Source organism: Amblyomma mixtum, chromosome 3, assembly GCF_055824585.1.
Source record: "Amblyomma mixtum isolate Tamu chromosome 3, ASM5582458v1, whole genome shotgun sequence".
In the NCBI taxonomy this organism is placed as follows: Eukaryota; Metazoa; Arthropoda; class Arachnida; order Ixodida; family Ixodidae; genus Amblyomma; species Amblyomma mixtum.
The window spans coordinates 39,758,146-39,900,874 of NC_143014.1; the positions used below are offsets into that span (position 1 = coordinate 39,758,146).

The 142,729-nt window shown below is 48.7% G+C and overlaps 7 protein-coding genes, 8 non-coding genes and 1 pseudogene across 15 annotated transcripts; 8 read left to right on the forward strand and 8 right to left on the reverse strand.

The window, feature by feature from the left end:
* Positions 1–6,733: 6,733 nt before the first annotated feature.
* Positions 6,734–8,082, forward strand: LOC149349794 (importin-7-like). Its single transcript, XM_089575496.1, has 2 exons — positions 6,734–7,047; positions 8,028–8,082. Exons 1-2 carry the CDS (start codon positions 6,734–6,736, stop codon positions 8,080–8,082), a joined length of 369 nt encoding a protein of 122 aa, XP_089431622.1.
* An 8,624-nt stretch (positions 8,083–16,706) lies between these two features.
* TRNAL-UAA (transfer RNA leucine (anticodon UAA)) lies at positions 16,707–16,790 on the reverse strand. The gene has a single exon. It is a non-coding gene; the product is annotated as a tRNA-Leu (tRNA).
* A 5,351-nt stretch (positions 16,791–22,141) lies between these two features.
* LOC149349796 (importin-7-like) lies at positions 22,142–22,744 on the forward strand. The gene is made up of 2 exons (XM_089575497.1): positions 22,142–22,559; positions 22,689–22,744. The coding sequence occupies exons 1-2, from the start codon at positions 22,142–22,144 to the stop codon at positions 22,742–22,744; spliced, it is 474 nt and encodes a 157-aa protein (XP_089431623.1).
* Positions 22,745–28,226: 5,482 nt separating this feature from the next.
* On the forward strand, positions 28,227–29,678 carry LOC149349797 (importin-7-like). The gene is made up of 2 exons (XM_089575498.1): positions 28,227–28,635; positions 29,611–29,678. Exons 1-2 carry the CDS (start codon positions 28,227–28,229, stop codon positions 29,676–29,678), a joined length of 477 nt encoding a protein of 158 aa, XP_089431624.1.
* Positions 29,679–36,989: 7,311 nt separating this feature from the next.
* TRNAL-UAA (transfer RNA leucine (anticodon UAA)) lies at positions 36,990–37,073 on the reverse strand. Its single transcript has one exon. It is a non-coding gene; the product is annotated as a tRNA-Leu (tRNA).
* Positions 37,074–43,574: 6,501 nt separating this feature from the next.
* LOC149349799 (importin-7-like) lies at positions 43,575–44,035 on the forward strand (annotated as a pseudogene).
* Positions 44,036–50,232: 6,197 nt separating this feature from the next.
* On the reverse strand, positions 50,233–50,316 carry TRNAL-UAA (transfer RNA leucine (anticodon UAA)). Its single transcript has one exon. It is a non-coding gene; the product is annotated as a tRNA-Leu (tRNA).
* Positions 50,317–54,909: 4,593 nt separating this feature from the next.
* Positions 54,910–55,415, forward strand: LOC149349801 (importin-7-like). Its single transcript, XM_089575499.1, has 2 exons — positions 54,910–55,219; positions 55,348–55,415. The coding sequence occupies exons 1-2, from the start codon at positions 54,910–54,912 to the stop codon at positions 55,413–55,415; spliced, it is 378 nt and encodes a 125-aa protein (XP_089431625.1).
* A 6,510-nt stretch (positions 55,416–61,925) lies between these two features.
* Positions 61,926–62,009, reverse strand: TRNAL-UAA (transfer RNA leucine (anticodon UAA)). The gene has a single exon. It is a non-coding gene; the product is annotated as a tRNA-Leu (tRNA).
* Positions 62,010–68,889: 6,880 nt separating this feature from the next.
* LOC149349803 (importin-7-like) lies at positions 68,890–70,444 on the forward strand. Its single transcript, XM_089575500.1, has 3 exons — positions 68,890–69,295; positions 69,425–69,533; positions 70,354–70,444. Exons 1-3 carry the CDS (start codon positions 68,968–68,970, stop codon positions 70,442–70,444), a joined length of 528 nt encoding a protein of 175 aa, XP_089431626.1. The 5' UTR covers positions 68,890–68,967.
* A 2,030-nt stretch (positions 70,445–72,474) lies between these two features.
* Positions 72,475–72,558, reverse strand: TRNAL-UAA (transfer RNA leucine (anticodon UAA)). The gene has a single exon. It is a non-coding gene; the product is annotated as a tRNA-Leu (tRNA).
* A 6,589-nt stretch (positions 72,559–79,147) lies between these two features.
* On the forward strand, positions 79,148–79,771 carry LOC149349805 (importin-7-like). The gene is made up of 2 exons (XM_089575502.1): positions 79,148–79,574; positions 79,704–79,771. Exons 1-2 carry the CDS (start codon positions 79,148–79,150, stop codon positions 79,769–79,771), a joined length of 495 nt encoding a protein of 164 aa, XP_089431628.1.
* Positions 79,772–87,138: 7,367 nt separating this feature from the next.
* On the reverse strand, positions 87,139–87,222 carry TRNAL-UAA (transfer RNA leucine (anticodon UAA)). Its single transcript has one exon. It is a non-coding gene; the product is annotated as a tRNA-Leu (tRNA).
* Positions 87,223–98,970: 11,748 nt separating this feature from the next.
* LOC149349807 (importin-7-like) lies at positions 98,971–99,542 on the forward strand. The gene is made up of 2 exons (XM_089575503.1): positions 98,971–99,280; positions 99,412–99,542. The coding sequence occupies exons 1-2, from the start codon at positions 98,971–98,973 to the stop codon at positions 99,540–99,542; spliced, it is 441 nt and encodes a 146-aa protein (XP_089431629.1).
* A 2,926-nt stretch (positions 99,543–102,468) lies between these two features.
* TRNAL-UAA (transfer RNA leucine (anticodon UAA)) lies at positions 102,469–102,552 on the reverse strand. The gene has a single exon. It is a non-coding gene; the product is annotated as a tRNA-Leu (tRNA).
* A 35,994-nt stretch (positions 102,553–138,546) lies between these two features.
* TRNAL-UAA (transfer RNA leucine (anticodon UAA)) lies at positions 138,547–138,630 on the reverse strand. The gene has a single exon. It is a non-coding gene; the product is annotated as a tRNA-Leu (tRNA).
* Between the last annotated feature and the right edge of the window lie 4,099 nt (positions 138,631–142,729).

The following is a 142,729-nucleotide window of genomic DNA, read 5'->3' on the forward strand; positions in this document are numbered from 1 at the left end:
CTCGCAATAAGTGTGACAGATGCAGTAAAAGCATTGCTGAACAGTGACTTTAAGGACGTACGCACCGAAGAAATGCGGTATAGCAAAGATTGATGTAAAATACACCCTATGAGAGATAAATTTTATTTCTTTATGAAGGCATAATATCCTCACGAGATGACCAAAGAAACATTCCTTGAATCTTTGAAAGCGTGGCAGCTTTTTATGCCTTACGAACTTGCAGTGTGTCTTTCTTTGTCACTCGTTCTCGAAAGCGCGGTGACGTAAATGTTACGGCACAAGCGAAACCATAGCAACGAGATGGCGCCAAACTCAAAGCCGTGAACTAGTTTTTCGGGAGTGACCCGGGCCAAATTTTGGCAATTGCCCGGGCCACATTTGGAGTTCGCCATCGTGTCAGGCACGCTCAAACGTGGTTGGACATCGAGTTTCGTCCAAATTGGCCGAGGTCAAATTTCGGTAGTGGGCCGGGCCCAATTTTGGCAATTGCCCGGGCCAAATTTGAAGGTCGCCATCGTGCCGGGCACGCTCAATTATGGTTACACAGATTTTGGTCCAAATCGGCAAATGCCGAATTTCGTAGGTATCCCGCACCAAATTCTTGCTTCTTGGAGTCGCAGTTGCTATGGCAACGAGCAATGCACAAGCCAGATACACAAGCAAGGTTTTTGCTCGGCTCTGACGATTGTATGAGTGCTTTCACATTAAAAGTCTAGAAATATGCTTGTGCCAACAGCGGCGTCTTCGTTCATTGCATATGCCTGACCGACCTCAATAAGTACATGACATTAAAAAGAAATCCTTGCGCCGAGTGGCCGATAACAGGTGGTGATTCTAAGCACACATATTGTACACGCTGTGCCTTTGCTGGTTGCTTACAAGTGCATCTTGGAAAATTCAGCGCAACAAATTGACGAGTAGAAAGGAACAAGAAGCAGACAGGCCCTCTCATCTTCCTTTGTACTCGTCCCTTTGTTGCGCGGAATTTTTCAAGGTGCTCCTTGCCAACTCGCCCAGCTCAGCATAATCGGGCTTACAAGTGAACTTAGGAAACCAGCGCCCGCTTGCACGAAGCTAGTTAGACAGTATAGTTACCAGTCTAGTCTTATATAACCGCAGCCAAGAACCGTTCGCTGGATTTGAGGGAAGGAAAGGGGCATAACGGGCTGACTTTGTCGGCGGACACCTCAACCGCGCCGTGAGATAAAAAAAAAGCGACTAAAAGCTTCAGTTGCCACCTAGCGCTCGTGTTTGTCATTTTAACCGTTCGTGTTTATGGGTTGTGATGCAGAAATGAGAACGAGTAAAATGGCAAACTCGAGTGCTAGCTGGCAACCGAAGCTTTTGGTCTATGTTTTCTTTTTGAAGCGAAAAGCTTCACTAGGCTCGTCAACACCGCGCTTCGCGTGACCCGCACTACAGATTTGCCACTGCTGCGCGGACCGCAGCCGTGCGCAGTGCGCATTTGAAAGGAGGTGTATATAAAGCGCGCTTGCCCATAGAACAGGCACAGACACTCGCCATGGAAGGAGAAGAAGCAACAGGCGGACGGCGCAGAAACACCGATCCGGAAGTGGTAGCTTAGGAGTTGGCTGAAAATCAGCGAGAGCTTTTCGCTTCGAGATATCCAGGCTTAACCTTAGCTAAGCCACAGCCAATTTTTCTCACGGCGCGGTATAGGAGTCTGGCTCTCACTCACACACGCTGGCCGAGCGGTACTGCAGCAAGTTGAGATCTCCCCGCCGAGAGCGGCCCCAAGTTATGCTGAACTTACCCCGGGATATCGCCAAAACCTCCGCATCCCTCCCATTCCCAAACGGATGCACCCGGACCACCATGCCGAGAGACGGGCCGACCGTGCACGTCAATTCGAGAAACGCTTCAGCGGACGTCCGGACGTCACGTATACGGACGCCTCTTACCATCCCTCGAAGCCAGCGACGGTGGCGGTAGCTCTCGCCCCTCACCGCAGCTGGTACACAGCCTGCAGCATTCGCAATACAAAAACAGTCACCACAGCAGAGGAGGTTGCCATTGCGCTAGCGCTAGCTGACCCAAATATCGAAGTCGTCATTAGTGATTCTCAACAGGCTATCCGCAACTACGATGCTGGCCGTATCTCTTGCCAGGCGTTACACATTCTACTTTCTACTGCACCCTCTTCCAACTCTCGCTTACTTCTTTGGGCCCCAGCCCACGAGTCGCTCAGCGGAAACGCCCAGGCGCACACTCTCGCCCGAGATCTCAGCTGCCGAGCAGAGTGTATGATCGGCCTCCCTGCTTCCTCTGACACTAATATCTCACGCGCTTCTCTACTCACCACTTACATGGACATACTACAGCACTACCGGCTCGAAAGATGCCTCTATCCTTCCGCACACCGTGATCTAACAAGACGCCAGGCCGTCCAATGGCGGAAACTACAAACTGGCAGTTTTCCATACCCCCTCTTATACAGCAAGATCTTTCCGCAACAGATAGACCCCATGTGCAAACACTGCCCAACTCCAGCCACTCTCATACACATGGTGTGGACTTGTACACATTACAACACAAACAACCCAAACACCCCAGATACGTGGGAGTCTCTCCTGCGTACTTCCGAGCCGGCAGACCAACGCCGGCTTATCCAGCGCGCGGTGGAGGCCGCGACATCCCAAGGGATCCCCGCCGACCTCCTCTAAGCCAGCGCAACCGGTCCTTAGACTGGTCCCCTGTTTTGGGAGTAATAAAAGAGATCACCACCACCACCGACAAGGTCAGCCCGTTATGCGCCTTTCCTTCCTCCAAATCTTGCGAAGAGCCTAGGCTGCGAATAAGGCTTAACTAGACTATCTAATCTGCTTCGTACAAGCGGGCCCAGTGCATAAAGGTTTCTCTAGGGACAGCCTCCCTTATGTTGTTTCTTGTGTATGCATGAGATGAAAAAATTGGACAGCACGCATCCATTCCTGCAGTGGGTAATCTAGGTGTAGCACAGATTAAACTGCTATTTTTTTATAACCTGCTGATTTCAAGCAAACATAATTAATCACAATTACAAGAAGATTGTAATAACATATAAACGGCAGCCAAACTTTGGCTGCGCTGTGTGTTAAAAGCGTTTCAGGTTAGCCAGCTTGTTCAACACAGGCACCCATTCATGGTTTCTCTCTTTGCGTATCGTACACTTACTTCAGATAGACCACACTTTCGATGAACTGCTCCCTCGCTGAGCGAGCATCCACATCAGCGTGTCTCACAGCCATTCCCGTTTTCCATACACTGCGGAGGCAGAGCAACATAAGTTTTATGGCACGCACCCTCCATTCTTGACAGGTGGAAACCGTATCCCATATGGCGTGACGAGAAAGTCCTTTTTTAAAGAGCGCTGCAAGGTGTCCAACGGAAATACTGCATCCTATAGTGGAGGAAAATTACGGCTTACGGTTTCGGTTTACGGCGTATGAGACAGTCCACTGACCATGGCAAAAAAGCCCTTTTGTCTCTATTATGGGTATATACCTTGCTACTATCATAGGCCCTATGTAAGAGCACATCATTAATCAAATCTCTTCACGCTGCCAATTTGCTCCCCAGCTCCAAGAGGCAGAAGTTATTAAAAATTGTAAAGGTGGTGAGAAAAATAACATTTCTATCTATACGCCTATTTCAATGCCTCGGTATTTTCCAAACTTGTTGAAAAACTAATACACGAACGAATGAGTTCATTTACAACCAAGCATTACATTATGACACGCTGTCAGTCTGCGTTTAAAAAAAAAAAAAAAACGTTCGCAGAAAGCGCTTTGGTAGTGGAAGAAGAAATCCTTCTTGGCGCTTTTGAGCATTAACTGTATACACTTAAAATTTTCATCGTCTATTCAATAGCATTTGATAGAACAGATCACGCCTCATTATTAAAAAAAAAATGGAATACTGTGGTTTCAGGGGTTGTTTTCGGTCTGTTTTCAAGTTAATACCGCCAGCAAAGGGTGCACATAAACTACTATCACTCCAGCTTCAAACCATTACTACACGGTTTTCCGCAGCGATCCATTCTCCGGGCGCTGCTTTTCAAGTTATATATTGGTTCGGTTTACGGGGTTTTACGTCCCAAAGAGGCTCAGGCTATGAGGGACGCCGCAGTGGAGGTTTCCAAACTTTCTCTAACAGCGAGTATTCTTACACGCTTGCATTACTTTCAACCATAACAAATTAAGTTACTGTTATACAAATCTCTTTTCGAGTCTACATTAGCGTATGGTTATTTGGAATGGGGCACAATAACTGGAACAAACTTGTACAAAATCTATCGATTGCGGAAGAAAGCTGTAAGAATCATTTCTAGTCAGTGGGCTCCTCAATCGCGCTTTGAGCTACGTGGCGGTAGTGATAGGGAGATGTGCGTTGCGTACGTTGGCGTTGAAACCGTTTTGGCAGAAACGCGGCAGTTTGTGTGGGTTGCCTGCCAAAGTAAGAGGAAATGCTGCTCACCTGCGCAGCGAGGGTGGGCAGGTGAGCAGCCTCGGGAGTAGTGAGATGCTGCTCGGGAAGAAAACCCGGATCGCAGCCCAACACACGCTACCCGAGTCACACTGATGGCAGCACCCGCCATAGATGGGCAATGGCGCATCTCTGGACCGCTGCAGCACTGCGCCAGGAGTGGTGGAAAGACTGTTAAGGATCTATTTAAGTGTAGATAATGACCAGTTCTGTATAGGTGTACATTAACCCATTATCGCTATCCGAACAGCTGCAATCCGTGAACACTGGATCTGAACATCGGAACCGAATTGAAAACCAAGCTTCTAGCGCACCCAATTCGCACTTGGCCTAACTACGCAAATCGGTCATCATTTTTTAAAACCAGTCTTCGGAAAAAACAGTGTCTCTTTCGATTACCGATTATCCGAAAAACATTCGAAAAGTTAATAACGAATCTCAGTATAGTTTTGAACATGCTTATTTGATTCGTTAGACGAATCGGATAGAAGGGTGTTTGATTCGCTATTAAAAAATTCTCGCGTATTCAGGAATCGCACCTTTTGTGGGAGGCGTTTCTGGATTGCCTAACATTAGAGATAGAGACACTGCAGAACTTCACCGCTATCCTCATGAGGGAGGTAATCTTACGAAGACAGCGAGCTGTTCTGCTGCAGCATCTTTGCCACTGTACGCATATATGGAGCGTTGATTTGCCGCATAGACGACTTTACGAAGGGGCTTTATTTACTCCGCATGTTTTGATCTCGATCATTGTGCTCATTTACTGACGCGCATGCCCACCGTTCCAAAATTAAATCAGCCGTTTAAGTGAATGGGTTGTGCGGCTCGGAATTTTTCTGCTCGTACTGGTGCAAGCAATGTCGGTTTTATAACTAACGGGTGTGTTCTCGAAATCGGAGCCAAGAGACACGCCCCAGGTGCGATGGGGCGTGTATCCGATTTTAAAATACCAAAAGGTGATTTTAAAGGACCAAAATTTTTTGTTTACAACACAAACCTTGCTGTCCAAATCCTGCGCGGATGCATTAAAACACCGCAAAAAAAAAGAAAGAAAAGAAAACCTTGATCAATAGAGACACTTGTTATCTTGCAGTGTTGTTGCAGGACTGTTACATTACTTGTGTGCTAACGTTTACGCGCTTCTACGCTCTTTTACGCACGCCTGCGTGACGAGCTGGCGTGCTACGAGTGCTGCCTCTCTTTCACTCTAGGAACCTTGATGCATTTAATAATATCTAGACTATGTATACCAATATGTGGTCATGGTGGGTAGGAGGGTACCGGTTTAGTTCCATTGCAGAGCATCGTTTTATCCCGTTTTAAGCGAGTTTCAGTATCAAGTTATAATTACCAGTTTTTACCAGCCATACCACGCTATTGATTCTACACAGCAAGATATTTTCATTTCCACCCTGATCTCGTAAAGAACATCGCGAACGACATGGCAGGACTGAAAAGAAGGTTTACGCAGGCTAATTGATGACCTACAGCGAAGGTTTATTGAGCTTCACCCGGGAAATGGAAGCAGACGAAAACGTGACTTGCAGGGAAAGGGACAGCAAAGCAGGCGCGAAATCTGCCAAGGAACACAAGATCTTTCGAGCAAGACGGGAAGAGAGAGATCGAAACAATTTTTATTCATCAATTTTGGTGGAATAAGAGAGAAGGGGTTGGGGGGGGGGGGGGGTGTAGGCCCGCCAGGCGACCACGAGCCGTAGGCGCACGGCGAACCCTTGGGCTCGGTGCAGCGATCGGAGAGCTGCAGATCCATCGAGGGACACGCATGAAGAATGTGATTGAGGTGACCTTGGGAAGATAGAAAACTTCTCGCGCGTATCTGTAGTTCTCAGAGGTCGAACTCGTTTCAAAAAAGACTGATCAGAAACACGCTCACGTCGCCCCGCCAAGGGAAAAAGTGCGATCCCTGCGGAAATTCGGTTATCGAGGCCGATGAACGTAGCTGTGCAGTCAAGCTGAGAGCAGGAACCCAGCTTAATTTATCGCCGCGCCTTTATTTTGCCGCACCTCGGGGATCTGGAGGGAGAGGCTGACAGACGAAGGCGACGACGACCGTCGAAGGCCGGCGCAGAAGGCGAGCGTAGAAGAAGACAAAGACCGTGCTGTTGGATGTGTTCGATTTGGGACCAGGACGACGCTGACGACCAGGGCCAGCAGTGTGCGGCGAGAATTGCGTGGGGCGCCGTTTCCCTCAACCTCAAGCTCTACGAAGGAGTCAGAGGAAAGCATGGAGTGGACCACGGCGTCCCTCGACGAAAAGGAGCGCCCTGTCGACGAGTACCAGGCCTCCAAGGAGGTCATGTGCGGCATCCGGAACCCGGACCCGATGTGGTTTGGTGCGTTGTCGTCGGGCCCGCTGTCCGTCGTGCAGGAGAGGTCCGCACGGAAGGTCAACATGCTGGCCGGCCAGAGGAAGGCCGCTGCAGAGTCGAGCCGGATCGAGGAGAGTGGTGGATACGTGTTCCAGAACCAGACGGTGCCCCCATCGTTCAGCTCTGGTGGCACACCCTTCTGTGGGCCACAGGATATCTACTTGCGTGAGTATACGCGTATTCTTTGTTTATATCGCTTTTGAAGCGAAAGCTTCACTACGGGACCTCATGCTTCGATCGCCGGGTGCCTAGTTTTCACCTTCAAGTGACCTTAAGCTTCGAAAGCAGAAGATAGTCGTGTAACTGGCCCCCTGGCACAGTGGACAGCTTAGTCGTGCTTTAAGCTACGAAACCAACTGAGCACGAGCTTGGAAAGGAAAAGAAAGGCGCGTAGCTGCTCTTTTGGAGCAGTAGACACCTAAGTCGTGTTTTTTATACGTGGCGGTAGTGATAGATGTGCGTTGCATGCGTTGGCATTGACAACGTTTTGATTGAAACGCTGCGCTGAAGATATAGACCTCCACTCCGCCACCTCTTTCTCTTTCTTCGTTCACTCCCGCCTTTCCTCCGAGATCTGTGAGACAGGTAGTGCGCCGTTTCCATACTTCAAAAACCAGTTTACTGAAGCCATAGGCCATCGGCGTTCATTGCATTCATTGGCGTTGGCGTTGACAGCGTTTTACACTCAGATGATTTTAAGGAAAAGAAGTGCGCATAACTTTCTCCCTTGGTAAGTGGACGCCTGAATCGCTTTTATAGGTACGCGGGGTGGTGAGAGAGAGATGTTGGCTGCATGCATTAGCGCTGACAACGTTGTTGCAGACACGCGGAACTGCTGGAATAGGCCGCAGCGTTCATTGGGTGAGCAAACTCTCGCGATCAACAGTTAACAGCAACCTGCCAGGGTGGCAGGGTGGGTGCGCTGCCTACCCAGTGTCTGGAGCGCACTCAACGTTACAGACGCCAAGCTGCTTTTAGTTGCCGTATACGCCATAGCTTTCGCTCTCTATCCAGGTTGAGCAGAGTTGAACCGCAGCTAATTTTTTCTTGTCTTGCTTCATTTTTCTTCTGTTCAATGTACCTTTTTTAGCGTTCTGCCTTTTCTTGAGCGCACTCATGTTCCGGTGACATTTTTTCCGTGCAGAGAAGGCCGCCGCTCTCCTGCATGGCCAAGGAATCGCGGTTCGACAAGCGGCTGGCGTGACCGACTGAATGGAACTTCCGCATTCCCGGACTCCGGCCCCTGTGGTGGCGCCCACAGCGCCACTGCGCATGCTCAACCATTGAAATACCGATTTTCCACCAATAACTAAATAGCGGAGAAGGTGGAGCGAGAACGTTCCTAACTTTCATTTGACTACTACACTGCCGCTTGCTGACACTAGCTGCGGTTGATTCTGCAGTGCTGTGCAGTACGACGTTGCCAGTTTCGCTGCTTAAGATCACAATGCGCTCATAGTTTCGATAAACTTCTCTTCCAAATGTTTTGCCTTGAGAGCCATTCACTGTGACGCACTTTATGCGGTGGAGAGACACACACGTGCTCAATTTGGTATGCCTTCGTTTTTGGAGTCATTTCTGCTGTCCGCGGTTGGCCACACACGCCTGTGTGTCTGCGTGATTCGGGACGCTTTATATACACAAGTACACACAACCCACGTCTAGACCTTCCATATGAAAGCTGCCGCGATGTCAGGCAAACAGCTGCAAGGAGATTAAGCACGACGTCGCGATCATCGGCTTGAGGGCCACCTTTGAGGGGCATTCGTCGCTTCGTTCTTGAATTGGATCTCTAAGAGGGACATCCATGGCCAAACATTCGTGCGATGACCTGCCGGACTATAATTCTTGTCTGTAGCTGATCCGGAAAGCGGGCGATCTCGAGACGGTAAGGTCCCGTGATGCAGGCGGGCATGGCTCGTACTTTGAGTGCACACTTTGACAGGTTAGTGTCGGGACCATTTTTGCACTCTGGAGGAGGGCGTGAAAGTTTCGCTGAGCGGATCGAGACAAACGTTTTGTGCATGCCGATGTAGTGAACAACACAGCGCGCGATTGCAAAACAGAGAGGTTAAAAGCCGCGTGTTCCATATTATATTGCTTGTAGGTTCAATATCGTGACATCCAAGGAGACACTTTAAAAATAAAGCGTAGATACAGTACAATGCCATCGAGCTTTGCTTGGAAGAAGGTGATTTCTTCTTTCTCTGTGTGCTTAACACTGCGAGCCAGAAGTTCTCATTTGATGTTGGTCATCATCGTTATTACAGTGATCATCATCTAGATTACATTCACAGGATTGCCCGCAATCCCTATCCGCGAGTCACTTCATTACCGACTCTGATTAGGAGGCTTCAATGCTCAGCCTCCACCCGGAGTCAGAGATCAAGCTCCTCCAGCTGGCTGAAGACGCCGCTGCTGCCCAAGAGATAGTGGCCGGCGTTTAAGCGGCGTCGTCCTTTCTTGCTCAGTCCGTTTCTTAAGGGTCCGCTGTTTTTTCCGAATATGAACTACCAACTATAGCCCGTTCGACGATGGTTGCGAGTTTAAGCGGGGGGCGGCTTCGGGTCGCTCCTCTGTATCCGCTAGAAAGTTTCACCACCGCCGGGCTGGACAAAGGCGTAGTTCTGCCAGTGGTTTCTAACTACCCCTCCGTTGCGCCAGCCGCGACTGCCCTGCACTAAAATAAAACCTGATTATTCCACTTAAATGTCTGCTGCCCTCGACTACATTTTGGTTCTTTTGGTTTCTACGTCGTCACGCTAAGAGAACACCGGTTTTTTATTGTGCGTATTACGTGGCCTGGCCAAGGCGATTTTTTCGTTTACTGACTGACTGACTGACTGACTGACTGACTGACTGACTGACTGACTGACTGACTGACTGACTGACTGACTGACTGACTGACTGACTGACTGACTGACTGACTGACTGACTGACTGACTGACTGACTGACTGACTGACTGACTGACTGACTGACTGACTGACTGACTGACTGACTGACTGACTGACTGACTGACTGACTGACTGACTGACTGACTGACTGACTGACTGACTGACTGACTGACTGACTGACTGACTGACTGACTGACTGACTGACTGACTGACTGACTGACTGACTGACTGACTGACTGACTGACTGACTGACTGACTGACTGACTGACTGACTGACTGACTGACTGACTGACTGACTGACTGACTGACTGACTGACTGACTGACTGACTGACTGACTGACTGACTGACTGACTGACTGACTGACTGACTGACTGACTGACTGACTGACTGACTGACTGACTGACTGACTGACTGACTGACTGACTGACTGACTGACTGACTGACTGACTGACTGACTGACTGACTGACTGACTGACTGACTGACTGACTGACTGACTGACTGACTGACTGACTGACTGACTGACTGACTGACTGACTGACTGACTGACTGACTGACTGACTGACTGACTGACTGACTGACTGACTGACTGACTGACTGACTGACTGACTGACTGACTGACTGACTGACTGACTGACTGACTGACTGACTGACTGACTGACTGACTGACTGACTGACTGACTGACTGACTGACTGACTGACTGACTGACTGACTGACTGACTGACTGACTGACTGACTGACTGACTGACTGACTGACTGACTGACTGACTGACTGACTGACTGACTGACTGACTGACTGACTGACTGACTGACTGACTGACTGACTGACTGACTGACTGACTGACTGACTGACTGACTGACTGACTGACTGACTGACTGACTGACTGACTGACTGACTGACTGACTGACTGACTGACTGACTGACTGACTGACTGACTGACTGACTGACTGACTGACTGACTGACTGACTGACTGACTGACTGACTGACTGACTGACTGACTGACTGACTGACTGACTGACTGACTGACTGACTGACTGACTGACTGACTGACTGACTGACTGACTGACTGACTGACTGACTGACTGACTGACTGACTGACTGACTGACTGACTGACTGACTGACTGACTGACTGACTGACTGACTGACTGACTGACTGACTGACTGACTGACTGACTGACTGACTGACTGACTGACTGACTGACTGACTGACTGACTGACTGACTGACTGACTGACTGACTGACTGACTGACTGACTGACTGACTGACTGACTGACTGACTGACTGACTGACTGACTGACTGACTGACTGACTGACTGACTGACTGACTGACTGACTGACTGACTGACTGACTGACTGACTGACTGACTGACTGACTGACTGACTGACTGACTGACTGACTGACTGACTGACTGACTGACTGACTGACTGACTGACTGACTGACTGACTGACTGACTGACTGACTGACTGACTGACTGACTGACTGACTGACTGACTGACTGACTGACTGACTGACTGACTGACTGACTGACTGACTGACTGACTGACTGACTGACTGACTGACTGACTGACTGACTGACTGACTGACTGACTGACTGACTGACTGACTGACTGACTGACTGACTGACTGACTGACTGACTGACTGACTGACTGACTGACTGACTGACTGACTGACTGACTGACTGACTGACTGACTGACTGACTGACTGACTGACTGACTGACTGACTGACTGACTGACTGACTGACTGACTGACTGACTGACTGACTGACTGACTGACTGACTGACTGACTGACTGACTGACTGACTGACTGACTGACTGACTGACTGACTGACTGACTGACTGACTGACTGACTGACTGACTGACTGACTGACTGACTGACTGACTGACTGACTGACTGACTGACTGACTGACTGACTGACTGACTGACTGACTGACTGACTGACTGACTGACTGACTGACTGACTGACTGACTGACTGACTGACTGACTGACTGACTGACTGACTGACTGACTGACTGACTGACTGACTGACTGACTGACTGACTGACTGACTGACTGACTGACTGACTGACTGACTGACTGACTGACTGACTGACTGACTGACTGACTGACTGACTGACTGACTGACTGACTGAAATCCCTTCCCCACGCAGAGTAGCAAGTCAGCGGATTTAAACGCCGGCTAAATTACCTGTTTTCAATTAAAGAAGCCCCCCTTTCTATCTCAAAATGCTGCCGCCACGGCCGGTATCGCAACGGCGACCTTTCGGCTGAGCAGCCGATCGGCATACAGCCGCGGAGCCAGCTGCTGCAGGCAGCTTTTGCTCTTTCATCCACGCTACTCTCCCATTCTTTCTTGTGGTGAATGCTAATATCAGTTCCGGAGCATTCCGCCTGCGCCCGAGAGCACCTTATTAATGCACACGCCCCGAATCTGCACTGGGGCGGGTGCACAAAACCGAAACAGCACAGAGATTTCAGTGCAGATGTAACGTCTGGTGGTGTCGTGTTGCATTGCCTGTGGAGCCTAATTCGAACTGCCTGCTCTGTTGAAGCGGGACATGGGCTTTCTTTTGCTTCGTCGCCTGGTGCATGAAAAATGATACCAGTGGAGCAAAAGAAAGTGCATGTCATGGTACAAGACGCAACGCGGACGGTTCGAATTGGGCGCTTTGGGCATTGCAACACGTCATCAAGGAATAGAGTTTGCTCTGAACTTCCGGCGCAGCTCATACGCTCTGTTTCAATCTTGGGTGCCAAAAAATCAAAGCCCCAGATTTCCTCGCGATGGAGGACTTTAGAGAAAGGGTTTATAACGTCGTCTGGTCCATAGCTGCGCATTCGCCAATGGCCGTAACCACTAGACTGTGCTGAGTAAAAAGTTGTTTTGTAAATTTGAGTTAATTACCTCATAAGCATGTTTTTGAAAATGATTGGCATCCGCCGCGGCTGACAGTTTGTTCCCGAGAATATGTGCTTTCTCTATTTCGATCATCCTATCTAGGGGATTTTTCGAAGGTGTTAGCTTAAACACTCGGTATGCACTCTTTCACTGCAATTTTTGTAGAGCTAGATTCGCCAGACTGCTGCACATTGCACGCTTTAGTTTTCTTCGTACTATTTTTCACCCCTACCATTCTGACTTTGCCTACTGAGGTCCTCAGCTATCTGCTGCAATTCAAACTGTGGGCTACTCAGCAGGGTATAATGTCATTAGCAAATCTGATATGCTAAGGTATCTACGATTACCACTTTTTTCTACCTTTCTCGAGTACAGTGTTTCGAATACCCTCCGTGGACGTGCATTGAGTAACAACGGGAAGTTTGCGTATCCCCGCCTTATACCCCTTGTTACCAATATTTATCTGCTCCTTTTTGGGGACTGTGGTCGCTGTGCAGTCGTCCTCGGTGTTTTCCAGAACGTTCGCCCCTGCTTCCCCCGAGCCCTGATTGCGCAGTGCCAGCGTGACTCCTGATGTTGTAGGAAATTAAGTGTTCTGTCGTCGTTCATTGTCGTAGTTGGGTGGAACAGAAAGTCGAGAACGCGGGGGGACATCAGTGGTCCGCCTCCTTGCCCTCCCCTTTAGCCCCCAAAATGGACGTCCTTGAAGCCGGAGAGCGTGTTGTCGCAATGTTTTCACACAGTTCATATAGTTGCGTATATATTTTTTTTGTACCGCGCAAATCTCGTCATAAGATTTATTACTTGAGTTCGTGAGTGATACTGTATCACACAGCATTAACGGATGTTTTTCTACCTTTATTATTTGATGGTGTTTTTAGAGTGAAGAGTGCTGGTATGGAGCACGGCGTTGGGCTGGAGAAGTCGTTCCAGTTGGCCGTTGTATGGGGGAAAAGAAATACAGGCACTTATTCCTTTTTTTGTTCGCCCGTTGGTAGCTTATGCAGTGGCGGGATTTGAAGGTACAGGCTCCGTTCTCAAGGCCGCTACCCAGCAAGGCCGAGTATTAGATCGGGGGAAAGCTGGTACCCGTTTGAGGAAACCGGTGGGCACAATACGCTATCGCGCAATTTGTCTTACAGCGACAGCTGAGTGTATCAGGGTGCAAGCATCGATGTAAGTGATTCGCGCAGTGCAGCTCACCAGCAAAGAAGACGTACAGTCGACAGTCTAGAATATTTGTACTATGTGATCACTAAGGAAGACAACGCAGATGCGTGTCTTTGTGCAATATTCACTTCGAATTGCATATTACATGACAACAATCAATGCCGCGTGATCGCCAAAGTGCAGCGCGACGGCGTATATGGAACTCAAGCTGAAGTTTGCCGTGTCGATTGCAGCGCCGTAACACACAGCATAGCGAGAGGAGCAAGCAATTTTGGGGGCGCTCTTGGTGCTATTCCACGCCACCTTCCTGAGCTTATTGGCGTGAGCTTCTGCGCTCTGTCGAAGCCACACGTGGTGCCTGTCAGCTATCTGGGTTATGTCTACAGAAGCGAGAAAAATAGTGCTATCAATCAAACGCGGTCTTCTAATCGTTCAGAATGTGCTCTCGTGTTTGTAGCGGTCCGAGCGACTGACGGCAGCACTTCTAGGCACCTAGTGGAATAACTGCACTGCCACCTGGGCAGCGCAGGTTCCCTACACGACGCTGCTACGGGACGCTAAACGCTTCTTCGCGATTCATTGCGCACGCTTTTGCCTATATTAACGTGAAAAGATATGTCCGATCAGCAGGAAAGCCAGCGACCGTCGCGCGTGCATGGCGCAAAATTCCTCAGTGACGTCACCATGCTCTCGCGTGAAGTCAGCACTAAACCATGAGATATATCGACGCCTGCAGCGAAGGAGAAAATTTCCTGCCAAGGTGCTGGGAATTAAACCAAGGACCGTCAGATAGCGAGGCGAGCACGCAACCCATAGGCCACAAAACCGAATGTGTTCCGAAATCGCGACTTGCGACTCGGCGATCATCCTACAGAACGGACTTGCTTCCCGAATAGAGGCGTACCTAGTCTATGCGTTTCCTTGCGAGTATATACTAATCTGTAGGTGTGTGATTAGAAAAGGAATGAATATTTAATTAACCTCGCTACAGAGCTCACGATGAGACAATGCTTTCGCGTTCAAAGCACGTAAGCAGTCTTAACCGTTTTGATGGTTCGCTTCACCTCAGCTCAAATGTCCGTAATCGCTTCTGCTGATGCCCTGAGCGAGTTTGGTAATGGTATCAACGCGATGGTCTACGGGCGCCATTAAGTGGGTGAGAAAGTGAAGGAGTAAAAATTTGTTAACGTCTCAAAGCGACACATGGGGACTGTGCACACTGTAAACAGAAATGTGTAAAAAGGGAGTAAAGTTGTCCTCAACGCACACCCTATAAAGAAGGGCGTGCGCCAGAGGACATCTTTAGTCACTCTTTACTCCCAGATAGGTTTATTCGTGTTCAGTGTGCAAGGGACACCGTATAGCGGAGGGCTCTGGATTAATTTTGACCAACTGTGGTTAATGAATTTGCTCTGATATCGCACGGCACGCGGGCCTTTCTGGGTTTCGTCCCCATCGAAATACGGCAGGCACAGCGGGGATCGAAACCCCAGACCTTGGCATCAGTAGCCGGACACCAAAACCACTAAGGCATCGCTGGGGGTATAAAGTGCGGGAGCCGTTACGGCATGTCACCAGACGCCGCAGCTAGGTGGAATCCTACGGCGGCATCACTGGCAGCTGTCAGGGTTGAAAGAAATGTGAAGGTTCCTCGCCGTGCTTGCGATTTAATTTTTGCCGACAGTTGGGCCAGTGTGTTTTTGACGTATGACAGTATCACCAACGCGCGAAAAACAGAAACTATATAGTAGGATACAACTCAAGAACGAAGCGGCAGATGCCCTTCAAGGGAGGCCCTCCAGCCAATGGCGTCGACTTATTTTCATGGCGTCGCGGTTAATCCCTGGTCACGCTATATCATGACAGGGGATTTACCATGGATTCACTGCTACTTTATGAAAATCGGCTAACGCCAATGGCTGGGGCAGAGGTCTGCACAGGCCTAATCCTGAGGCCCGAGCCCGGCCCAGGCCCGCGACCTGTATCCAGTGCCCTCTAAGTTATCACTTTATTGTACTTGGCGGAGTGGGCTCGGGCTCGTTGCCGCAGCAGCACAAGAGCTAAAATGCTCACTGCATGGAAGGGGGTTCGTATTATGCAGAAGTTATAAAGCCAGAAAATGCGCTGAAATCTCCAAAACGCTTGAAGAAATTCGTTTGCTATATATTAAAAGAAGTAAGGATGAGGCGGGTCCGGCCGAACGGTTTTTTAAGCAGTGATATCATCTGTGAGGCCGCTTGGGATTCCCGAGTGTTAAAAGAAAAGGGTAGCATGCACGCGTACAAAATTACTTCGAGTTACCATTAGGCTTTTAATCTGCAGTCATGTTTTACGGCGCGCGGTGTGTAAATATTAAAACGTCCTTGCTGCCGCAGTAATAACTTTTCGTTTAATGAACACGATTTTAGAGGAAGAATTCATGGCCGCTTTTCAGTGGAGACAAAAAGCAAAACACCTGTTTAGTGCATAGTATGTTAAAAGACACGACGTGGGCTAAACCAGTATGCTTATCCTCAGTGGCGTTTCTCAAAGCCTGCAGGTGTGATTTTGGCAACACGCACAACGATCTTGGGACAGACAACTGCAGAAAAATCGAACGAAGCTCCTTCCGGACCCGGAACTTCAAGCGGTCCATGGCCTAGGCGCGACGGGTGAGAGAATTTTCCGTCCTGACACCGTGCTGTGCTCTGGGGTGCTTCATCTGAGGGGCATTTGCTGCTCCATTATTTAAGTTGTATCCGACTGCAGGGGAAAGAAAAAAAAACAGGGCAGTGCTGCATAATAGAAATGTGTATTAGCGTGCTGCACGTACAGCGTTCTCAGTAGGTCAAAAAGCAAAAACTAAAAAAAAAATACTGTCAGAAGTGGGGTTCGAACCCACGCCCTCTTTCGAGGACCAGAGCTTAAATCTGGCGCCTTAGACCGCTCGGCCATCCTGACCTTTTTTTTTTTTTTTCTTTATTGCCTGTCTTTGGCTCATGACATTGCACAACAAAAATACACACAACGCTATATACATACGACACGGTCGTGGTCAGCCAGCACGAGACTGGCTTCGTCAGCTTAAAATTCCCGCAACATACACAACGGCTCTAGTCTTGAGAGCCACTCGGGAGGCTCCGCAGCTGCTTTTTGGATTGCAAGAAACCAGTCCACGCTTTCCCGAAAATAAATTCGGGCCGGTCGTGCGTCTTTGTCACAATGGTAGCCTGCCATTCTGGAGCGCCATATACAGTGGAGGCCCAAGAGCATTATGAGATCAAAAGGTGCCCCATCCTCATTATCAGTGCTTAAATAGCGAATTCCGTGCGCGTCAAGTGGTAGCTCTTTCTTTATGGTCCTTTGTAACACGTCCCAAAAATAAACCCCTTCCCAGCAATGCAAAAAAACATGGTCTATTATTTCAGGCTGTTTACAAATTAAGCAGTTCGATCCCCACGGTAAAAAGAAATCCTTTCCCTCTAGAAACTTTTTAACTGGTAACGTCCCGGTGTGTAACTTAAAAAAGAAAGTCTTTACTCCTGGTGGCACCTGCATTTTCTTCACCCTTTTTAAAACATCCCCTCCCGGGCCTCCACTGTACAAGGCCCTGTACATGGGCTCTGGGAAAACAATATCACAAAGATCATTGTACAACTTTTTCCTTTTGCTTTTCCACAAATAATCGGTGGAAAAACGTGCCGAAAGAAACCGAACGCTTGCTACAATCTCTTTTTAGTAACCAAAAGTTCCACCAGAGAGCTCTTCTGTGGATACCACAAACTCCGGCAGCAATCGCCGCAGCTTCACTTGGCACACGGTGCGCAAGAACGGGTCTGTGACGTCGCGAAAAAACAAAAAAAACGGTTCACCAGCTGTCTTAAAAAGAGGTGCCCTAGCCCTAGCCCGCGGTCTTTTACCCTCCGGAACAGGTTCGTTCTGCTGCAACGTTCCCATTCGGACGCCCACATGAAAACTGCAAAAATCATGTGTAGCTTCTGAACGTTCACACGCGAGCAATGCAAAACCTGCATCATATACCAGAGTTTGCTAATAAAAAAAAGATTGCAGACTGTAGCTCTGGCGAAAATTGAAAGGTTGGTGCCTTTCCATTTCCCAGCTCGGTCACGTGCGTCTTTAGTTTGCTCTTTCCAATAGTCCTCGCTATCGCGATAAGCATCGAGCGGAACGCCCAAATACTTGCCCGGGGTCGTCGCCCACGGTACGTTGGCGAAATGGTCCGGGTGGGATGGCCACCATCCATGCCAGAGCCCAAGGCACTTGGACCAGTTAACCCCGCTACCTGTGACTTCGCTGAACGCGCGTACACACCCGACAGCTTCACTTATGCTCCCCTGATCAACCGTAAATACTGCAACGTCATCTGCATAGGCCAGCAGCTTAACTTCAGCTGCTTGTAACCTAAAGCCATTAATACTATTGTTTTCTATGATTTTCATGCACAGCGTTTCGATGTAAATACAAAACAAGAGAGGGCTGAGGGGGCAGCCCTGAGGCACCGAACGCTGCACGCTAATGGGGGCCCCCTAAGTCAGCCTCGTCGTGCAGTTTCGATACGCCAGGGCTACACCCTTACGGATAACTGAACCGACGTTCACATGGTCTAAAACGGCAAACAAAATTTCATGAGAAACACAATCAAATGCCTTTTCAAGATCAATCTGAAGCATCGCTACTCGCCCATTGATGTCATCACAGCTTTCAAGCACACTGCGCGCTTTGTGAATGTTGTTAAAAATTGAACGCCCTTTGATTACACATGTCTGGTGGGGTCCAACAATATCCGATATCACTGTCTGCAGTCTACGCGCCAATACCTTCATAAAAATTTTGTAGTCCACATTAGTGAGTGCTATGGGTCGATACGCTGTAACCAATTGTAATTTCTCTATATCATCCGTTTTAGGTATGAGCACTGTATGGGAGGTCCCAAAAGACGGAGGCAATACGTTTATTTTATAGGCTTCATTGAAAATTGTACACAGCACTGGGGCAATTTCGTGCTTAAATTCTTTATAAAATGCCGCACTGAATCCATCTGGTCCTGGTGATTTTCCTAGGTTTAACTGATCTATCGCGTGCTCTACCTCGCTGTGAGTTATTGTTAGTTCCATTTTCTTTTTGCTTTCTTCGTCAAGCCGTGGCATTGCACCAAGAAACTGATGCGTAAAGGCTACTGCGTCTACAGGAGTCGATGAAAAAAGCCTCTGGTAGTATTCATTAAAGGCTTCTTTGATGTGGTCAGTGTCTGCCGATAAGATACCCCCCCATTCTATTTTATCGATGTGATTTCTTTCAGCGCGCGCTTTTTCTAGACGAAGAGCACGTTTCGATGGCGCTTCGCCCGCAGCTGTGTCTTCCGCCCTTGCCCTCACTAGTGCTCCGCGATAACGCCGTTCTTCCATAAGCTCTATCTTTTGTTTTGTTTTCCTGACATCTTCTATCCATTTCCCAGGCTCTTTGCATTCTTGCTTCATCAGCGTTTGAAGCAGTGCCCTTAGCTCAGCTTCGTCTTGTTTTTCCTTATAACGGATACATGTCGCCCTTTCTATTGCTTTGATTTTTAAAGATTCTTTACTTAGCTCCCACTGTTGCCAAATCTTCAGGTTCTCGCGCGGGTTTATTTTACCTATTTCGTCCTTTACTGCTCTGCAGTAGATTTCGTCTTGAAGAAGCGTGTTGTTTAGCTTCCACATTTCCCACGAAAATGCCTTGCTTCGGTTCACACTTCCGAGGCAGCACTCAACTAAACAGTGGTCTGAGAAGGAGACTCCCACAACTTCATAATGGTTGCAAACAGGGGCAAGGTCGACTGATGCGTAAATGCGGTCCAGCCGTGCATGGCTTGAGCCCTGGAAATGAGTGAACTGCACTGTCCGCGCACCCTCAATAAGTTCAGCCACATCCTCAAGGTTTCCGTTCTCGATCATTCGCATCAACACTTCAGTGCTCCTGTCTCGAAACCCCCGGATGCCTGACCTATCGCGCGCGTTAAGAACACAATTGAAGTCGCCTAATACAATGAGCCTCCTCTCCGTACAAAGGCGCTCTTGGAGGTTTTGGAAAAAGGCAACCCTTTCCTCAACCACATTCGGCGCGTACACAGTAACAATGCGCCACTCATTGCCGTTCAGACAAAAATCAAGCACAATACACCGGACATACACACACGAAAAATAAGCCTGCACCTCTAGCCCCGGTATCTTCTTTACAAAAAGCACGCAGCCAGCCGATGTTCGCACTGCTTGACTGACGACAGCATAAAATCTAGTCGTGAAACGTCGCACCATGCTGTCGGTCCCTTCGTTGCCGCCCACTTTCGTCTCCTGCACGGCCAATACATCTATATCGCGCTCCGTAAGAAGTCGGTACACCTGACCTTGTTTTTTCCTTGCCGCCAGGCCCCTCACATTCAATGTAGCGACTGTAAAGGCGGAGGCGGGAGCCATTTTTACACAAGAGGAAGGAACCAAGAGCATGGTGCTTACCTTCCACGTCTAGCGCGCCGCTAGACGCCACTGTTGCCGCCGGTATCATCCGGCGCAAGAACATCAGTCTGCTCGAGTAGTACCTTGCCTGCGGAGGAGTACCGTTTGTCAGCCGCATGGTTTGGGCGTGGCCGTAACGACGAACGCCGGGCTTGAGTCGTCTTTGCAGGGGGCTCCTCGACGCCGGGTGCTACCACTTTGTCCCCTTCAGGGCTGGCCTGGTCATGGGAACGCTTCGCCGGGGTGTTAAGGGGGGGCGAGACGCTTGTTGTGCGGGCGCCGGTATTCTCGTGGTGGTCTTCGTTCAGGTCCTTTCCCTCGACGACTACGGGCTCTGATGGGCACGCCCCGTTCTCTGGCGTCTCGTTAGAGACGCCGAGGGAGCCTCCCGTCGGCTGTTGGCTCTCTGGTTCGTCGGCCGCTTTGGTGTCGTCACTGGGAGTCCCTGACGTCGCAAGTGTGGAAGCCGACTTGCCCGCCTCGTCCGTACCAGTGGCTGCTTCCTCCGCCTCAGCAATGTCCATGAGTTCCGCAGTGTCGTTCGCCTTTCCGAGCCCGGTAGCTGACGCGTAGGTACGGACGCAGTCCGCGTCCATGTGTCCGTAGCGCCTGCACAGGGAACACCTGGGCACCTTGCAGTCGCGGCGAACGTGACCCGTGCCGTGGCAACGCAGGCACTGCATCGGTCGCCCAGGGACAACAACGAGGGCCAGCTCACCGGCTACTCGGACCTGGTGTGGCAAATCATCCACCTTAATTCCCGGCTTCAACTTCAGTAGCACGGCCCTGGTGGTCGAGCCTTTCTCCTTCAAGCCTTGGACACGCCAACGCTCCCGCGTCACCTCCGTCACGTTGCCGAACGCCGCGAAAGCCGTCCGGATGTCGTCGTCCGCCACACCGTGCAGCATCCAATGCAGGCGCAGCTTTACCTGCTGATCTTCAGGGTCGAAAATAATGCACCGCCGCCCTTTCACTTGTAGCTCTTTCCAGGCAGCAAGTTTCTTCGCAGCTTCTGAGGTGCTCATCGTCACCGCCCACACGTGGTTAATCTGATACGCCCCCAACGCCACGACGTCGGGGAGCGCACCAGCGTTGGCCAGGGCGTCCCGAAAATCTTCCACCCTGTAGGGCCTCGCTCTCACGTCTCCGTGAAGAAACACCGTGTTAAGAACAACACGTCCTGTAGGCAAGTTAGGCAAAACAATTTCGTATTCCTGATCTGCGTCGGCAGCTAACCTGTTTCCGCGGCCAGCAAGTGCCGCTATCGCCGCTCCGCCGGAGCTCATGATCCTGCGTCCGTCACGCTCGGTGGCATCCTGACCACAACATGGCTGCTTTTATGAACATATATTCACTCTGTGCAGGTGTACATGCGTACATGTACCTGTCCAGCTGAGATTTCGCATACTTGGTGACTTACATTACGCACTGCAGGAATGAATCCGCCTGTCCTCTCCCTGTAGCCTCCTCCTCGTCGCAGCGCTGAGCGCGACCGAGCTTAAATGGACCCTGAAATTATTTCGAAGGACATATTATGCAACAGATCTTTAAAGATTGTTTTTGTGGGTATTTTCCCGCCGGGGGAAAAAGCGCGATCCCTGCGGAAATTCGGTTATCGAGTCCGAGGAACGCAGCTGTGCTGTCAAGCAGAGAGCACGAACCCAGCTTAATTATTCGCCGCACCTTTATTATTCCACGCCTCGGGGATCCGGAGACAGACCTGAAAGAGGAAGACGACTACCGTCGAAGCCCGGAGCCCAAGGCGAGCGTAGAAGAGGAAGGCCGGGCTGTTAGACGTGTTCGATGCGGACCAAGATGACACTGACGACCAGGGCCAGGAGTGTCCGGCGAGAATTGCGTGGCGCGCCGTTTCCGCCATCCTCAACGTCTATCAAGGATTCAGAGCGAGACGTGGAGTGGACCACGACGTTCCTCGACGAAGAGGAGCGCCCTGTCGACGAGTACCAGGTATCCACGGAGGTCATGCGAAGCATCCAGAACACGGACGCGATGTGGTTTGGTGCGCTGACGTCGGGCCCGCAGTCCGTCGTGCAACTGCGGCCCACACACGAGGTCAACGTGCTGGCAGGCCAGAGGAAGGCCGCTGCAGAGTCTAGCCGGATCGAGAAGAGTGGTGGAAATGTGTTCGAGAACCAGACGATGGCCCCATCGTTCAGCTCTGGTGGCACATTCTTCTGTGGGCCACATGAGATCTACCAACGTGCGTATATTCTTTATTTATATCGTTTTTCGTTTTCTTACTTCATTTTTATTCTCTTCGCTGTAGATATTTTAGCGTTCCGCATTTCCTTGCGTGGGCTCATTTTCCGATTGCATTTTTTACATGCAGAGAAGGCCTCTACACTCCCGCTGGACCATGGAGCCGCCCATTCGACAAGCGGCTAGCGGGACCGACTAAATGGAACTGCGGCGTTCACGGACTCCGGCCCCTGTGGTGGCGTTCACGGCGCCACTGCGCATGCTCATTCATTGTAATATCGATTGTAAATCGATTGATTGATTGACTAATGAAAACAATCTGCATGACGCTGCCACGTATTTGTATGCTCTCTTTTTAATTTAGGAATTGCGTGTAGCGCTACATTTAACCTGTCTTTGCCTACAGACTTCTGTCCTTTCGTCATTCCATACCTGAGACGTATTAGCGGAGACGTATACCGGTTTTACTGGAGGTCTCCTACGCACGCGGAGTGACTGAGCGGGCGCTGCACGTGCGCAGGAGGCGTCCGGTAAAACTGGTATACGTATACGATAATACCTATCCGGTATTCTGAAAAATTTAGGGGGCACTTAGACTGTCTAAAGTGCGTAGAGGCGAAAGCGTTTTCCGCACCACTTTGACTGCCTCTGTGGCACTGGTGACATCACCAGTGCATGACGTCACACGCAATGAATGACTAATTACTAAGCAATGACAAATTACTAATCAATGGCTAACTACTGATTAAAGACTAAATACTAATTAAACGCTAATTAATGACGCTTAAGCTTCGCCTCTAGGAGTGGAACGCGACAGCGTGTTGTAGCGCTGCCAGGGAGTCCACGGCACGCCACCACCCATTCGGCGCGATGTCTTGCCCTTTGAATGCAACGCTTTTTGAAGAAAGGAAATGGCGCAGTAATTCTCTGTCATCTCGGTGGACACCTGAACAGCACCATACAGGAAGGGAGGAAGTTGAACCGCACCGTACAGGAAGGGAGGAAGTGGGAGTGAAAGAAGAAAGAGAAAGAGGGGCCATAATGAAGAAAATGAAAATTGTATTTGAGCACAGGAAATTGCGCAGTAACTGTCTCACATATCTCGGTGGACATCCGTCAAAATCGTGACACCTCTACTGACAAGCTTCTGCTGACACCCTTCTGTAGACAACGATGAGGCACTAAAGTCTTTCGCCTTAAAAACGTCTAATGACTACCTCCAACTGCGCCACTATCAATGACGCGTGCAGATAGAAGGCCTTTGGAAGAAATAGATGCGAAAGAAAATATTGAGAAAAAATTACGAGGAACTTTAGCGGCTGAAGTGGGAAAGGCGAAAGCCTGAGTGCTGCTTTCTGCTACGCGATTGTTCACTTCGCGTACTGTTGGTGGATTAATTAACAGCCAATTAATGACGCTTAACCTTTTCCTATAAGAGTGGAACGCGACAGCGTGTTGTAGCGCTGCCAGGGAGTCCACGGAACGCCACCACCCGTTCGGTGCGATGCGTTGCCCTTAGAACGCAACGCTTTTTGAGGAAAGGAAATGGCTCTGTAATTGTCGATCATCTCGGTGGACTCCTGAACCGCACCGTACAGGAAGGGAGGAAGTGAAGTGAAAGAAGAAAGAGAAAGAGGGGCCGTAATGAAGAAAATGAAAATTGTATTTGAGGAAAGGAAATTGCGCACATAATTCGGTGGACACCAGTCAAAATTCGAGCGCAGTGACGTCACGACCATTTCGACCAATCTGAAACGCGGAGAAATTTGCTCACGCGTCTTGGTCACGACAGTATGAGCCATTAAAGGCTTTCGCCTTAAAATACGCTTGTCGCAGTAACCACGTCAGCCGAAGTGATTGCTAGAGCAACAGATACACCCAGTGCTCCCATGTCAACGGGTATGCTGGTCATAGAAGCTTATGCAAAGGGGCACCTGCTCATATAATTGATAGCTCTCAATAAGTGTGAAAATTGCAATAAAAGCATTGCTGAACAGCGACTTTAAGGACGTACACACCAAAGCAATGAAGTATAGGAAAGAGTGATGTAAAATACACCCTATAAGACATGAATTTTATCCACTTATGAATGCATAATGTCCTCAGAAGGGCCAAACAGACACTCCTTGAATATTTGAAAACGTTGGAGCTTTTTACGCTCTAGGAACATGCAATATGTCTTTCTTTGTCACTCGTTCTCGAAAGCGCGGTGACGTAAATGTTAAGCCACAAGCGACACCATAGCAACGAGATGGCGCCAAACTCAAAGCTGTGAACTAGTTTTCTGGGAGTGACCCGGTCCAAATTTTGGCAATTACGCGGGCCACATTTGGAGATAGCCATCGCGGTGAGCACGCTCAAATATGGTTGGACACCGATTTTGGTCCAAATCAGCAAATGCCGAATTTGGTGGGTATCCCGGACCAAATTCTTGCTTCTTGGCGTCGCAGTTGGTATGGCAAAGAGCTATGCACAAGCAAGATACACAAGCAAGGTTTTTGCTCGGCTCTGCCGATTGTATGAGTGCTTTCATATTAAAAGTCTAGAAATATGCTTGTGCCTACAGCGGCGTCCTCGTTCCTTGCATCTGCCTGACCGAACTCAAGAAGTAAATTAAATTAAAAAATAGCCAGGCTTAGCTTGGTTAAACCAAGAATGCGTTGCATATTGTGCGGTCTTTTTGCGCGAGGTATTGCTTGGCGGCACTCGATTTTCTCAGCAGCTTTTCCTCCGTGACGTATGGATGGATGAATGGATGGATGGATAGGAGCGCCCCCTTTGAAACGGGGCGGTGGCAACCACCACCATGCTCAGCCGGCCTTTTTTGTTTTTTTTTCTTTTTTTCTTTTTTACGTGGTTAGGTGACGTCACGTCTCGTGGTTTGGTGGCTGCCCGGCCGCGCCCAAGGGCTGAACTGAGTGATTGCAATATGCTACGCATAAAAGAAATCCTTGCGTCGAGTGGCCTATAACAGGTGATGATTCTAAGCACACATATTGTACACGCTGTGCCTCTGCTGGGGGCTTACAAGTGCATCTTGGAAAATTCAGCGCAACAAATTGACGAGTAGAAAGGAACAAAAAACAGACAGGCCCTCTTATCTTCCTTTGTACTCTTCCCTTTGTTGCGCGGAATTTTCCAAGATGCTCCTTTCCAACTCGCCCAGCTCAGCGTAATTGGGCTTGCAAGTGACCTTACGAAACCAGCGCCCGCTTGCACGAAGCTAGTTGGACAGCATAGTTACCAGTCTAGTCTTATATAATCGCAGCTAAGAACCGTTCGCTGGATTTGAGGGAAGGAAAGGCGCATAAAGGGCTGTCTTTGTCGGAGGACACCTCAACCGCATCGTGAGCGAAAAAAAAAAGCGACTAAAAACTTCAGTTGCAACCTAGCGCTCGTGTTTGTGATTTCAATCGTTCGTGTTTCTGGGTTGTGATGCAGAAATGAGAACGAGTAAAATTGCAAACTCGAATGCTAGCTGGCAACTGAAGCTTTTGGTCTATGTTTTTTTTTTTGAAGCGAAAAGCTTCACTAGGCTCGTCAACACCGCGCTTCATGTGAGCCACACTACAGATTTGCCACAGCTGCGCATGCGCGGAACCGAGTGACGACACGCGGAGCGCAGATGGCCGCTGCTGCCGCAGCCGTCGTCGCCGGCGCGCGCTGACTCCGTCGCCTGACCTTTCGCCGCCGCCGCACGCTGCTGCGCGTGTGCGCCGCGGCATCTACTCCTCGCCTCGCTGCCGTTTGACCTTTCGCCGCAGCCGTGCGCAGTGCGCATTTGAAAGGAGGGCTATATAAGGCGCGCTTGCCCATAGAACAGGTGCAGATACTCGCCGTGGAAGGAGAAGAGCAACGGTCGGACGGCTCAGAAACACCGATCGAGAAGTGGTAACTTGGGAGTTGTCTGAAAAGCTACCACAGCCAATTAGCTAAGCAACAGCCAATTTTTCTCACGGCGCGGTTGAGGAGTCCACCGAAAAAGTCAGCCCGTTATGCGCCTTTCCTTCCTTCAAATCCTGCGGAGGGCCTAGGCTGCGAATAAGGCTAGACTGGTAACTAGACCATCTAATCTGCTTCGTGCAAGCGGGCCCAGTGCATCAAGATTTCTTTAGGGACAGCCTCCCTTATGTTGTTTCTTGTGTATGCATGAGATGAAAAAATTGGACAGCACGCATCCATTCCTGCAGTGGGTAATGTAGGTGTAGCACAGATTAAACTGCTATTTTTTTTTACCTGCTGATTTCAAGCAAATAATTAATCACAACTCACAAGAAGAATGCAATAACACTTAAACGGCAGCCAAACTTTGGCTGTGCTGTGTTTTAAAAACGTTTCAGGTTAGCCAGCTTGTTCAACACAGGCACCAATTCATGGTTTCTCTCTCTCCGTATCGTAGACTTACTTCAGGTAAACCACACTTTCGATGAACTGCTCCCTCGTTGAGCGAGCATCCACATCAGCGTGTCTCACAGCCATTCCCGTTTTCCATACACTGCGGAGGCAGAGCAACATAAGTTTTATGGCACGCACCCTTCATTATTGGCAGATGGAAACCATATCCCATATGGCGTTAAGGGAAAGTCCTTTTTTAAAGAGCGCTGCAAGGTGTCCAACGGATGATACTGCATCCTACAGTGGAGGAAACTTTGGTCCTTCTGTGCTAATGTTTACGTGCTTCTGTGCTCTTTTACGCACGTATGCGTAACGCGCCGGCATGCTACGAGTGCTGCCTCTCTTCCACTCTAGAAACCTTGATGCATTTAACAACAGCTAGACTATGTATACCTCTATGTGGTCATGGTGGGTACGAGGGCACCTGTTTAGTACGACTGCAGAGCATCGTTTTATCGCGTTTTACGCGGGTTTCAGCATCAAGTTAAAATTACCAGTTTTTACCGGCCATACCACGCTATTGATTCTACACGGCAAGATATTTTAATTTCCACCATGATCCCGTAAAGAACATCGCGAACGACATGACAGGCCTCAAAAGAAGGGGCACGCTGGCCAAACGCTGGCCTACTGCGATAGCTTATTCCGCTTAACCCGGGAAATGTAAGCACACGAAAAGGTGACATGTAGGGAAAGGGACAACAAAGCAGGAGTGAAATTGGCCAATGAACACAAGACCTTTCGAGCAAGACGGGAAGAGAGAGATCGAAACAATTTTTATTCATAAATTTTTGTGGAATAAGAGCGGGGGGGGGGGGGGGCGCCAGGTGGCGACGAGCCCTTGCCGCACGGCGACCCCTTGGGCTCGGTGCACCGCTCGGAGAGCTGCAGACCCATCGAGGGACAGGCATGAAGAATGTGATTGAGGGGACCTAGGGAAGATAGAAAACATCTCGCACGTATCTATTGTTCTCAGAGATGAACTCGTTTCAAAAAAGATGGATCAGAAACACGCTCATACCACCCCACCAAGGGAAAAAGTGCGATCCCTGCGGAAATTCGGTTATCGAGGCCGAGGAACGTCGCTGTGCGGCCAGGCTGAGAGCAGGAACCCAGCTTAATTTATCGCCGTGTCTTTATTATTCCGCAACTCGGGGATCTCGAGCGAGAGGCTGACAGAGGAAGACGACGACGACCGTCGAAGGCCGGAGCCGAAGGCGAGCGTAGAAGAAGGCGAAGGCCGTGCTGTTGGATGTGTTCGATTTGGACCAGGATGACACTGACGACCAGGGCCAGCAGTGTGCGGCGAGAATTGCGTGGCGCGCCGTTTCCCTCATCCTCAACCTCTACGAAGGAGTCAGAGGAAAGCGCGGAGTCGACCACGACGTCCTTCGACGAAGAGGAGCGCCCTGTCGACGAGTACCAGGTCTCCAAGGAGGTCATGCGAGGCATCCGGAACCCGGACCCGATGTGGTTTGGTGCGCTGACGTCGGGCCCACAGTCCGCCGTGGAGGAGAGGTCCGCACGGAAGGTCAACATGCTGGCCGGCCAGAGGAAGGATGCTGCAGAGTCGAGCCGGATCGAGGAGAGTGGTGGATACGTGTTCCAGAACCAGACGGTGCCCCCATCGTTCAGCTCTGGTGGCACACCACCCTTCTGTGGGCCACAGGATATCTACCTGCGTGAGTATATTCTTTGTTTATATCGCTTTTGAAGCGAAAGCTTCACTACGGGACCTCGTGCTTCGATCGCCGGGTGCCTAGTTTTCACCTTCAAGTGACCTTGAGCTTCGAAAGCAAAAGATAGTCGTGTAACTGGCCCCCTGGTACAGTGCACAGCTTAGTCGTGCTTTAAGCTACGAAACCAACGGAGCGCGAGCTAGGAAAGCAAAAGAAAGGCGCATAACTGCTCTTTTGGAGCAGTAGACACCTAAGCCGTGCTTTTAGCTACGTGGCGGTAGTGATAGATGTGCGTTTCATGCGTTGGCGTTGACAACGTTGTGGCAGAAAGGCTGCCCTGAAGATATAGACCTCCACCACGCCACCTCTTTCTCTCTTTCTTCCTTCACTCCCGTCTTTCCACCGAGATCTGTGAGACAGGTACTGCGCCGTTTCCTTAATTCAAGAGCCAATTTACGGAAGCTATAGGCCATCGGCGTTCATTGCATTCATTGGCGTTGGCGTTGACAGCGTTTTACACTGAGATGATTTTAAGGAAAGGAAGTGTGCATAACTTTCTTCCTTGATAAGTTGACGCCTGAATCGCTTTTATAGGTACGTGGGGTGGTGAGAGAGAGATGTTGGCTGCATGCGTTAGCGCTGACAACGTTGTGGCAGACACACGGAACTGCTGGAATAGGCCGCAGCGTTCATTGGGTGAGCAAACTCTCGCGATCAACAATTAACTGCAACCTGTCAGTGTGGCAGGGTGGGTGCGCTGCCTATCCAGTGTCTGGAACGCGCTCAACGTTACAGACGCCGAACCGCTTATAGTTGCCCGATACGCGATAGCTTTCGCTCTGTAACCAAGTGGAGGAGAGTTGAACCGCAGCTAATTTTTACTGTCTTGCTTCATTTTTCTTCTGTTCACTATACGTTTTTTAGTGTTGTGCCTTTTCTTGAGCGCACTCATGTTCCGGTGACATTTTTTTCGTGCAGAGAAGGCCTCCACACTCCCCCATGGCCATGGAATCGCGGTTCGGCAAGCGGCTGGCGGGACCGACTGAATGGAACTTCCGCATTCCCGGACTCTGGCCCCTGTGGTGGCGCCCACAGCGCCACTGCGCATGCTCAACCATTGCCATACCGATTTTCTACCAATAACTAAATAGCGGAGGATGTGGAGCGGGAACGTTCCTAACTTTCATTTGACTACTACACTGTCGCTTGCTGACACTAGCTGCGCTTGATTCTGCAGTGCTCTGCAGCACGACGTTGCCAGTTTCGCTGCTTAAGATCACAATGCGCTCATAGCTTTAATAAAGTTCTTTTCCAAATGTTTTGCCTTGAGGGCCATTCACTGTGACGCAGTTTATTCGGTGGAAAGACACACACGTGCTCAATTTTGTATGCCTTCGTTTTTGGAGTCATTTCTGATGTCCGCGGTAGGCCACACACGCCTGTGTGTCTGCGTGATTCGTGACGCTTTATATACACAAGTACACACCATCCACGTCTAGACCTTCCATATGAAAGCTGCTGCGATGTCAGGCAAACAGCTGCAAGGAGATTAAGCACGACGTCGCGATCATTGGCTTGAGAGGTACCTTTGAGGGGCATTCGTCGCTTCGTTCTTGAATTGGATCTGTATGAGGGAGATCCATGGCCAAACATTCGTGCGATGACCTGCCGGACTATAATACTTGTCTGTAGCCGATCCGGAAAGCGGGCGATCTCGAGACGGTAAGGTCCCGTGATGCAGGCGGGCCTGGCTCGTACTTTGAGGGTACACTTTGACAGGTAAATGTCGGGACCACTTTTGCACTCTGGAGGAGGGCGTGAAAGTTTCGCTCAGCGGATCGAGACAACCGTTTTGTGCATGCCAATGAAGTCAACATGACAGCGCGCGATTGCAAAACAGGTCAAAAGCCGCGTGTTCTATTTTGTATTGCTTGTAGGTTCAATATTCCGACATCCAAGGAGCCACTTTATAAATATAAAGCATAGATACAGTACAATTCCATCTGGCTTTGCTTTGAAGAAGGTGGTTTCTTCCTTCTCTGTGTGCTTAACACTGCGAGCCAGAAGTTCTCATTTGATGTTGATCATCATCGTTATTACAGTGATCATCATCCAGATTACATTCACCGGATTGCTCGCAATTCCTACCCGCGAGCCACATCATTTCCGACTCTGATCATTAGGAGGCTTCAATGCTCAGCCTCCACCTGGAGACAGAGATCAAGCAGCTGGCTGAAGATGCCGCTGCTGCCCAAGGCATAGTGGCCGTCGTTTAAGCGGTGTCGTCCTCTCTTGCTCAGTCCGTTTCTTAAGGGTCCGCTGTTTTTTCGAATATGAACTACCAACTATAGCCCGTTGGACCACGCTTGAGAGTTTAAGCGGGGGGCGGCTTCGGGTCGCTCCTCTGTATCCGCTAGAAAGTTTTACCACCACCGGGGTGGACAAAGGCGTAGTTCTGTCAGTGGTTTCTAATTACCCCTGCGTTGCGCCAGCCGCGACTGCCCTGCACCAAAATAAAACCTGATTATTCCACTTAAACCTCTGCTGCCCTCGACTACATTTTGGTTCAGTTGGTTTCTACGTCGTCACGCTAAAAGAACTCCGGTTCTTTATTGTGCGTATTACGTGGCCTAGCCAAGGCGATTTTTTCGTTTACTTACTTACTTACCGACCGACCGACCGACCGACCGACCGACCGACCGACCGACCGACCGACCGACCGACCGACCGACCGACCGACCGACCGACCGACCGACCGACCGACCGACCGACCGACCGACCGACCGACCGACCGACCGACCGACCGACCGACCGACCGACCGACCGACCGACCGACCGACCGACCGACCGACCGACCGACCGACCGACCGACCGACCGACCGACCGACCGACCGACCGACCGACCGACCGACCGACCGACCGACCGACCGACCGACCGACCGACCGACCGACCGACCGACCGACCGACCGACCGACCGACCGACCGACCGACCGACCGACCGACCGACCGACCGACCGACCGACCGACCGACCGACCGACCGACTGACCGACTGACCGACTGACCGACTGACTGACTGACTGACTGACTGACTGACTGAAATCTCTTTTCATCTTTCTCTCCCCGAATCCGTTCTTCACGCAGAGTAGCAAGTCAGCGGATTTAAACGCCGGCTAAATTACCTATTTTCAATTAAAGAAGCCCCTCTTTATATCTCGAAATGCTGCCGCCATGGCCGATATCGAAACCGCGACGTTTGAGCTGAGCAGCGGAGCCAGCTGCTGCAGGGAGCGTTTGCTCTTTCATCCACGCTATTCTCCCACTCTTTCTTGTGGTGAATGCTAATTGCAGTTCCGGAGCATTCCGCCTGCGCCCGGGAGCACCTGATTTATGCACACGCCCCGAATCTGCACTTGGGGCACGTGCACAAAACCTAAACAGTGCAGAGAATTCAGTGCAGACGTAACGTCTGGTGGTGTCGTTTTGCACTGCCTGCGGAGCCTAATTCGAACTGCCTGCTCTGTTGAAGCGGGACATGGGCTTTCTTTTGCTACGTCGCGTGGTGCATGAAAAATGATAGCAGCGGAGCAAAAGAAGGTGCATGTCATGGTACGAGAACGCGGACGGTTCGAATTGGGCGCTTTGGGCATTGCAACACGTCATCAAGGAATAGAGTTTGCTCGGAACTTCCGGCGCAGCTCATGCGCTCTGTTTCAATCTTGGGGGTAAAAAAAAAAAGCTCCAGGTTTCCTCGTGATGGAGGACTTTAGAGAAAATTTATGACGTCGTCTGGTCCATAGCTGCGCATTCGCCAATGGCCGGAACCACTAGACTGTGCTGAGTAAAAAGTTGTTTTGTAAATTTGAGTTAATTAGCTCATAAGCTTGCTTTTGAAAATGATTGGAATCCGCCGCGGCTGACAGTTTGTTCCCGAGAATATGTGCTTTCTCTATTTCGATCATCCTATCGAGGGGATTTTTCGAAGGTGTTAGCTTAAACACTCGGTCTGTACTCTTTCACTGCAATTTTTGTAGAGCTAGATTCGCCAGACTGCTGCGCATTCCACGCTTTAGTTTTCTTCGTACTAGTTTTCACCCCTACCATTCTGACTTTGCCTGCTGAGGTCTTCAGCTATCTGCTGTAATTCAAACTGTGGGCAACTCAGCAGGGTATAATTTCATTAGCAAATCTGATATGCTAAGGTATCTCCGATTACCACTTTTTTCTACCTTTCTCGAGTACAGTGTTTCGAATACCTCCCGTGGACGTGCATTGAGTAACAACGGGAAGTTTCCCTATCCCGGCCATACATCCCTTGTTACCAGCATTTTACTGCTCCTTTTTGAGGACTGCGGTCGCTGTGCAGTCGTCCTCGGTGTTTTCTAGAACGTTCGTAACCGCTTACCCTGTGCCTTGATTGCGCAGTGCAAGGGTGACTCCTGATGTTGCAGGAAATGAAGTGTTCTGTCGTCGTTCATTGTCGTAGTTCGGTGGAACAGAAAGTCGAGGGCGCGGGGGGACATCAGTGGTCCGCCTCCTTGCCCTCGGCTTTAGACCCCAAAATGGACGTCCTTGAAGCCGGAGAGCGTGTTATCGCAATGTTTTCAAACAGTTTATATAGTTGCCTATATATATTTTTTTTTTGTAGCGCGCAAATCTCGTCATAAGATTTATTACTTGAGTTCTTGAGTGATACTGTATCACACATCATTAACGGATGTTTTTCTACCTTTATTATTCGATGGTGTTTTTAGAGTGAAGAGTGCTGGTATGGCGCTCGGCGTTGGGCGAGAGAAGTCGTTCCAGTTGGCCGTTGTATGGGGGAAAAGAAATACGGGCATTTATTCCTTTTTTGTTTTTTGCGCCGGTTAGTAGCTCATACAGTGGCGGGATTTGAAGGTACAGGCTCCTTTCTCAAGCCCGCGACCCAGCAAAGCCGAGTATTAGAACGGGGGAAAGCTGGTACGCGTTTGAGGAAACCGGTGGGCACAATACGCCATCGCGCAATTTGTCTGACAGCGACAGCTTAGTGTATCAGGGTGCAAACATCGATGTAAGTGATTCGCGCAGTGCAGGTCACCAGCAGAGAAGACGTACCGTCGACTGTCTAGAATATTTGTACTATGTGATCTCTAAGGAAGACAACGCAGATGCGTGTCTTTGTGCAATATTCGCTTCGAATTGCATATTACATGACGACAATCAATGCCGCGTGATCGCCAAAGTGCAGCGCGACAGCGTATACGACGCTGTGACGGGACGCTAAACGCTTCTTCGCGATTTCTTGCGCCCGCTTTGCCTATATTAACGCCAAAACGTATGTCCGGTCAGCACGAAAGCCAGCGTCCGTCGCGCGTGCATGGCGCAAAATTCCCCAGTGACGTCACCATGCTCTCGCGTGAAGTCAGCACTAAACCATGAGTCAGCACAAAACCAAAGTCAGCGTGAAGTCAGCACTAAACCAAAAGCACTAAACCTGTGCTTAACTTACAAAAAAGATGTCAAACAAAACATCAACTTACTTTCTTCCTTAGCTTCCTTAACAAAGAGAATACCTTCGCATGATACACGTTGTCGGGAAATCTGGAACATTGAGAGATGCAGAACTACGGAAAGCAAATGATTAAACATAAACTGCCAGAAATATTGAATATTTGTTATAGACACACCATACACCCCGAAAACGCATCAAAGCAGGATCTAAGATTTTTTTTTTTCTTCGCGATCAAATGTGTTTTCTTGAAGATCATTTTTACCTTCATCCTACTGTGCCTGAATTGATTTTTTTTTCTCCTTTCTTGAATCTTGTGCTCTTTTTGTATGTAATTTTTGTTATGGCTTGAAGTCTGCTACTTTCCACGCGTAGATATGCATTTGTAGTTTTTGTGTATGTCTAGAGCCATGTGAATGCGATATATCCTAAATAGCACTAGAGTTATATCAGTATATACAAATGGTGTCTGTTTGTTTCTTGTTACTACGCTGTGTCTTTTTTTCATGATAACTTGCTTTATTACGTGTTATTCTTATTTGTCATGTTAGCTATGATTGTTCTTTGAAATGTATTCTGTTGTCCGCTGATTTCTGCCTTGATGGAAGCAATCATGTATTTGATATGGGGGGGCGGGAACCAGTCAAGCTGTCCAGCTTTTTTTCCCTAACCTCCCCCATCGTGTTGATGGAAATAAAGGCTATTATTATTATTATATATCGATGCCTACAGCGAAGGAAAAGATTTCCTGCCAAGGTGCTGGGAATGGAACCAAGGACCTTCAGATAGCGTGCCGAGCACGCAACCCGTAGGGCACAAACCGAATGGGTTCCGAAATCGCGACTTGCGACTCGGCGATCATCCTATAGAATCGACTTGCCTCGCGAACAGAGGCGTACCTAGTGTATGCCCTTCCTTGCGACTATATGCTAATGAGTAGGTGTGTCATTAGAAAGGAAGGAATATTTAATTAACCTCGCAACAGAGCTCACGATGAAAAAGTGCTTTCGCGTTCAAAGCACGTAAGCAGTCTTAAGCACCCCCCGTTTTGATGATTCCCTTCACCTCAGTTCAAATGTCCGTGGTCACTTGTGCTGACGCCCTGAGCGAGTTTGGTAGTGGTACCAACGCGATGGTCTAGCGGCTCCATTAAGTGGGTGAGAAAGTGAAGGAGTAAAAATTTGTTAACGCCTCAAAGCGACACATGGGGACTGTGCACACTGTAAACAGAAAGGTGTAAAAAGGGAGTAAAGTTGTCCTCTAAGCACACCCTATAAAGAAGGGCGTGCGCTAGAGGACAACTTTACTCCCTTTTTTACTAACAGATAGGTGTATTCGTGTTCTGTGTGCGAGGGACACCGTATAGCGGAGGGCTCTGGATTAATTTCGACCAACTGTGGTTAATGAATTTGCTCTGATATCGCACGGCACGAGGGCCTTTCTGGGTTTCGTCCCCATCGAAATACGGCCGGCACAGCGGGGATCGAACCCCCCGTCCTTGGCATCAGTAGCCGGACACCAAAACCACTGAGCCATCGCTGGGGGTATAAAGTGCGGGAGCCGTTACGGCATGTCACCAGACGCCGCAGCTAGGTGGAATCCTACGGCGGCATCACTGGCAGCTGTCAGGGTTGAAAGAAATGTGAAGGTTCCTCGCCGTGCTTGCGATTTAATCTTTGGCGACAGTTGGGCCAGTGTGTTTTTGACGTATGACGGTATCACCAACGCGCGAAAAACGGAAACTATATAGTGGGATAGAACTCAAGAACGAAGCGGCAGATGCCCTTCAAAGGAGGCCCTCCCGCCAATGGCGTCGACCGATTTCCATGGCGTCGCGGTTAATCCCTGCTCACGCTATAACATGACAGGGGATTTACCATGGATTAATCGCTACTTTATGAAAATCTGCTGACGCCAATGGCAGGGGCAGAGGTCTGCACAGGCCTAATCCTGAGGCCCGAGCCCGGCCCAGGCCCGCGACTTGAATCCAGGGCCCTCTAAGCTATCACTTTGCTGTACTTGGCCCGGTCCGCCAAGCTCGGAGTGCGCTCGGGCCCGTTGCCGCAGTAGCGGAAGAGGTAAATTGCTCACTGTATGGGAGGAGATTCGTATTATAGGCAAGTTATAAAGGGTTCAGAAGATGCGCTGAAATCGCTAAAAAGCTTAAAGAAATTCGTTTGCTAATTATAAAAAGAAGTGAGGATGAGGCAGGTCCGGCCGCACGGTTTTTTCAACAGTGATGTCATCTGTGAGGCCGCTTGGGAGTTCCAAGAGTTAAATGAAGAGGGCCGGACGCACGCGTAAAAACTACTTCTGGTTACCTTTAGGTTTCTAATCTGCAGTCATATTTTACGGCGCGTGGTGTCTAAATACAAAAACGTGTTTTTAGCCGGAGCATTTGCTTTCCTTTATTGAACATGATTTCAAAGGTAGAACTCATGGCTGCTGTTCAGTGGAGACGAAAATCAAAAACGCCTGTTTAATGCATAGTATGTGTTAAAAGACACGACGTCGGCTAAATCAATATGCTTTACCTCAGTGGCGTTTCTCAAAGCCTGCAGGTGTGATTTTGGGAACACACACAACGATCTTGGAACCGGCAACTGCAGAAGAATCGAATGAAGCTCCTTCCGGACCCGCAACTTCAAGCCCGGCCCAGGCGTAGGAGCGACGGGTCAGCGAATTTTCCGTCCTGACACCGTGCTGTGCTCTGGGGTGTATCATCTGAGGGGCATTTGGCGCTTTAGTTGTATCCGACTGCAGGGGAAAAAAACAAACAGGAGTGTTCTGCTTAATAGAAATGCGTATTAGCGCTCCGCAAGTAGAGCGTCGACAATAGGCCTAAAAGCAAAAATAAAAAGAAACTTTGTCAGCAGTGGGGTTCGAACCCACGCCCTCTTGCGAGGACCAGAGCTTAAATCTGGCGCCTTAGACCGCTCGGCCATACTGACCACGATAATGTGACTTTTATGACCATATATTCACTCTGTGCAGGTGTAGGAGCGTACATGTACCTGTTCAGCTGAGATATCGTACTTGGTGAGGTTAAATTTTGCACCGCAGAATGAATCTGCCGATCCTCTCCCTGTATCCTCCTCCTCGTCGCAACGCTGAGCGCGACCTAGCTTAAAGGGACCCTGAGTGAGTGAGTGAAAGCTTTACTAGCTCTAGATTCGGTTGTGTTCGGCGGTTTTGAGATGGCTTCGTCCATCTTGCTCAAAGGTCGGTTGCCCTTAGTCCAGGGCTCCGCTGGATGCTGCTGCCAGTTTTGCTCGCCGAATGAGACCTTCTTGGTCGACCCGGCGATCGCTGGAGAGCACTCCCTCCCATTGCTCCGCACTCGGGTTTGTTATCACTGGTACCACGCTTATCCTCTGGCATGCCCACGTTATGTGGTACAGCGTGGGGGGTTCTTGGCACCAAGGGCATTTGTCATTGTATTGTGTTGGATATATTTTGTTGAGTACGTGTAGGTTCGGGTAGGAGCCCGTCTGTAGCTGCCTCCACGCGACAGAGTCCTGTCTGCTAAGGGAGTTGTCCGGTGGTGGATACCGCTTTCTGCAGCAAAGGGACCCTGAAAAGATTTCCGTGGGCACATTCTAGTGCAACAGATCTGTAGAGGTGATCTTTGCGGGTTTTCGAGTCAAATTTGAAAGCGCCGCGTGGACCCATAATTTATAATGATTTTTCAAAAATCGCTGCTCGTAGCAGCTCGCAACCGATTAGGGCGACACACCTTATCCCGCGTCCCCTACCCCGATGACGTCAGTGGCCAGAAGGGCCTGTCTTCAAGCTTGCCCCATCTGACCACTGACGTCATCGTGGAGCGGACGCGCGGTGAGATGTGTCGTCCTAATCTGTAGCGAGCTATTGCGAGCTGCGATGGGGTCCAAGCAGAGCTTTCAAGTTTTACTTGAATACCCGCAAAAACCACCTCTACTGATCCGTTGCACTAGAATATGCCCATCGAAATCATTTCAGTGTCCTTTTACGTAACCGAGGCGCGTTTCATGCGACCGATCTGCGCACGCGCAAAATCCTAGCGGTGACTGATGAAAACAATCTGCACGACGATTTCCGACACCGCGGCACTAGGAAACACATGCAAAGCGATGAAAACGACGTCACCGCTGCCAAGTATTTACATGCTTTTTTTTTCTAAAGCAGGAATGCTTTTAGCGCTACATTTTCACCTCTCTTTGTCCGCAGATTTTCACCTCTCTTTGTCCGCAGAGGCCACAGCGCGTGCGCAGGAGGCGTCCGATTAAAACTGGCATACGTCTATGCTAATACGTATCGGGTTTGCTACAAACGTCTGATGACTACCTCCAACTACGCCACTATCACTGCCGCGTGCAGACAGATGTCAACTGAAAAAAAATAGATGCGAAAGAAATTATTGAAAAAAATAGGCATGCCACAGTAACGGCGTCACCCGAAGTAATTGCTACAGCTGCAGATACACGCAATGTCCCCCATGTCAACGGGCATGCAGGTCATAGAAGCTTACGCAAAGGGGCACTTGTTTATGTGATAGTTAGGTCGCAAAAAGTGTGACAATGGCAATAACAGCGTTGCTGAAGACTGACTTTAAGGTCGTGCGCATCGCAGCATTGAAGTAAAGTAAAGACAGATAATAAATATAACCTACGAGAGGTAAATTTTATCCACTTATGAATGCATAATATCCTGAGACGACCAAAGAGACACTCCTTGAATATTTGAAAGCGTTTCAGCTTCTTATGCTTTAGGAACACACAATTGCTTCCTTTGCAGCATTTAAGTTCTTTGGACGAAACAGATCACGAACAGCTCATTTCAGTATTCTGCACTGAGCAATGTGCCACATTGAAATAGTGAGCAGTTGTGCTAAGTTCGATGCAAATGGGCAAAAGTTGCATCAGTGTGACCGAAGTTTGCGTTGCAGGGCTCTACTGAACATGAATGCAATGTTTGCTGCGTTAGCTTAAAGGCTGCGCCTTGAGACTGCACTATCAGTTGGGTTACTTCAACATAACGTTTCCTCGTTCACCAATTCAGACACACAGACTGCCGTGCTGTGCTGCTAAATGAATTTAATTCTGTTTAACTTTTTTTTTAGTAGGCCAATGGCTAAATTATACTTTTGTTTTCTGGCCAGGACTCGCCAGTGACCGCGTGGTGTGAAATTATTTTGCGCACAGTAGCTTGGCATGATAAGTTTGTAGGAACATATAGCTTGGCGCTTTGCAAAATTATCGGATCCGTCATTAATCGCAGAACCAGCAGTCAACTGAACAGGGATTTTTTTGCGTGTGGTCAACGGGTAACAGTAATTGGTGATTAATATTGAATTGGTTAATAGACTGGCTTACAGCCTAGTTTCGCCTCCACAGCCCTCATCAATTTCAACCCCCCCCCCCCCCCCCCCCCCCCCTTTAAAAAAAATGCCTGTAGCTGGGCATGATAAGTTTGTAGGACCATATAGCGTGGCGCTTTGCAAAATTATCGGATCCGTCATTAATCGCAGAACCAGCAGTCAACTGAACAGGGATTTTTTGCGTGTGGTCAACGGGTAACAGTAATTGGTGATTAATAATTGATTTTGTTAATAGACTGGCTTGCAGCCTAGTTTCGCCTCTACAGCCCTAATCCATTTCACCCCCCCCCCCCTATAAAAAAATGCGTAAAAGAGAAGTTCCTATACTAAGCTTACGATGTTTATGCAGGAACTCGTAATAACTCGTCTCGTCTTTAGCGTTATTCTTCGGATTTAGCATCAAACTCGTGTTAAATCCACGTAGGTTAGGTTGGGTTAAATTACGAAGAAGGCGTACAGTAGCTCTCCATGTGGATTAGCAAAACGTTCAGTTGGGCGAGTTGGTAGATATTCATGATGTAAACAGCGCGAACTACAAGGGACAAGAAAAGCGCTCGTCCTGTGTCCCTTCTCTTTTTGTCCCTTGTAGTTCGCGCTGTTTACATCATGAGTATCTCCATGTGGATACCGAAACCACGCCGTGAAGGAAAGGGGAGGGAGAGGAGCAGATGCGGCTATTCTGGTTTTTACTGGTGGGAAAGCACTGTTAGCACCCTACCCTTCAAAAGTAATAGTGGGACCCGCTGCGGCGGCCGCATTTCGATGGAGGCGAAACGCAAAATCCGCCCGTGTGGTGTGCGATCTCAGTGCCCCTTAACGATCCCCAGATGTGCGAAATTATTCCGGAGTTCTCCACTACGGCACTTCTTTCTTCCTGTCTTGTTTCACTCCCTCCTTTAGGCCTTCCCGTACGGCGCGGTTGTCCACCGAGATTTGAGACAGTTACTGCGCCATTTCATTTCCTCAAAAACCAATTCTTACGTAAATCCTCTGAGAGAGTCGCCAAAGGAAAGCCGCATAACTGGCTTCGTGGGGCAGTGGGCACCTCAATCACGCTTTGAGCTACGTGGCGGTAGTGATAGAGAGATGTGCGCCTCTTACGTTGGCATTGAAAACTTTGTGGCTGAAATGCGGAAATGGGAGCATCACTTGACCACTCCTTGCACCACTGCACCAGGAGTGGTGGGAAGACTCCTAGGGATCTATCAGTGTAGAGGATGACCAATTCTGCATAGGTGGACATTAACCCATTACCGCTATCCAAACAACTGCCATCTGTGAACACTGTATCTGAACACCGGAACCGAAGGGAAAACGGAGCTGCTGGCGCACCTGATTCGCATTTGCCTAATTACGCAAATCGGCCATCATTTTTGAAAACCAGACTTCGGAATAAAACTGCTGTGTCTCTTTGGCTTGCCGATTATCCCAAAAGCATTCGTAAACTCAAAACCAGCGAGCTGTTCTGCCACAACATCTTTGCCACTGCACGCATAGATGGGGTGCTGATTTCCAGCATTGAAGACTTTACGAACGGGCGTTATTTACTCCGCACGCTTTGATCTCGACCACTGTGCTTGTTTACTGAGGAGTGTGCCCACCTGTGACTTGTGCAGCTCTGAATTTTTCTGTTCATACTGGGGGTAAGCAATGCCGGTTTTATGACTAACGGCGCTGTTCTCGAAATCGGAACCTGGAGGCACTCCCCAGGTGCGACGTGGCACATACACGATTTTAAAATACCAAAAGCTGACTTTGAAATACCGAAATTTTTGTTTACAACAGAAAGCTTGGTGTCCAACTCCTGCGCGGCAGCTTTAGAAACGCCGGAAGAAAAAGAAAAGAAAAACTTCATCAGTGGAGACACTTGTAATCTTGCAGCGTTGTTGCAGGACTGTCACATTACTTGTGCGCTAATGTTTACGCGTTTCTGCAGCGCTCTTGTACGCACGTATGGGTAACGGGCCGGCATGCTCTGAGGGCTGCCTCTCTTTCACGCAAGTAACCTTGATGCATTTAAGAATAGCTAGACTATGCATACCTCTATGTGGTTTTGTTGGGGTACGAGGGTACCGATCGAGTTCCGCCGCAGACCATCGTTTTATCTGTTTCACGCGAGGTTCAGTATCAAGTCAATATTATTAGTTTAAACCGGCCGTACCAGGCTATTCATGCTATGAATACAAGACAAGATATTTTAATTTGCACCCTGACACCTTTACGAGTCTCGCGAACGACATGAGAGGACTGATAAGCAAGGGTACGGAGAGCAAGCGCTGACCTGAAGCGATAGTTTATTCCGGTTAACTGGAGAAATGTAAGCCGATGAAGAAGTGTTTTTAGGGAAAGAGACAGCAAAGCAGAAGCGAAACAGGCCAGGGAAAACAAGGTCTTTCGAGCAAGGTGTAAAGAGAGAGACAGATCTAAAAAATTTTTATTCATCAATTTGGTGGAATAAGGGGGGGAGGGGGGGGGGGTGTTATCCCTGCCAGCTGGCCACGAGCCCTTGGCGCACGGCAACTCCTAGGGCTCGGTGCACTGCTCGGAAAGCTGCAGATCCATTGGGGGAATGTCCGAGGGACAGGCATAGAGAATGTGACTGAGATAACCTTGGGTAGATAGAAGACATCTCGAACGTATCTGTCGTTCTCAGAGGTGAAACTCATTTCTAAAAAGACTGATTAAAAACACGTTCATGTCACCCCACCGAGGGAAAAAGTGCGATCCCTGCAGAAATTTAGTTATTGAGGCCGAGGAACGTAGATGTTCCGTCAGACAAAGAGCAGGAACCCAACATTATTCCCCGCCAAGCCTGTATTGTTAAGTGCCACGCGATTCCGGAGACAGGGGCTGGCAGAAGACGACGACGACCACTGAAGGCCGAAGCCGAAGGCGAGCGTAGAGGAAGACGAAGGCCGTGCTGTTAGATGTGTGCCTTGCTATAGCTTTCAGTATTTTCTTTTTTATGCTTCATTATTTTTTGAATTAATCTTTCTATTTTCTCTGTACCTCTCTCTCATTCTCCAATCCAAACTCCTCTCTCTCTCTCTCTCTCTCTCTCTCTCTATATATATATATATATATATATATATATATATATATATATATATATATATATGTATGTATATGTATATGCATATGTATATGAGAGAAGCCAACAGCCACAGAAAGCAAGGGGCACAGGGGATTTTTAACTTTATTTATTTACTTTGTGGTGGTGATCAATTTATATTACTGAATATGTTATCGCTTAAGGCTAATTGATTAGAAAAGCAAAATAAAAAACAACCACATGCCGCCGGTGGGATCCGAACCCACGACCTCCGCATTACGCGTCCGGTGCTCTACCGCTGAGCTACGGTGACGGCTGTCAAACTTTCTGCTTTAGGGGGTATTTATGTTTGCAAATAACCTAACCTTGGAAGTGTTCACCAGCGCCACCCACGTTCTTAAGCGGCGGACGTAGCACGTCCTGAGTTACCGCTGATGTGACGTAGAACGTCATCGAATGGCGAGGGTGGAAGCTGTGTGAGAACCCTCTTATGCTTCCTATGGCGTCAAGGCTGCCAGAACCGAGGCCCTCGCTAAGCAATTAAGCAAACAAGGGAAGGGGTTTGAGGGGCTCGTTATAAATATGAGAGAAGCCAACAGCCACAGAAACCAAAGGACCGGGGGGATTTTTAATTAATTTATTTATTTTGTGCTGTTGTTCGATTTAGAATATTACTGAATGTGTTATTGCTTAAAGCTAATTGATTAGAAAAGCAGAAGAAAAAACAACCACATGCCGCCGGTGGGATCCGAACCCACGACCTCCGAATTACGCGTCCTGCCCTTCTTGCGGTAGACTTCCCCGGTGTTCCTCTCCCGTGTGCTTTTCTTTTGCTTTTACTATGTACCGGTGAATAAGAACCTTTACCTCCCGATTCTTGGCCGATCCCCTAGCGTGGGTATGTGCCATTCTGTCAAAGGCTACAACAACAACATTCGGAACATGATGGCACCAGCGACCAGGGCCAGCAGTGTCCGGCGATATTTCCATGGCACTCTCTTTCCGTCACCGTCGACCTCCATCATGGAGTCAGAGCAAGGCATGGCGTAGACCACGACGTCCGTCGACGAAGAGCAGCGCCCTGTCGACGAGTACCAGGTCCCCAAGGAGGTCATGCGAGGCATCCAGAACCCGGACCCGATGTGGTTTGATGCGCTGACGTCGGGCCCGCAGTCCGTCGTTGAGCAGAGATCCACACGGAAGGTCAACATGCTGGCCGGCCAGAGGAAGGCCGCCGCAGAATCGAGCCGGATCGAGAAGAGTGGCGGATACGTGTTCCAGAACCAGGCGGTGCCCCCATCGTCCAGCTCTGGTGGCACCCCCTTTTGTGGGCTACACGATATCTGCCAACGTGCGTATATTCTTTGTTTACATCGTTTTTTTATTGTCTTTGTTCATATTCTTCTGTTCACTGTACCGTTTTGAGCGTTCGGCCTTTGCTTGTACGCGCTGATGTTCCGGTACATTTTTTCCCAGCAGAGAAGGCCTCCACACCTGCTTGACCATGGAGTCGCGATTCGACAGGCGGCTAGCGGGACCGAATGAATGGAACTGCCGCGTTCACGGACTCCGGCCGCTGCGGTGGCGTTCATGGCGCCACTGCGCATGCTCAACCATTGTAATACCGTTTTCCCATCAATAACTAAATATCGGAGAAGCTGGAGGGAGAAACTTCTTAACTTTCCTATGACTACTGGACTGTCGCTCGATGACACTAGCTGCGATTGATTCTGCAGTTCTCTGCAGTACGCCATCGTCCATTTCGCCGTCTCAGATCACATGCGCTCATAGTTTTGATAAAGTTCTGTTCCAAATGTTTTGCCTTCAGAGCCATTCACTGCGACGCACTTTATGCGGTGGAGAGACCCACACGTGCTCAATTTTATGTGCCTTCGTATTCCGAGTTATTTGTGCTGTCCGCGGTTGCCCACACACTCTTGTGTATCTGCCTGATTCGTCACGCTTTATATACCTAAATATACACCATCCACATCTAAACCTTTCATATATGAAAGCTCCCGCGATGTGAGGCAAACAGCTGGGTGGGGATTAAGCACGACGTCGCGACCATCGGCTTGAGGGCCACCTTTTAGTGACATTCGCCGCTTCGTTCTTGAATTGCATCTCTACGAGGGACGTTCATAGCCGAACGTTCGCGCGCTGACCTTCCGGCCGAGAAGATTTGTCGAGGCAGTCAGGAAAGCGGGCGCTCTCGAGACGGTAAGGTCAGGTGATGTAGGCGGGCCTGGCTCATACTTACGTAGGGACCACTATTGCACCCTGGAGGAGGGCGTGAACGTTACACTCACTAGATCGACACACCCGTTTTTGTGTATGCCTATGCCATTAACAAGTGAGTAGGCTCGGTTGCAAAACGCAAAAGTGACAAGCTGCATGTTCCCTTTTATATCGCTTTTGCCGGTAGGTTGAATATCGCGGGACACGGAGGCAGAGCTCGCCATTTCACAGACCCAGTTTCATCGGCAGAATGAGGAGCAAGATGCGCCTTTTCATGTAGGAATGCATTCTGTGCCTGTATTCGAGCACCTCGGTGTCCAACACATCCGCGGTTTTCAGTCCGAGCGGAAAAATAAGCTTCGATAAAGTACAATGTTATCTAACTTTGCTTGGAAGGGGGTGATTTCTTCTTTATTCTGTGCTCAACACGTTGATCCAGAAGTGCTGATGTGGTGTTGATCATCGTCGTTTTTACAGTGCTGATCATCCAGGCTACATTCACAGCTGGACAAAGGCGTAGTTCTGGCAGTGGTTTCTAATTACCCCTGCGTTGCGCCAGCCAGGACTACCCGACTTCAAATTTCAAACCTGATTATTCACTTAAAGGTGCACTCAAGAGGAATCTGAACTCGTATTTTTACCGCTGGAACTCGATCTACACGTTCCGAGCGTTCTTAGAAGCTTCGAATTATTGCCCTGTGCGCCTGATTTCCCTAATTTAAATCAGATTAACGTCGGGCTCCCGAATTTTTTCTTTTTTTTAATTGCTCACAAATGGTGGGAGGAGTTGACCAAATTTCACCCAGTCCCGTGGCGACTTGCCGTTCTGCCATCGGCGGAGTGATACGTGGTGTTCTGCGAAAGCAAAGAGTCCACGCGTATTTTTATTTCCGTGGGCCTAATTTGCTCTGTGTAGTCTCTGGCTAGACATATTTATTCACGGAAACCTAAAAGAAACAAAACAAAAGTGAAAGCAAAGTGGCCACGCGACTGGCTGAAAGGCACTTCATGCGTTGGTCGACTCCTTCCACCGTACGCGGGGAGTTCAAAAAAAAAAAAAAAGGCGGGAGCCGGACTTTAATCCGATTTAATTAGGGAAATGGACCACACAGGGCAATAAATCGCAGTTTCTGAGAATGCTGGGAACGTGTAGATCAAGTTCCCGCGGCAAAAAGACGTGTTCAAGTTCCTCTACAGTGCACCTTTTAAACCTCTGCTGCCCACAACTACAATTTGCCTGCCGCGTGGTATACGGCGCTCGGCTGCTGACCCGAAAGACGCGGGTTCCATCCCGGCCACGGCGGCTGAGTTTCGATGAAGGCGAAATTCTTGAGGCCCGTCTACTGTGCGATGTCATTGCACGTAAAAGAACCCCAGGTGGTCGAAATTTCCGGAGCCCTTCATTACGGCGTACCTCATAGCCTGAGTTGCTTTGGGACGTTAAACCCCAACAAACCAATCAACTAAATTTTGATTCCGTTGGTTTCTACGTCGTCACGCTAAAAGACCATCGGTTCTTTATTGTGCGTATTACATGGCCTGGTCAAGGCCATTTTTTCGTGTTAATTCTAGTACCAGGTCAACTCGCATTTGTTCAGACCGACCGACCGACCGACCGACCGACCGACCGACCGACCGACCGACCGACCGACCGACCGACCGACCGACCGACCGACCGACCGACCGACCGACCGACCGACCGACCGACCAAACGACCGACCGACCGACCGACTCACTCACTGACCTTTACATGGCACAGCAACACTGAGTTCTATGGAACACGCTGCAGCGGAGAGCTCGAAATTAATTTCGATTACGCGGGTTTAATTAACAGGCGCATAAATCTCCGCATACGGGCGCTTTTGCATTTTGCCGCCTTCAAAATGCTGGACCAATTTCTGCACTTCCTCGACCCATGCCTCAAATCAAGATTGTCACCCCGACGTACTCGCCATCTGGAAGCTCTTTATCATCGACTTCGTCTAAACACTGCGTTTACAAACGCCTTATAGTTCCGTTTAGGTCAAGCTAACTGCACACATTTCGACAACTGCGGCTTAGCAGATACAGTGGAGCATATTTTGTCCGAATAGCAAGCATGCGCTGAGGAGCGTGCACATTATGAACATCTTATGGAATCACTGACTCCAGTGCCTCTAACACTGGACTGTGTATTAGGACCCTTAGCCTGCCATAGACAGCAGAGACGCGCTAATGAGCAGCTGTGTCATTAGACAGGAAGGAATCCTTACTGAACCTCGCTACAGAGCTCATGATGAGACAATGCTTAAGCATTCAAAGCACGTAAGCAGTCTTAAGCGCCCTCCATTTTTGTCGTTCCCTTCACCTGAGCACAATTATCCGTAGTCGCTAGTGCTGACGCCCTAGGTGAGATTCCTAATGGTACCAAAGCGATGGTCTACCGGCGCCATTGAGTGGGTGAGAACGTGAAGGACTAAAAGTTTGTAGTTTATTTATTTTATTTATTTATTTATTTATTTATTTATTTATTACATACTGTTGGCCTCTCTTTGAGGCCGTAACAGGATTGGGTGCACATATGCATGAAAAAGTACACAATGAAAGACTGCAGAGAAGGAACTTTTCACTCTCATAGAAAGAAACATGGTAAATGACACATGGTGACAATGTTAACCGTTTTGAAAGTGGTTTGCTACCTTCGACACGAATGCTTCAGGAGTGAGCTGGCTTACAATTTCAGAAGGCAACATATTCCACTCACGGATTACATGCGGGAAGTATGAAAATTTGAATGCATCACTGTGGTATCTATATTCAGATAGATGTTTTTCATGTTTTGTTCTTGTGACACGTGTATTAGGCGTAAGCAGGTATCTAGTTTTATCAAGTTTTGTGTCGTTATTCAAGAGGAGGAACAAGAACTTAAGCCGCAACAGTCTAGCTCGTGTGTGAATTGTAGATAGGCCGGCTTTTTGTAAAAGCAGTGAGGGAGAGTCATGGCGACTGTATTTGTTATAAATGAAGCGGACAGCTTTTCGCTGAACGCTTTCTAATCTATCAATATATTGTTTAGTGTAGGGCAACCAGGCAATAATACTGTATTCTATAACTGAGCGGACAAGTGAAATGTAGGCTAACAGTTTTGTTTCAGGTGAAGCAAGTCGAAGGGAACGTCTTACGGTATAAAGCGCGGAATGTGCCTTTGTGGCAATGTGTGTCACGTGCTTGTTCCAACGTAGATCGGAGCTAATAATCACACCAAGATACTTGAATTGCTCTACTTTTGTAAGGGACTTCTGCTCAATTCCATAAGTGAAGTTTAATGGTTGTTTCTTTCTTGTGACGGTCATGCAGACGGTTTTCTCCAGGTTGAGGGCCATCTGCCAGTTGTCGCACCATTCCGATATGTACAGCAGGGATTTGTTAAGCAGTATTTGGTCGGCAGAGCTATTGATTTCTTTGTACATCACACAATCATCCGCAAACATACGTACTGTTGCATCAATATTCTCGCACAGATCATTAAGAAAGAGAAGGAAAAGAATTGGGGCGAGCACTGACCCTTGTGGTACGCCAGATAATACTGCTGCTAAATCCGACTGGGTGTTTTCAAAACAGACAAACTGATGTCGATCAGTTAAGTAGGCTTTTATCCAATTAGTTATTGATCCGTTTCCAAGAAAGTGAACTAGCTTGTAGTGAAGTTTAGAATGAGATACCCGGTCGAATGCTTTTGAGAAATCAAGGAATACCATATCTATTTGCCCCCCTTTGTCTATTGTCATAGCTAGGTCGTGGACAGTTTCTACTAATTGCGTTGTCGTGGACAAACCTTTTCGGAAGCCATGTTGATTGGGAATAAGTAAATTGTGGTTTTCTACAAACGTTGTAATGTGCTTCAAAATTAAATGTTCTAAGATTTTACAAGCCGTACATGTAAGGGAAATAGGGCGATAGTTGGAAGCATTTGCTGGGTCTCCTGATTTATGCACCGGAATTACCTTGGCTATTTTCCACATTTCTGGGAGTTCTGCATTTTCTATTGATTTCTTGTATAAAATAAGCAAATACTTGGAAATCCATTCAGCGTAACGTTTCAGAAACGCGTTCGGTATATTGTCTGGGCCTGCCGATTTTTTCGTGTCAAGACTGAGAAGTAGGGCAAATATTCCTTCTTCAGTTAGTGTTATTTCCTCTAGTGTATTGCTGCTGTCGTTAATATGGGATTCTATCGTATGGGTGGTGCCATCATTCAGCGTAAACACAGATTTAAAGTAATTGTTAAAGGAAGTGGCTGTGATTGGTGCTACATTCGGATCAGGTATACTCTTTCTAGTCCTTGAGTTCAAGTACCGCCAGAATTTATGAGGAGCCGTCTTAATAAAGTTAGAAAGAGTGACGTTCATATACTTCTGCTTGGCCGCTTTCACAGCTTGTTTGAGTGCTCGTGAATGGATGCCGATTTTCGTAGCGTAACTTGACAAGTACAGTCTGCGTTTCAGCTTTCTTAGGCGTGCAATTTTGCGCTTCAGATGTATGATCCCTCTGGTTATCCATGGGTTTGTTCGGTGCACTGGCTTGGCTTTCTGTGGGATATACTTAGATACGCAATCTTGTACAATAGTTACGAAAGTCAGCCATAACTGGTTGACAGACATTGAGGGATCTTGGGAACTAACGCAGAAATTTGAGTATGACAGTTCCAATTGATCAAGAATGCTGACATCATCCGCGGCTGACCAGTCAAGAATCCATGTTTTTTGCCTTTCAAAAGAAGTCGATATGCTTAACGGGAGGACACATAATGTAGCCTTGTGATCTGATAGACCATCTACTACCTCGCTTGAAGAGTTTGCAAATTGAACTATATCGCTAATAAACATAAGATCAAGAGTGCTAGTACTTTCTTTTGTAACGCGCGTTGGGTCGCGGATTACTTGCATGAGACCGAAGTTAAAAGAGATGTCAAGCAGTGCTTTTGAGCTAAGTATGTCTGCATTAAGTAGAACGTGTTGTCGGGCTAGTTGGTTGAATACTTCAGACATGGCAGTTGCGCAAAACACACACACACACAAGACAGGTTACGGGACGAGCGCTCGTCCCGTAACCTGTCTTGTGTGTGTGTGTGTGTTTCGCGCAACTGCCATGTCTGAAGTATGTCTGCATTAACGTCCCAATGCGATACATGTGGACTGTGAGGGACACCGTATAGCGGAGGGCTCCGGATTAATTTACACCAACTGGCGTTAATTGATTTGCGCTGACATCGCACGGCATACAGGCATTTCTGTGGTTCGCCCCAATCAAAATAAGGGCGACGCGGCCGGAATCAAACCCGCGACTTTGGCATGAGTAGCCGAACGCCAAAGGAAGAGGGAAGAAAAAAAACATGACTGTGCTGCTTAACAAAAATGTGTATTAGCGTTGCGCACGCAGAGAGTTCACAGTAGGTCCAAAAGACTTTTATAAAAAGGAATACTGTCAGAAGTGGGGTTCGAACCCACGCCCTCTTTCGAGGACCAGAGCTTAAATTTGGCGCCTTAGACCGCTCGGCCATCCTGACTGCGAGATTGCGGCTTTTATGACTATATATTCAATCTGTGTAAGTGTATGTGCGTACATGTATCTGTTCAGCTGAGTTTTCTCAGACTCGGTGAGGTTATATTTTGCACAGCAGGAGTGAATCCGCCTGTGCTCTCCCGGTATCCTCCTCCTCGTCGCAGCGCTGAGCGCGACCGGGCTTAAAGGGGCCCTGAATTGATTTCGATGGGTATATTCTGGTGCAACTGATCTGTAGCATTTGTGTTTGTGGGTATTCGGGTCAAATCTGAAAGCTCTGCGTTGACCATATAATTCAGAATGAATTTTTTACAAATCTCTGATCGCTGAAGCTCGCAACCGATTAGGGCGATACACCATCGCATCACCTACACCGATAACGTCAGTGGGCTCATGGCACAGCCTTCAAGTATGGTGGCTACTTCAGAAGAAGGGCCTATTTCAAATTCGCCCCGTCTTCCCACTGACATCGGAGTAGGGGATGCGCGGTGAGTTGTGTCGCCCTAATTGGTTGCGAGCTACTGTAGCTGCGATTTTTAAAAATTCGTTCTAAATTATAGGGTACACGCAGAGCTCGCAGATTTGACTTGAATACCCGCAAAAACCGCTTCTACTGATCTGTTGCGCTAGAATATGGCCATGGAAACCAATTCAGGGCCGTTTACGTCACCGCGGCTCGTTTCATGTGACCGATCTGCGCACGCGCAAAATCCTAGCGGTGGCTAATGAAAAGAATCTGCACGACGGTTTTCGACACCGAAGCCCTAGGAAACGCATGGAAAGCAATGAAAACAACGTCACCACTGCCAAGAATTTTCACGCTTTTTTTTAAAGAAGGAATTTTATAGCGCTACATTTTCACGTCTCTTTGCCCACAGATTTTTGTCAGTTCGTGAGTCCATACCTGAGACGTATTAGCGCAGTCGTACAGCGGGTTTTCCGCACGCACCCGCAGTGACATGTATGGGGCTGGGCGAGTCTACTGCGCGCGCGCAGGAGGCGTCCTGTAAGTTTGGTACACGTCCACGCTAATACGTCTCGGGTATGCTAAAAACGTCTAATGGCTACCTCCAACTGCGCCACTACCAGTGCTGCGGGTGCACATAGAACGCAAATAAAAGAAATATATGCGAAAGAAAATACTGAAGAAACAGGCTTGTCGCAGTAGCCACGTCAGCACAAGTGATTGCTCCAGCAACAGATACACCCATTGCCATCCATGTCAACGGGCATGCAGGCTTATCTGAACAGGCACTTATTGATGTGATAGTTAGCTCGCAATAAGTGTGACAACAGCAGTAACAGCGTTGCTGAACACTGACTTCAAGGTCGAGCGCACCGCAGCATTGAGTTAAAAGTAAAGATTGATATAAAATACACCCTTGGAGACGTAAATTTTATCTACTTATGTATTCATGATATCCTCACGAGATGACCAAACAGACACTCCTTGAATATTTGAAAGCGTTACAGCTTTTTATGGTTGAGGAACACACAGTTGCTTCCTTTGCAGAATTTAAGTTCTTTGGACGAAACAGCTCGCCTACAGCTCATTTCAGTATTCTGCTCTGAGCATTGTGCCACATTGAATTAGTGAGCAGTTGTGCTAAGTTCGATGGAAATGGGAAAAAGTTGCATCAGTGTGACCAAAATTTTTGCGTTGCAGGGGTGTACTGACCGTGAATGCAATGTTTGCTGCGTTAGCATATAGGCTGCACTTTGTGACTGCACTATTAGTTGGGCTATTTCTCCATATCGTTCCCCCGTCCACCAATTCGGACACACACTGCCGTCGTGTGCTGTTAAATGAATTTAACTCTGCTTAACTTTTTTGTAGTAGGCCATTGTGTAAAGGATAAATTTGTTTTATGGCCTGACTCGCCAGTGACCGCGTGGTGGAAGATTCCTTTTATAGAGGCGCTTGACATAGTAAGTTTCAGGGAACATATATAGTGCGGCGCTTTCCAAAATTCTCGGATCCGTCATTAATCGTAGAACCGACAGTCAACGGAACTGAGATTTTTTGCGTGGGGTCAACGGGTGGCGGTAATAGGTGATTTATGATTGAATCGCTTAATAGACTGATTTACAGCGTATTTTCAGCTCCACTGCCCTCAACCATTTCATCCCCCCCCCCCTCAAAAAAAAAAAATATGCCTAACAGACAAGTTCCTGGACTAAGCTTAGGGTGCTTATAGAGGAACTCGTAGTAACTCGTGTCGTCTTTGGCGTTATTGTTCGAATTTGGCCTCGAATTTGTATTGAATCCACGTAGGTTAGGCATGGTTAAATTACGAAGAAAGGCGTGGGGTAGCTCTCCGGGTGGACACCTAAGCCACGCCGTGTACGAAAGGGTAGGGATAGGAGCAGATGCGGCTATTCCGGTTTTTATTGGTTGGAAACCACTGTTAGCATCGTACCCTTCACAATCAAAAGTGGAACCTGGCCGCGGCGGTCTCGTTTTGATGTAGGCGAAGTGCAAAATGCGCCCCCGATCTGTGCGATGTCATCATCATCAGCCCGACTATATATACTGCAGGTCAAAGGCCCCTCCTATGCCTCTCCAATTAACCCTGTCTTTTGCCACTCGGCCACTCTATCCCAGCAGACTTTTTAACCTCATCCACCCACCTAACTTTCTGCCGTCCCCTGCTACGCTTACCTACACTTCGAATCCACTCCATTACCCTTAAGGACCAGCGGTTATCTTGCCTTCGCATTACACGCCCTGCCCAAGCGCATTTCTTCCTCATGATTTGGACTTATATGTCATTAACCCGCGTTTGTTCCGTCACCTGCTCCGCCCGCTTCCGATCTCTTAACACTACACCTATCATTTTTCTCTCCATAGCTCGCTGCGTTGTCCTTAACTTAAGCTGAACCCTCTTTGCTGGCATCCACGGTTATGACCCATTGGTGAGTACCGGTAAGATACAGCTATTGTATACTTTTCTCTTGTGGGATATCGGTAAACTGGCATTCTTGATCTGAGAGAACCTGCCATATGCGCTCTACCTCATTCTGATTCTTCTAGTTATTTCGGAGCTCTCCAGTACGGCAGCTCTTCCTTCCATTCTTCTTTCACTCCCTCCTTTATCCCTTCCCTTTCGGCGCGGTTGTCCACCGATACAGCGGCATTTCATTTCCTCAAAAAACAATTCTTATGTGAAGCCTCTGAGAGGGTCGCCAAAGGAAAGGCGCTTAACTGGCTTCCTGGGGCAGAGGGCACCTCAATCGCGCCTTGAGCTACGTGGCGGTAGTGACAGGAAAATGTGCGCCGATTACGTTGGGATTGAAAACGTTGTGACAGAAATGCGGCACTCTTGTGGGTTCACCTTCGAAAGTAAGAGGAAATTCCTGTGCAGCGTTAGAAACGCCCCCAGAAAAAGAAAAGAAAAACTTCATCAATGGAGACACTTGTAATCTTGCAGTGTTGTCAATTGCCTTCGGGACAGCTACATTACTTGTGTGCTAATGCTTACGCGCCTCGGCAGCGCTCTTTTACGCACGTATGCGTAACGCGCCGGCATGCTACGAGTGCTGCCTATTTTCACTCTAGGAACCTTGTTGCATTTAACAATAGCTAGACTATGTATACCCCTATGTGGCCATGGTGGATAGGAGGGTACCGGTCGATTTCCACCGCAGACCATCGTTTTATTCAATTTTACGCGAGTTTCAGTATCAAGTTAAAATTATCAGTTTGTACCGGCCATACCACACTATTGATTCTGTCAATACACGGTAAGATTTTTCATTTCCACCCTGATCCCGTAACGAACTTAGCCAACGAGATGACGAGACTGAAAAGAAAGGGAACGCAGGGCAAGTGCTGACCTACAGCGAAAGCTTATTCCACTTAACCCGGGAAATGGAAGCAGACGAAAAGGTGACTCGTATGGAAAGGGACAGCAAAGCAGGAGCGGAATTGGCCAAGGAAAACAGTGCCTTTCGAGCAAGATAGAAAGAGAGAGAGAGAGAGATCGAAACAATTTTTATTCATTAATTTTGTGGAAATAAAGGGGCGGGGGGGGGGGGGTCTATAGGCCCACCAGTTGGCCACGAGCCTCTAGCGCACGGCGACCCCTTGGGCTCGGTGCACCGCTCGGAGAGCTGCAGATCCAGAGGGGGACATTCATGGAGAATATGATTGAGGTGACCTTAGGAAGATAGAAAACATCTCGCGCGTATTTGTCGTTCTCAGAGATCAAATTCGTTTCAAAAAAGACTGATAAAAACACGCTCACGTCGCCACACCCCGAGAAAAAGTACGATCCCTCTGGAAATTCGGTCAACGAGGCCGAGGAACGTAGCTGTGCGGTCAAGCTGAGAGCAGGAACCCATCTTAATGCATCGCCGCGCCTTTATTATTCCGCACCTTGGGGATCCGGAGAGAGAGGCGGACAGAGGAAGACGGCGACGACGGTCGAAGGCCGGCGCCGAAGGCGAGCGTAGAAGAAGACGAAGACCGTGCTGTTAGATGAGTTCAATTTGGACCAGGGTGACGCTGACGACCAGTGCCAGCAGTGTGCGGCGAGAATTGCGGGGCGGGCCATTTCCCTCATCCTCAACCTCTACGAAGGAGTCAGAGCAAAGCATGGAGTCGACCACGACGCCCTTCGACAAAGAGGAGCGCCCTGTCGACGAGTACCAGGTCTCCAAGGAGGTCATGCGAGGCATCCAGAACCCGGACCCGATGTGGATTGGTGCGCTGACATCGGGCCCGCCGTCGATCGTGCAGCAGAGGTCCACATGGGAGGTCAACGTGCTCGCCAGCCAGACGAAGGCCGCTGCAGAGTCGAGCCGGATCGAGAAGGGTGGTGGATACGTGTTCCAGAATCAGACGGTGCCCCCATCGTTCAGCTCTGGTGGCACACCCTTCTGTGGGCCGCACGATTTGTACCAGCGTGAGTATATTCTTTGTTTATATCGCTTTTTCTTGTCTTGCTTCATTTTTCTTCCGTTCACTGTACCTTTTTAGCCTTCCACCTTTTCTTGCGGCCGCTCATGTTCCGGTGGATTTTTTTTCATGCAGAGAAGGCCTCCACACTCCCGCTTGACCGTGGTGTCGCTGCTCGACAAGCGGCTGGCGGGACCGACTAAATGGAACTGCCGCCTTCGCGGACTCCTGACCCTGTGGTGGCGCCCACGGCGCCACTGCGCATGCTCATTCATTGTAATACCGGTTTCCCATCAATACCTGAATAGCGGAGAAGGTGGAAGGAGAACGTTCCTAATTTTCATTTGTCTACTGCACTGTCGCTTGCTGACACTAGCTGCGGTTGATTCTGCAGTGCTCTGCAGTACGACACTGTTTCATTGCCTAAGATCACAGTGCGCTCATAGGTTTGATAAAGTTCTCTTCCAAATGTTTTGCCTTCAGAGCCATTCACTATGTATCACTTTATGCGTTGGAGAGACTCACTTGTGCTCACTTTTATATGCCTTTGTTTTTGGAGTTATTTCTGCTGTCTGCGGTTCCCACACTCGCCTGTGTGTTTGCGCGATTCGTGAAGCTTTATATACCTAAATATACACCATCCACATCTAGACCTTCCATATATGCAAGCTACCGTGATGTCAGGCAAACAGGTGCAAGGGGATTAAGCACGACGTCGCGACCATCGGCTTGAGGGCCACCTTTGAGGGGCATTAATCGCTTCGTTCTTGAACTGGATCTCTACGAGGAACATTCACAGCCAAACATCCGCGCGCTGACTTGCCGGCTTAGAAGACTTGTCTAGGCGATCAGGAAAGCGGGCGCTCTCGAGACGGTAAGGTCACGTGATGCTGACTGCCCTGGCTCGTACTCTGAGTGTACACTTTCACAGGTGGACGTCGGCACTCTGGAGGTGGGCGTGAAAGTTTCGCTCAGCGGGTCGAGACAACCGTGTTTGTGTATACTGATGCCGTGAACAAGAAAGCGCGCGCGATTGTAAAACGCTGAGGTGAAAAGCTGCGTTTTCCTTTTTATATGTCGTGTCCTTGTAAATTTAATATCGCGAGATCCAAGGAGGCAGAGCTCGCCATTCTACAGAGCGAGTTGCATCGGCAGAAGGAGGCGCAAGATGTACTTTTAACGTAGATACACATTCAGCGCCTCTAGCCGCCGCGGTGGCTCAGTGTTATGGTGCTCGACTCCTGACACGAAAGACGCGGGCTCGATCCCGGCCGCGGAAGTTGAATTTCGATGGAGGCGGAATTCTAGCGGTCCGTGTACTGTGTGATGTCAGTGCGCGTTAAAGAACCCCAGGTGGTGGAAATTTCAGGAGCCCTTCACTATGGGGCCGCTCATAGCCTGATTCGCTTTGGGGCGTTAAACCCCATAAATCAACCAACTAAACCAGCATTCAGCGCCTTTATCCGCGTACCTCGGTGTCCGTCACGTCCACGGTTTTCTGTCCGAGGCCAAAAATAGAGTGTAGGTATAGTACAATGCCAGCGAGCTTTGCTTGGAAGACGGTGGTTTCTTCTTTACTGTGTGTTTAACACTGTGAGCCAGAAGTTATCATCTGTTCTTGATCATCGTCGTGATTGCAGTGGTTGTCATCCAGGTTACATTCACCGGGATTTCCGCAGTCCCTACCCGCGAGTCACTCATTACCGGCTCTGATCATTGGAAGGCTCCAATGCTCAGCCTCCACCCGAGGACACAGGTCAAACTCCTCCAGCTGGCTGAAGACGCCGCCGCTGCCCAAGGGATAGCGGCCGTCATTTAAGCGGTGTCGTCCTGTCTTGCTCAGTCCGTTTCTTGAGGGTCCGCTGTTTTTTCCGAATATGAACTACCAACTATAGCCCGTTCGACCACGCTTGCAAGTTTAAGATGGGGACGGCTTCGGGTGGCTCCTCTGTATCCGCTGGAAAGAAAGTTTCACCACCGCCTGGCTGGAGAAAAGCGTAGTTGTGGCCGTGGTTACTAATTACCCCTGCGTTGCGCCAGCCAGGACTACCCTGCACCAAAATAAAACCTGTTTATTTCACTTAAACCTCTGCTGCCGTCGACTACATTTTGGTTCCGTTGGTTTCTACGTCGTCACGCTAAGAGAACATCGGTTCTTTATTGTGCGTATTACGTAGCCTGGCCAAGGCGATTTTTTCGTGGACTGACTGACTGACTGACTGACTGACTGATATCTCTTTGCATATTTCTCTCCCCGAATCCCTTCCCCACGCAGAGTAGCAAGTCAGCGGATTTAAACGCCGGCTAAATTAGCTGTTATTCAATTAAAGAAGCCCCCCTCTATATATCTCAAAATGCTGCCGCCACGGCCGAGATCCAAACCGCGACTTCGGGCTGATCAGCCGATCAGCATACAGCCGCGGAGCCAGCTGCTGCAGGCAGCTTTTGCTCTTTCATGCACGCTACTCTCCCCGTCTTTCTTGTGGTGGATACTAATCACAGGTCCGGAGCATTCCCCCTGCGCCCGAGAGCGCCTGATTTATGCACACGCCCCAAATCTGCACTTGGGGCGGGTGCACAAAACCGAAACAGCGGAGGGAATCAGTGCAGACGTAACGTCTGCTGGTGTCGTGTTGCATTGCCTGGGGAGCAAAATTCGAACTGCCTGCTCTGTTGTACCAGGGCATGGGCTTTCTTTTGCTTCGTCGCGTGGTGCATGAAAAATGATAGCAGCGAAGCAAAAGAAAGTGCATGTCATGGTACAAGAACGCGGACGGTTCGAATTGGGCGCTTTGTGCATTGCAACGCGTCAGCAAGGAATAGAATTTGCTTTGAACTTCCGGCGCAGCTCATGCGCTCTCTTTCAATCTTGGCGGCAAAACAAAAAAACTCCAGATTTCCTCGCGATGGAGGACTTTAGAGAAAGGGTTTATAACGTCGTCTGGTCCATAGCTGTGCATTCGCCAATGGCCGTAACCACTAGTCTGTGCTGAGTAAAAAGTTGTTTTGTAAATTTGAGTTAATTAGCTCATAAGCATGCTTTTGAAAATGATTGGCTTCCGCCGCGGCTGACAGTTTGTTCCCGAGAATATGTGCTTTCTCTATTTTGATCATCCTATCTAGGGGATTTTTCGAAAGTGTTAGCTGTAGAGCTAGAACTGCAATTTTTGCAGAGCTAGATTCGCCAGACTGCTGCGCATTGCACGCTTTAGTTTTCTTCGTACTAGTTTTCACCCCTACCATTCTGACTTTGCCTAGTGAGGTCCTCAGCTATCTGCTGCAATTCAAAGTGTGGGCTACTCAGCAGGGTATAATGTCATTAGCAAATCTGATATGCTAAGGTATCTCCCATTACCACTTTCTTCTACCTTTATCCAGTACAGTGTTTCGAATACCTGCCGTGGACGTGCATTGAGTAACAACGGGAAGTTTCCCTATCCCGGCCATACACCCCTTGTTACCAATATTTTGCTGCTCCTTTTTGAGGACTACGGTCGCTGTGCAGTCGTCCTCGGTGTTTTCCAGAACGTTGGCACCGCTTCCCCCGTGCCCTGATTGCGCAGTGCCAGCGTGACTCCTGATGTTGCAGGAAATGAAGTGCTCTGTCGTCGTTCATTGTCGTAGTTCGGTGGAAGAGAAAGTCGAGGGCGCCGGGGGACATCAGTGGTCCGCCTCCTTGCCCTCCCCTTTAGCCCCCAAAATGGACGTCCTTGAAGCCGGAGAGCGTGTTGTCGCAATGTTTTCAAACAGTTCATATAGTTGCCTATATATTTTTTTGTACCGCGAAAATCTCGTCATAAGATTTATTACTTTAGTTCGTGAGTGATACTGTATCACAAAGCATTAACGGATGTTTTTCTACCTTTATTATTCGATGGTGTTTTTAGAGTGAGGAGTGCTGGTATGGAGCACGGCGTTGGGCGAGAGAAGTCGTTCCAGTTGGCCATTGTATGGGGGAAAAGAAATACGGGCACTTATTCCTTTTTTTTTTTTGCGCCGGTTAGTAGCTCATACAGTGGCGGGATTTGAAGGTACAGGCTCCTTTCTCAAGCCCGCTACCCAGCAAAGCCGAGTATTAGATCGGGGGAAAGCTGGTACCCGTTTGAAGAAACTGGTGGGCACAATACGCTATCGCGGAATTTGTGTTACAGCGACAGCTGAGTGTATCAGGGTGCAAACATCGATGTAGTACGGTGATTCGCGCAGTGCACCTCACCGGCAGAGAAGACGTACCGTCGACAGTCTAGAATATCTGCACTATGTGATCGCTAAAGAACACAACGCAGATGCGTGTCTTTGTGCAATATTCACTTCGAATTGCATATTACATGACGACAATCAATGCCGCGTGATCGCCAAAGTGCAGCGCGTCAGCGTATTCGACGCTGTGACGGGACGCTAAACGCTTCTTTGCGATTTCTTGCGCACGCTTTTGCCTATATTAACTCGAAAACTTATGTCCGATCAGCACGAAAGCCAGCGTCCGTCGCGCGTGCATGGCGCAAAATTCCTCAGTGACGTCACCATGCTCTCGCGTGAAGTCAGCACTAAACCATGAGATATATCGATGCCTACAGCGAAGGAAAAGATTTCCTGCCAAGGTGCTGGGAATGGAACCAAGGACCTTCAGATAAAGAGGCGAGCACGCAACCCGTAGGGCACAAAACTGAATGGGTTCCGAAATCGCGACTTGCGACTCCGTGATCATCCTATAGAATCGACTTGCCTCGCGAACAGAGGCGTACCTAGTGTATGCGCTTCCTTGCGACTATATGCTAATGAGTAGGTGTGTCATTAGAAAGGAAGGAAGATTTAATTAACCTTGCTACAGAGCTCACGATGAGAAAGTGCTTTCGCGTTCAAAGCACGTAAGCAGTCGTAAGCACCCCCCGTTTTGATGATTCCCTTCACCTCAGCTCAAATGTCCGTGGTCACTTGTGCTGACGCCCTGAGCGAGTTTGGTAGTGGTACCAACGCGATGGTCTACCGGCTCCATTAAGTGGGTGAGAAAGTGAAGGAGTAAAAATTTGTTAACGCCTCAAAGCGACACATGGGGACTGTGCACAATGTAAACAGAAAGGTGTAAAAACGAAGTAAAGTTGTCCTCTAAGCACACCCTATAAAGAAGGGCGTGCGCTAGAGGACAACTTTACTCCCTTTTTTACTAACAGATAGGTGTATTCGTGTTCTGTGTGCGAGGGACACCGTATAGCGGAGGGCTCTGGATTAATTCCGACCAACTGTGGTTAATGCATTCGCTCTGATATCGCACGGCACGCGGGCGTTTCCGGGTTTCGCCCTCATCGAAATGCGAGCGGCACAGCGGATATCGAACCCGCGACCTTGGCACCAGTAGCGGGACACCAAAGCCACTGAGCCATCGCTAGGGGTATAAAGTGCGGGAGCCTTGACGGCATTTCACCACATGTCACAGCTAGGTGGAATCCTACGGCGGCATCAGTGGCAGCTGTCACGGATGAAAGAAATGTGAAGATTCCATGCCGTGGTTGCGATTTAATCTTTGGCGACAGTTGGGCCCGTGCGTTCTTGACGTATGACGGTATCACCAACGCGCGAAAAACGGAAACTATACAGTAGGGCACAACTAAAGTGCAAAGCGGCAGATGCCCTTCAAGGGAGGCCCTCCAGCCAATGGCTTCGACTGATTTTCATGGCCTCGCGGTTAATCCCTGGTCACGCTGTAACATGGCAGGGGATTGACCGTGGATTAACCGCTACTTTATGAAAATCGGCCAACGCCAATGCCTGGGGCAGAGGTCTGCACAGGCATAATCCTGAGGACCGAGCCCAGCCCAGGCCCGCGACTTGAATCCAGGGCCCTCTAAGTTATCCCTTTGCTGTACTTGGCCGGTCCGCCAAGCTCGGAGTGCGCTCGGGCCCGTTGCCGCAGTAGCGCAAGAGGTAAATTGCTCACTGTATGGGAGGAGATTCGTATTATAGGCAAGTTATAAAGGGTTCAGAAAATGCGCTGAAATGGCTAAAAAGCTTAAAGAAATTCGTTTGCTAATTATAAAAAGAAGTGAGGATGAGGCGGGTCCGGCCGCACGGTTTTTTCAACAGTGATGTCATCTGTGAGGCCGCTTGGGAGTTCCGAGAGTTAAATGAAGAGGGCCGGACGCACGCGTAAAAACTACTTCTGGTTACCTTTAGGTTTCTAATCTGCAGTCATATTTTACGGCGCGTGGTGTCTAAATACAAAAACGTGTTTTTAGCCGGAGCATTTGCTTTCCTTTATTGAACATGATTTCAAAGGTAGAACTCAAGGCTGCTGTTCAGTGGAGACGAAAATCAAAAACGCCTGTTTAATGCATAGTATGTGTTAAAAGACACGACGTCGGCTAAATCAATATGCTTTACCTCAGTGGCGTTTCTCAAAGCCTGCAGGTGTGATTTTGGGAACACACACAACGATTGGAACCGGCAACTGCAGAAGAATCGAATGAAGCTCCTTTAGGACCCGCAACTTCAAGCCCGGCCCAGGCGTAGGAGCGACGGGTCAGCGAATTTTCCGTCCTGACACCGTGCTGTGCTCTGGGGTGTATCATCTGAGGGGCATTTGGCGCTTTAGTTGTATCCGACTGCAGGGGAAAAAAACAAACAAACAGGAGTGTTCTGCTTAATAGAAATGCGTATTAGCGCTCCGCAAGTAGAGCGTCGACAATAGGCCTAAAAGCAAAAATAAAAAGAAACTTTGTCAGCAGTGGGGTTGGAACCCACGCCCTCTTGCGAGGACCAGAGCTTAAATCTGGCGCCTTAGACCGCTCGGCCATACTGACCACGATAAAGTGACTTTTATGACCATATATTCACTCTGTGCAGGTGTATGAGCGTACATGTACCTGTTCAGCTGAGATATCGTACTTGGTGAGGTTAAATTTTGCACCGCAGAATGAATCTGCCGATCCTCTCCCTGTATCCTCCTCCTCGTCGCAACGCTGAGCGCGACCTAGCTTAAAGGGACCCTGAAATGATTTGCGTGGGCATATTCTAGTGCAACAGATCTGTAGAGGTGATCTTTGCGGGTTTTCGAGTGAAATTTGAAAGCGCCGCGTGGACCCATAATTTATAATGAATTTTCAAAAATCGCTGCTCGTAGCAGCTCACAACCGATTAGGGCGACACACCTTATCCCGCGTCCCCTACCCCGATGACGTCAGTGGCCAGAAGGGCCTGTCTTCAAGCTCGCCCCATCTGACCACTGACGTCATCGTGGAGCGGACGCGCGGTGAGATGTGTCGCCCTAATCTGTAGCGAGCTATTGCGAGCTGCGATGGGGTCCAAGCAGAGCTTTCAAGCTTTACTTGAATACCCGCAAAAACCACCTCTACTGATCCGTTGCACTAGAATATGCCCATAGAAATCATTTCAGTGTCCTTTTAGGTAACCGAAGCGCGTTTCATGCGACCGATCTGCGCACGCGCAAAATCCTAGCGGTGACTGATGAAAACAATCTGCACGACGATTTCCGACACCACGGCACTAGGAAACACATGCAAAGCGATGAAAACGACGTCACCGCTGCCAAGTATTTACATGCTTTTTTTTTCTAAAGCAGGAATGCTTTTAGCGCTACATTTTCACCTCTCTTTGTCCGCAGATTTCCACCTCTCTTTGTCCGAAGAGGCCACTGCGCGTGCGCAGGAGGCTTCCGATTAAAACTGGCATACGTCTATGCTAATACGTATCGGGTTTGCTACAAACGTCTAATGACTACCTCCAACTACGCCACTATCACTGCCGCGTGCAGACAGATGTCAACTGAAAAAAAATAGATGCGAAAGAAATTATTGAAAAAAATAGGCATGTCACAGTAACGGTGTCACCCGAAGTAATTGCTACAGCTGCAGATACACGCAATGTCCCCCATGTCAACGGGCATGCAGGTCATAGAAGCTTACGCAAAGGGGCACTTGTTTATGTGATAGTTAGGTCGCAAAAAGTGTGACAATGGCAATAACAGCGTTGCTGAAGACTGACTTTAAGGTCGTGCGCATCGCAGCATTGAAGTAAAGTAAAGACAGATAATAAATATAACCTTCGAGAGGTAAATTTTATCCACTTATGAATGCATAATATCCTGAGACGACCAAAGAGACTCTCCTTGAATATTTGAAAGCGTTTCAGCTTCTTATGCTTTAGGAACACACAATTGCTTCCTTTGCAGCATTGAAGTTCTTTGGACGAAACAGATCACGAACAGCTCATTTCAGTATTCTGCACTGAGCAATGTGCCACATTGAAATAGTGAGCAGTTGTGCTAAGTTCGATGCAAATGGGCAAAAGTTGCATCAGTGTGACCGAAGTTTGCGTTGCAGGGCTCTACTGAGCATGAATGCAATGTTTGCTGCGTTAGCTTATAGGCTGCGCTTTGTGACTGCACTATCAGTTGGGTTACTTCAACATAACGTTTCCTCGTTCACCAATTCAGACACACAGACTGCCGTGCTGTGCTGCTAAATGAATTTAATTCTGTTTACCTTCTTTTTAGTAGGCCAATGGCTAAATTATACTTTTGTTTTCTGGCCAGGACTCGCCAGTGACCGCGTGGTGTGAAATTATTTTGTGCACAGTAGCTTGGCATGATAAGTTTGTAGGAACATATAGCGTGGCGCTTTGCAAAATTATCGGATCCGTCATTAATCGCAGAACCAGCAGTCAACTGAACAGGGATTTTTTGCGTGTGGTCAACGGGTAACAGTAATTGGTGATTAATAATTGAATTGGTTAATAGACTGGCTTACAGCCTAGTTTCGCCTCCACAGCCCTCATCAATTTCAACCCCCCCCCCCCCCCCCCCTTTAAAAAAAATGCCTGTAGCTGGGCATGATAAGTTTGTAAGACCATATAGCGTGGCGCTTTGCAAAATTATCGGATCCGTCATTAATCGCAGAACCAGCAGTCAACTGAACAGGGATTTTTTGCGTGTGGTCAACGGGTAACAGTAGTTGGTGATTAATAATTGATTTCGTTAATAGACTGGCTTACAGCCTAGTTTCGCCTCCACAGCCCTCATCCATTTCACCCCCCCCCCCCCCCCCCTATAAAAAAATGCCTAAAAGAGAAGTTCCTATACTAAGCTTACGATGTTTATGCAGGAACTCGTAATAACTCGTCTCGTCTTTAAGGTTATTCTTCGGATTTAGCATCAACCTCGTGTTAAATCCACGTAGGTTAGGTTGGGTTAAATTACGAAGAAGGCGTACAGTAACTCTCCATGTGGATTAGCAAAACGTTCAGTTGGGCGAGTTGGTAGATATTCATGATGTAAACAGCGCGAACTACAAGGGACAAGAAAAGCGCTCGTCCTGTGTCCCTTCTTTTCTTGTCCCTTGTAGTTCGCGCTGTAGTCGGAATTATTCCGGAGTTCTCCACTATGGCACTTCTTTCTTCCTGTCTTCTTTCACACCCTCCTTTATGCCTTCCCTTACGGCGCGGTTGTCCACCGAGATGTGAGACAGTTACTGCGCCATTTCATTTCCTCAAAAAACAATTCTGACGTAAAGCCCCTGAGAGAGTCGCCAAAGGAAAGCCGCATAACTGGCTTATTGGGGCAGTGGGTACCTCAATCGCGCTTTGAGCTACGTGGCGGTAGTGATAGAGAGATGTGCGCCTCTTACGTTGGCATTGAAAACTTTGTGGCTGAAATGCGGAAATGGGAGCATCACTTGACCACTCCTTGCACCACTGCACCAGGAGTGGTGGGAAGACTCGTAGGGATCTATCAGTGTAGAGGATGACCAATTCTGCATAGGTGGACATTAACCCATTACCGCTATCCGAACAACTGCCATCTGTGAACACTGGATCTGAACACCGGAACTGAAGGGAAAACCGAGCTGCTAGCGCACCTGATTCACATTTGCCTAATTGCGCAAATCGACCATCATTTTTTAAAACCAGACTTCGGAATAAAACTACTGTGTCTCTTTGGCTCGCCGATTATCCGAAAAGCATTCGTAAACTCAGAACGAGCGAGCTGTTCTGCCACAGCATCTTTGCCACTGCACGCATAGATGGGGTGCTGATTTCCAGCATTGAAGACTTTACGAACGGGCTTTATTTACTCCGCACGCTTTGATCTCGACCACTGTGCTTGTTTACTGAGGAGCGTGCCCACCTGTGACTTGTGCAGCTCTGAATTTTTCTGTTCATACTGGCGTAAGCAATGCCGGTTTTATGACTAACGGCGCTGTTCTCGAAATCGGAACCTGGAGACACTCCCCAGGTGCGACGTGGCGTATACACGATTTTAAAATACCAAAAGCTGATTTGGAAGGACCGAAATTTTTGTTTACAACAGAAAGCTTGGTGTCCAACTCCTGCGCGGCAGCTTTAGAAACGCCGCAAGAAAAAGAAAAGAAAAACTTCATCAGTGGAGACACTTGTAATCTTGCAGCGTTGTTGCAGGACTGTCACATTACTTGTGTGCTAATGTTTACGCGTTTCTGTAGCGCTCTTGTACGCACGTATGCGTAACGGGCCGGCATGCTCTGAGGGCTGCCTCTCTTTCACGCTAGTAACCTTGATGCATTTAACAATAGCTAGACTATGTATACCTCTATGTGGTCATGTTGGGGTACGAGGGTACCGATCGAGTTCCGCCGCAGACCATCGTTTTATCTGTTTTACGCGAGTTTCAGTATCAAGTCAATATTATTAGTTTATACCGGCCGTACCAGGCTATTCATGCTATGAATGCAAGACAAGACATTTTAATTTGCACCCTGACACCTTTACGAGTCTCGCGAACGACATGGGAGGACTGATAAGCAAGGGTACGGAGAGCAAGCGCTGACCTGAAGCGATAGTTTATTCCGCTTAACTGGAGAAAAGTAAGCCGATGAAGAAGTGTCTTTAGGGAAAGAGACAGCAAAGCAGAAGCGAAACAGGCAAGGGAAAACAAGGTCTTTCGAGCAAGGTGTAAAGAGAGAGACAGATCTAAACAATTTTTATTCATCAATTTGGTGGAATAAGGGGGAGAGGGGGGTGTTATCCCTGCCAACTGGCCACGAGCCCTTGGTGCACGGCAACTCCTAGGGCTCGGTGCACTGCTCGGAAAGCTGCAGATCCATTGGGGGAATGTCCGCGGTACAGGCATAGAGAATGTGACTGAGGTAACCTTAGAAGACATCTCGAACGTATCTGTCGTTCTCAGAGGTGAAACTCATTGCTAAAAAGACTGATTAAAAACACGTTCACGTCGCCCCACCAAGGGAAAAAGTGCGATCCCCGCAGAAATTTAGTTATTGAGGCCGAGGAACGTAGCTGTTCCGTCAGACAAAGAGCAGGAACCAGTCATTATTCCCCGCCAAGCCTGTATTGTTAAGTGCCACGCGATTCCGGAGACAGGGGCTGGCAGAAGACGACGACGACCACCGAAGGCCGAAGCCGAAGGCGAGCGTAGAGGAAGACGAAGGCCGTGCTGTTAGATGTGTGCCTTGCTATAGCTTTCAGTATTTTCTTTTTTATGCTTCATTATTTTTTGAATTATTCTTTCTCTTTTCTCTCTACCTCTCTCTCATTCTCCAATCCAAACGCGTCTCTCTCTCTCTCTCTCTCTCTCTCTCTCTCTATATATATATATATATATATATATATATATATATATATATATATATATATAAGAGAAGCCAACAGCCACAGAAACCAAGACGCACAGGGGATTTTTAATTTTATTTATTTATTTTGTGGTGTTGATCAATTTATATTACTGAATATGTTATCGCTTAAAGCTAATTGATTAGAAAAGCAGAAGAAAAAACAACCACATGCCGCCGGTGGGATCCGAACCCATGACCTCCGAATTACGCGTCCGGTGCTCTAGCGCTAAGCTACGGCGACGGCTGTCAAACCTGCTGCTTTCGGGGGTATTTATGTTTACAAATAACCTAACCTTGGGAGTGTTCACCAGCGCCACCCACGTTCTTAAGCGGCGGACGTGGCACGTCCTGAGTTACCGCTGATGTGACGTAGAACGTCATCGAACGGCGAGGGTGGAAGCTGTGTGAGAACCCTCTTATGCTTCCTAAGGCATCAAGGCTGCCAGAACCGAGGCCCTCGTTAAGCAATGAAGCAGACGAGGAAAGGGGAATGAGGGGCTCGTTATAAATATGAGAGAAGCCAACAGCCACAGAAACCAAGGGGCACAGGGGATCTTTATAATCTATATATATATATATATATATATATATATATATATATATATATATATATATATATATATATATATATATATATATATATATGTATGTATGCCGCCGCGGTGGCTCAGTGGCTATGGTGCTCGGCCTTCTGACCCAAAAGACGCGGGTTCGATCCCGGCCGCGGCGGCTAGAATTTCTTTGGAGGAGAAATTCTAGAGGCCCGTGTAGTGTGCGATGTCAGTGCACGTTAAAGAACCCTAGGTGGTCTAAATTTCCGGAGCCCTTCACTACGGCGTCTCTCATAGCCTTAGTCGCTTTGGGACGTTAAAAAAAAAGAAAGAGAGAAAAAATATATATATATATATATATATATATATAGATATATACCGGGTGTCCCAGCTAAATGTAACCAAACTTTTAAAACAGGCGAAGTGTCCTAGTCCAGTGAAACCAACTGAGGGTTGTTCATAGTCGCGTGGCCTAGTCTTGAGTGTTTTTTTCGCTCTTCAAAGTTAATTAATTAGTTAAGTTTAATTAGATATTTTTTTAATTATTGACTTCAGGACGAAAATGTAAATTCAAAAGTTTTAGATCGCCTCGAAAAACCGCTAGTAGTGTTGTTTCCGTCAAGTTACGATTTACGTAGATTCATTTATTGGCCTTAAAAGAAAGTTATCACGTGACCAGCTGCTCGCTCACTTCTCTGCCCCAGTGTGCACCCAAAGTCTTATCGAGGAGAGGACTTCAGAAAAATCGAATTTTATTCTTTAAGGAGCGTCTTGGGACGTTGAAGTGGCACAGTTGTCATGTGGAAGCTTTTTCTTATTGTGCGGGTTATGGTTAAAAGCCAGTAAAAAAAACTACTTTACGTAAATATCACTTTGCTGCAAATGTCTCAGTAAGCTGCTTCTCAAAGCGATCTACAACTTTTCCATTGACACTTTGTTCCTCAAGTCAGTAATTAAAAAGTTAGTTAATTAAGCTTAACGAATTAGTCAACCTTGCAGAACGAAAAAAATAGTCCAGACTAGGTCACGCGACTCTAAACAACCCTCATTTTGTTTCAGACGGCTAGGAAATCCCGTGTTTTTTAAAAGCTTGGTTACATTTAGCTGGGACACCTGGTATATATATATATATATATATATATAGCGAAGTATACGCTTCGTTAAAGGAAACATATTTATTCAACTCGACGCTCCGATCGAAGCGTCGAGTTGAATAAATATGTTTCCTTTAACGAAGCGTATACTTCGCTATATATTCTTATAAGCAGTCTAGTACTTCACGCTTTCGCAACCCATATATATATATGTGATTATTATTTTTTTCCTTCCTCTCCCTGCCCTTCTTGCGGTAGACATCCCCGGTGTTCCACTCCCGTGTGCTTTTCTTTTGCCTTTACTATGTACAGGTGAATATCAACCTTTACCTCCCGATTCTTGGCCGATCCCCCAGCGTGGGTATGTGCCATTCTGTCAAAGGCTACAACAATAACAACATTCGGAACAGGATGGCACCAACGACCAGGGCCAGCAGTGTCCGGTGATATTTCCATGGCACTCCATTTCCGTCACCGTCGACCTCCATCATGGAGTCAGAGCAAGGCATGGCGTCGACCACGACGTCCGTCGAGGAAGAGCAGCGCCCTGTCGACGAGTACCAGGTCCCCAAGGAGGTCATGCGAGGCATCCAGAACCCGGACCCGATGTGGTTTGGTGCGCTGACGTCGAGCCCGCAGTCCGTCGTTGAGCAGAGATCCACACGAGAGGTCAACATGCTGGCCGGCCAGAGGAAGGCCGCCGCAGAATCGAGCCGGATCGAGAAGAGTGGCGGATACGTGTTCCAGAACCAGACGGTGCCCCCATCGTCCAGCTCTGGTGGCACCCCCTTCTGTGGGCTACACGATATCTGCCAACGTGCGTATATTCTTTGTTTACATCGTTTTTTTATTGTCTTCGTTCATTTTCTTCTGTTCACTGTACAGTTTTGAGCGTTCCGCCTTTGATTGTACGCGCTCATGTTCCGGTACATTTTTTTCCCAGCAGAGAAGGCCTCCACACCTGCCTTGGAGTCGCGATTCGACAAGCGGCTAGCGGGACCGACTGAATGGAACTGCCGCGTTCACGGACTCCGGCCGCTGCGGTGGCGTTCACGGTGCCACTGCGCATGCTCAACCATTGTAATACCGTTTTCCCATCAATATCTAAATAACGGAGAAGCTGGAGAGAGAAACTTCTTAACTTTCATATGACTACTGCACTGTCGCTAGATAACACTAGCTGCGATTGATTCTGCAGTGCACTGCAGTACGCCATCGTCCATTTCGCCGTCTCAGATCACAATGCGCTCATAGTTTTGATGAAGTTCTGTTCCAAATGTTTTGCCTTCAGAGCCATTCACTGCGACGCACTTTATGCGGTGGAGAGACCCACACGTGCTCAATTTTATGTGCCTTCGTGTTTTGGGTTATTTCTGCTGCCAACGGTTGCCCACACACGCCTGTCTGTCTGCGTGATTCGTGACGCTTTACATACACAAGTATACACCATCCACATCTAGACCTTCTATACGAAAGCTCCCGCGATGTCAGGCAAACAGCTGTAAGGGAATTAAGCACTACGTCGCGACCATGGGCTTGAGGGCCACCTTTTAGTGGCATTCGCCGCTTCGTTCTTGAATTGTATCTCTACGAGGGACATTCATAGCCAAACATTCGCGCTCTGACCTTCCGGCCGAGAAAACTTGTCCAGGTGGTCATGAAGCGGGCGCTTTGGAGACGGTAAGGTCACGTGGTGCTTGCGGGCCTGGCTCGTACTTACGTAGGGATCACTATTGCACCCTGGAGGAGGGCGGGAACGTTTCGCTCACTAGACACCCGTTTTTGTGTATGCCTATGCCGTAAACAAGTGAGTGGGCTCGATTACAAAACGCAAAAGTGACATGCTGCGTGTTCCCTTTTATATTGCTTGTGCAGTAGGTGGCAGGCACTCAAGGAGTCGGTGCTCGCCATTTACAGACCCAGTTCATTCGGCAGAATAAGGAGCAATATTCGGCTTTTCATGTAGGAACGCATTCAGTGCCTGTATTCGCGGACTTCGGTGTCCATCACATGCACGGTTTTCTGTCCGAGCTCAAAAATAAGCGTTCATAAAGTACAATGTTATCTAACTTTGCTTGGAAGGGGGTGATTTCTTCTTTATTCTGTGCTCAACACGTTGATCCAGAAGTGCAGATGTGGTGTTGATCATCGTCGTTTTTACAGTGCTGATCATCCAGGCTACATTCACAGCTGGACAAAGGCGTAGTTCTGGCAGTGGTTTCTAATTACCCCTGCGTTGCGCCAGCCAGGACTACCCGACTTCAAAATTCAAACCTGATTATTCACTTAAAGGTGCACTGAAGAGGAATCTGAACTCATATTTTTACCGCTGGAACTAGATCTACACGTTCCGAGCGTTCTTAGAAGCTTCGAATTATTGCCCTGTGCGCCTGATTTCCCTAATTTAAATCAGATTACCATCGGGCTCCCGAATTTTTTTTTTTAATTCCTCGCAAATGGTGGGAGGAGTTGACCAAATTTCACCCAGTCCCGTGGCGACTTGCCGTTCTGCCATCGGCGGAGTTATACGTGGTGTTCGGCGAAAGCAAAGAGTCCACGCGTATTTTTATTTCCGTGGGCCCAATTTGCAGCTGTGTAGTCTCTGGCTAGACATATTTATTCACGGAAACCTAAAAGAAACAAAATAAAAGTGAAAGCAAAGTGGCCACGCGACTGGCTGAAAGGCACTTCATGCGTTGGTCGACTCCTTCCACCGTATGCGGGGAGTTCAAAAAAAAAAAAAAGGCGGGAGCCGGACTTTAATCCGATTTAATTACGGAAATGGACCGCACAGTGCAATAAATCGCAGTTTCTGAGAATGCTGGGAACGAGTAGATCAAGTTCCCGCGGCAAAAAGACGTGTTCAAATTCCTCTTCAGTGCACCTTTTAAACCTCTGCTGCCCCCAACTACAAATTGCCCGCCGCGTGGATACGGCGCTCGGCTCACTCACTGACCTTTACATGGCACAGCAACACTGAGTTCTATGGAACACGCTGCAGCGGAGAGATCGAAATTAATTTCGACTACGCGGGTTTCATTAACAGGCACATAAATCTCCGCATACGGGCGCTTTTGCATTTTGCCGCCTTCAAAATGCTGGACCAATTTCTGCACTTCCTCGACCCATGCCTCAATTCAAGATTGTCACCCAGACATCCTCGCCATCTGGAAGCTCTTTATCATCGACTTCGTCTAAACACTGCGTTTACAAACGCCTTATAGTTCCGTTTAGGTCAAGCTAACTGCACACATTTCGACAACTGCGGCTTAGCAGATACAGTGGAGCATATTTCATCCGAATACCCAGCGTACGCTGAGGAGCGTGCACACTGTGAACATCTTAAGGAATCACTCACTCAGGTGCCTCTAACACTGGACTGTGTATTAGGACTCTTAGTTTTACATAGACAGTAGTGACAAGCTAATGAGCAGTTGTGTCATTATAGACAGGAAGGAATCCTTACTGAACCTCGCTACAGAGTTCACGATGAGACAATGCTTACGCATTCAAAGCACGTAAGCAGTGTTAAGCGCCCTCCGTTTTTGTCGTTCCCTTCACCTCAGCTCAAATATCCGTAGTCGCCTGTGCTGACGCCCTAGGTGAGATTCCTAATGGTCCCAAAGCAATGGTCTACCGGCGCAATTGAGTGGGTGAGAGCGTGAAGGAGTAAAAGTTTGTAGTTTAACGTCCCAACGCGATACATGTGGACTGTGAGGGACACCGTATAGCGGAGGGCTCCGGATTAATTTAGACCAACTGTGGTTAATTGATTTGCGCTGACATCGCACAGAATACAGGCGTTTCTCTGTTTCGCCCCAATCAAAATAAGGGCGACGCGGCCGGAATCAAACCCGTGACTTTAGCATGAGTAGCCGAACACCAAAGGAAGAGGGAAGAAAAAAAACATGACTGTGCTGCTTAATAAAAATGTGTATTAGCGTTGCGCGCGTAGAGAGTTCACAGCAGGTCCAAAAGACTTATAAAAAGGAATACTGTCAGAGGTGGGGTTCGAACCCACGCCCTCTTTCGAGGACCAGAGCTTAAATATGGCGCCTTAGACCGCTCGGCCATCCTAACTACGAGACTGCGGCTTTTATGACTATATATTCAGTCTGTGTAAGTGTATGTGCGTACATGTATCTGTTCAGCTGAGTTTTCTCAGACTCGGTGAGGTTATATTTTGCACAGCAGGAATGAATCCGCCTGTGCTCTCCCTGTATCCTCCTCCTCGTCGCAGCGCTGCGCGCGACCGGGCTTAAAGGGGCCCCGAAATGATTTCGATGGGTATATTCTTGTGCAACTGATCTGTAGCATTTGTGTTTGTGGGTATTCGGGTCAAATCTGAAAGCTCTGCGTTGACCCTATAATTCAAATGAATTTTTTTACAAATCTCTGATCGCTGAAGCTCGCAACCGATTAGGGCGATACACCATCGCATCACCTACACCGATAACGTCAGTGGGCTCATGGCACAGCCTTCAAGTATGGTGGCTACTTCAGAAGAAGGGCCTATTTCAAATTCGCCCCGTCTTCCCACTGACATCGGAGTAGGGGATGCGCGGTGAGGTGTGTCGCCCTAATTGGTTGCGAGCTACTGCAGCTGCGATTTTTAAAAATTCGTTCTAAATTATAGGGTACACGCAGAGCTCGCAGATTTGACTCGAATACCCGCAAAAACCGCTTCTACTGATCTGTTGCGCTAGAATATGCCCATGGAAATCAATTCAGGGCCGTTTACGTAACCGAGGATTGTTTCATGTGACCGATCTGCGCACGCGCAAAATCCTAGCGCTGGCTAATGAAAACAATCTGCACGACGGTTTTCGATACCGAAGCCCTAGGAAACGGATGGAAAGCAATGAAAACAACGTCACCACTGCCAAGAATTTTCATGCTTTTTTTTTAAAGAAGGAAGGTTAGGCTTCCGTGGAGTGTTTCTTTCGCTTTTGGAAAATTTTTTACTGCAGAGAACGCAATATGTCTCCATTGGCCGGGCAAAGAGCGCTTCTTTGTTAATTAAAGCTGGCGTTCCGCAAGGTTCTATAATTAGTCCCCTGCTATTTAACGTCTACGTGAATGACCTTTCAAACTTTGTTCCTGTAGGCCTGTACCAGTACGCTGACGATACTGTACTTGTAACCCAGTCACCGAACTACTCTGACACAATTTCTTCTCTTCAAGCTGCAGCAATAATTTCTATGGACTGATTCTCAAACAACCTAATTAAGGTTAACAGCTCTAAGGCTCAGCTTATATGCTTTCACAGCCCGATGAAGAAGGTAGATTTAAACCATCACCTTTTCTTGCACGGATCTGATTGTTCCCAATGTCAATGTGTACCCTTGAGCTATACAAATACACTGAAATACCTAGAATTATACTTTGACAGTGCTCTTTCATGAAATGATCACTTGTCCCACGTTTGTAAAAAGCTCCGAACCGCTTCCTGTGTGCTTTACAACATCAGGTACTACATGCCGCTTTCAATACGCGAAGTTATCGTAAATGCCCTTGGTTATAGCATACTGCGCTATGGCATAACGATTTATGGTCACTGTGCAGTTCGCTGGAAGTGCAGGATTAATTCTCTCCTACGATCTTTATTAAAAAATGGCTGAGGCTTAACTTTGTTAAGCTTGGAGAATGCGAAGCATCATCGTGTCGCGTAATTTGGAGGCGAACAACCACAGCGACGGCGCGAGGTGGGCTCCCGTTACTGCACTGTCGTGACGTCATCAAGTCACGTGGTGTGACGTCATGTATCACGTGATTTGGAGGCGCACAACCACAGCGACGGCGCGAGGTGGGCCCCCGTTTCTCCACTGTCGCGACGTCATCGTGTCACGTGGTGTGACGTCATGTATCACGTGATTTGGAGGCGCACAACCACAGCGACGGCGCGAGGTGGGCCCCCGTTTCTCCGCTGCCGTGACGTCATCGTGTCACGTGGTGTGGCATCATCGTGTCACGTGATTTGGAGGCGCACAACCAAAGCGACGGCGCGAGGTGGGCCCCCGTTTCTCCACTGTCGTGACGTCATCGTGTCACGTGGTGTGACGTCATGTATCACGTGATTTGGAGGTGCACAACCACAGCGACGGCGCGAGGTGGGCCCTCGTTTCTCCACTGTCGTGACGTCATCGTGTCACGTGGTGTGACGTCATGTATCACGTGATTTGGAGGCGCACAACCACAGCGACGGCGCGAAGTGGGCCCCCGTATCTCTACTGTCGTGACGTCATCGTGTCACGTGGTGTGACGTCATGTATCACGTGATTTGGAGGCGCATAACCACGGTGAAGGGCTGTAGTGGTAGCTATGCTTCGCATAAAAATATCGGCTATGATTTAGGCCTTCCCTCCGATTCTGATCTCTTTAAGGTATTTTCTCTGCCTGATTTTGATCGCCTTTTGATGGAAACGATCGTCCTGAAATATTTTTGGCTTAGTGACTATAAGATTCCGTATGTTCCCACACGGTCTCTTCGACCGAAGGAACCTTTTTGTATTCCCCGACGGTCTACAAGATATGGAAGACGTGTAAGAGATTATTACGTTCCCTTTCACTTTAACAGGTTACCTCCAAGTGTTCGCCGGGCAAAAACTAAATACAAAATAAAAGAGATGCTGCGATACATTAATTAGAAGGTTTACGACATCATGCATGTGCTTTACCACCTGTCAAGTAAATCTTGTGATTTCATTGGTTACTGCTGTATTTATTGCATTGATCTGAGGTATTGTCATGTCACTTTGGTTTTTCTTCCTTGCAATTTAATCTGATGAGGATTTTTTTTCCTTCATGTAACATGAGTCTTGTGTCTATTTTGTTCTCACCATCTTACTAATTTGATGTCCGTTATTTTGAATGTGTGTTTTTTTTTGCCTATGTGTATATCTGCGCGGTTCCCCTGCCTGTCGGGCTCTCCCACTGAAGCCCTATGAGGCTTTGGCAGGCCGGATTTCTGTACATTTTTTTTTAATATTTGGCGCAATAAAGTATTATTATTATTATTATTTTAGCGCTACATTTCCACGTCTCTTTGCCCACAGATTTTTGTCCGTTCGTGAGTCCATACCTGAGACGTATTAGCGCAGTCGTACAGCGGGTTTTCCGCACGCACCCGCAGTGACATGTATGGGGCTGGGCGAGTCTACTGTGCGCGCGCAGGAGGCGTCCTGTAAGTTTGGTACACGTCTACGCTAATACGACTCGGGTATGCTAAAAACGTCTAATGGCTACCTCCAACTGCGCCACTACCAGTGCTGCGGGTGCAGATAGAACGCAAATAAAAGAAATATATGCGAAAGAAAATACTGAAGAAACAGGCTTCTCGCAGTAGCCACGTCAGCACAAGTAATTGCTTCAGCAACAGATACACCCAATGCCACCCATGTCAACGGGCATGCAGGCTTATCTGAACAGGCACTTATTGATGTGATAGTTAGCTCACAATAAGTGTGACAACAGCAGTAACAGCGTTGCTGAACACTGACTTCAAGGTCGAGCGCACCGCAGCATTGAGTTAAAAGTAAAGATTGATATAAAATACACCCTTGGAGACGTAAATTTTATCTACTTATGTATTCATGATATCCTCACGAGATGACCAAACAGACACTCCTTGAATATTTGAAAGCGTTACAGCTTTTTATGGTTGAGGAAAACACAGTTGCTTCCTTTGCAGCATTTAAGTTCTTTGGACGAAACAGCTCGCCTACAGCTCATTTCAGTATTCTGCTCTGAGCATTGTGCCACATTGAATTAGTGAGCAGTTGTGCTAAGTTCGATGGAAATGGGAAAAAGTTGCATCAGTGTGACCAAAATTTTTGCGTTGCAGGGGTGTACTGACCGTGAATGCAATGTTTGCTGCGTTAGCATATAGGCTGCACTTTGTGACTGCACTATTAGTTGGGCTATTTCTCCATATCGTTCCCCCGTCCACCAATTCGGACACACACTGCCGTCATGTGCTGTTAAATGAATTTAATTCTGCTTAACTTTTTTGTAGTAGGCCATTGTGTAAAGGATAAATTTGTTTCATGGCCATGACTCGCCAGTGACCGCGTGGTGGAAAATTAATTTTATACTGGCGCTTGACATAGTAAGTTTCAGGGAACATATATAGCGCGGCGCTTTGCAAAATTCTCGGATCCGTCATTAATCGTAGAACCGACAGTCAACGGAACTGGGATTTTTTGCGTGGGGACAACGGGTAGCGGTAATAGGTGATTTATGATTGAATCGCTTAATAGACTGACTTACAGCCTAGTTTCACCTCCACTGCCCTCAACCATTTCATCCCCCCCCCCCCCAAAAAAAAAATAAATAAAAAAAAATATGCCTAACAGTCAAGTTCATGGACTAAGCTTAGGATGCTTATAGAGGAATTCGTAGTAACTCGTGTCGTCTTTGGCGTTATTGTTCGAATTTGGCCTCGAATTTGTATTGAATCCACGTAGGTTAGGTTTGGTTAAATTACGAAGAAAGGCGTGGGGTAGCTCTCCGGGTGGACAACTAAGCCACGCCGTGTACGAAAGGGTAGGGATAGGAGCAGATGCGGCTATTCTGGTTTTTATTGGTTAGAAACCAGTGTTAGCATCCTACCCTTCACAGTCAAAAGTGGAACCTGGCCGCGGCGGTCGCGTTTCGATGTAGGCGAAGTGCAAAATGCGCCCCCGTTCTGTGCGATGTCATCATCATCAGCCCGACTATATATACTGCAGGTCAAAGGCCTCTCCTATGCCTCTCCAATTAACCCTATCTTTTGCAACTCGGCCACTGTATCCCAGCAGACTTTTTAACCTCATCCACCCACCTAACTTTCTGCCGTCCCCTGCTACGCTTACCTACACTTCGAATCCACTCCGTTACCCTTAAGGACCAGCGGTTATCTTGCCTTCGCATTACACGCCCTGCCCAAGCGCATTTCTTCCTCATGATTTCGACTTATATGTCATTAACCCGCGTTTGTTCCGTCACCTGCTCCGCCCGCTTCCGATCTCTTAACACTACACCTATCATTTTTCTCTCCATAGCTCGCTGCGTTGTCCTTAACTTAAGCTGAACCCTCTTTGCTGGCCTCCACGGTTCTGACCCATTGGTGAATACCAATAAGATACAGCTATTGTATACTTTTCTCTTGTGGGATATCGGTAAACTGCATGGCATTCTTGATCTGAGAGAACCTGCCATATGCGCTCCACCCCATTCTGATTCTTCTAGTTATTTCGGAGCTCTCTAGTACGGCAGCTCTTTCTTCCATTCTTCTTTCACTCCCTCCTTTATCCCTTCCCTTTCGGCGCTAGTTGTCCACCGATACAGCGGCCTTTCATTTCCTCAAAAAACAATTCTTATGTGAAGCCTCTGAGAGGGTCGCCAAAGGAAAGGCGCTTAACTGGCTTCCTGGGGCAGAGGGCACCTCAATCGCGCTTTGAGCTACGTGGCGGTAGTGACAGAGAAATGTGCGCCGCTTACGTTGGCATTGAAAACGTTGTGGCAGAAATGCGGCACTGGTGTGGGTTCACCTTCGAAAGTAAGAGGAAATTCCTGTGCAGCGTTAGAAACGCTCCCAGAAAAAGAAAATAAAAACTTCATCAATGGAGACACTTGTAATCTTGCAGTGTTGTCAATTGCCTTCGGGACCGCCACATTACTTGTGTGCTAATGTTTACGCGCCTCGGCAGCGCTCTTTTACGCACGTATGCGTAACGCGCCGGCATGCTACGAGTGCTGCCTTTTTTCACTCTAGGAACCTTGATGCATTTAACAATAGCTAGACTATGTATACCCCTATGTGGTCATGGTGGATAGGAGGATACCGGTGGATTTCCACCGCAGACCATCGTTTTATTCAATTTTACGCGAGTTTCAGTATCAAGTTGAAATTATCAGTTTCTACCGGCCGTGCCACACTATTGATTCTGTCAATACACGGTAAGATTTTTCATTTCCACCCTGATCCCGTAACGAACTTAGCCAACGAGATGACGAGACTGAAAAGAAAGGGTACGCAGGGCAAGTACTGACCTACAGCGAAAGCTTATTCCGCTTAACCCGGGAAATGGAAGCAGACGAAAAGGTGACTCGTAGGGAAAGGGACAGCAAAGCAGGAGCGGAATTGGCCAAGGAAAACATGGCCTTTCGAGCAAGATAGAAAGAGAGAGAGAGAGATCGAAACAATTTTTATTCATTAATTTTGTGGAAATAAAGGGGGGGGGAGGGGGTCTATAGGCCCACCAGGAGGCCACGAGCCCCTGGCGCACGGCGACCCCTTGGGCTCGATGCACCGCTCGGAGAGCTGCAGATCCATGGGGGGACATTCATGGAGAATGTGATTGAGGTGACCTTAGGAAGATAGAAAACATCTCGCGCGTGTCTGTCGTTCTCAGAGGTCAATTTTGTTTCAAAAAGACCGATAAAAACACGCTCACGTCGCCACACCTCGAGAAAAAGTACAATCCCTGTGGAAATTCGGTTATCGAGGCCGAGGAACGTAGCTGTGCGGTCAAGCTGAGAGCAGGAACCCATATTAATGCATCGCCGAGCCTTTATTATTCCGCACCTTGGGGATCCGGAGGGAGAGGAGGACAGAGGAAGACGGCGACGACAGTCGAAGGCCGGTGCCGAAGGCAAGCGTAGAAGAAGACGAAGACCGTGCTGTTAGATGCGTTCAATTTGGACCAGGATGACGCTGACGACCAGTGCCAGCAGTGTGCGGCGGGAATCGCGGGGCGGGTCGTTTCCCTCATCCTCAACCTCTACGAAGGTGTCAGAGATAAGCATGGAGTCGACCACGACGCCCTTCGACAAAGAGGAGCGCCCTGTCGACGAGTACCAGGTCTCCAAGGAGGTCATGCGAGGCATCCAGAACCCGGACCCGATGTGGATTGGTGCGCTGACATCGGGCCCGCCGTCGATCGTGCAGCAGAGGTCCACATGGGGGGTCAACGTGCTGGCCAACCAGACGAAGGCCGCTGCAGAGTCGAGCCGGATCGAGAAGGGTGGTGGATACGTGTTCCAGAACCAGACGGTGCCCACATCGTTCAGCTCTGGTGGCACACCCTTCTGTGGGCCGCACGATATGTACCAGCGTGAGTATATTCTTTGTTTATATCGCTTTTTCTTGTGTTGCTTCATTTTTCTTCCGTTCACTGTACCTTTTTAGCCTTCCACCTTTTCTTGCGGGCGCTCATGTTCCGGTGGAATTTTTGTTCATGCAGAGAAGGCCTCCACACTCCCGCTTGACCGTGGTGTCGCTGCTCGACAAGCGGCTGGCGGGACCGACTAAATGGAACTGCCGCCTTCGCGGACTCCTGACCCTGTGGTGGCGCCCACGGCGCCACTGCGCATGCTCATTCATTGTAATACCGATATCCCATCAATAACTGAATAGCGGAGAAGGTGGAAGGAGAACATTCCTAATTTTCATTTGACTACTGCACGGTCGCTTGCTGACACTAGCTGCGGTTGATTCTGCAGTGCTCTGCACTACGACAATCTGTTTCACTGCCTAAGATCACAGTGCGCTCATAGGTTTGATAAAGTTCTCTTCCTAATGTTTTGCCTTCAGAGCCATTCGCTATGTATCACTTTATTCGTTGGAGAGATTCACTTGTGCTAAATTTTATATGCCTTTGTTTTTGGAGTTATTTCTACTGTCTGCGGTTGGCCACACTCGCCTGTGTGTGCGCTCGATTCGTAAAGCTTTATATACCTAAATATACACCATCCACATCTAGACCTTCCATATATGCAAGCTCCCGTGATGTCAGGCAAACAGGTGCAAGGGGATTAAGCACGACGTCGCGACCATCGGCTTGAGGGCCGCCTTTGAGGGGCATTAATCGCTTCGTTCTTGAATTGGATCTCTGCGAGGAACATTCATAGCCAAACATTCGCGCGCTGACTTGCCGGCTGAGAAGACTTGTCTAGGCGATCAGGAAAGCGGCCGCTCTCGAGACGGTAAGGTCACGTGATGCTGACTCACCTGGCTCGTACTTTGAGTGTACACTTTCACAGGTGGACGTCGGCACTCTGGAGGTGGGCGTGAAAGTTTCGTTCAGCGGGTCGAGACAACCGTGTTTGTGTATACTGATGCCGTGAACAAGAAAGCGCGCGCGATTGTAAAACGCTGAGGTGAAAAGCCGCGTTTTCCTTTTTATATGTCGTGTCCTTGTAAATTTAATATCGCGAGATCCAAGGAGGCAGAGCTCGCTATTCTACAGAGCGAGTTGCATCGGCAGAAGGAGGCGCAAGATGTACTTTTAACGTAGATACACATTCAGCGCCTCTAGCCGCCGCGGTGGCTGAGTGTTATGGTGCTCGACTCCAGACACGAAAGACGCGGGCTCGATCCCGGCCGCGGAAGTTGAATTTCGATGGAGACAGAATTCTAGCGGTCCGTGTACTGTGTGATGTCAGTACACGATAAAGAACCCGAGGTGGTCGAAATTTCAGGAGCCCTTCACTGAGCCTGAGTCGCTTTGGGACGTCAAACCCCATATATCAACCAACTAAACCAGCATTCAGCGGCTCTATCCGCGTACCTCGGTGGCCGTCACGTACACGGTTTTCTGTCCGAGGCCAAAAATAGAGCGTAGGTATAGTACAATGCCAGCGAGCTTAGCTTGGAAGACGGTGGTTTCTTCTTTACTGTGTGCTTAACACTGTGAGCCAGATGTTCTCATCTGATCTTGATCATCGTCGTCATTGCAGTGGTTGTCATCCAGGTTACATTCACCGGGATTTCCGCAGTCCCTACCCGCGATTCACTATTTACCGGCTCTGATCATTGGAAGGCTCCAATGCTCAGCCTCCACCCGAGGACACAGGTCAAACTCCTCCAGCTGGCTGAAGACGCCGCCGCAGCCCAAGGGATAGCGGCCGTCGTTTAAGCGGTGTCGTCCTGTCTTGCTCAGTCCGTTTCTTGAGGGTCCGCTGTTTTTTCCGAATATGAACTACCAACTATAGCCCGTTCGACCACGCTTGCAAGTTTAAGATGGGGACGGCTTCGGGTGGCTCTGTATCCGCTGGAATGTTTCACCACCGCCTGGCTGGAGAAAACCGTAGTTGTGGCCGTGGTTACTAATTACCCCTGCGTTGCGCCAGCCAGGACTACCCTGCACCAAAATAAAACCTGATTATTCCACTTAAACCTCTGCTGCCCTCGACTACATTTTGGTTCCGTTGGTTTCTACGTCGTCACGCTAAGAGAACATCGGTTCTTTATTGTGCGTATTACGTGGCCTGGCCAAGGCGATTTTTTCGTGGACTGACTGACTGACTGACATCTCTTTGCATCTTTCTCAACCCGAATCCCTTCCCCACGCAGAGTAGCAAGTCCGCGGATTTAAACGCCGGCTAAATTAGCTGTTATTCAATTAAAGACGCCCCCCTCAATCTATCTCAAAATGCTGCCGCCACGGCCGAGATCGCAACCGCGACCTTTGGGCTGAACAGCCGATCGGCACACAGCCGCGGAGGCAGCTGCTGCAGGCAGCTTTTGCTCTTTCATCCACGCTACTCTCCCACTCTTTCTTGTGGTGGATGCTAATCGCAGTTCCGGAGTAGTCCGCCTGCGCCCGAGAGCGCCTGATTTATGCACACGCCCCAAATCTGCACTTGGGGCGGCTGCACAAAACCGAAACAGTGCAGAGAATTCAGTGCAGACGTAACGTCTGGTGGTGTCGTGTTGCACTGCCTGCGGAGCCTAATTCGAACTGCCTACTCTGTTGTACCAAGGCATGGGCTTTCTTTTGCTTCGTCACCTGGTGCAAGAGAAAGGATAGCAGTGGAGCAAAGGAAAGTGCATGTCATGGTACAAGAACGCGGACGGTTCGAATTGGGTGCTTCGAGGATTGCAACGCGTCATCAAGGAATAGAGTTTGCTCTGAACTTCCGGCGCAGCTCATGCGCTCTGTTTCAATCTTGGGGGCAAAAAAAAAAAAAGAAGCTCCAGATTTCCTCGCGATGGAGGACCTTAGAGAAAGAGTTTATAACGTCGTCTGGTCCATAGCTGCGCATTCGCCAATGGCCGTAACCACTAGACTGTGCTGAGTAAAACGTTGGTTTGTAAATTTGAGTTAATTAGCTCATAAGCATGCTTTGAAAATGATTGGCATCCGCCGCGGCTGACAGTTTGTTCCCGAGAATATGTGCTTTCTCTATTTTGATCATGCTATCTAGGGGATTTTTCGAAAGTGTTAGCTGTAGAGCTAGAGCTGCAATTTTTGTAGAGCTAGATTCGCCAGACTGCTGCGCATTGCACGCTTTAGTTTTCTCGTACTAGTTTTCACCCCTACCATTCTGACTTAGCCTAGTGAGGTCCTCAGCTATCTGCTGCAATTCAAACTGTGGGCTACTCAGCAGGGCATAATGTCATTAGCAAATGTGATATGCTAAGGTATCTCCCATTACCATTTTTTTCTATCTTTCTCGTGTACTGTGTTTCGAATACCCTCCGTGGACGTGCATTGAGTAACAACGGGAAGTTTCCCTATCCCGGCCATACACATCTTGTTACCAATATTTTGCTGCTCCTTTTTGAGGACTACGGTCGCTGTGCAGTCGTCCTCGGTGTTTTCCAGAACGTTGGCACCGCTTCCCCCGTGCCCTGATTGCGCAGTGCCAGCGTGACTGCTGATGTTGCAGGAAATGAAGTGCTCTGTCGTCGTTCATTGTCGTAGTTCGGTGGAAGAGAAAGTCGAGGGCGCGGGGGGACATCAGTGGTCCGCTTCCTTGCCCTCGGCTATAGACCCAAAAATCGACGTCCTTGAAGCCGGAGAGCGTGTTGTCGCAATGTTTTCAAACAGTTCATATAGTTGTCTATATATTTTTTTTGTACCGCACAAATGTCGTCATAAGATTTATTACTTGATTTCGTGAGTTATACTGTATCACACAGCATTAACGGATGTTTTTCTACCTTTATTATTCGATGGTGTTTTTAGAGTGAGGAGTGCTGGTATGGAGCACGGCGTTGGGCGAGAGAAGTCGTTCCAGTTGGCCGTTGTATGGGGGAAAAGAAATACGGGCACTTATTCCTTTTTTGTTTTTTGCGCCGATTAGTAGCTCATACAGTGGCGGGATTTGAAGGTACAGGCTCCTTTCTCAAGCCCGCTACCAAGCAAAGCCGAGTTTTAGATCGGGGGAAAGCTGGTACCCGTTTGAGGAAACCGGTGGGCACAATACGCTATCGCGCAATTTGTCTGACAGCGACAGCTGAGTGTATCAGGGTGCAAGCATCGATGTAGTACGGTGATTCGCGCAGTGCAACTCACCAGCAAAGAAGACGTACAGTCGGCAGTCTAGAATATTTGTACTATGTGATCGCTAAGGAAGACAACGCAGATGCGTGTCTTTGTGCAATATTCACTTCGAATTGCATATTACATGACGACAATCAATGCCGCGTGATGGCCAAAGTGCAGCGCGACAGCGTATACGACGCTGTGACGGGACGCTAAAGGCTTCTTCGCGATTTCTTGCGGACGCTTTTGCCTATATTATCTCGAAAACTTATGTCCGATCAGCACGAAAGCCAGCGTCCGTCGCGCGTGCATGGCGCAAAATTCTTCAGTGACGTCACCAAGCTCTCACGTGAAGTCAGCACTAAACCATATATCGATGCCTATAGCGAAGGAAAAAATTTCCTGCCGAGGTGCTGGGAATGGAACCAAGTACCTTCAGGTAGCGAGCCGAGCACGCTACCCGTAGGGCACAAAACCGAATGGGTTCCGAAATCGCGACTTGCGACTCCGTGATCATCCTATAGAATCGACTTGCCTCGCGAACAGAGGCGTATCTAGGGTATGCGTTTCCTTGCGACTATATGCTAATGAGTATGTGTAGGATTAGACGGGAAGGAATCTTTATTGAACCTCGCAACAGAGCTCACGATGAGAAAACGCTTTCGCGTTCAAAGCACGAAGGCAGTGTTAAGCGCCCTCTGTTTCGACCGTTCCCTTCACCTCAGCTCAAATGTCCGTGCTCGTTTGTGCTGACGCCGTGAGCGAGATTCTTAATGGCACGAAAGCGATGGTCTACCGGCACCATTAAGTGGGTGAGAACGTGAAGGAGTAAAAATTTGTTAAAGTCCCAAAGCGACACATGGGGACTGAGCACACTGTAAACAGAAAGGTGTAAAAAGGGAGTAAAGTTGTCCTCTACGCACACCCTATAAAGAAGGGCGTGCGCTAGAGGACAATTTTACTCTCAGGTAGGTGTATTCGTGTTTAGTGGGCGAGGGCCACCGTATAGCGGAGGGCTCTGGATTAATTCTGACCAATTGTGGTTAATGCATTCGCTCTGATATCGCACGGCACGCGGGCTTTTCCGGGTTTCGCCCCCATCGAAATGCGACCGGCACAGCGGGGATCGAACCCGCAACCTTGGCATCAGTAGCGGGACACCAAAGCCACTGAGCCATCGCTGGGGGTATAAAGTGCGGGAGCCTTGACGGCATGTCACCACAGGCCACAGCTAGGTGGAATCCTACGGCGGCATCACAGGCAGCTGTCACGGTTGAAAGAAATATGAAGGTTCCTCGCCGTGCTTGCGATTTATCTTTGGCGACAGTTGGGCCAGTGCGTTCTTGACGTATGACGGTATCACCAACGCGCGAAAAACAGAAACTATACAGTAGGGTACAACTCAAGAACGAAGCGGCAGATGTCCTTCAAAGGATGCCCGCCCGCCAATGGCTACGACTGATTTTCATGGAGTCGCTGTTAATCCCTGGTCACGCTATAACATGGCAGGGGATTGACCGCGGATTAACCGCTACTTTATGAAAATCGGCCAACGCCAATGGCTGGAGCAGAGGTCTGCACAGGCCTAATCCTGAGGCCCGAGCCCGGCGCAGGCCCGCGACTTGAATCCAGGGCCCGCTGAGTTATCACTTTGCTGTACTTGGCCCGGTCCGCCTAGCTCGGAGTGCGCTCGGGCCCGTTGCCGCAGTAGCGCAAGAGGTAAATTGCTCACTCTATGGGAGGAGATTCGTATTATAGACAAGTTAATAAAGGGTTCAGAAAATGCGCTGAAATCGCTAAAAAGCTTGAAGAAATTCGTTTGCTAATTATAAAAAGAAGTGAGGATGAGGCTTGTCCGGCCGCACGGTTTTTTCAACAGTGATGTCATCTGTGAGGCAGCTCGGGAGTTCCGAGAGTTATATGAAGAGGGCTGCGTGCACGGGTAAAAACTGCTTCTAGTTTCCTTTAGATGGTCAATCTGCAGTCATATTTTACGGTACGCAGTGCCTAAATATCAAAACGTCCTTGCAGCCGCAGCATTTCTTTTTCTTTAATGAACACGATTTCACAGGTAGATTTCATGGCCGCAGTTCAGTGGAGAAAATCAAAAACGCCTGTTTAGTGCATAGTATGTGTTAAAAGACAGAACGTGGGGCTAAACCATATATGCTTTTTCTCGGTGGTGTTTCTGAAATCCTGCAGGTGTGATTTTGGGAACAGACACAATGGTCGTGGAACCGACAACTGCCGAACAATCGAATGAAGCTCCTTCCGAACCCGTAGCTTCAAGACCGGCCCAGGCCTTGGCGGGACGGGGCAGCGAATTTACGGTCTTGACACCGTGCTGTGCTCTGGGGTGTATCATCTGAGGGGCATTTGGCGCTTTAATTGTATCCGACTGCAGGGAAAAAAATCTCTTCCTCTCCCGTAACCGAGAGTAGAGTAAGCATGAAATGTTTACGGGCCTAATGTCATCTCGGTGGACACCCGAACCGCACCGTACAGGAAGGGAGGAACGCCACCACCCGTTCAGCGCGATGCCTTGCCATTTGAACGCAAGGTTTTTTGAGGAAAGGAAATGGCGCAGTAATTCTCTGCCATCTCGGTGGACACCCGAACCGCACCGTAATGGAAGGGAGGAACGCCACCACCCGTTCGGCGCGATGCCTTGCCCTTTGAACGCAGCGCTTATCCCCCGGGCCCCTGTGCGCCTGCGCGGCTTTGCTTCGATGCGCGAAGCCCCTAAGAGATCACGTATGACAACGAAGTGTATCGTGGCATTTATGTGCTTTTTGCAAGTTATTACAAATCGCAAATTATAATTCCGTGCATTATCAAACGCACAGCGACTGATATCTTGATAAACATTGAGAAGGCTCTGGCAGCAGTTATTTTTTGTGACTCCTTTGGAGTCCAACCGGCGCTTGCATGCCGGTCGCGTAGGAGGGCTTACAGAGTCTCGTTAAATCTCGTTAAGTCTCGTACGGTGCCCGGATGTTCTCGTTTCAGAGCCCGGATGACTGGAATTCAGTGCCCGGATGACTGGAATTCGGTGCCCGGATGACTGGAATTCGGTGCCCGGATGACTGGAATTCGGTGCCCGGATGACTGGAATTCAGTGCCCGGATGACTGGAATTCAGTGCCCGGATTAGTGGATTTCAGTGCCCGGATGAGTGGATTTCAATGCCCGGATGAGTGGATTTCAATGCCCGGATGAGTGGATTTCAGTGCCCGGATGATGGCTCTCGGTCTCGGCGTGACGTCACCACACTGCCGACAACGGGGGCTAAAAGCATTTCATGCTTAAAAACAAACAGGACTGTGCTGCTTAATAGAAATGCGTATTAGCGTTGCGCAAGTAGAGCGTTGACAATAGGCCTAATAGCAAAAACTAAAAAGAACATTTGTCAGCAGTGGGGTTCGAACCCACGCCCTCTTGCGAGGACCAGAGCTTAAATCTGGCGCCTTAGACCGCTCGGCCATACTGACCACGATGTTGCGACTTTTATGACCATATATTCACTCTGTGCAGGTGTATGAGCGTACATGTACCTGTTCAGCTGAGATATCGTACTTGGTGAGGTTAAATTTTGCACCGCAGAATGAATCTGCCGGTCCTCTCCCTGTATCCTCCTCCTCGTCGCAACGCTGAGCGCGACCGAGCTTAAAGGGATCCTGAAATGATTTCCGTGGGCATATTCTAGTACAACAGATCTGTAGAGGTGGTCTTTGCGTGTTTTGGAGTCAAATTTGAAAGCGCCGCGTGGACCCATAATTTATAATGAATTTTCAAAAATCGCTGCTCGCAGCAGCTCGCAACCGATTAGGGCGACACACCTCATCGCGCGTCCCCTACGCCGATGACGTCAGTGGCCAGAAGTGCCTGTCTTCAAGCTCGCCCCATCTGACCACTGACGTCATCGTGGAGCGGACGCGCGGTGAGATGTGTCGTCCTAATCTGTAGCGAGCTATTGCGAGCTGCGATGGGGTCCAAGCAGAGCTTTCAAGTTTTACTTGAATACCCGCAAAAACCATCTCTACTGATCCGTTGCACAAGAATATGCCCATAGAAATCATTTCAGTGTCCCTTTACGTAACCGAGGCGCGTTTCATGCGACCGATCTGCGCACGCGCGAAATCCTTGCGGTGACTGATGAAAACAATCTGCATGACGATTTTCGACACCGCGGCACTAGGAAACGCATGCAAAGCGATGAAAACGACGTCACCGCTGCCAAGTATTTACATGCTTTTATTTTTCTAAAGCAGGAATGCTTTTAGTGCTACATTTTCACCTCTCTTTGTCCGCAGCTTTTTTTCGGTTTGTCAGTCTATACCTGAGTCGTATTAGCGGAGACGTATAGCAGTTTTACCGGACACACCCGCAGTGACATGGATGGGGCTGGGCGAGGCCACTGCGCGTGCGCAGGAGGCGTCCGATTAAAACTGGTATATGTCTACGCTAATACATATCGGGTTTGCTAAAAACGTCTAATGACTACCTCCAACTACGCCACTATCACTACCGCGTGCAGGTAGAAGGCCAAAGAAAGAAATAGATGCGAAAGAAAATATTGAAAAAATAGGCATGCCACAGTAACGACGTCACCCCAAGTAATTGCTACAGCTGCAGATACACCCAATGTCCCCCATGTCAACGGGTATGCAGGTCATAGAAGCTTACGCAAAGGAGCACTTGTTGATGTGATAGTTAGGTCGCAATAAGTGTGACAATAGCGATAACAGCGTTGCTGAAGACTGACATTAAGGTCGTGCGCATCGCAGCATTGAAGTAAAGTAAAGACCGTTAATAAATATACCCTACGAGAGGTAAATTTTATCCACTTATGTATGCATAATATCCTCAGACGACCAAAGAGGCACTCCTTGAATATTTGAAAGCGTTTCAGCTGCTTACGCTTTAGGAACACACAGTTGCTACCTTTGCAGCATTTAAGTTCTTCGGACGAAACAGCTCACCTACAGCTCATTTTAGTATTCTGCACTGAGCAATGTGCCACATTGAAATAGTGAGCAGTTGTGCTACGTTCGATGCAAATGGGCAAAAGTTGCATCAGTGTGATCGAAATTTTTGCGTTGCAGGGCTCTACTGAGCATGAATGCAATGTTCGCTGTGTTAGCGTGTAGGTTGCGCTTTGTGACTGCACTATCAGTTGGGTGACTTCAACATAACGTTCCCTCGTTCACCAATTCATACACACAGACTGCCGTGCAGTGCTCCTAAATGAATTTATTTCTGTTTAACTTTTTTTTTAGTAGGCCAACGGCTAAATTATACTTTTGTTTTCTGGCCATGACTCGCCAGTGACCGCGTGGTGTGAAATTCTTTTGCGCACAGTAGCTTGGCATGATAAGTTTCTAGGAACATGTAACGTGGCGCTTTGCAAAATTATTGGATCCGTCACACTTCCTTGGCGTCCCACAAGGAAGTGTGCTTGGTCCCTTCTTTTCCTAATATTTATCAACGATTTACCGGATTCCATTTCTTCCCATATCAGACTTTTTGCGAATGATTGTGTAATTTATCGCAAAATTTATTCTAACACCGATTGCCAATCCCTTCAATCTGACCTGGATTCAGTAACAGCATGGTGCTCAACCTGGCTTATGCAACTTAATCATTCAAGAACTATATTTATGTCTTTTACTAACCGAATGTCTCGAATTCAAACAGCATACTCCTTAAATAATAGCTCACTCGAGCTAGTCACCACGTATAAGTACTTAGGTCTGCACCTTCATTCAGACTTAGCATGGAACCACCATATTAACCTTATGCTTGCATCTGCTAATCGGTCATTAGGTCTCTTAAAACATAACCTAAAGCATGCTCCTCCTCACCTCCGTGCTCATGCCTATACCACTCTAATTCGACCTAAAATTGAATATGCCTCGGCTATTTGGCACCCTTACCAATCTTACCTAATAAATAATATTGAATCATTGCAGAACCGCGCCGTTCGTTTTATTTACTCCGATTATTCACGTAACACCAGCATCACAGCCTTAAAGAAACGCGCAGGTCTCCAGGATTTATGTCTCCGCCGTAAAATTGCACGACTATCACTTTTTCATAAACTTTATCATCATCCATCACTTCATAACGACTTTTTTTCTTTGCCTCCTTCGATCTTTGACCGCCGCGATCATCCCTTTAAAGTTAGACGTTTCACGTGCAGAACATTTATCTATGCGCATTCATTCTTACCACGCACAATATCTTTTTTTTTTTTTATTCGAGCTGTTTGCCATCAGGCATAATGAAAAAGGAAAGAACGTTATAAAAATGAGTGCAAACAAGCCTCGCTTAAAAAGCGGCACAAGTTCGTGATATAGCGATTATCTAGAGTCCACTTGGTATAGTCGTCTGCAACGTCCCATCGCAGGCCAACCTTTCTTAGTAAACGTCGTCTCACAGAAGCTGTAGCCGGGCAAGTCCACAGCAAGTGTTTTTCATCACACTGGTCGGGCGCAGCACCACAATGGGGACACTTGTCTGTCACTTCGTAACGTTTGTCACGCCACCGATGACGCACACAAGGAGTCAGAGCCGCTCCTGCCCGAATCCGGCGCACAGATACCTCCTCCTCCCGAGTAAGACTCCGGGGGAGAGGGTACGAACACGGAGGAATTAGAGCGCGTGTTCGCTGACGCAAAGACTGTTTCTCGGAAACATGGGACAGGAACGGATCTGAGGGAAGAGGGGAAGGTGGCGGGATATCGGATGTGTCAAGGTGTGTCATTGCATCCACATGAATATTATGCGGATCCTGGGCATGCCCGCGAATCCAGTGTATACGCACAGGACAGGGGTATTTTGTGCAAAGTTGGTGAATGGATTGTGTAACTTGGAATGTGCGCCGGACAGCCTTAAGCTGCTTAAGGGCGGCAAGGGAGTCGGTGTAAATGTGTACAATATCGAAAGTAGGTACGAGTGGAAGGGAAGCAATGGCATTGTGTATCGCCTGAAGCTCCAAGGCCAGGGGGGAGCAAGTATCCGTGCTATATGTAGCGCGGGAGTTGAGATGAGGATGTGAGGGACTGTAAACTGCAGTAACTCCCTGCACTGCTGTGTGTGATGCATCGGTGTATATTATGCACCCTGAAGAAAGATGGGCGGCTGATATCGGCGTCGAAGCAGAGGGGCGATTGTCTGTGAGCTGACAGTATGACCATGGGGGAAGAGTCTGTAAACGATGAAGCTGAAGCGACATCTTGCGTGCTCTGTTTGCCTCACGCTGGTCGATAAGTTCACTCAATGTATTAAGTTGAGCGTACTCTTGCAGAATGGTAATGGGTGTGATACGCGGAAGATAAGTTATGGCGCGCATAGCCTCCCGATTGATTGATTCAAGGGAGTCCCACTGTCGTCGGGTGAGGCGATGAAATTGCGCTTGGTACACTATCCGCGGCTGAAGGATGGAGCGCACGAGCTGACGGGCAGTATCACAATATCTGACTGCAACACTCTGCCTTCACATATCGCAACTACCACTGATCCTGATAAATATTTTAAACTTATATCTTCAATAACTACTGCTTAACTCTTCGCATACATTGTTATTTTATTTGTTCATGGCTTCCTTTTTATGCAGGGTTTATTACTAAAAAGATTCATTGTATTAGTGTTCTGTTTGTATAATTTGAATACTGCAGTAATCTTCGTTCTTTGCCGCGCTGCCATTCTTTAGATTCTTTTGCTTACTTATGTCATGCAAAGTGTCTTATTTGTGCTTTTGTTGTTTGTTTTATATTTGTGGTTTTGTTTTATTCTGTTCAATTGCCTGTGCCCCCCCCCCCCCCCCCCTATGTAATACCCTCTCGAGGGCCTTTAGCGGTATTCTGTATAAATAAATAAATAATCGCAGAACCAGCAGTCAACTGAACAAGGATTTTTTTGCGTGTGCTCAACGGGTAACAGTAATTGGTGATTAATAATTGAATTGGTTAATAGATTGGCTTACAGCCTAGTTTCGCCTCCACAGCGCTCATCCATTTCACCCCCCCCCCCTTTAAAAAAAATGCCTAAAAGAGAAGTTCCTATACTAAGCTTACGATGTTTATACAGGAACTCGTAATAACTCGTCTCGTCTTTGGCGTTATTCTTCGGATTTAGCATCAAACTCGTGTTAAATCCACGTAGGTTAGGTTGGGTTAAATTACGAAGAAAGGCGTACAGTAGCTCTCCATGTGGATACCGAAACCACGCCGTGAAGGAAAGGGCAAGGAGAGGAGCAGATGCGGGTATTTTGGTTTTTACTGGTGGGAAAGGACTGTTAGCATCCTACCCCCCCCCCCCAAAATTAAAAGTGGAACTAGGCCGCGGCGGTCGCGTTTCGACGGAGGCGAAACGCAAAAGGCGTCGGTGTGGTGTGCGATGTCAGTGCACGTTAAAGATCCCCAGGTGGTAGAAATTATTCCGGAGTTCTCCACTACGGCACTTCTTTCTTCCTGTCTTCTTTCACTCCCTCCTTTATGCCTTCCCTTACGGCGCGGTTGTCCACCGAGATGTGAGACAGTTACTGCGCCATTTCATTTCCTCAAAAACCAATTCTTACGTGAAGCCTCTGAGAGGGTCACCAAAGGAAAGGCGCTTAACTGGCTTCCTGGGGCAGAGGGCACCTCAATCGCGCTTTGAGCTACGTGGCGGTAGTGATAGAGAGATGTGCGCCTCTTACGTTGGCATTGAAAACTTTGTGGCTGAAATGCGGAAATGGAGCATCGCTTGGCCGCTCCTTGACCCACTGCGCCAGGAGTGGTGGGAAGACTCCTAGGGATCTATCAGTGTAGAGGATGACCAATTCTGCATAGGTGGACATTAACCCATTACCGCTATCCAAACAACTGCCATCTGTGAACACTGGATCTGAACACCGGAACCGAAGGGAAAACCGAGCTGCTAGCGCACCTGATTCGCATTTGCCTAATTACGCAAATCGACCATCATTTTTTAAAAGCAGACTTCGGAATAAAACTGCTGTGTCTCTTTGGCTCGCCGATTATCCGAAAAGCATTCGTAAACTCAGAACGAGCGAGCTGTTCTGCCACAGCATCTTTGCCACTGCACGCATAGATGGGGTGCTGATTTCCAGCATTGAAGACTTTACGAACGGGTGTTATTTACTCCGCACGCTTTGATCTCGACCACTGTGCTTGTTTACTGAGGAGCGTGCCCACCTGTGACTTGTGCAGCTCTGAATTTTTCTGTTCATACTGGGGTAAGCAATGCCGGTTTTATGACTAACGGCGCTGTTCTCGAAATCGGAACCTGGAGACACTCCCCAGGTGCGACGTGGCGTATACACGATTTTAAAATACCAAAAGCTGACTTTGAAATACCGAAATTTTTGTTTACAACAGAAAGCTTGGTGTCCAACTCCTGCGCGGCAGCTTTAGAAATGCCGCAAGAAAAAGAAAAGAAAAACTTCATCAGTGGAGACACTTGTAATCTTGCAGCGTTGTTGCAGGACTGTCACATTACTTGTGTGCTAATGTTTACGCGTTTCTGCAGCGCTCTTGTACGCACGTATGCGTAACGGGCCGGCATGCTCTGAGGGCTGCCTCTCTTTCACGCAAGTAACCTTGATGCATTTAAGAATAGCTAGACTATGCATACCTCTATGTGGTCATGTTGGGATACGAGGGTACCGATCGAGTTCCGCCGCAGACCATCGTTTTATCTGTTTCACGCGAGGTTCAGTATCAAGTCAATATTATTAGTTTATACCGGCCGTACCAGGCTATTCATGCTATGAATACAAGACAAGATATTTTAATTTGCACCCTGACACCTTTACGAGTCTCGCGAACGACATGAGAGGACTGATAAGCAAGGGTACGGAGAGCAAGCGCTGACCTGAAGCGATAGTTTATTCCGCTTAACTGGAGAAAAGTAAGCCGATGAAGAAGTGTCTTTAGGGAAAGAGACAGCAAAGCAGAAGCGAAACAGGCCAGGGAAAACAAGGTCTTTCGAGCAAGGTGTAAAGATAAAGACAGATCTAAACATATTTTATTCATCAATTTGGTGGAATAAGGGGGAGAGGGGGGGTGTTATCCCTGCCAACTGGCCACGAGCCCTTGGCGCACGGCAACTCCTAGGGCTCGGTGCACTGCTCGGAAAGCTGCAGATCCATTGGGGGAATGTCCGAGGGACAGGCATAGAGAATGTGACTGAGGTAACCTTGGGTAGATAGAAGACATCTCGAACGTATCTGTCGTTCTCAGAGGTGAAACTCATTTCTAAAAAGACTGATTAAAAACACATTCACGTCGCCCCACCAAGGGAAAAAGTGCGATCCCTGCAGAAATTTAGTTATTGAGGCCGAGGATCGTAGCTGTTCCGTCAGACAAAGAGCAGGAACTCGTCATTATTCCCCGCCAAGCCTGTATTGTTAAGTGCCACGCGATTCCGGAGACAGGGGCTGGCAGAAGACGACGACGACCACCGAAGGCAGAAGCCGAAGGCGAGCGTAGAGGAAGACGAAGGCCGTGCTGTTAGATGTGTGCCTTGCTATAGCTTTCAGTATTTTCTTTTTTATGCTTCATTATTTTTTGAATTATTCTTTCTCTTTTCTCTCTAGCTCTCTCTCATTCTCCAATCCAAACGCGTCTCTCTCTCTCTCTCTCTCTCTCTCTATATATATATATATATATATATATATATATATATATATATATATATATATAAGAGAAGCCAACAGCCACAGAAACCAAGGGGCACAGGGGATTTTTAATTTTATTTATTTATTTTGTGGTGTTGATCAATTTATATTACTGAATATGTTATCGCTTAAAGCTAATTGATTAGAAAAGCAGAAGAAAAAACAACCACATGCCGCCGGTGGGATCCGAACCCATGACCTCCGAATTACGCGTCCGGTGCTCTAGCGCTGAGCTACGGCGACGGCTGTCAAACCTGCTGCTTTCGGGGGTATTTATGTTTACAAATAACCTAACCTTGGGAGTGTTCACCAGCGCCACCCACGTTCTTAAGCGGCGGACGTGGCACGTCCTGAGTTACCGCTGATGTGACGTAGAACGTCATCGAACGGCGAGGGTGGAAGCTGTGTGAGAACCCTCTTATGCTTCCTAAGGCATCAAGGCTGCCAGAACCGAGGCCCTCGTTAAGCAATGAAGCAGACGAGGAAAGGGGAATGAGGGGCTCGTTATAAATATGAGAGAAGCCAAGAGCCACAGAAACCAAGGGGCACAGATGATCTTTAATTTATTTATTTATTTTGTGGTGTTGATCAATTTATATTACTGAATATGTTATCGCTTATATATATATATATATATATATATATATATATATATATATATATATATATATATATATATATATATATATATATATATATATATATGGTTTCTGTGGCTGTTGGCTTCTGTCATATATATATATATATATATATATATATATATATATATATATATATATATGAGAGAAGCCAACAGCCACAGAAACCAAGGGGCACAGGGGATTTTTAATCTATTTATTTATTTTGTGCTGTTGATCAATTTATAATATTACTGAATATTTTAGCGCTTAAAGCTAATTGATTAGAAAAGCAGAAGAAAAAACAACCACATGCCGCCGGTGGGATCCGAACCCACGACCTCCGAATTACGCGTCCGGTGCTCTACCACTGAGCTACGGCGACGGCTGTCAAATCTTTTGCTTTCGGGGGTATTTATGTTTACAAATAACCTAACCTTGGGAGTGTTCACCAGGCCACCCGCGTTCTTAAGCGGCGGACGTAGCACGTCCTGAGTTACCGCTGATGTGACGTAGAACGTCATCGAACGGCGAGGGTGGAAGCTGTGTGAGAACCCTCTTATGCTTCCTAAGGCATCAAGGCTGCCGGAACCGAGGCCCTCGTTAAGCAATTAAGCAGACAAGGAAAGGGGAATGAGGGGCTCGTTATAAATATGAGAGAAGCCAACAGCCACAGAAACCAAGGGGCACAGGGGATTTTTAATCTATTTATTTATTTTGTGCTGTTGATCAATTTATAATATTACTGGATATTTTATCGCTTAAAGCTAATTGATTAGAAAAGCAGAAGAAAAAACAACCACATGCCGCCGGTGGGATCCGAACCCACGACCTCCGAATTACGCGTCCGGTGCTCTACCACTGAGCTACGGCGACGGCTGTCAAATCTTTTGCTTTCGGGGGTATTTATGTTTACAAATAACCTAACCTTGGGAGTGTTCACCAGGCCACCCGCGTTCTTAAGCGGCGGACGTAGCACGTCCTGAGTTACCGCTGATGTGACGTAGAACGTCATCGAACGGCGAGGGTGGAAGCTGTGTGAGCACCCTCTTATGCTTCCTAAGGCATCAAGGCTGCCGGAACCGAGGCCCTCGTTAAGCAATTAAGCAGACAAGGAAAGGGGAATGAGGGGCTCGTTATAAATATGAGAGAAGCCAACAGCCACAGAAACCAAGGGGCACAGGGGATTTTTAATCTATTTATTTATTTTGTGCTGTTGATCAATTTATAATATTACTGAATATTTTATCGCTTAAAGCTAATTGATTAGAAAAGCAGAAGAAAAAACAACCACATGCCGCCGGTGGGATGTGGTTGTTTTTTCTTCTGCTTTTCTAATCAATTAGCTTTAAGCGATAAAATATTCAGTAATATTATAAATTGATCAACAGCACAAAATAAATAAATAGATTAAAAATCCCCTGTGCCCCTTGGTTTCTGTGGCTGTTGGCTTCTCTCATATTTATAACGAGCCCCTCATTCCCCTTTCCTTATATATATATATATATATATATATATATATATATATATATATATATATATATATATATATATATATATATATATATATATATATATATATATATATATATATATATATATATATATATATATATATATATATATATATATGCCGCCGCGGTGGCTCAGTGGCTATGGTGCTGGGCTGCTGACCCAAAAGACGCGGGTTCGATCCCGGCCGCGGCGGCTAGAATTTCTTTGGAGGAGAAATTCTAGAGGCCCGTGTACTGTGCGATGTCAGTGCACGTTAAAGAACCCCAGGTGGTCGAAATTTCCGGAGCCCTTCACTACGGCGTCTCTCATAGCCTTAGTCGCTTTGGGACGTTAAAAAAAAGAAAGAGAAATATATATATATATATATATATATATATATATATATATATATATATATATATATATATATATATATATATATATATATATATATCGGGTGTCCCAGCTAAATGTAACCAAACTTTTAAAACAGGCGAAGTGTCCTAGTCCAGTGAAACCAACTGAAGGTTGTTCATAGTAGCGTGGCCTAGTCTTGAGTGTTTTTTTCGCTCTTCAAAGTTAATTAAATAGCTAAGTTTAATTAGCTAACTTTTTAATTATTGACTTCGGAACAAAAGTGTCAATGAAAAAGTTCTAGATCGCCTCGAAAAACCGCTAGTAGGGCTGTTTCCGTGAAGTTACGATTTACGTAGCTTCATTTATTGGCCTTAAAAAAAAACTTGTCACTTGACCAGCTGCTCGCTTACTTCTCTGCCCCAATGTGCACCCAAAGTCTCATCGAGGTAGAGGACTTCAGAAAAATTGAATTTTATTCTTTAAGGCGCGTCTTGGGACGTTGAAGTGGCACAGTTGTCATGTGGAAGCTTTTTCTTATTGTGCGGGTTATTGTTAAAGGCCGGTAAAAAAACTACTTTACGTAAATATTACTTTGCTGGAAATTTCTGAGTAAGCTGTTTCTCAAAGCGATCTACAACTGTTCCATTGACACTTTGATCCTCAAGTCAATAATTTAAAAGCTAGTTAATTAAGCTTAACTAATTTGTTAACCTTGAAGAGCGAAAAAAATACTGCAGACTAGGTCACGTGACTCTAAACAGCCTTCATTTGGTTTCAGAAGGCTAGGACATCCCGTGTTTTTTAAAAGCTTGGTTACATTTAGCTGGGACACCTGGTATATATATATATATATATATATATATATACCGGGTGTCCCAGCTAAATGTAACGAAACTTTAAAAATAGGCAAAGTGTCCTAGACCAGTGAAACCAACTGAGGGCTGTTCATAGTCGCGTGGCCTAGTCTTGGGTATTTTTTTCGCTCTTCAAAGTTAATTAATTAGATAAGTTTAATTAGCTATTTTTTTAATTATTGAATTCAGGACGAAAATGTAAATTCAAATGTTTTAGATCGCCTCGAAAAACCGCTAGTAGTGCTGTTTCCGTCAAGTTACGATTTACGTAGATTCATTTATTGGCCTTAAAAGAAAGTTATCACGTGACCAGCTGCTCGCTCACTTCTCTGCCCCAGTGTGCACCCAAAGTCTTATCGAGGAGAGGACTTCAGAAAAATCGAATTTTATTCTTTAAGGCGCGTCTTGGGACGTTGAAGTGGCACAGTTGTCATGTGGAAGCTTTTTCTTATTGTGCGGGTTATGGTTAAAAGCCAGTAAAAAAAACTACTTTACGTAAATATCACTTTGCTGCAAATGTCTCAGTAAGCTGCTTCTCAAAGCGATCTACAACTTTTCCATTGACACTTTGTTCCTCAAGTCAGTAATTAAAAAGTTAGTTAATTAAGCTTAACTAATTAGTCAACCTTGCAGAACGAAAAAAATAGTGCAGACTAGGTCACGAGACTCTAAACAACCCTCATTTTGTTTCAGACGGCTAGGAAATCCCGTGTTTTTTAAAAGCTTGGTTACATTTAGCTGGGAACCCTGGTATATATATATATATATAGCGAAGTATACGCTTCGTTAAAGGAAACATATTTATTCAACTCGACGCTCCGATCGAAGCGTCGAGTAGAATAAATATGTTTCCTTTAACGAAGCGTATACTTCGCTATATATTCTTATAAGCAGTCTAGTACTTCACGCTTTCGCAACCCATATATATATATATATATATGATTATTATTTTTTTCCTTCCTCTCCCTGCCCTTCTTGCGGTAGACATCCCCGGTGTTCCACTCCCGTGTGCTTTTCTTTTGCCTTTAATATGTACAGGTGAATATCAACCTTTACCTCCCGATTCTTGGCCGATCCCCCAGCGTGGGTATGTGCCATTCCGTCAAAGGCTACAACAACAACAACATTCGGAACAGGTAGGCACCAACGACCAGGGCCAGCAGTGTCCGGTGATATTTCCATGGCACTCCATTTCCGTCACCGTCGACCTCCATCATGGAGTCAGAGCAAGGCATGGCGTCGACCACGACGTCCGTCGAGGAAGAGCAGCGCCCTGTCGACGAGTACCAGGTCCCCAAGGAGGTCATGCGAGGCATCCAGAACCCGGACCCGATGTGGTTTGGTGCGCTGACGTCGAGCCCGCAGTCCGTCGTTGAGCAGAGATCCACACGAGAGGTCAACATGCTGGCCGGCCAGAGGAAGGCCGCCGCAGAATCGAGCCGGATCGAGAAGAGTGGCGGATACGTGTTCCAGAACCAGACGGTGCCCCCATCGTCCAGCTCTGGTGGCACCCCCTTCTGTGGGCTACACGATATCTGCCAACGTGCGTATATTCTTTGTTTACATCGTTTTTTTATTGTCTTCGTTCATTTTCTTCTGTTCACTGTACCGTTTTGAGCGTTCCGCCTTTGCTTGTACGCGCTCATGTTCCGGTACATTTTTTTCCCAGCAGAGAAGGCCTCCACACCTGCTTGGCCATGGAGTCGCGATTCGACAAGCGGCTAGCGGGACCGACTGAATGGAACTGCCGCGTTCACGGACTCCGGCCGCTGCGGTGGCGTTCACGGTGCCACTGCGCATGCTGAACCATTGTAATACCGTTTTCCCATCAATATCTAAATAACGGAGAAGCTGGAGAGAGAAACTTCTTAACTTTCATATGACTACTGCACTGTCGCTAGATGACACTAGCTGCGATTGATTCTGCAGTGCACTGCAGTACGCCATCGTCCATTTCGCCGTCTCAGATCACAATGCGCTCATAGTTTTGATGAAGTTCTGCTCCAAATGTTTTGCCTTCAGAGCCATTCACTGCGACGCACTTTATGCGGTGGAGAGACCCACACGTGCTCAATTTTATGTGCCTTCGTGTTTTGGGTTATTTCTGCTGCCAACGGTTGCCCACACACGCCTGTCTGTCTGCGTGATTCGTGACGCTTTACATACACAAGTATACACCATCCACATCTAGACCTTCTATACGAAGGCTCCCGCGATGTCAGGCAAACAGCTGTAAGGGAATTAAGCACTACGTCGCGACCATCGGCTTGAGGGCCACCTTTTAGTGGCATTCGCCGCTTCGTTCTTGAATTGTATCTCTACGAGGGACATTCATAGCCAAACATTCGCTCTGACCTTTCGGCCGAGAAAACTTGTCCAGGTGGTCATGAAGCGGGCGCTTTGGAGACGGTAAGGTCACGTGGTGCTGGCGGGCCTGGCTCGTACTTACATAGGGATCACTATTGCACCCTGGAGGAGGGCGGGAACGTTTCGCTCACTGGAACGACACACCCGTTTTTGTGTATGCCTATGCCGTAAACAAGTGAGTGGGCTCGATTACAAAACGCAAAAGTGACATGCTGCGTGTTCCCTTTTATATTGCTTGTGCAGTAGGTGGCAGGCACTCAAGGAGTCAGTGCTCGCCATTTACAGACCCAGTTCATTCGGCAGAATAAGGAGCAATATTCGCCTTTTCATGTAGGAACGCATTCAGTGCCTGTATTCGCGGACTTCGGTGTCCATCACATGCACGGTTTTCTGTCCGAGCTCAAAAATAAGCGTTCATAAAGTACAATGTTATCTAACTTTGCTTGGAAGGGGGTGATTTCTTCTTTATTCTGTGCTCAACACGTTGATCCAGAAGTGCCGATGTGGTGTTGATCATCGTCGTTTTTACAGTGCTAATCATCCAGGCTACATTCACAGCTGGACAAAGGCGTAGTTCTGGCAGTGGTTTCTAATTACCCCTGCGTTGCGCCAGCCAGGACTACCCGACTTCAAAATTCAAACCTGATTATTCACTTAAAGGTGCACTGAAGAGGAATCTGAACTCATATTTTTACCGCTGGAACTCGATCTACACGTTCCGAGCGTTCTTAGAAGCTTCGAATTATTGCCCTGTGCGCCTGATTTCCCTAATTTATATCAAATTACCATCGGGCTCCCGAATTTTTTTTTTTTAATTCCTCGCAAATGGTGGGAGGAGTTGACCAAATTTCACCCAGTCCCGTGGCGACTTGCCGTTCTGCCATCGGCGGAGTTATACGTGGTGTTCGGCGAAAGCAAAGAGTCCACGCGTATTTTTATTTCCGTGGGCCCAATTTGCAGCTGTGTAGTCTCTGGCTAGACATATTTATTCACGGAAACCTAAAAGAAACAAAATAAAAGTGAAAGCAAAGTGGCCACGCGACTGGCTGAAAGGCACTTCATGCGTTGGTCGACTCCTTCCACCGTATGCGGGGAGTTCAAAAAAAAAAAAAGGCGGGAGCCGGACTTTAATCCGATTTAATTACGGAAATAGACCGCACAGTGCAATAAATCGCAGTTTCTGAGAATGCTGGGAACGAGTAGATCAAGTTCCCGCGGCAAAAAGACGTGTTCAAATTCCTCTTCAGTGCACCTTTTAAACCTCTGCTGCCCCCAACTACAAATTGCCCGCCGCGTGGATACGGCGCTCGGCTCACTCACTGACCTTTACATGGCACAGCAACACTGAGTTCTATGGAACACGCTGCAGCGGAGAGATCGAAATTAATTTCGACTACACGGGTTTCATTAACAGGCACATAAATCTCCGCATACGGGCGCTTTTGCATTTTGCCGCCTTCAAAATGCTGGACCAATTTCTGCACTTCCTCGACCCATGCCTCAATTCAAGATTGTCACCCAGACATCCTCGCCATCTGGAAGCTCTTTATCATCGACTTCGTCTAAACACTGCGTTTACAAACGCCTTATAGTTCCGTTTAGGTCAAGCTAACTGCACACATTTCGACAACTGCGGCTTAGCAGATACAGTGGAGCATATTTCATCCGAATACCCAGCGTACGTTGAGGAGCGTGCACACTGTGAACATCTTAAGGAATCACTCACTCAGGTGCCTCTAACACTGGACTGTGTATTAGGACTCTTAGTTTTACATAGACAGTAGTGACAAGCTAATGAGCAGTTGTGTCATTATAGACAGGAAGGAATCCTTACTGAACCTCGCTACAGAGTTCACGATGAGACAATGCTTACGCATTCAAAGCACGTAAGCAGTGTTAAGCGCCCTCCGTTTTTGTCGTTCCCTTCACCTCAGCTCAAATATCCGTAGTCGCCTGTGCTGACGCCCTAGGTGAGATTCCTAATGGTCCCAAAGCAATGGTCTACCGGCGCCATTGAGTGGGTGAGAGCGTGAAGGAGTAAAAGTTTGTAGTTTAACGTCCCAACGCGATACATGTGGACTGTGAGGGACACCGTATAGCGGAGGGCTCCGGATTAATTTAGACCAACTGTGGTTAATTGATTTGCGCTGACATCGCACAGAATACAGGCGTTTCTCTGTTTCGCCCCAATCAAAATAAGGGCGACGCGGCCGGAATCAAACCCGTGACTTTAGCATGAGTAGCCGAACACCAAAGGAAGAGGGAAGAAAAAAAACATGACTGTGCTGCTTAATAAAAATGTGTATTAGCGTTGCGCGCGTAGAGAGTTCACAGCAGGTCCAAAAGACTTATAAAAAGGAATACTGTCAGAGGTGGGGTTCGAACCCACGCCCTCTTTCGAGGACCAGAGCTTAAATATGGCGCCTTAGACCGCTCGGCCATCCTAACTACGAGACTGCGGCTTTTATGACTATATATTCAGTCTGTGTAAGTGTATGTGCGTACATGTATCTGTTCAGCTGAGTTTTCTCAGACTCGGTGAGGTTATATTTTGCACAGCAGGAATGAATCCGCCTGTGCTCTCCCTGTATCCTCCTCCTCGTCGCAGCGCTGCGCGCGACCGGGCTTAAAGGGGCCCCGAAATGATTTCGATGGGTATATTCTTGTGCAACTGATCTGTAGCATTTGTGTTTGTGGGTATTCGGGTCAAATCTGAAAGCTCTGCGTTGACCCTATAATTCAAATGAATTTTTTACAAATCTCTGATCGCTGAAGCTCGCAACCGATTAGGGCGATACACCATCGCATCACCTACACCGATAACGTCAGTGGGCTCATGGCACAGCCTTCAAGTATGGTGGCTACTTCAGAAGAAGGGCCTATTTCAAATTCGCCCCGTCTTCCCACTGACATCGGAGTAGGGGATGCGCGGTGAGGTGTGTCGCCCTAATTGGTTGCGAGCTACTGCAGCTGCGATTTTTTAAAAATTCGTTCTAAATTATAGGGTACACGCAGAGCTCGCAGATTTGACTCGAATACCCGCAAAAACCGCTTCTACTGATCTGTTGCGCTAGAATATGCCCATGGAAATCAATTCAGGGCCGTTTACGTAACCGAGGATTGTTTCATGTGACCGATCTGCGCACGCGCAAAATCCTAGCGGTGGCTAATGAAAACAATCTGCACGACGGTTTTCGATACCGAAGCCCTAGGAAACGGATGGAAAGCAATGAAAACAACGTCACCACTGCCAAGAATTTTCATGCTTTTTTTTAAAGAAGGAAGGTTAGGCTTCCGTGGAGTGTTTCTTTCGCTTTTGGAAAATTTTTTACTGCAGAGAAGGCAATATGTCTCCATTGGCCGGGCAAAGAGCGCTTCTTTGTTAATTAAAGCTGGCGTTCCGCAAGGTTCTATAATTAGTCCCCTGCTATTTAACGTCTACGTGAATGACCTTTCAAACTTTGTTCCTGTAGGCCTGTACCAGTACGCTGACGATACTGTACTTGTAACCCAGTCACCGTACTACTCTGACACAATTTCTTCTCTTCAAGCAGCAGCAATAATTTCTATGGACTGGTTCTCAAACAACCTAATTAAGGTTAACAGCTCTAAGGCTCAGCTTATATGCTTTCACAGCCCGATGAAGAAGGTAGATTTAAACCATCACCTTTTCTTGCACGGATCTGATTGTTCCCAATGTCAATGTGTACCCTTGAGCTATACAAATACACTGAAATACCTAGAATTATACTTTGACAGTGCTCTTTCATGAAATGATCACTTGTCCCACGTTTGTAAAAAGCTCCGAACCGCTTCCTGTGTGCTTTACAACATCAGGTACTACATGCCGCTTTCAATACGCGAAGTTATCGTAAATGCCCTTGGTTATAGCATACTGCGCTATGGCATAACGATTTATGGTCACTGTGCAGTTCGCTGGAAGTGCAGGATTAATTCTCTCCTACGATCTTTATTAAAAAATGGCTGAGGCTTAACTTTGTTAAGCCTGGAGAATGCGAAGCATCATCGTGTCGCGTAATTTGGAGGCGCACAACCACAGCGACGGCGCGAGGTGGGCTCCCGTTACTGCACTGTCGTGACGTCATCAAGTCACGTGGTGTGACGTCATGTATCACGTGATTTGGAGGCGCACAACCACAGCGACGGCGCGAGGTGGGCCCCCGTTTCTCCACTGTCGCGACGTCATCGTGTCACGTGGTGTGACGTCATGTATCACGTGATTTGGAGGCGCACAACCACAGCGACGGCGCGAGGTGGGCCCCCGTTTCTCCGCTGCCGTGACGTCATCGTGTCACGTGGTGTGGCATCATCGTGTCACGTGATTTGGAGGCGCACAACCAAAGCGACGGCGCGAGGTGGGCCCCCGTTTCTCCACTGTCGTGACGTCATCGTGTCACGTGGTGTGACGTCATGTATCACGTGATTTGGAGGCGCACAACCACAGCGACGGCGCGAGGTGGGCCCTCGTTTCTCCACTGTCGTGACGTCATCGTGTCACGTGGTGTGACGTCATGTATCACGTGATTTGGAGGCGCACAACCACAGCGACGGCGCGAAGTGGGCCCCCGTATCTCTACTGTCGTGACGTCATCGTGTCACGTGGTGTGACGTCATGTATCACGTGATTTGGAGGCGCATAACCACGGTGAAGGGCTGTAGTGGTAGCTATGCTTCGCATAAAAATATCGGCTATGATTTAGGCCTTCCCTCCGATTCTGATCTCTTTAAGGTATTTTCTCTGCCTGATTTTGATCGCCTTTTGATGGAAACGATCGTCCTGAAATATTTTTGGCTTAGTGACTATAAGATTCCGTATGTTCCCACACGGTCTCTTCGACCCAAGGAACCTTTTTGTATTCCCCGACGGTCTACAAGATATGGAAGGCGTGTAAGAGATTATTACGTTCCCTTTCACTTTAACAGGTTACCTCCAAGTGTTCGCCGGGCAAAAACTAAATACAAAATAAAAAAGATGCTGCGATACATTAATTAGAGGGTTTACGACATCATGCATGTGCTTTACCACCTGTCAAGTAAATCTTGTGATTTCATTGGTTACTGCTGTATTTATTGCATTGATCTGAGGTATTGTCATGTCACTTTGGTTTTTCTTCCTTGCAATTTAATCTGATGAGGATTTTTTTTCCTTCATGTAACATGAGTCTTGTGTCTATTTTGCTCTCACCATCTTACTAATTTGATGTCCGTTATTTTGAATGTGTGTTTTTTTTTTGCCTATGTGTATATCTGCGCGGTTCCCCTGGCTGTCGGACTCTGCCACTCAAGCCCTTGAGGCTTTGGCAGGCCGGATTTCTGTACATTTTTTTTAATATTTGGCGCAATAAAGTATTATTATTATTATTATTTTAGCGCTACATTTCCACGTCTCTTTGCCCACAGATTTTTGTCCGTTCGTGAGTCCATACCTGAGACGTATTAGCGCAGTCGTACAGCGGGTTTTCCGCACGCACCCGCAGTGACATGTATGGGGCTGGGCGAGTCTACTGTGCGCGCGCTGGAGGCGTCCTGTAAGTTTGGTACACGTCTACGCTAATACGACTCGGGTATGCTAAAAACGTCTAATGGCTACCTCCAACTGCGCCACTACCAGTGCTGCGGGTGCAGATAGAACGCAAATAAAAGAAATATATGCGAAAGAAAATACTGAAGAAACAGGCTTCTCGCAGTAGCCACGTCAGCACAAGTAATTGCTTCAGCAACAGATACACCCAATGCCACCCATGTCAACGGGCATGCAGGCTTATCTGAACAGGCACTTATTGATGTGATAGTTAGCTCACAATAAGTGTGACAACAGCAGTAACAGCGTTGCTGAACACTGACTTCAAGGTCGAGCGCACCGCAGCATTGAGTTAAAAGTAAAGATTGATATAAAATACACCCTTGGAGACGTAAATTTTATCTACTTATGTATTCATGATATCCTCACGAGATGACCAAACAGACACTCCTTGAATATTTGAAAGCGTTACAGCTTTTTATGGTTGAGGAACACACAGTTGCTTCCTTTGCAGAATTTAAGTTCTTTGGACGAAACAGCTCGCCTACAGCTCATTTCAGTATTCTGCTCTGAGCATTGTGCCACATTGAATTAGTGAGCAGTTGTGCTAAGTTCGATGGAAATGGGAAAAAGTTGCATCAGTGTGACCAAAATTTTTGCGTTGCAGGGGTGTACTGACCGTGAATGCAATGTTTGCTGCGTTAGCATATAGGCTGCACTTTGTGACTGCACTATTAGTTGGGCTATTTCTCCATATCGTTCCCCCGTCCACCAATTCGGACACACACTGCCGTCGTGTGCTGTTAAATGAATTTAATTCTGCTTAACTTTTTTGTAGTAGGCCATTGTGTAAAGGATAAATTTGTTTTATGGCCATGACTCGCCAGTGACCGCGTGGTGGAAAATTAATTTTATACTGGCGCTTGACATAGTAAGTTTCAGGGAACATATATAGCGCGGCACTTTGCAAAATTCTCGGATCCGTCATTAATCGTAGAACCGACAGTCAACGGAACTGGGATTTTTTGCGTGGGGACAACGGGTAGCGGTAATAGGCGATTTATGATTGAATCGCTTAATAGACTGACTTACAGCCTAGTTTCACCTCCACTGCCCTCAACCATCCCCCCCCCCCAAAAAAAAAAATAAAAAAAAATATGCCTAACAGTCAAGTTCATGGACTAAGCTTAGGATGCTTATAGAGGAACTCGTAGTAACTCGTGTCGTCTTTGGCGTTATTGTTCGAATTTGGCCTCGAATTTGTATTGAATCCACGTAGGTTAGGTTTGGTTAAATTACGAAGAAAGGCGTGGGGTAGCTCTCCGGGTGGACAACTAAGCCACGCCGTGTACGAAAGGGTAGGGATAGGAGCAGATGCGGCTATTCTGGTTTTTATTGGTTGGAAACCAGTGTTAGCATCCTACCCTTCACAGTAAAAAGTGGAACCTGGCCGCGGCGGTCGCGTTTCGATGTAGGCGAAGTGCAAAATGCGCCCCCGTTCTGTGCGATGTCATCATCATCAGCCCGACTATATATACTGCAGGTCAAAGGCCTCTCCTATGCCTCTCCAATTAACCCTATCTTTTGCAACTCGGCCACTGTATCCCAGCAGACTTTTTAACCTCATCCACCCACCTAACTCTCTGCCGTCCCCTGCTACGCTTACCTACACTTCGAATCCACTCCGTTACCCTTAAGGACCAGCGGTTATTTTGCCTTCGCATTACACGCCCTGCCCAAGCGCATTTCTTCCTCATGATTTGGACTTATATGTCATTAACCCGCGTTTGTTCCGTCACCTGCTCCGCCCGCTTCCGATCTCTTAACACTACACCTATCATTTTTCTCTCCATAGCTCGCTGCGTTGTCCTTAACTTAAGCTGAACCCTCTTTGCTGGCCTCCACGGTTCTGACCCATTGGTGAATACCGATAAGATACAGCTATTGTATACTTTTCTCTTGTGGGATATCGGTAAACTGGCATTCTTGATCTGAGAGAACCTGCCATATGCGCTCCACCCCATTCTGATTCTTCTAGTTATTTCGGAGCTCTCTAGTACGGCAGCTCTTTCTTCCATTCTTCTTTCACTCCCTCCTTTATCCCTTCCCTTTCGGCGCTAGTTGTCCACCGATACAGCGGCCTTTCATTTCCTCAAAAAACAATTCTTATGTGAAGCCTCTGAGAGGGTCGCCAAAGGAAAGGCGCTTAACTGGCTTCCTGGGGCAGAGGGCACCTCAATCGCGCTTTGAGCTACGTGGCGGTAGTGACAGAGAAATGTGCGCCGCTTACGTTGGCATTGAAAACGTTGTGGCAGAAATGCGGCACTGGTGTGGGTTCACCTTCGAAAGTAAGAGGAAATTCCTGTGCAGCGTTAGAAACGCCCCCAGAAAAAGAAAATAAAAACTTCATCAATGGAGACACTTGTAATCTTGCAGTGTTGTCAATTGCCTTCGGGACCGCCACATTACTTGTGTGCTAATGTTTACGCGCCTCGGCAGCGCTCTTTTACGCACGTATGCGTAACGCGCCGGCATGCTACGAGTGCTGCCTTTTTTCACTCTAGGAACCTTGATGCATATAACAATAGCTAGACTATGTATACCCCTATGTGGCCATGGTGGATAGGAGGGTACCGGTGGATTTCCACCGCAGACCATCGTTTTATTCAATTTTACGCGAGTTTCAGTATCAAGTTAAAATTATCAGTTTCTACCGGCCATGCCACACTATTGATTCTGTCAATACACGGTAAGATTTTTCATTTCCACCCTGATCCCGTAACGAACTTAGCCAACGAGATGACGAGACTGAAAAGAAAGGGTACGCAGGGCAAGTGCTGACCCACAGCGAAAGCTTATTCCGCTTAACCCGGGAAATGGAAGCAGACGAACAGGTGACTCGTAGCTAAAGGGACAGCAAAGCAGGAGTGGAATTGGCCAAGGAAAACATGGTCTTTCGAGCAAGATAGAAAGAGAGAGAGAGATCGAAACAATTGTTATTCATTAATTTTGTGGAAATAAAAGGGGGGGGGGGGGTCTATAGGCTCACCAGGAGGCCACGAGCCCCTGGCGCACGGCGACCCCTTGGGCTCGGTGCACCGCTCGGAGAGCTGCAGATCCATGGGGGGACATTCATGGAGAATGTGATTGAGGTGACCTTAGGAAGACAGAAAACATCTCGCGCGTATCTGTCGTTCTCAGAGATCAAATTCGTTTCAAAAAAGACCGATAAAAACACGCTCACGTCGCCACACCTCGAGAAAAAGTACGATCCCTGTGGAAATTCGGTTATCGAGGCTGAGGAACGTAGCTGTGCGGTCAAGCTGAGAGCAGGAACCCATCTTAATGCATCGCCGTGCCTTTATTATTCCGCACCTTGGGGATCCGGAGAGAGAGGAGGACAGAGGAAGACGGCGACGACGGTCGAAGGCCGGTGCCGAAGGCAAGCGTAGAAGAAGACGAAGACCGTGCTGATAGATGCGTTCAATTTGGACCAGGATGACGCTGACGACCAGTGCCAGCAGTGTGCGGCGGGAATCGCGGGGCGGGTCGGTTCCCTCATCCTCAACCTCTACGAAGGAGTCAGAGCAAAGCATGCAGTCGACCACGACGCCCTTCGACAAAGAGGAGCGCCCTGTCGGCGAATACCAGGTCTCCAAGGAGGTCATGCGAGGCATCCAGAACCCGGACCCGATGTGGATTGGTGCGCTGACGTCGGACCCGCCGTCCATCGTGCAGCCGAGGTCCACATGGGAAGTCAACGTGCTGGCCAACCAGACGAACGCCGCTGCAGAGTCGAGCCGGATCGAGAAGGGTGGTGGATACGTGTTCCAGAACCAGACGGTGCCCCCATCGTTCAGTTCTGGTGGCACACCCTTCTGTCGGCCGCACGATATGTACCACCGTGAGTATATTCTTTGTTTATATCGCTTTTTCTTGTCTTGCTTTATTTTTCTTCCGTTCACAGTACCTTTTTAGCCTTCCACCTTTTCTTGCGGGCGCTCATGTTCCGGTGGAATTTTTTTTCATGCAGAGAAGGCCTCCACACTCCCGCATGACCGTGGTGTCGCTGCTCGACAAGCGGCTGGCGGGACCGACTAAATGGAAGTGCCGCCTTCGCGGACTCCTGACCCTGTGGTGGCGCCCACGGCGCCACTGCGCATGCTCATTCATTGTAATACCGATTTCCCATCAATAACTGAATAGCGGAGAAGGTGGAAGGAGTACATTCCTAATTTTCATTTGACTACTGCACTGTCGCTTGCTGACACTAGCTGCGGTTGATTCTGCAGAGCTCTGCACTACGACAATCTGTTTCACTGCCTAAGATCACAGTGCGCTCATAGGTTTGATAAAGTTCTCTTCCTAATGTTTTGCCTTCAGAGCCATTCACTATGTATCACTTTATGCGTTGGAGAGACTCACTTGTGCTAAATTTTATATGCCTTTGTTTTTGGAGTTATTTCTGCTGTCTGCGGTTGCCCACACTCGCCTGTGTGTGTGCGCGATTCGTAAAGCTTTATATACCTAAATATACACCATCCACATCAAGACCTTCCATATATGCAAGCTCCCGTGATGTCAGGCAAACAGGTGCAAGGGGATTAAGCACGACGTCGTGACCATCGGCTTGAGGGCCGCCTTTGAGGGGCATTAATCGCTTCGTTCTTGAATTGGATCTCTGCGAGGAACATTCACAGCCAAACATTCGCGCGCTGACTTGCCGGCTGAGAAGACTTGTCTAGGCGATCAGGAAAGCGGGCGCTCTCGAGACGGTAAGGTCACGTGATGCTGAGTGACCTGGCTCGTACTTTGAGTGTACACTTTCACAGGTGGACGTCGGCACTATGGAGGTGGGCGTGAAAGTTTCGCTCAGCGGGTCGAGACAACCGTGTTTGTGTTACTGATGCCGTGAATAAGAAAGCGCGCGCGATTGTAAAACGCTGAGGTGAAAAGCCGCGTTTTCCTTTTTATATGTCGTGTCCTTGTAAATTTAATATCGCGAGATCCAAGGAGGCAGAGCTCGCCATTCTACAGAGCGAGTTGCATCGGCAGAAGGAGGCGCAAGATGTACTTTTAACGTAGATACACATTCAGCGCCTCTAGCCGCCGCGGTGGCTCAGTGTTATGGTGCTCGAATCCAGACACGAAAGATGCGGGCTCGATCCCGGCCGCGGAAGTTGAATTTCGATGGAGACAGAATTCTAGCGGTCCGTGTACTGTGTGATGTCAGTACACGTTAAAGAACCCCAGGTGGTCGAAATTTCAGGAGCCCTTCACTATGGGGCCGCTCATAGCCTGAGTCGCTTTGGGACGTCAAACCCCATATATCAACCAACTAAACCAGCATTCAGCGCCTCTATCCGCGTACCTCGGTGGCCGTCACGTACACGGTTTTCTGTCCGAGGCCAAAAATAGAGCGTAGGTATAGTACAATGCCAGCGAGCTTAGCTTGGAAGACGGTGGTTTCTTCTTTACTGTGTGCTTAACACTGTGAGCCAGAAGTTCTCATATGATGTTCATCATCGTCGTCATTGCAGTGGTTGTCATCCAGGTTACATTCACCGGGATTTCCGCAGTCCCTACCCGCGATTCACTCATTACCGGCTCTGATCATTGGAAGGCTCCAATAATCAGCCTCCACCCGAGGACACAGGTCAAACTCCTCCAGCTGGCTGAAGACGCCGGCGCTGCCCAAGGGATAGCGGCCGTCGTTTAAGCGGTGCCGTCCTGTCTTGCTCAGTCCGTTTCTTGAGGGTCCGCTGTTTTTTCCGAATATGAACTACCAACTATAGCCCGTTCGACCACGCTTGCAAGTTTAAGATGGGGACGGCTTCGGGTGGCTCTGTATCCGCTGGAATGTTTCAACACCGCCTGGCTGGAGAAAAGCGTAGTTGTGGCCGTGGTTACTAATTACCCCTGCGTTGCGCCAGCCAGCACTACCCTGCACCAAAATAAAACCTGATTATTCCACTTAAACCTCTGCTGCCGTCGACTACATTTTGGTTCCGTTGATTTCTACGTCGTCACGCTAAGAGAACATCGGTTCTTTATTGTGCGTATTACGTGGCCTGGCCAAGGCGATTTTTTCGTGGAATGACTGACTGACTGACATCTCTTTTCATCTTTCTCTCCCCGAATCCCTTCCCCACGCAGAGTAGCAAGTCGGCGGATTTAAACGCCGGCTAAATTAGCTGTTATTCAATTAAAGACGCCCCCCTCAATCTATCTCAAAATGCTGCCGCCACGGCCGAGATCGCAACCGCGACCTTTGGGCTGAGCAGCCGATCGGCACACAGCCGCGGAGCCAGCTGCTGCAGGCAGCTTTTGCTCTTTCATCCACGCTACTCTCCCACTCTTTCTTGTGGTGGATGCTAATCGCAGTTCCGGAGTAGTCCGCCTGCGCCCAAGAGCGCCTGATTTATGCACACGCCCCAAATCTGCACTTGGGGCGGCTGCACAAAACCGAAACAGTGCAGAGAATTCAGTGCAGACGTAACGTCTGGTGGTGTCGAGTTGCACTGCCTGCGGAGCCTATTTCGAACTGCCTGCTCTCTTGTACCAGGGCATGGGCTTTCTTTTGCTTCGTCACCTGGTGCAAGAGAAAGGATAGCAGTGGAGCAAAGGAAAGTGCATGTCATGGTACAAGAACGCGGACGGTTCGAATTGGGTGCTTCGAGGATTGCAACGCGTCATCAAGGAATAGAGTTTGCTCTGAACTTCCGGCGCAGCTCATGCGCTCTGTTTCAATCTTGGGGGCAAAAAAAAAAAAAGAAGCTCCAGATTTCCTCGCGATGGAGGACCTTAGAGAAAGAGTTTATAACGTCGTCTGGTCCATAGCTGCGCATTCGCCAATGGCCGTAACCACTGGACTGTGCTGAGTAAAACGTTGTTTTGTAAATTTGAGTTAATTAGCTCATAAGCATGCTTTGAACATGATTGGCATCCGCCGCGGCTGACAGTTTGTTCCCGAGAATATGTGCTTTCTCTAATTTGATCATGCTATCTAGGGGATTTTTCGAAAGTGTTAGCTGTAGAGCAAGAACTGCAATTTTTGTAGAGCTAGATTCGCCAGACTGCTGCGCATTGCACGCTTTAGTTTTCTTCGTGCTAGTTTTCACCCCTACCATTCTGACTTTGCCTACTGAGGTCCTCAGCTATCTGCTGCAATTCAAACTGTGGGCTACTCAGCAGGGTATAATGTCATTAGCAAATGTGGTATGCTAAGGTATCTCCCATTACCACTTTTTTCTATCTTTCTCGTGTACTGTGTTTCGAATACCCTCCGTGGACGTGCATTGAGTAACAACGGGAAGTTTCCCTATCCCGGCCATACACCCCTTGTTACCAATATTTTGCTGCTCCTTTTTGAGGACTACGGTCGCCGTGCAGTCGTCCTCGGTGTTTTCCAGAACGTTGACACCGCTTCCCCCGTGCCCTGATTGCGCAGTGCCAGCGTGACTCCTGATGTTGCACGAAATGAAGTGCTCTGTCGTCGTTCATTGTCGTAGTTCGGTGGAACAGAAAGTCGAGGGCGCGGGGGGACATCAGTGGTCCGCTTCCTTGCCCTCGGCTATAGACCCCAAAATGGACGTCCTTGAAGCCGGAGAGCGTGTTGTCGCAATGTTTTCAAACAGTTCATATAGTTGCCTATATATTTCTTTTTGTACCACGGAAATCTCGTCATAAGATTTATTACTTGAGTTCGTGAGTGATACTGTATAACACCGCATTAACGGATGTTTTTCTACCTTTATTATTCGATGGTGTTTTTAGAGTGAAGAGTGCTGGTATGGCGCACGGCGTTGGGCGAGAGAAGTCGTTCCAGTTGGCCGTTGTATGCGGGAAAAGAAATACGGGCATTTATTCCTTTTTTGTTTTTTGCGCCGGTTAGTAGCTCATACAGTGGCGGGATTTGAAGGTACAGGCTCCTTTCTCAAGCCCGCTACCCAGCAAAGCCGAGTATTAGATGGGGGAAAGCTGGTACCCGTTTGAGGAAACCGGTGGGCACAATACGCTATCGCGCAATTTGTCTTGCAGCGACAGCTGAGTGTATCAGGGTGCAAACATCGATGTAGTACGGTGATTCGTGCAGTGCAGCTCACCAGCAGAGAAGACGTACCGTCGACAGTCTAGAATATTTGTACTATGTGATCACTAAGGAAGACAACGCAGATGCGTGTCTTTGTGCAATATTCACTTCGAATTGCATATTACATGACGACAATCAATGCCGCGTGATCGCCAAAGTGCAACGCGACGGAGTATATGGAACTCAAGCTGAAGTTTGCCGTGTCGATTGCAGCGCCGTAACACACTGCACAGCGAGAGGAGCAAGCAGTTTTGGGGGCGCTCTTGGTGCTATTCCACGCCACCTTCCTGAGCTTATTGGCGTGAGCTTCTGCGCTCTGTCGAAGCCACACGTGGTGCCTGTCAGCTATCTGGGTTATGTCTACAGACGCGAGACAAATAGTGCTATCAATCAAACGCGGTCTTCTAATCGTTCAGAATGTGCTCTCGCGTTTGTAGCGGTCCAAGCGACTGACGGCAGCAGTTCTCTAGGCACCTAGTGGAATAACTGCACTGCCACCTGGGCAGCGCAGGTTCTCTACACGACGCTGCTACGGGACGCTAAACGCTTCTTCGCGATTCATGGCGCACGCTTTTGCCTATATCAACATGAAAACTTATGTCCGATCAGCACGAAAGCCAGCGTCCGTCGCGCGCGCATGGCGCAAAATTCTTCAGTGACGTCACCATGCTCTCATCTGAAGTCAGGAGTAAACCATAAGATATATCGACGCCTACAGCGAAGGAGAAAATTTCGTGATAATGTGCTGGGAATTGAATCAAGGACCCTCAGATAGCGAGGCGAGCACGCAACCCATAGGCCACAAAACCGAATGTGTTCCGAAATCGCGACTTGCGACTCGGCCATCATGCTATAGAATCGACTTGCTTCCGGAATAGAGGCGTACCTAGTGCATGCGTTTCCTTGCGAGTATATGCTAATCAGTAGGTGTGTCATTAGAAAGGAAGGAATCTTTATTGAACCTCGCTACAGAGCTCACAATGAGGCAATGCTTACGCATTCAAAGCACGTAAGCAATGTTAAAGCGCCCTCCGTGTTTGTCGTTCCCTTCACCTCAGCTCAAATGTCCGTGGTCACTTGTGCTGACGCCCTGAGCGAGTTTGGTAATGGTATCAACGCGATGGTCTACCGGCGCCATTAAGTGGGTGAGAAAGTTTGGGAGTAAAAATTTGTTAACGTCCCAAAGCGACACATGGGAACTGTGCATTGTTACGACTCATCTTGAGACCCGAGATGAAACGGAGGGAGATTCTACGTAGCGGCAATTTTGACGGGTCGTTTGACTTCAACTTGACCCCTCGATGACCTCACAGAAAAGGGCGACTTTCTGGGAAGTGGCCGACGAGGCTCTTCCCACACTCGGCTCGGCGAAAACGACCTCCCCTTCGAGAAGCAACCGACAACAGGAGAAGAAAGGGTGTCCCTCGTCTTGAAAAGAAAACCCGGAACGAATCCGAGGAAGCCTGCGCAGCTGCGGCTGTGACGTCAACACGACACAATGCTATAGGAATGCGGACTGCGGACTTAGGAATGCGGACTTGCCAGTTCCCACGTGCGGGCTCTAAACAGGTGTCTTGGCCAGCTGCGTCTGTGACGTGTGGTGGCGATCTTTTGTGCCCCATGAGTTACCTCCTAGTGAGGGGACTCAACAGGTCTTCGATGGCGGTGCTGGTGCCGATCTTTTGTGTCACGATGGAATGTCGCCTGGTGCAGGGGCGGAGTCTTGGGCTATATAACCTGCGACCAAAGTGGGCACGAACGCTCTGGACCTTCGGTAATAGGTCCATCCAGTGGCTCTGAGCCTTGGTTAACAGGCTCATCCAGACGCTCGACGCTATGAACTCTTAACTTTTGATTCCTTGCTCTTCTTTGTGTAAATTTTTGTAAATAAGTGTCTCAGTTTCTTGTCATTAAATCTGCTTAGTTTTGTAATCTCTAACCAGCTGAAGTTCAAACCGTTTCCTCATCCCGGACGAGCCCCCTTGGAGACGCCACAACCGGACACGCTACCTCGAGCCGTAACAACTGGTGAACAGCGGTGGGATCCGAAGCCTTATGATCCGAAGCCTTATGATCCGAAGTGGTGAGATACGAAGACCCAACAACTGTGGATCAGCGATTGGGAATCTGAAGCTACAAGCGGCAACAACGGTCGGCCAGCGAGAGTGCAGCTATCTCGGGTCATGATCACGTGTGTGGGTGAGTGCTTGGCTTTTCCTCTGATGTGGACCAGCTTCTAAAAAGAGGGTTAAATTTTAGAACTGGTAGAGACCTGTGCTTAAATCCTAGAGGTTTGGTATTTTTGCATAGTTGTTTTGGAAATAGCTCAGACTCAGAACTATCATGGACCTACAGAAACTGCAGGAGTCGGACCTGTTGCTGTTGTGTGAGGAATTGGGGATTGAGACAAGGGGTTTGGCACGAAAACCCATGATAATTCAGGCCATTACTGATTTGGGGGCAGATGATGAGGAGCTCATTGAAGAGTGGAGTCTCATCCAACAAAAAAAGAAAGAGCAGGAAAAAGAGCAGCTCAGACAGCAGGAAGAGCGAGAAAGAGAGGAAAAGTGGCGTCAGCGCGAACGTGAGAATGAAGCAAAACTACTGAAGCTAAAGGCTGAGCTCAGTAAGTTAGAAATGGAGTTGAGCAAGAGGTCGGGCGGTTGTCCCCAGCAAGTGGTACCTCTTCTCAACAAGGAGGCAGACGAGAGGTGTGAGACTATTCCGCAGAAAAGCCTCCGTGTGGAGAAAGAACAAGAAAGGCGAAAGCTTCGCGAGGAAAACGAAAGGTGTGACGCGCTTACTGTTAACCCTGAGACAGAAAGCGCGTTGGCAGATAAGACTGAAGTCCCGCGCCAGAAAGAATGCAGTGAGGTTCGGTGTGCACGCGATGACAGAACCAGACAAGGGACACCGCTGGTGCAGCTGGCGAGCACTAGCGGTCAGAAAGTTGAGGCTGTACTAAGCGACACAAAGAGTGAACGGGAATCGCCCGACGGCATCCGTGAAGCGCCAGGGAAGAGCGCAACGTTCCCGGAAAAGTGCCGTACAGACGAGATTGTTTCTGTTGCCCTGAATGGGTTTGATGCTGCTCCGAAAGAAAGGCAGCAGGAAAATGAGCTTTGGTGTTCAGATGGAAACACAGGAGTGGACGATTCAACAGTTGAGCCGCCGCCTGGCACTGTGAGTAGTAAACCGCAAGTAGCGTCGCGGCGCAGGAAAAACCGCGAACGCGACAAGCGAATGAGGAATGCTAGGGCAGGTGTTAATGCTGATGCGAGGGCCGGCAAATTAACTCGGGACAGCACCGCGAGAACTGTGAAAGAAAAGGGAAAACCAACAGTGTCATTTTCCCGAAGGCGGCTGGGCCCGAGGAAAGCCAAGGTGACTGCCCTTGCAGGCCGAAGGCACCATTGTCCATTGAACAGACATCGCGAACGCGACAAGCGATTGAGAAGTGCTAGGGCAGGTGTTCATGCTGATACAAGGGCCGGCAGATCAACAAGGGACGGCACCACGAAAGCTAATGACCGAAAAGGAAAATCAGTGAAATTTTCCCGAAGGCGGATGGGCCCGATCAAAGCCCAGGTGACTGCCCTGGCGGGCCGAAAGAGGGACAGACGGCATAGTCGTTGGACACGAGACGCAGGCTTTGCGCTACGAAGAATAGGGCGCGACAGCCACACAAAAGGGCGCCACAGAGAGCGCGTGAGTCGGAGGGGGTCGCTGCAGGCAGGGACAAAGAAATGGTGGAGGCACCCTTTCCGCAGTAGGTCGAGCAGAGGCGGAACCAATCAAGCACGCAGTTTTCTTGAAGCACCTGCTTGTGGACCGGCCATCCGACCACGACCGCGCAGGGCGCGGCTAAAGAATGTCCAATTCGGGGAATAAGTGTTTGCCATTTTTTTTGGTTGCATTGACTCACTGAAAAAAAAAAAACGAGACAGGGATGAAGGCAAACGAGTTTCCAGTTTTTAGTGGTAATGCTGAGTGGTCTTTGTAAAGTTTGTGATTTTCACTCAATTATGCAGCTTTTGGAGCTGTTTACTTTTTTCCTAAGTATATGCCGGAAGGGACGCGGACTTTTTAGCTGTCCGGATTGCTCTTTATGAACCAAAATTGATACTAATAGTTTTTTCGTGCGTTTTTGAAAATGAGGGTGTACAGTAGCAGGTTCGGTTTTTCTCAGCTTGCGTGGGTCCTGGGAGTTTTCAGTGTGGGCTATTCACAACGGCTATACTAACCGGATTATAGCACCCTCTTTTGGAACTGGTTTGCTCGGAGGGAAGTTGAGTGCTTGCTTGCGCATGTGGTTGAAGTTTCAGAGACGCCTCAAAGAATTTGGCCGGCGTAATAGAAGACCACGTTGCGAGCGGCAGAGGGCTTCTGGCATACTTCTGGCATGCTTCTGCAAGTCGTCTCTTCGTGCAGCAGCGATGACTGCTACTCGCCGAGACTCGTCTGGCGGGGGAGGTAGCTGTTACGACTCATCTTGAGACCCGAGATGAAACGGAGGGAGATTCTACGTAGCGGCAATTTTGACGGGTCGTTTGACTTCAACTTGACCCCTCGATGACCTCACAGAAAAGGGCGACTTTCTGGGAAGTGGCCGACGAGGCTCTTCCCACACTCGGCTCGGCGAAAACGACCTCCCCTTCGAGAAGCAACCGACAACAGGAGAAGAAAGGGTGTCCCTCGTCTTGAAAAGAAAACCCGGAACGAATCCGAGGAAGCCTGCGCAGCTGCGGCTGTGACGTCAACACGACACAATGCTATAGGAATGCGGACTGCGGACTTAGGAATGCGGACTTGCCAGTTCCCACGTGCGGGCTCTAAACAGGTGTCTTGGCCAGCTGCGTCTGTGACGTGTGGTGGCGATCTTTTGTGCCCCATGAGTTACCTCCTAGTGAGGGGACTCAACAGGTCTTCGATGGCGGTGCTGGTGCCGATCTTTTGTGTCACGATGGAATGTCGCCTGGTGCAGGGGCGGAGTCTTGGGCTATATAACCTGCGACCAAAGTGGGCACGAACGCTCTGGACCTTCGGTAATAGGTCCATCCAGTGGCTCTGAGCCTTGGTTAACAGGCTCATCCAGACGCTCGACGCTATGAACTCTTAACTTTTGATTCCTTGCTCTTCTTTGTGTAAATTTTTGTAAATAAGTGTCTCAGTTTCTTGTCATTAAATCTGCTTAGTTTTGTAATCCCCAACTTCGAAGTTTCCTTCATCCCGGACGAGCCCCCTTGAAGACGCCACAACCGGACACGCTACCTCGAGCCTCATCAGCATACTCTAAACAGAAATGTGTAAAAAGGGAGTAAAGTTGTCCTCTACGCACACCCTATAAAGAAGGGCGTGCGCTACAGGACATCTTTACTCACTCTTTACTCCCAGATAGGTGTATTCGTGTTCAGTGTGCGAGGGACACCGTATAGCGGAGGGCTCTGGAATAATTTCGACCAGCTGTGGTTAATGAATTTTCTCTGATATCGCACGAAACGCGGGCCTTTCTGGGTTTCGTCCCCATCGAAATAAATTCAGGGGGCACTTTGACTGTCTAAAGTGCGTAGAGGCGAAAGCGTTTTCCGCACCACTTTCGCTGCTTCTGTGGCACTGGTGGCGTCACATATAATTGAGTACTAATTACTAAGTGATGACAAATCACTAATTAATACTGAATTACTGATTAATGCCTGAATACTAATTCACTGCTAATTAATGATGCTTAAGTTTCTCCTTTACGAGTGGAACGCGGCAGCCTGTTGTAGCGCTGCCAGGGAGTCCACGGAACGCCACCACCCGTTCGGCGCGACGCCTTGCCCTTTGAACGCAACTCTTTTTAAGGAAAGAAAATGGCGCAGTTATTCTCTGTCATCTCGGTGGACACCTGAACCGCACCGTAGAGGAAGGGAGGAAGTGGGAGTGAAAGAAGACAAAGAGGGCCCGTAATGAAGAAAATGAAAATTGTATTTTAGGAAAGAAAATTACGCAGTAACTGTCTCTCATATCTCGATGGACAGGCGTCAAAATTCAGGGGGGCACTTTTTTGACCTAAAGTGTGGTCACTGATGTGTGGTTAAGATGTTAAGCTTCGCCTCTAAGAGTGGAACGCGACAGTGTCTTGCAACGCCAGCTGCCAGGGTGTCCATAGAACGCCATCGCCCATTCGGTTCTACGCCTCGCTCGTCGGTAAATTGGTTTTTGAGGAAAGGAAATGTATCTGTCTCTCATACCTCGGTGGACACCTAAACCTCGCCAGGAGGAAAGGGAGGAGGATGGGAGTGAGCGAAGACACCGTATTCACTAGACACGCCTTTGTTCATTCCGAACCATCGCGCTGGAATGGCGGAGTGGATAGCATGCTTGTCTCGCACGCCGAAGACCGGGGTTCGATTCCCGAGCTCGACCAATTTCCTACTCGGTTTTATTTATTTATATGGCGTGACTAGATCGCTTAATTAGGTTAATTGGATAATTAAGCAATTAATTAAGTTCAGTCCCACTTGGAGCATCACTATACGATCCCTTCAATTGGTTGCATGGTTACTAGCCTAAGTACAATTGGCCGCGTTTGAAATTCGCGCACTGTGACCTGTCACGACCGTTTCGACCAATTGAAAAGCGTGACATTTCTGTCGACAACTGCTGCTTACAACGATGAGACATTGAAGGCTTTCGCCTTAATCCGGCCGGCACAGCGGGGATCGAACCCCCGACCTTGGCATCAGTAGCCGGACACCAAAACCACTGAGCCATCGCGGGGGGCATAAAGTGCGGGAGCCGCGACAGCATGTCACCAGACGTCGCAGCTAGGTGGAATCCTACGGCGGCATCGCTGGCAGCTGTCAGGGTTGAAAGAAATGTGAAGGTTCCTCGCCGTGCTTGCGATTTAATCTTTGCCGACAGTTGGTCCAGTGCGTTCTTGACGTATGACGGTATCACCAACGCGCGAAAAACAAACTATATAGTAGGATACAACTCAAGAACGAAGCTGCGGATGCCCTTCAAAGGAGGCCCTCCAGCCAATGGCGTCGACTGATTTCCATGAAGTCGCGGTTAATCCCTGGTCACGCTATATCATGACAGGGGATTGACCAAGGATTAACCGCTACTTTATGAAAATCGGCCAACGCCAATGGCTGGGGCAGAGGTCTGCACAGGCCTAATCCTGAGGCCCGAGCCCGGCGCAGGCCCGCGACTTAAATCCAGGGACCTCTAAGTTATCACTTTATTGTACTTGGCCCGGTCCGCCAAGCTCGGAGTGGGCTCGGGCTCGTTGCCGCAGCAGCACAAGAGGTAAATTGCGCACTGCATGAAAAGGGGTTCGTATTATGCAGAAGTTATAAAGTGGCCAGAAAATGCGCTGAAATATCAAAACGCTTGAAGAAATTCGTTTGCTATATACTAAAAGAAGTAAGGATGAGGTGGGTCCGGCCGAACGGTTTTAAGCATGAAATGCTTTTTTTCATCAGTGATATCATCTGTGAGGCCGCTTGGGAGTCCCGAGAGTTAAATGAAAAGGGTAGCATACACGCGTACAAAATTACTTCGAGTTACCTTTAGGCTTTTAATCTGCGGTCATGTTTTACGGTGCGCGGTGTGTAAATATTAAACCGTCCTTGCTGCCGCAGTAATAACTTTTCTTTTCCTTTAATGAACAGAATTTTACAGGAAGAATTCATGGGCGCTTTTCAGTGGAGACGAAAAGCAAAACACCTGTTTAGTGCATAGTATAATGTATGTTAAAAGACACGACGTGGGCTAAACCAGTATGCTTTTCCTCAGTGGCGTTTCTCAAAGCCTGCAGGTGTGATTTTGGCAACACACACAACGATCTTGGGACAGACAACTGCAGAAGAATCGAACGAAGCTCCTTCCGGACACGCAACTTCAAGCCCGGTCCAGGCCTAGGCGCGACGGGTCAGCGAATTTTCCGTCGTGACACCGTGCTGTGCTCTGGGGCGCCTCATTTGAGGGACATTTGCTGCTCCATTATTAAGTTGTATCCAACTGCAGGGGAAAGAAAAAAAAACAGGACAGGCTAATACACATAATAAAAATGTGTATTAGCGTGCTGCACGTGCAGCGTTCTCGGTAGGTCCAAAAGCAAAAACTAAAAAAAAGATACTGTCAGAAGTGGGGTTCGAACCCACGCCTTCTTTCGAGGACCAGAGCTTAAATCTGGCGCCTTAGACCGCTCGGCCATCCTTTTTTTTTTTTATTGCCTGACTTCGGCAAGAACCACAGTACACAAATACACTTACAGAGCGCAATGAGCAATAATTAACAACTATCCACGCACCCGCTCGGCCATCCTGACCACAATGTGGCTGCTTTTATGAACATATATGCACTCTGTGCAGGTGTACATGCGTACATGTACCTGGCCAGCTGAGATTTCACATACTTGGTGAGTTACATTACGCACTGCAGGAATGAATCCGCCTGTCCTCTCCCTGCAGCCTCCTCCTCGTCGCAGCGCTGAGCGCGACCGAGCTTCAATGGACCTTGAAATTATTTCGAAGGACATATCATAGTGCAACGGATCTGTACAGGTGGTCATTGTGGGTATTTTCCCGCCGAGTGAAAAGGCGCGAGCCCTGCGGAAATTTGGTTATCGAGGCCGAGGAACGCAGCTGTGCTGTCAAGCAGAGAGCAGGAACCCAGCTTAATTATTCGCCTCGCCTTTATTATTCCACGCCTCGGGGATCCGGAGACAGAGCTGAAAGAGGAAGACGACTACCGTCGAAGCCCGGAGCCCAAGGCAAGCGTATAAGACGACGAAGACCGTGCTGTTAGATGTGTTCAATTCGGGCTACGATGAGACTGACGACCAGGGCCAGGAGTGTCCGGCGAGAATTGCGTGGTGCGCCGTTTCCGCCATCCTCTATCAACGAGTCAGAGCGTGGCGTGGAGTGGACCACGACGTTCCTTGACGAAGAGGAGCGCCCTGTCGACGAGTACCAGGTCTTCAAGGACGTCATGCGAGGCATCCAGAACACGGAGCCGATGTGGTTTGGTGCGCTGACGTCGGGCCGGCAGTCCGTCGTGCAACAGCGGCCCACACACGAGGTCAACGTGCTGGCTGACCAGAGGAAGGCCGCTGCAGAGTCGAGCCGGATCGAGAAGAGTGGTGGAAATGTGTTCCAGAACAAGACGGTGACCCGGTCGTTCAGCTCTGGTGGCACATTCTTCTATGGGCCACATGAGATCTACCAAGGTGCGTATATTCTTTATTTATATCGTTTTTCGTTTTCTTACTTCATTTTTATTCGGTTCGCTGTAGCTTTTTTAGCGTACCGCATTTCCTTGCGCGGGCTCATGTTCCGATGGCATTTTTTCCATGCAGAGAAGGCCTCCACACTCCCGCTGGACCGTGGAGTCGCGGTTTGAGAAGCGCGGCTAGCGGGACCGACTAAATGGAACTGCAGCGTTCACGGACTCCGGCCCCTGTTTTGGCGTTCACGGCGCCACTGCGCATGCTCATTCATTGTAATATCGATTGTAAATCGATTGATTGATTGACTAATTAAAACAATCTGCACGACGCTGCCAAGTATTTGTATGCTTTCCTTTTAATTTAGGAATTGCGTTTAGCGCTACATTTCACCTGTCCTTGCCTACAGGCTTCTGTCCGTTCGTCATTCCATACCTGAGACGCATTAGCGGAGACGTATACCGGTTTTACTGGAGGTTTCCTACGCACGCGGAGTGACTGAGCGGGGCGCTGCACGTGCGCAGGAGGCGTCCGGTAAAACTGGTATACGTATACGATAATACCTATGCAGTATATTGAAAAATTCAGGGGGCACTTAGACTTTCTAAAGTGCTTAGAGGCGAAAGCGTTTTGCGCACCACTTTGACTGCCTCTGTGGCACTGGTGACATCACCACTGCATGAGGTCACATGCAATGGATGACTAATTACTAAGCAATGAAAAATTACTCATCAATGGATAATTACAGATTAATGATTAAATACCAATTAAGCGCTAATTAATGACGCTTAAGCTTTGCCTTTAGAAGTGGAACGCGACAGCGTGTTGTAGCACTGCCATGGAGACCACGGCACGCCACCACCCATTCGGCGCGATGTCTTGCCCTTTGAACGCAACGCTTTTTGAAGAAAGGAAATGGCGCAGTAATTCTCTGTCATCTCGGTGGACACCTGAACCGCACCGTCCAGGAAGGGAGGAAGTGGGAGTGAAACAAGAAAGAGAAAGAGGGCCTGCAATGAAGAAAATGAAAATTGTATTTGAGGAATGCAAATTGCGCAGTAACTGTCTCTAATATCTCTGTGGACACCCGTCAACCGTTTGTAGAGAAAGGGAGGAAGTGGGCGTGAAAGAAGAAGGAGAAAGAGAGGCCGTAATGAAGAAAATGAAAATTGTATTTGAGGGCAGGAAATTGCGCAGTAACTGTCTCACATATCTCGGTGGACACCCGTCAAAATCGTGACACCTCTATTGACAAGCTTCTGCTGACAGCCTTCTGTCGACAACGATGAGGCACAAAAGGCTTTCGCCTTGAAAACGTCTAATGACTACCTCCAACTGCGCCACTATCACTGACGCGTGCAGATAGAAGGCCTTTGGAAGAAATGGATGCGAAAGAAAATATTGAGAAAAAATTATGGGGAACTTTAGCGGCTAAAGTGGGAAAGACGAAAGCCTGAGTGCTTCTTTCTGCTACGCGATTGTTCACTTCACGTATGATTGGTGGATTAATTAACAGCCAATTAATGACGCTTAATCCTTGCCTTTAGGAGTGGAACGAGACAGCGTGTTGTAGCGCTGCCAGGGAGTCCACGGAACGCCACCACCCATTCGGCGCGATGTCTTGCCCTTTGAACGCAACGCTTTTTGAGGAAAGGAAATGGCTTTGTAATTCTCTGTCATCTCGGTGGACTCCTGAACCACACCAATCAGGAAGGGAGGAAGTGAAGTGAAAGAAGAAAGAGAAAGAGGGGCCGTAATGAAGAAAATTAAAATTGTATTTGAGGAAAGGAAATTGGGCACATAATTCGGTGGACACCAGTCAAAATTCGCGCGCAGTGGCGTCACTACCATGTCGACCAATGTGAAACGCGGAGAAATTTGCTAACGCGTCTTGGTCACGACAGTATGAGCCATTAAAGGTTTTCGCCTTAAAATACGCTTGTCGCAGTAACCACGTCAGCCGAAGCGATTGCTAGAGCAACAGATACACCCAGTGCTCCCATGTCAACGGGTATGCTGGTGAGAAGCTTATGCAAAGGGGCACCTGCTCATATAATTGATAGCTCTCAATAAGTGTGACAATTGCAATAAAAGCATTGCTGAACAGCGACTGTAAGGACGTACACGCCGAAGCAATGAAGTATAGGAAAGATTGATGTAAAATACACCCTATAAGACATGAATTTTATCCACTTATGAATGCATAATGTCTTCAGAAGGGCCAAGAAGACACTCCTTGAATATTTGAAAGCGTTGCAGCTTTTTATGCTTTAGGAACGTGCAGTGTGTCTTTCTTTGTCACTCGTTCTCGAAAGCGCGGTGACGTAAATGTTACGCCACAAGCGAAACCATAGCAACGAGATGGCGCCAAACTCAAAGCTGTGAACTAGTTTTCCGGGAGTGATCCGGGCCAAATTTTGGCAATTACCCGGGCCACATTTGGAGATCACCATCGTGCCGGGCACGCTCAAATATGGTTGGGCACCGATTGTGGTCCAAATAAGCAAATGCCGAATTTCGTGGGTATCCCTGGACCAAATTCTTGCTTTTTGGCGTCGCAGTTAGTATGGCAAAGAGCTATGCACAAGCAAGATACACAAGCAAGGTTTTTGCTCGGCTCTGCCGATTGTATGAGTGTTTTCATATTAAAAGTCTAGAAATATACTTGTGCCTACAGCGGCGTCCTCGTTGCTTGCATCTGCCTGACCGAACTCAAGAAGTAAATGAAATCAAAAAGAAATCCTTGCGCCTAGTGGCCGATAACAGGTGATGATTCTAAGCACACATATTGTACACGCTGTGCCTTTGCTGGTTGCTTACAAGTGCATCTTGGAAAATTCAGCGCAACAAATTGACGAGTAGAAAGGAACAAAAAACAGACAGGCCCTCTCATCTTCCTTTGTACTCGTCCCTTTGTTGCGCGGAATTTTCCCAAGATGCTCCTTTCCAACTCGTCCAGCTCAGCACAATCGGGCTTACAAGTGACCTTACGAAACCAGCGCCCGCTTGCACGAAGCTAGTTAGACAGCATAGTTACCAATCTAGTCTTATATAATCGCAGCCAAGAACCGTTCGCTGGATTTGAGGGAAGGAAAGGCGCATAACGGGCGGACTTTTCTGCGGACACCTCAACCGCACCGTGAGCGAAAAAAAAAGCGACTAAAAGCTTCAGTTGCCACCTAGCGCACGTGTTTGTCATTTTAATCGTTCGAGTTTCTGGGTTGTGATGCAGAAATGAGAACGAGTAAAATGGCAAACTCGAATGATAGCTGGCAACTGAAGCTTTCGGTCTATGTTTTTTTTTTTTTTTTGAAGCGAAAAGCTTCACTAGGCTCGTCAACACCGCGCTTCATGTGAGCCACACTACAGATTTGCCACAGCTGCGCATGCGCGAAACCGAGTGACGTCAAGCGGAGCGCAGATGGCCGCTGCTGCCGCAGCCGTCGTCGCCGGCGCGCGCTGACTCCATCGCCCGACCTTTCGCGCCGCCGCACGCTACCGCGCGTGTGCACCGCGGCTTCTACTCCTCGCCTCCCTGCCGTTTGACCTTTCGCCGCAGCCGCGCGCAGTGCGCGTTTGAAAGGAGGGGTATATAAGGCGCGCTTGCCCATTGAACAGGCGCAGACACTCGCCATGAAAGGAGAAGAAGAGGAACGGTCGGACGGCTCAGAAACACCGATCCAGAAGTGGTAGCTGGGGAGTTGTCTGAAAAGCTACCACAGCCAATTAGCTAAGCAACAGCCAATTTTTCTCACGGCGCGGTTGAGGAGTCCACCGAAAATGCCAGCCCGTTATGCGCCTTTCCTTCCTTCAAATCCTGCGGACGGTCTAGGCTGCGAATAAGGCTAGACTGGTAACTAGACCATCTAATCTGCTTCGTGCAAGCGGGCCCAGTACATAAAGGTTTCTTTAGGGACAGCCTTCTCTATGATGTTTCTTGTGTATGCATGAGATGAAAAGATTGGACAGCACGCATCCATTCCTGCAGTGGGTAATCTAGGTGTAGCACAGATTAAACTGCTATTTACTTTAACTGCTGATTTCAAGCAAATACTTAATCAGAACTCACAAGAAGAATGAAATAAGATTTAAACGGCAGTCAAACCTTGGCTGTGCTGTGTTTTAAAAACGTTTCAGGTTAGCCAGCTTGTTCAACACAGGCACCCATTCATGGTTTCTCTCTGTGCGTATCGTACACTTACTTCAGATAAACCACACTTTTGATGAACTGCTCCCTCGCTGAGCGAGCATCCACATCAGCGTGTCTCAGAGCCATTCCCGTTTTCCATGCACTGCGGAGGCAGAGCAACATAAGTTTTATGGCACGCACCCTTCATTATTGGCCGATGGAAACCATATCCCATATGGCGTTAAGGGAAAGTCCTTTTTTAAAGAGCGCTGCAAGGTTTCCAACGGATGATACTGCATCCTACAGTGGAGGAAACTTTGGTCCTTCTGTGCTAATGTTTACGTGCTTCTGTGCTCTTTTACGCACGTATGCGCAACGCGCCGGCATGCTACGAGTGCTGCCTCTCTTCCACTCTAGAAACCTTGATGCATTTAACAATATCTAGACTATGTATACCTCTATGTGGTCATGGTGGGTACGAGGGCACCTGTTTAGTACGACTGCAGAGCATCGTTTTATCGCGTTTTACGCGAGTTTCAGCATCAAGTTCAATTACCAGTTTTTACCGGCCATACCACGCTATTGATTCTACACGGCAAGATATTTTCATTTCCACCATGATCCCGTAAAGAACATCGCGAACGACATGACAGGCCTCAAAAGAAGGGGCACGCTGGCCAAACGCTGGCCTACTGCGATAGCTTATTCCGCTTAACCCGGGAAATGTAAGCACACGAAAAGGTGACATGTAGGGAAAGGGACAACAAAGCAGGAGTGAAATTGGCCAATGAACACAAGACCTTTCGAGCAAGACGGGAAGAGAGAGATCGAAACAATTTTTATTCATAAATTTTTGTGTAATAAGAGCGGGGGGGGGGGGGGGCGCCAGGTGTCTACGAGCCCCTGGCACACGGCGACCCCTTGGGCTCGGTGCACCGCTCGGAGAGCTGCAGATCCATCGAGGGACAGACATGAAGAATGTGATTGAGGTGACCTAGGGAAGATAGAAAACATCTCGCACGTATCTATTGTTCTCAGAGATGAACTCGTTTCAAAAAAGATGGATCAGAAACACGCTCATGCCACCCCACCAAGGGAAAAAGTGCGATCCCTGCGGAAATTTGGTTATCGAGGCCGAGGAACGTCGCTGTGCGGCCAGGCTGAGAGCAGGAACCGAGCTTAATTTATCGCCGTGTCTTTATTATTCCGCACCTCGGGGATCTCGAGCGAGAGGCTGACAGAGGAAGACGACGACGACCGTCGAAGGCGGGAGCCGAAGGCGAGCGTAGAAGAAGGCGAAGGCCGTGCTGTTGGATGCGTTCGATTTGGACCAGGATGACACTGACGACCAGGGCCAGCCGTGTGCGGCGAGAATTGCGTGGCGCGCCGTTTCCCTCATCCTCAACCTCTACGAAGGAGTCAGAGGAAAGCGCGCAGTCGACCACGACGTCCTTCGACGAAGAGGAGCGCCCTGTCGACGAGTACCAGGTCTCCAAGGAGGTCATGCGAGGCATCCGGAACCCGGACCCGATGTGGTTTGGTGCGCTGACGTCGGGCCCACAGTCCGCCGTGCAGGAGAGGTCCACACGGAAGGTCAACATGCTGGCCGGCCAGAGGAAGGCCGCTGCAGAGTCGAACCGGGTCGAGGAGAGTGGTGGATACGTGTTCCAGAACCAGACGGTGCCCACATCGTTCAGCTCTGGTGGCACACCCTTCTGTGGGCCACAGGATATCTACCTGCGTGAGTATATTCTTTGTTTATATCGCTTTTGAAGCGAAAGCTTCACTACGGGACCTCGTGCTTCGATCGCCGGGTGCCTAGTTGTCACCTTCAAGTGACCTTGAGCTCCGAAAGCAAAAGATAGTCGTGTAACTGGTCCCCTGGCACAGTGGACAGCTTAGTCGTGCTTTGAGCTACGGAACCAACGGAGCGCGAGCTAGGAAAGCAAAAGAAAGGCGCATAACTGCTCTTTTGGAGCAGTAGACACCTAAGCCGTGCTTTTAGCTACGTGGCGGTAGTGATAGATGTGCGTTTCATGCGTTGGCGTTGACAACGTTGTGGCAGAAATGCTGCCCTGAAGATATAGACCTCCACTACGCCACCTCTTTCTCTCTTTCTTCCTTCACTCCCGTCTTTCCACCGAGATCTGTGAGACAGGTACTGCGCCGTTTCCTTGATTCAAGAACCAATTTACTGAAGCTATAGGCCATCGGCGTTCATTGCATTCATTGGCGTTGGCGTTGACAGCGTTTTACACTGAGATGATTTTAAGGAAAGGAAGGGACATCGTGCTTCGATCGCCGGGTGCCTAGTTTTCACCTTCAAGTGACCTTGAGCTTCGAAAGCAAAAGATAGTCGTGTAACTGGCCCCCTGGCACAGTGGACAGCTTAGTCGTGCTTTGAGCTACGAAACCAACGGAGCGCGAGCTAGGAAAGCAAAAGAAAGGCGCATAACTGCTCTTTTGGAGCAGTAGACACCTAAGCCGTGCTTTTAGCTACGTGGCGGTAGTGATAGATGTGCGTTTCATGCGTTGGCGTTGACAACGTTGTGGCAGAAACGCTGCCCTGAAGATATAGACCTCCACTACGCCACCTCTTTCTCTCTTTCTTCCTTCACTCCCGTCTTTCCACCGAGATCTGTGAGACAGGTACTGCGCCGTTTCCTTAATTCAAGAACCAATTTACTGAAGCTATAGGCCATCGGCGTTCATTGCATTCATTGGCGTTGGCGTTGACAGCGTTTTATACTGAGATGATTTTAAGGAAAGGAAGTGTGCATAACTTTCTTCCTTGATAAGTTGACGCCTGAATCGCTTTTATAGGTACGTGGGGTGGTGAGAGAGAGATGTTGGCTGCATGCGTTAGCGCTGACAACGTTGTGGCAGACACACGGAACTGCTGGAATAGGCCGCAGCGTTCATTGGGTGAGCAAACTCTCGCGATCAACAATTAACTGCAACCTGTCAATGTGACAGGGTGTTTGCGCTGCCTATCCAGTGTCTGGAGCGCGCTCAACGTTACAGACGCCAAACCGCTTATAGTTGCCCGATACGCGATAGCTTTCGCTCTCTAACCAAGTTGAGCAGAGTTGAACCGCAGCTAATTTTTTCTTGTCTTGCTTCATTTTTCTGCTGTTCACTGTACCTTTTTTAGTGTTGTGCCTTTTCTTGAGCGCACTCATGTTCCGCTGACATTTTTTCCGTGCAGAGAAGGCCTCCACACTCCCCCATGGCCATGGAATCGCGGTTCGGCAAGCGGCTAGCGGGACCGACTGAATGGAACTGCCGCATTCCCGGACTCTTGCCCTTGTGGTGGCGCCTACGGCGCCACTGCGCATGCTCAAGCATTGAAATACCGATTTTCTACCAATAACTAAATAGCGGAGGATGTGGAGCGAGAACGTTCCTAACTTTCATTTGACTACTACACTGTCGCTTGCTGACACTAGCTGCGCTTGATTCTGCATTGCTCTGCAGCACGACGTTGCCAGTTTCGCTGCTTAAGATCACAATGCGCTCATAGCTTTCATAAAGTTCTCATCCAAATGTTTTGCCTTGAGGGCCATTCACTGTGACGCAGTTTATGCGGTGGAAAGACACACACGTGCTCAATTTTGTATGCCTTCGTTTTTGGAGTCATTTCTGATGTCCGCGGTTGGCCACACACGCCTGTGTGTCTGCGTGATTCGTGACGCTTTATATACACAAGTACACACCATCCACATCTAGACCTTCCATATGAAAGCTCCTGCGATGTCAGGCAAACAGCTGCAAGGAGATTAAGCACGACATCGCGATCATCGGCTTGAGGGCCACCTTTGAGGGGCATTCGTCGCTTCGTTCTTGAATTGGATCTCTATGAGGGACATCCATGGCCAAACATTCGTGCGATGACCTGCCGGACAAGAATACTTGTCTGTAGGCGATCCGGAAAGCGGGCGATCTCGAGACGGTAAGGTCCCGTGGTGCAGGCGGGCCTGGCTCGTACTTTGAGGGTACACTTTGACAGGTAAATGTCGGGACCACTTTTGCACTCTGGAGGAGGGCGTGAAAGTTTCGCTCAGCGGATTGAGACAACCGTTTTGTGCATGCCAATGAAGTCAACATGACAGCGCGCGATTGCAAAACAGGTCAAAAGCCGCGTGTTCTATTTTGTATTGCTTGTAGGTTCAATATCGCGACATCCAAGGAGGCACTTTATAAATATAAAGCATAGATACAGTACAATGCCATCTGGCTTTGCTTGGAAGAAGGTGATTTCTTCCTTCTCTGTGTGCTTAACACTGCGAGCCAGAAGTTCTCATTTGATGTTGATCATCATCGTTATTACAGTGATCATCATCCAGATTACATTCACCGGATTGCTCGCAATTCCTACCCGCGAGCCACATCATTTCCGACTCTGATCATTAGGAGGCTTCAATGCTCAGCCTCCACCTGGAGACAGAGATCAAGCAGCTGGCTGAAGACGCCGCTGCTGCCCAAGGCATAGTGGCCGTCGTTTAAGCGGTGTCGTCCTCTCTTGCTCAGTCCGTTTCTTAAGGGTCCGCTGTTTTTTCCGAATATGAACTACCAACTATAGCCCGTTCGACCACGCTTGAGAGTTTAAGCGGGGGGCAGCTTCGGGTCGCTCCTCTGTATCCGCTAGAAAGTTTTACCACCACCGGGGTGGACAAAGGCGTAGTTCTGTCAGTGGTTTCTATTTACCCCTGCGTTGCGCCAGCCGCGACTGCCCTGCACCAAAATAAAACCTGATTATTCCACTTAAACCTCTGCTGCCCTCGACTACATTTTGGTTCAGTTGGTTTCTACGTCGTCACGCTAAAAGAACACCGGTTCTTTATTGTGCGTATTACGTGGCCTAGCCAAGGCGATTTTTTCGTTTACCGACCGACCGACCGACCCGACCGACCGACCGACCGATCCGACCGACCGACCCGACCGACCGACCGAACCGACCGACCGACCGACCGACCGACCGAACCGAACCGACCGACCGACCGACCGACCGACCGACGACCGACCCGACCGAGCCGACCGACCGACCGACCGACCGACCGACCGACGACCGACCGACCGACCGACCGACCGACCGACCGACCGACCGACCGACCGACCGACCCGACCGACCGACCGACCGACGACCGACCGAACCGACCGACCGACCGACCGACCGACCGACCGACCGACCGACCGACCGACCCGACCGACCGACCGACCCGACCGACGACCGACCGACCGACCGACCGACCGACCGACGACCGACCGACCGACCGACCGACCGACCGACCGACCGACCGACCGACCGACCGACCGACCGACCGACCGACCGACCCGACCGACCGACCGACCGACCGACCGACCGACCGACCGACCGACCGACCGACCGAACCGACCGACCGACCGACCGACCGACCGACCCGACCGACCGACCGACCGACCGACCCGACCGACCGACCGACCGACCGACCGACCGACCGACCGACCGACCGACCGACGACCGACCGACCGACCGACCGACCGACCGACCGACCGACCGACCGACCGACCGACCGACCGACCGACCGACCGACCGACCGACCGACCGACCGACCGACCGACCGACCGACCCGACCGACCGACCCGACCGACCGACCGACCGACCGACCGACCGACCGACCGACCGACCGACCGACCGACCGACCGACCGACCGACCGACCGACCGACCGACCGACCGACCGACCGACCGACCGACCGACCGACCGACCGACCGACCGACCGACCGACCGACCGACCGACCGACCGACCGACCGACCGACCGACCGACCGACCGACCGACCGACCGACCGACCGACCGACCGACCGACCGACCGACCGACCGACCGACCGACCGACCGACCGACCGACCCGACCGACCGACCGACCGACCGACCGACCGACCGACCGACCGACCGACCGACCGACCGACCGACCGACCGACCGACCGACCGACCGACCGACCGACCGACCGACCGACCGACCGACCGACCGACCGACCGACCGACCGACCGACCGACCGACCGACCGACCGACCGACCGACCGACCGACCGACCGACCGACCGACCGACCGACCGACCGACCGACCGACCGACCGACCGACCGACCGACCGACCGACCGACCGACCGACCGACCGACCGACCGACCGACCGACCGACCGACCGACCGACCGACCGACCGACCGACCGACCGACCGACCGACCGACCGACCGACCGACCGACCGACCGACCGACCGACCGACCGACCGACCGACCGACCGACCGACCGACCGACCGACCGACCGACCGACCGACCGACCGACCGACCGACCGACCGACCGACCGACCGACCGACCGACCGACCGACCGACCGACCGACCGACCGACCGACCGACCGACCGACCGACCGACCGACCGACCGACGACCGACCGACCGACCGACCGACCGACCGACCGACCGACCGACCGACCGACCGACCGACCGACCGACCGACCGACCGACCGACCGACCGACCGACCGACCGACCGACCGACCGACCGACCGACCGACCGACCGACCGACCGACCGACCGACCGACCGACCGACCGACCGACCGACCGACCGACCGACCGACCGACCGACCGACCGACCGACCGACCGACCGACCGACCGACCGACCGACCGACCGACCGACCGACCGACCGACCGACCGACCGACCGACCGACCGACCGACCGACCGACCGACCGACCGACCGACCGACCGACCGACCGACCGACCGACCGACCGACCGACCGACCGACCGACCGACCGACCGACCGACCGACCGACCGACCGACCGACCGACCGACCGACCGACCGACCGACCGACCGACCGACCGACCGACCGACCGACCGACCGACTGACTGACTGACTGACTGACTGACTGACTGACTGACTGACTGACTGACTGACTGACTGAAATCTCTTTTCATCTTTCTCTCCCCGAATCCGTTCTTCACGCAGAGTAGCAAGTGAGCGGATTTAAACGCCGGCTAAATTACCTATTTTCAATTAAAGAATCCCCTCTTTATATCTCAAAATGCTGCCGCCATGGCCGATATCGAAACCGCGACCTTTGATCTGAGCAGCCGATCGGCATACAGCCGCGGAGCCAGCTGCTGCAGGCAGCGTTTGCTCTTTCATCCACGCTAGTCTCCCACTCTTTCCTGTGGTGAATGCTAATTGCAGTTCCGGAGCATTCCGCCTGCGCCCGACAGCGCCTGATTTATGCACACGCCGCAAATCTGCACTTGGGACGCGTGCACAAAACCTAAACAGTGCAGAGAATTCAGCGCAGACGTAACGTCTGGTGGTGTCGTTTTGCACTGCCTGCGGAGCCTAATTCGAACTGCCTGCTCTGTTGAAGCGGGACATGGGCTTTCTTTTGCTTCGTCACCTGGTGCATGAAAAATGATAGCAGCGGAGCAAAAGAAGGTGCATGTCATGGTACAAGAACGCGGACGGTTCGAATTGGGAGCTTTGGGCATTGCAATACGTCATCAAGGAATAGAGTTTGCTCGCAAGTTCCGGCGCAGCTCATGCGCTCTGTTTCAATCTTGGGGGCAAAAAAAAAAAGCTCCAGGTTTCCTCGTGATGGAGAACTTTAGAGAAAATTTATGACGTCGTCTGGTCCATAGCTGCGCATTCGCCAATGGCCGGAACCACTAGACTGTGCTGAGTAAAAAGTTGTTTTGTAAATTTGAGTTAATTAGCTCATAAGCATGTTTTTGAAAATGATTGGCATCCGCCGCGGCTGACAGTTTGTTTCGAGAATATGTGCTTTCTCTATTTCGATCATCCTATCGAGGGGATGTTTCGAAAGTGTTAGCTTAAACACTCGGTATGTATACTCTTTCACTGCAATTTTTGTAGAGCTAGATTCGCCAGACTGCAGCACATTGCACGCTTTAGTTTTCTTCGTACTAGTTTTCACCCCTACCATTCTGCCTTTTAACTGAAGTCTTCAGCTATCTGCTGCAATTCAAACTGTGGGCAACTCAGCAGGGTATAATTTCATTAGCAAATCTGATATGCTAAGGTATCTCCCATTACCACTTTTTTCTACCTTTCTCGAATACAGTGTTTCGAATACCCTCCGTGGACGTGCATTGAGTAACGACGGGAAGTTTCCCTATCCCGGCCATACACCCCTTGTTACCAGTATTTTACTGCTCCTTTTTGAGGACTGCGGTCGCTGTGCAGTCGTCCTCGGTCTTTTCTAGAACGTTCGCACCGCTTACCCTGTGCCTTGATTGCGCAGTGCCAGCGTGACTCCTTATGTTGCAAGAAATGAAGTGCTCTGTCGTCGCTCATTGTCGTAGTTCGGTGGAACAGAAAGTCGAGGGCGCGGGGGGACATCAGTGGTCCGCCTCCTTGCCCTCGGCTTTAGACCCCAAAATGGACGTCCTTGAAGCCGGAGAGCGTGTTATCGCAATGTTTTCAAACAGTTTATATATTTGCCTATATATATATATATATATATATATATATAGATTTTTTTTTGTAGCGCGCAAATCTCGTCATAAGATTTATTACTTCAGTTCGTGAGTGATACTGTATCACACAGCATTAACGGATGTTTTTCTACTTTTATTATTCGATGGTGTTTTTAGAGTGAAGAGTGCTGGTATGGAGCACGGCGTTGGGCGAGAGAAGTCGTTCCAGTTGGCCATTGTATGGGGGAAAAGAAATACGGGCACTTATTCCTTTTTTTTTTTTTGCGCCGGTTAGTAGCTCATACAGTGGCGGGATTTGAAGGTACAGGCTCCTTTCTCAAGCCCGCTACCCAGCAAAGCCGAGTATTAGATCGGGGGAAAGCTGGTACCCGTTTGAAGAAACCGGTGGGCACAATACGCTATCGCGCAATTTGTGTTACAGCGACAGCTGAGTGTATCAGGGTGCAAGCATCGATGTAGTACGGTGATTCGCGCAGTGCACCTCACCGCCAGAGAAGACGTACAGTCGACAGTCTAGAATATCTGCACTATGTGATCACTAAGGAAGACAACGCATATGCGTGTCTTTGTGCAATATTTACTTCGAATTGCATATTACATGACGACAATCAATGCCGCGTGATCGCCAAAGTGCAGCGCGTCAGCGTATTCGACGCTGTGACGGGACGCTAAACGCTTCTTCGCGATTTCTTGCGCACGCTTTTGCCTATATTAACTCGAAAACTTATGTACGATCAGCAGGAAAGCCAGCGTCCGTCGCGCGTGCATGGCGCAAAATTCCCCAGTGACGTCACCATGCTCTAGCGTGAAGTCAGCACTAAACCATGAGATATATCGATGCCTACAGCGAAGGAAAAGATTTCCTGCCAGGGTGCTGGGAATGGAACCAAGGACCTTTTCAGATAGCGAGGCGAGCACGCAACCCGTAGGGCACAAACCGAATGGGTTCCGAAATCGCGACTTGCGACTCGGCGATCATCCTATAGAATCGACTTGCCTCGCGAACAGAGGCGTACCTAGTGTATGCGCTTCCTTGCGAGTATATACTAATCAGTAGGTGTGTGATTAGAAAGGAAGGAATATTTAATTAACCTCGCAACAGAGCTCACGATGAGAAAGTGCTTTCGCGTTCAAAGCACGTAAGCAGTCTTAAGCACCCCCCGTTTTGATGATTCCCTTCACCTCAGCTCAAATGTCCGTGGTCACTTGTGCTGACGCCCTGAGCGAGTTTGGTAGTGGTACCAACGCGATGGTCTACCGGCTCCATTAAGTGGGTGAGAAAGTGAAGGAGTAAAAATTTGTTAACGCCTCAAAGCGACACATGGGGACTGTGCACACTGTAAACAGAAAGGTGTAAAAAGGAAGTAAAGTTGTCCTCTACGCGCACCCTATAAAGAAGGGCGTGCGCTAGAGGACATCTTTACTCCCACTTTACTCTCAGATAGGTGTATTCGTGCTTAGTGTGCGAGGGACACCGTATAGCGGAGGGCTCTGGATTAATTCCGACCAACTGTGGTTAATGCATTCGCTCTGATATCGCACGGCACGCGGGCGTTTCCGGGTTTCGCCCTCATCGAAATGCGAGCGGCACAGCGGGGATCGAACCCGCGACCTTGGCACCAGTAGCGGGACACCAAAGCCACTGAGCCATCGCTAGGGGTATAAAGTGCGGGAGCCTTGACGGCATTTCACCACATGTCACAGCTAGGTGGAATCCTACGGCGGCATCAGTGGCAGCTGTCACGGATGAAAGAAATGTGAAGGTTCCTCGCCGTGCTTGCGATTTAATCTTTGCCGACAGTTGGGCCAGTGTGTTTTTGACGTACGACAGTATCACCAACGCGCGAAAAACGGAAACTATACAGTAGGGTACAACTAAAGAACGAAGCGGCAGATGCCCTTCAAAGGAGGCCCTCCAGCCAATGGCGTCGACTTATTTTCATGGAGTCGCGGTTAATCCCTGGTCACGCTATAACATGGCAGGGGATTGACCGTGGATTAACCGCTACTTTATGAAAATCGGCCAACGCCAATGGCTGGAGCATAGGTCTGCACAGGCCTAATCCTGAGGACCGAGCCCAGCCCAGGCCCGCGGCTTGAATCCAGGGCCCTCTAAGTTATCACTTTGCTGTACTTGGCCCGGTCCGCCAAGCTCGGAGTGCGCTCGGGCCCGTTGCCGCAGCAGCACAAGAGGTAAATTGCTCACTGTATGGGAGGAGATTCGTATTATAGGCAAGTTATAAAGGGTTAAGAAAATGCGCTGAAATCGCTAAAAAGCTTAAAGAAATTCGTTTGCTAATTATAAAAAGAAGTGAGGATGAGGCGGGTCCGGCCGCACGGTTTTTTCAACAGTGATGTCATCTGTGAGGCCGCTTGGGAGTTCCGAGAGTTAAATGAAGAGGGCCGGACGCACGCGTAAAAACTACTTCTGGTTACCTTTAGGTTTCTAATCTGCAGTCATATGTTACGGCGCGTGGTGTCTAAATACAAAAACGTGTTTTTAGCCGGAGCATTTGCTTTCCTTTATTGAACATGATTTCAAAGGTAGAACTCATGGCTGCTGTTCAGTGGAGACGAAAATCAAAAACGCCTGTTTAATGCATAGTATGTGTTAAAAGACACGACGTCGGCTAAATCAATATGCTTTACCTCAGTGGCGTTTCTCAAAGTCTGCAGGTGTGATTTTGGGAACACACACAACGATCTTGGGACAGACAACTGGAGAAGAATCGAATGAAGCTCCTTCCGGACCCGCAACTTCAAGCCCGGCCCAGGCGCAGGAGCGACGGGTCAGCGAATTTTCCGTCCTGACACCGTGCTGTGCTCTGGGGTGTATCATCTGAGGGGCATTTGGCGCTTTAGTTGTATCCGACTGCAGGGGAAAAAAAACAAACAAACAGGAGTGTTCTGCTTAATAGAAATGCGTATTAGCGCTCCGCAAGTAGAGCGTTGACAATAGGCCTAAAAGCAAAAATAAAAAGAAACTTTGTCAGCAGTGGGGTTCGAACCCACGCCCTCTTGCGAGGACCAGAGCTTAAATCTGGCGCCTTAGACCGCTCGGCCATACTGACCACGATGTTGCGACTTTTATGACTATATATTCACTCTGTGCAGGTGTATGAGCGTACATGTACCTGTTCAGCTGAGATATCGTACTTGGTGAGGTTAAATTTTGCACCGCAGAATGAATCTGCCGGTCCTCTCCCTGTATCCTCCTCCTCGTCGCAACGCTGAGCGCGACCGAGCTTAAAGGGATCCTGAAATGATTTCCGTGGGCATATTCTAGTACAACAGATCTGTAGAGGTGGTCTTTGCGTGTTTTGGATTCAAATTTGAAAGCGCCGCGTGGACCCGTAATTTATAATGAATTTTCAAAAATCGCTGCTCGCAGCAGCTCGCAACCGATTAGGGCGACACACCTCATCGCGCGTCCCCTACGCCGATGACGTCAGTGGCCAGAAGTGCCTGTCTTCAAGCTCGCCCCATCTGACCACTGACGTCATCGGGGAGCGGACGTGCGGTGAGATGTGTCGTCCTAATCTGTAGCCAGCTATTGCGAGCTGCGATGGGATCCAAGCAGAGCTTTCAAGCTTTACTTGAATACCCGCAAAAACCATCTCTACTGATCCGTTGCACAAGAATATGCCCATAGAAATCATTTCAGTGTCCCTTTACGTAACCGAGGCGCGTTTCATGCGACCGATCTGCGCACGCGCAAATTCCTTGCGGTGACTGATGAAAACAATCTGCACGACTATTTTCGACACCGCGGCACCAGGAAACTCATGCAAAGCGATGAAAACGACGTCACCGCTGCCAAGTATTTACATGCTTTTATTTTTCTAAAGCAGGAATGCTTTTAGTGCTACATTTTCACCTCTCTTTGTCCGCAGCTTTTTTTCGGTTTGTCAGTCCATACCTGAGTCGTATTAGCGGAGACGTATAGCAGTTTTACCGGACACACCCGCAGTGACATGGATGGGGCTGGGCGAGGCCACTGCGCGTGCGCAGGAAGCGTCCGATTAAAACTGGTATATGTCTACGCTAATAGATATCGGGTTTGCTAAAAACGTCTAATGACTACCTCCAACTACGCCACTATCACTACCGCGTGCAGGTAGAAGGCTAAAGACAGAAATAGATGCGAAAGAAAATATTGAAAAAATAGGCATGCCACAGTAACGACGTCACCCCAAGTAATTGCTACAGCTGCAGATACACCCAATGTCCCCCATGTCAACGGGCATGCAGGTCATAGAAGCTTACGCAAAGGAGCACTTGTTGATGTGATAGTTAGGTCGCAATAAGTGTGACAATAGCGATAACAGCGTTGCTGAAGACTGACTTTAAGGTCGTGCGCATCGCAGCATTGAAGTAAAGTAAAGAACGTTAATAAATATACCCTACGAGAGGTAAATTTTATCCACTTATGAATGCATAATATCCTCAGACGACCAAAGAGACACTCCTTGAATATTTGAAAGCGTTTCAGCTTCTTACGCTTTAGGAACACACAGTTGCTACCTTTGCAGCATTTAAGTTCTTCGGACGAAACAGCTCACCTACAGCTCATTTTAGTATTCTGCACTGATCAATGTGCCACATTGAAATAGTGAGCAGTTGTGCTACGTTCGATGCAAATGGGCAAAAGTTCCATCAGTGTGATCGAAATTTTTGCGTTGCAGGGCTCTACTGAGCATGAATGCAATGTTCGCTGCGTTAGCGTGTAGGTTGCGCTTTGTGACTGCACTATCAGTTGGGTTACTTCAACATAACGTTCCCTCGTTCACCAATTCATACACACAGACTGCCGTGCTGTGCTCCTAAATGAATTTAATTCTGTTTAACTTTTTTTTTAGTAGGTCAACGGCTAAATTATACTTTTGTTTTCTGGCCATGACTCGCCAGTGACCGCGTGGTATGAAATTCTTTTGCGCACAGTAGCTTGGCATGATAAGTTTCTAGGAACATGTAACGTGGCGCTTTGCAAAATTATCGGATCCGTCACACTTCCTTGGCGTCCCACAAGGAAGTGTGCTTGGCCCCTTACTTTTCCTAATATTTATCAACGATTTACCGGATTCCATTTCTTCCCATATCAGACTTTTTGCTGGTGATTGGGTAATTTATCGCAAAATTTATTCTAACACCGATTGCCAACCCTTCAATCTGACCTGGATTCAGTAACAGCATGGTGCTCAACCTGGCTTATGCAACTTAATCATTCAAAAACTAAATTTATGTCTTTTACTAACCGAATGTCTCGAATTCAAACAGCATACTCCTTAAATAATAGCTCACTCGAGCTAGTCACCACGTATAAGTACTTAGGACTTCACCTTCATTCAGACTTAGCATGGAACCATCATATTAACCTTATGCTTGCATCTGCTAATCGGTCATTAGGTCTCTTAAAACATAACCTAAAGCATGCTCCTCCTCACCTCCGTGCTCATGCCTATACCACTCTAATTCGACCTAAAATTGAATATGCCTCGGCTTTTTGGGACCCTTACCAATCTTACCTAATAAATAGCATTGAATCATTGCAGAACCGCGCCGTTCGTTTTATTTACTCCGATTATTCACGTAACACCAGCATCACAGCCTTAAAGAAACACGCAGGTCTCCAGGATTTATGTCTCCGCCGTAAAATTGCACGACTATCAGTTTTTCATAAACTTTATCATCATCCATCACTTCATAACGACTTTTTTTCTTTGCCTCTTTCGATCTTTGACCGCCGCGATCATCCCTTTAAAGTTAGACGTTTCACGTGCAGAACATTTATCTATGCGCATTCATTCTTACCACGCACAATATCTGACTGCAACACTCTGCCTTCACATATCGCATCTACCACTGATCCTGATAAATATTTTAAACTTATATCTTCAATAACTACTGCTTAACTCTTCGCATACATTATTATTTTATTTGTTCATGGCTTCCTTTTTTTGCAGGGTTTGTTACTAAAAAGATTCATTGTATTAGTGTTCTGTTTGTATAATTTGAATACTGCAGTCATGGGCGTCCGGAGGGGGGGGGCAAGGGGGGGCGGCTGCACCCCCCTGGAAAATCACTCACTCGAACCGTGAGTGATGGCCGCACGCCAGGGGCGGTGGTGCGCTCAGCCAAAAGGGTAAAAGCAGCCCCGCTTCGACGCTTGGTCACATCTGCGAAATGCCGCGTCCGGGTGCGCGTCGTTCCGCCGTTTTCAAACCACGCCACCGCCAGCTCTGCTGAAGGACGACCTGTTGCAGACATGCAGCGGCACCGGCGAGCATGTGTTTCGAGCCGTCTTGAGATGGGTGTCTGTTTCTTTGATCTCTAGAGAGATAGCGACACGGAGGCAGACAGTGCACAGGGCACAGGTGGTGGTGGTGGTAGTGGTTTATTTAAAAAAATAAAAATAAAAAGTGAAGCAAAAGAGTGTTGCCGGCCGCGGCAATTGCTATCTAATATCTTAAGCACCCGAGCTGCAGCCGGCGGAAACGAAAGGGAAAGGGAGAGGATAGTGAGGAGAAGTATAGAGGGGAGCGACAGCGAGAAAGGACAGGGGAGAGCTTTGTACACTATTTACAAAATACAAAAGTAATCAAGTTCGCGCCGCTCGCGCGCTAAGAGGGCACAGGTCGCTCGCTAGAATCAGGATACGTTCCTACGCCGGCCACCGATGAATTCTTGAGGGGGGAAGGACAAATCAGCCGTGTCCACCCCCGCTTTGTCGGGCTGCTCAGGGGCAAGCGGGCGACGAGTTGGCGCCGCCGCCGCTCGCTGTCTCCTCCGATCCACGGGAGAGCTCAGTGCGGTAGAAGCGCCGCTTTCAGAACCTTCGGCAAAGGGGATTAGCTGCTTTTGTTCACGGCGACGCAGTCTCCAGAGGCGCCCCCACACCAGCGTTCCTTGCGTCTTCTCCGAAAACCAGCGCCTTTGGTCAACGCAGCCCGATGGCGCCTGCCTGGCTCGCCTGTCACCTCTGGCTGGGCCTCAAATCACAACAGCGCCCATGTACTGTGCGTGTCAGTGCATGGTAAAGAGACCCAGGTGGTCGACATTATCCGAAACTCTGTACTACTCCGTCCCTTATAGCCTGAGTCGTTTTGGGGCTCTGAACCCCATAAAAGCACAAAAACAAATTTTCCGACCGAATTAGTTGCGGGTGTCCCT

Excerpts from the sequence above, each read along its gene's own strand:
- LOC149349794 (XM_089575496.1), top strand. The coding sequence starts at position 6,734 with ATGGAGTGGACCACGGCGTCCCTCGACGAAAAGGAGCGCCCTGTCGAC. Across the intron at positions 7,048-8,027 it reads CAGGATATCTACTTGCGTGA|GCCGCCGCTCTCCTGCATGG; the intron begins GTATACGCGTAT and ends CGTGCAGAGAAG.
- LOC149349796 (XM_089575497.1), top strand. The coding sequence starts at position 22,142 with ATGCGGACCAAGATGACACTGACGACCAGGGCCAGGAGTGTCCGGCGA. Across the intron at positions 22,560-22,688 it reads GCCACATGAGATCTACCAAC|AGAAGGCCTCTACACTCCCG; the intron begins GTGCGTATATTC and ends TTTTACATGCAG.
- LOC149349797 (XM_089575498.1), top strand. The coding sequence starts at position 28,227 with ATGACACTGACGACCAGGGCCAGCAGTGTGCGGCGAGAATTGCGTGGC. Across the intron at positions 28,636-29,610 it reads GCCACAGGATATCTACCTGC|AGAAGGCCTCCACACTCCCC; the intron begins GTGAGTATATTC and ends TTTTTCGTGCAG.
- LOC149349801 (XM_089575499.1), top strand. The coding sequence starts at position 54,910 with ATGGAGTCGACCACGACGCCCTTCGACAAAGAGGAGCGCCCTGTCGAC. Across the intron at positions 55,220-55,347 it reads GCCGCACGATTTGTACCAGC|AGAAGGCCTCCACACTCCCG; the intron begins GTGAGTATATTC and ends TTTTTCATGCAG.
- LOC149349803 (XM_089575500.1), top strand. The coding sequence starts at position 68,968 with ATGGAGTCAGAGCAAGGCATGGCGTCGACCACGACGTCCGTCGAGGAA. Across the intron at positions 69,296-69,424 it reads GCTACACGATATCTGCCAAC|AGAAGGCCTCCACACCTGCC; the intron begins GTGCGTATATTC and ends TTTTCCCAGCAG. Across the intron at positions 69,534-70,353 it reads CCGCTGCGGTGGCGTTCACG|TAGGTGGCAGGCACTCAAGG; the intron begins GTGCCACTGCGC and ends TTGCTTGTGCAG.
- LOC149349805 (XM_089575502.1), top strand. The coding sequence starts at position 79,148 with ATGCGTTCAATTTGGACCAGGATGACGCTGACGACCAGTGCCAGCAGT. Across the intron at positions 79,575-79,703 it reads GCCGCACGATATGTACCAGC|AGAAGGCCTCCACACTCCCG; the intron begins GTGAGTATATTC and ends TTGTTCATGCAG.
- LOC149349807 (XM_089575503.1), top strand. The coding sequence starts at position 98,971 with ATGGCGTCGACCACGACGTCCGTCGAGGAAGAGCAGCGCCCTGTCGAC. Across the intron at positions 99,281-99,411 it reads GCTACACGATATCTGCCAAC|AAGGCCTCCACACCTGCTTG; the intron begins GTGCGTATATTC and ends TTCCCAGCAGAG.